Here is a 102,764-nt window from a genome sequence, read left to right as displayed (position 1 = left end):
AGGGTGGTGTCATCTGCATATCTGAGGTTATTGATATTTCTCCCCGCAATCTTGATTCCAGCTTGTGTTTCTTCCAGCTCTGTGTAGAAGTTAAATAAACAGGGTGACAATATACAGCCTTGATGTATTCCTTTCCCAATTTTGAACCAGTCTGTTGTTTCCTGTCTGGTTCTGTTGCTTCTAGTTCTGCATAGAGATTTCTCAGGAAGAAGGTAAGGTGGTCTGGTATTCCCATTTCTTTAAGAATTTTCCACAGTTTCTTGTGATTCACACAGTCAAATTCTTTAGCATAGTCAACGAAGCAGATTTTTTTTTGGAATTCCCTTGCTTTTTCTATGATCCAGCAGATGTTGGCCATTTGATCTGCCTTTTCCAGATCCAGCTTGTACATCTGGAAGTTCACAGTTCATGTACTGCTGAAGCCTAGCTTGAAGGATTTTGAGCATTATCTTGCTATATGTGAAATGAGTGCAATTGTATGAACATTTGAACATTTTTCAGCATTGTCTTTGTTTGGGATTGGAATGAAAACTGACCTTTTCTAGTCCTGTGGCCACTGCTGAGTTCTCGAAATTTGCTGGCATATTGAGTGCAGCAGTTTAACAGCATCCTCTTTTAGGATTTGAAATAGCTCAACTGGAATTCCGTCACCTCCACTAGCTCTGTTTGTAGTAATACTTCTTAAGGCCCCCTTGATGTTACTGTTTCCACTGTTTCCCCATCTATTTCCCATGAAGTGATGCTTTTGAACTGTGGTGTTGGTGAAGACTCTTGAGAGTCCCTTGGACTGCAAGGAGATCCAATCAGTCCATCCTAAAAGAGATCAATCCTGGGTGTTCATTGGAAGGACTGATGTTGAAGCTGAAACTCCAATACTTTGGCCATCTCATGTGAAGAGTTGACTCATTGGAAAAGACCCTAATGCTGGGTAGGGTTGGGGGCAGGAGGAGAAGGGGACGACAGAGGATGAGATGATTGGATGGCATCACCAACTCGATGGACATGGGTTTGGGTAGACTCCGGGAGTTGGTGATGGACAGGGAGGCCTGGCGTGCTGCAATTCATGGGGTTGCAAAGAGTCGGACACGACTGAGCGACTGAACTGAACTGAACTGATGTTACACTTCAGGATATCTGGCTCTAGGTGAGTGACCACACCATCGTGGTTATCTGGGTCATTAGGATCTTTTTTATACAGTTTTTCCATGTATTCTTGCCGTCTCTTCTTAATCTTCTGCTTCTGTTAGGTCCATACCATTTCTGTCCTTTATTGTGCCCATCTTTGCATGAAATATTCCTTTGGCATCTCTAATTTTCTTGAAGAGATCTCTAATCTTTCCCATTCTATTGTTTTCCTCTGTTTGGAAGAGTAAAATACAAACTACAGAAGGAAGGGTTTGCAATTATATTTTATACAGACAAGAATTCAAATCATGAAGCATTAATTATGACTAATATGTTATTTTACATCTATAAGCAAAACCCGTAAAATGTGGCATCAAGGAGAAATATCACAACAGTAATGGAAAATAACAACACCCCTCTCATTTCTTGATAGATAAATAAGTAAAAAATTAACGAGAGTATAGAAGATTTAAATAACTTAAGGAAGAGACTTGACTTAATAGTTATACATAATGATCTGTATTTATATAGAATATGATTTCTTTCCTTATGCTCAGAGGATTTTAGCTGAAATAGTTCATATGTTAGGCTACAAAGGAAAGTTAATACATTCCCCAAAGCAGAAAATATACAGAGAACAGTCTTGGACTACATGCAGTGAAACTAGAAACTAGTCTCAAGAGATATAAATTAGCAACAGTGAAAGTCAAACATTTAAAAATTAAAATGAAACTAAACTCTATTACTGAATGACTTGAGTCAAAGAAGCAAATACTCAGTTATATACTATTTGAAGGAGGATAATAAAAAGCATCACTAATCAGAGATACATTAAAGTAATAGCATTAGTTTCTTTCATTATAAAACAGAAAGAAAACAAATCAAAACTAGGTATTTATCTGAGGAAGCTCAAAACAGAAAAATGGGATAAAAATAAGGGAGTAAAGAATAAGAAAATAATTTTTAAAAATAAATTGATAGGTTATAAAACTAAAAAAAAGCCCTGAAAGCTAGTTATAAAAATGATTATCTAATAATTGAATAATAAGAATAAATACTTGTTTTTCACTTATAGGTATTGTTCTATGCAGTGTGTGTGTGTGTGTGTGTGTGTGTGTGTGTGTGTGTGTGCCGTGCTTAGTCGCTCAGTCACGTCTGACTCTTCACGACCCCGTGGACTGTAGCCTACCAGGCTCCTCTGTCCATGGGGATTCTCCAGGCAAGCATGCTGGAGTGGGTTGCCATGCCCTCCTCCAGGGGATTTTCCCAACCCAGGGATCAAACCCAGGCCTCCCGCATTGCAGGCAGATTCTTTACCATTTGAGCCAGCAGGAAAGCCCATATATATAAATACATATATATAAATATACTTACCCAATCCTTATAATGATCCTGTGAATTATTGCTAGGACACTCAGTTTACAATGAGGACACTGAGGCATAGAGAGGTTAGGTAACTTTTACCTAAAATCAGAAATATAACAAGTGACAGAGCTGAGATTTAATCTCACCTGTCTCTTTTGAGTCAGGTCAGTTTCTCTGTAATCCTTAGACCCATTCAGTAACCGGTTGTCTTGGTGATGTCATCACTAACATTGTTTTTGGAGACAGACCCAGAAGGATGATCTTGGGGGTCAGGGAAGATGTGATACTGACTTCACTGTTGAACCTGTTTCATGACTTTGATCTCATTGGGGTCAGACTTGGCCAGCATGACAGAGGCAGCTGGTGTCAGATAAACCCAGATGTGGGAGGAGAGAAGAAAGTTGCACTGTGACTTCCTCTGAGCTGAAAGCCAAAAGCCTGACCCAGTACCTCTGTGTTCCATTTCCTGCCTTCTTTTGGGCTATTTGAACTTTTTTAAAAATTATATTCCATTTAAACTTATATATCACATTTTGGACTTTACCTTTGTATATTTTGGTTATGCTAGGGATTACGATAAGCATAATTAAATTTTTACAGCTTAATTGGAATCAGTACTTTACCACTTCAAGTGGGATACAGAAATAATACCATCAGATTTGTTCCTTTACCCTTCACTTATTGTCTTATATACTACACCTACGTATACATACTTGGAGAACCTCATGACAAAATGTCATTATTTTTGTTGTCAGTTGTCAAACATCTTTTCCAGGGCTCTACAAGAGAATAATTGTCCATTATATTAAGCACCCCTCATATCATTCTCCAACAAGGGGCTTCTTTGCGTCACTCCAGCCCCCTATTTCTTTCTACACCCTCTCTCCTGGCTTCAAATATCAGGAATCCTGGATTTTACATGAGGCAGGCCCTGATCCTGGACCTTGCTAAATTCTCAGGACCTGTGGTTTCCTGCTTGTGAATCTGTCAAAAGCTGTGTTACAGGGACTTCCTTCTCCGTTGGAGGCAGCAGTAAGAGATCAAGTACAAGTGTCCACAGTTGTTTCCATTTTGTTGTCCTTAGTGCCTGCAGCTGAAAATCACCCAGGTCTTTGGAAAAGCAGGGAGTGGAGGGCTCACATTTATTGGAATACCTCCCTCTCCTATGTATGCATTCTTCTACTAATAGAAGTGTCCTACTCAACTCTGATACAACGTAGCCTCTATTGTCTCAGAAACATCTCTTTTTCTATACACAAACACACATGCACACACACACATACACACACACCCACTTCATTCCTAAACAGTACACGTAATATATGTGTTTTCTCCTGGTGTTTTAACTAGGAGAGTGTATGCTATGATCCATATGTGAACACCAACCAAGGTGACCAAATAATTTATCGTGCAAGCTGGGATACTTTTGACAGTGAAAGAGGATGCTGTTACTTACACCAAGACCTTATGAAGTACATCATAAATAGCATTACAGCTGGGAATGAATGGCCAATGGTGATGTGGATACGTCTGGGAGAAACTAGTGGAAACAGTCTTGACCTCAGAGGATTGAAAGGGCATGTAAGAGCAATCTCCAGGGATGAAACAATTCAACCATTCAGAACTCTGTCCCTGAGCTGAAAGGGGTTTCCTTGAGTGCACTATCTTCTCATATTCACAACCGCTTGGCAAGGGAGATGTTATTATACCCACATCAGAGATAAAAAAAAGGCTTGGAGAGTGAATTCAAAATGTCCCCACAGCTGGAACTTCATAGAACTGACTCCAGCACTTTTCCCTCTCTGATTCCAGACACCAACCTAAAAGCTCTGTAATGTGGACTGCATACAGACTTTGACAGCAGTGGATCAGGGTTCAAATACCTGGTGCTCTGTTAGTTCTGCGACCTTAGCTGACCTGCGTGATCACAGCATTGTGAGAAAAGGTGCTTATGTTTATGCACTGCTAGTCATGCACCTTGCTCTGAGCTGAATGCTTTCTGCAAGTTATCACATTCACACTTCACTCTAACCCCATCATGTAGGCACTGTTAGAAATCACAATTTGCAAATGAGAGAAATAGTCTGAAATAACCTGGAAAGGGGCCCAATTCATGGGAGATACTCAATAAATATTAGTTCTCCTTTCCATACACAGGTCAGAGCACGGTGTTAAGTCCTGAACAATTCTGTGTTTCATAATATTGTCCTGGAAAATCTTCGGAGTAGTCCCTTTTCCTAATGAATATGCCGCCTCTCCAGTTTTTCTAAAGGCTCAAGGATTGCTTGTATAATAATACGGTGCTTATTAATTTCTTCTTCTTCTTTTTTAATGGCCAGAATCCCTCCCACTTTCTTGAAACCATTTTGTCCCATGCTGTGGTTGTGGCCATGCATGAGAAACAGCAGGTGGTGCCAGATGACAGATGGTGTGGGAGCCCGTTTCCCGGTGGGAGGGGGCGCGAACGAGCGAGCGAGCGGGCAGGCAGCTGCCAGGAGCCCGCTCGCTGGCGCCTCGCTCGCAGAAGCTCCCAATCCAGACGCACGCAAGGCGCTGTCCTTTCAGCACCACAAGCTCCGGCTAAGGAGGGAGGACTCCTGGCCGTCCTCCTCCTCTGCAAACTGGTTTGGATCTGCTCTGACCCCCAGGAGTGCTGCACAGTAAGTAGGCATTTGTTTTTGCTATAACCACTCCCCAATATCCTCCAACCCTTGCCCATCCCTTTCACCCCCACAACAACCCTATTTTGTCTAATAACGTTCCAATCAGCAGGATTGACAAGAAAAATTCAGTTGTGCTGGGCTTCTGAGGGTGGGGTGGGTACACCGTCTGACTTCCAAGGGAGCTGGAAAGAAATAAATGTGATTTGTTTATTTAGTTGGCAATCTTGCCATACGGGGGTTGCTAACTTTCCATGGAACCAAAAAAAAAAAAAAAATGGCCCTTTGCTATTGAGGAAATGGAGGCATTCCATGGCTGACTAACAGGATCAGGTTCAAGCCAGTCCTTTTTTGTTTTAAGAAATTGTATCTCCTGTAAAACCTACATATTGTGTAAAAGGGTGTACTACACATAGAGGCATTGAATGTATTTATTGTATTTTAGGGAGATTAATGGGGAAAAAAACACAATATAATAAGATAGCAATGAAGACGGTAAGGTGAAATTTATCATACTGCAGGATGACCCAGAATAGTAGGATTTATTTTTTCACTAAGAATTAGCTTTCCACTGAGATTATGTGATTATGTTAGCTCTAGTGTCTTGGCTATATTTTTAAGGTTGTATATTTTGTGTGTAAGACTGGAATTTTCCTTGAGTTTCTCAAATTTGAAAGCTGGTAAGTGCCATAGGCAGGTGGCATTTCTTGATGATTAAAGAAGTTTTCCTGGATAATAGGGATCATGTCAGGAAATCTAGCGGAAGAGTGATGACTGATGCCCACACTGAAGCCGCCAGAGTGGAGCTGTGGAGGACAGTGCTGTCTTCTCCGTCATCAGCCGTCTCTTTTCTGCTTCTCTTCCCACTGTAACTAGAATTCTACTGCTCGTCTTAGGTCTGGGAAGAAAGGCGTCAGAATGGTGAAGCTGAACAGTAACCCCAGTGAGAAGGGAGCCAAGCCACCTTCAGTTGAGGACGGCTTCCAGACCGTCCCTCTCATCACTCCCCTGGAGGTGAATCACTTACAGCTGCCTGCTCCGGAAAAGGTAAAGCAGGTGCTCCTGTCCCCATCAGCAGCCCCCGTGCTCCCCTCATCTCAGGAAATAAAGCAGCAAAAAAAATCCCACCTCTCTCAAACCCTTTCATTCCCTTACCAGCCAAGTATGTTCCCTTTCTTGTAAAATGTAGTTATGCCTTCTAGAGCATGACACCTCTTATGTTGTTTCAGATTTATGGTAAGTGCTTGTTCATGTTTTTGTTCACATACATAGGCAAAAAAATTGACATTTCTTTTTAAAAGTTTTATCATAGTGGATGAATACTAATAAGCTTCTAGATTTCATGAAAAAGAAAATGGTCTTGATTATTCTGGGAAGGTGTTTTAAAAATTGACTGCTACAAATCTGAGGACAGAGAGTTAGATGCAGTCCAACAGGCATTTAGTTTGCACCTGCTAAAGCCCTGTTCCTACCCTGGAAGTTGGTTATAAAAACATACATTACAAAATCCCTCTTCAATATAAGACTTAAATTAATATAAAGCATCATGGTAAACGCAATGCCTGAGCGTTACGAAGATTGTGAGATCACTGGAGTGGAAACAACTAAATTCTGTTGTGGCAGAGAGGGAACTGGAAGGATAGGTTAGGTCAGCTGCAGAGGGGAACATTTGAATTTGGCTTTTAAAGGTGAGTAAAATCCTCCCAGGTAGGCCATTGGAGGGAAAGGCATTTAAGGCAAAGGGCACAAATGTGCAAAGCATGGAGAGCTTTTGGGAAATAGCATGACTGGAATAGAGTGTTTTTTGGGGAGGCGTGGCTGGAAATGAGTGACTGGCTGATGGCACATCTCCTGACATGGGAGTAGTCCATGAAGAATGAGCATTTATACAAAAGTGGGGGAGTTATTCTATGAACACAGGTGGGAGAAGTGATATAAAGATCCCTCTGAGAGAACTTGGGGTTTTATAATGTGAGCTTTTGCATGCCATAAGAGATAGATTAGGAGGCAAATGATGCAGTTCCCTAGCTGAAGAGTGAACAATGGATCATTCCATTTGTTTGATTTTTCTCATTGACATCTCCAGGAGGGCATTGTGTGTCTTAACCAATTGGCTCTATCCAGTGAACAGAAGAGAAGCCAAAGCTAGATCAAGGGCCTGGCTGATTGGCTGAGGGTTGAGTCATCTGTTTTGAAAGTGCAGAGGTTGTCAATATGAAAATATGTATAGGGGTTCCAGAAATAAAGAATCAGTGAGCCATCCTGAGAAACTGATAAGGCCTTTTGAAAATAAAATTTGCTAAAAGGGAGTTAGCGCTAACAAAATGTGAAGGAGTAATATTAATTGGATATTAGTTACCTGTATAGCAGAGGTTCTCAGTTTGTACTGTATATTAGAGTTAACTGGGGAACCTTTGAAAATCTTGATACCTAGGCCACACCCCGGAACAATTATATCAGAATCTCTGGGGGGTGAGACCGAAGCATCACTGTTAATTAAACCTTCCCAGGTGGACTCCTATGTGCTGCCACAGTTGAGAACCACTGTGCTAGATGCCCATTACCCGGGGATTATACATCCATCCATGTAAGCAGGCAAAAGGTGGAGAAGGATCAGAGAAATTTGGTGATTTATCCAAACTCACAGAGGAGTAAGTGGCAATGCTGGAATTTGATCGCAGATGTAGTGGAAATTGAGGAGAAGCAGAGGGGATATTCACTCAAGGTTTTGCGAAGTTTTAGGAAAAATCTTTCCCCTTTAGTCTCAAGGATCTATACGTCCCTGAGAGGCATGCAAGGAAAAGGGACTGTGGTGAGGTTACCTCTTCTCTTAACTCTACACACACCTGCGGGTCATCCAGAGATACCATGGTCTCTGTCACCCCTTACTCCTCACCCCATTTCCCACCTCCAAGGACTTCTTCCTCTCCTTGAGACAGGAAATGTGCCTGGTAACCACTGAGCTAGTCCAGATGTGCCAAAAAAACTGTCCCAAAGCCTGAAGATAAGTACATTATGGACTTGCATGCGTGGAAAGGGAAACCAGTGCATCCTGAAGGGTGAAAATCCTTGAATGGACACATCCCCCAGGGGCACCTCACAGACTTTGGCAGGTGTTCTTGACAGAGTCTTCATACCAGGTGGGCCTCAGTGTCCTCTGTGAAGTGGGGGATCACACCTACTTCATAATAGTCAGGGCAGTGTTAGATGTGGCCTTATATATACAGTGCCTGGCACAAAACTAACCATAAGAGAATAATAATGATCATTTTCATGTGCTACTTATGCTAGACTGTAAGTCAGAAGTACACACATGCACACAAACCTAGAATTTTCTTTCATCCTTTCAGTAGTTAATAGGATCTGATAAAGGAGTTGCTCCTTTAATCCAGTTTTTAAAGATGATGAAACTCAGGCATGGTGGAAAAGTCACTTCCCAAATCCCAGAGTTGATAAGCCTCCTGGCAAAGCCTGGGGAACCCAGAGCCCAGGCAGTGCTGTTCTAGAAACTTCCACCTCAGCAGGAATAGGGGCCCAGCTGGTTCAGCCTCAGCCTCCTCGTGGGTAGAGGGGGACTCACCCTTACAGGGCTTTAGAGAAGGCGAGGAGAGTTCTGACACATTTGTCAGCTCTCTCATTAGGTCCAGCCAGATGGTGAGGGTTTAAAGCTAAAAAGGTTATCAGAAAGGCGTATATTAGATCCCAATATCATGAGTTTTCTTCCTGAAAATGTAAAATGCAGAGTGTGCTTTGGCATGTAATACAGACAATTATTTCTAGATTTGTCCACTGAATACTCTTAGTGTGGAATGTGAGCTTCTGGGGGAAAGGTTTTGGAGGCTAAGTGGAGAGAATGAGTATGTCTGAAGCCCTTGCTCTGGGCTAGAAATGGGCTGTGTGGGGCATTCACAGCTATTGCTTCAGTTAATATTCCCAGCAACGCTATGAGGTGGGCGTTCGTGCCCACATTCCACTGGTGGGGAAACCGAGGCTCAGATCAATAGACTTGCCCAAGCTTCACAGAGAGAGTGGAAGAGCTGAGTTTGGAAGCCCATGCCCCTGGCACCTCAGTTTCCCCTTCTGCACCTTGCTGCCATCAATAATGAGAAACTTCCCACCCCAGGCAGTGCTTCCTCAAACTCTGATTCCTTCCTTCCTGGCTGAGGCTCCTCGTTGTGCTCTCTTGGACCTGCAGGTGAGGCCTGGGGCTATCCTGGAAAGAGAGCATCACGGCCTCCAGCGCTCCCTCCCTCCCCAGTGCTGGAGGAGCTGTGCCTGCCTTAGGAGCGGAGACCTCGTGCCTGTTGTCCCACCTCTTCTATCACTCTAATCAGTCCTGCACACCACACCTGCGGTAGTGCCCCCAGAGGTGTGATGAGTCCTTCTCCCTTGGAAAGCATTTCCAGTCCTCCCCACAGGGTACAGTCCTCAAATCCTGACCTTGACACTCCAGGTCCTCCATCATCTGCCCCGCTGGCTCCCATTCCTACCACTTCTCACTTTGTACCTTGAACACCAGCATGGCAGAACTACCTCGAGCCATTGCTCTCAACCAGGGGGTGATTCCGCTCCATGCTAGAGGGACATTTGGCTGTGTCTGGAGACAGTTTTTGGTTGTGACAATTGGGGAGGGTGGTGCTTTGGGCCAGAAATGCTGGTAAATGCCCTACAATGCACAAAATGCCGCCTCTGAAGAATTGTCCTGCCCAAAATGTCTACAGTGCTGAGGTTGAAAAACCAGCCCTGGAATTTTCCATCCTCTCCAAGGTGTTTCTTGCTCCCTCCTTCTTTCCTAGGCCATTCCTTCTGCCCAGAATGGCCTGCTTGTCCCTTTTCCGGTCTGATAAGCCAGTGGTCATGGGAGCTCTAAACCCAGTTCAGATGGCAGCTCTCCTGGACACCCTTCCTGGCCACTCATAATTATAGCTAAGGTTATACTTACTATGCTGGAAGGCAGGAACTCATTCTTTCATTCACTCATCCAGCATTTCTATGGGTCACCTTCTACGTGCTGGGCACTATGTTAGGCTACACATACATAGCCAGGAAAAGTCAGGCATGATCATTGGTTTCATGGAGCTTCTAGTCCCAGTGAGAAAGAGGGTCTTCAAACAAGCCAGCACACAAATAGAAGTTCAGAGATGCAACTTGCAAGAAGGGCTATTAAGGAAAGAGTAAGGTGCTAGATTGTAAAGGATAAGCCTTCAGAGGGCTTAATTATGGTGGAACGGTGGTCAATTATGGTGGAACGGTGGTCAGGGAAGGTCCTTCTGAAGAAGGAGCCCTGGCTGAAAGCTGGAGGATGGGTGGGTAAGGGGAGTAGAGGCAGAGGCATCAGCATGTCGACAGGCCCCGAGGGGATGAGAAGGCCAGTCAAGAGGTCGAGTTGCCTGGGTGCCCTGAGTGAGGGGGGCAGATGGGGCACACAAGGCGCAGTGGACACCAGTTCACATGGTACATTTTTGGAAGGGGTTTAAAGAAGTCGAGTAACAGAATCAGATTTCTATTTTAGGAAGATTCCTCTGGCTGCTGTGGGCTACCCTACGGCCTGGTCTCTTCTTCCTCTTTTCTTCCCATCCATCTTTCAAGTGAGGCAGCACCAGAGAAATTTTCCCCAAATAGAGGCTACTGGGTTTCTAGCTGCACCCTCCCCTCCATGAGTCGGGGAAGAAAAGAGCGGAGGGCAGGAGACCAACTAGAAAGTCTCTGCTGTGTTTGTGATCGGCAACAGAAATGGGGAGATGGATGGATGGATTATGACAGTGCTGGGTCAGTCCTGCGGAGCTTTTCCCACTAGGCCTGAGGGTCCTGGCTCTGTCTCATGTTTGTAGCCTTGGTTCTGGCATATGGTGGGAAATGATGGCTGAATGAGATCCCCGGCCCCTTGCCTAGTGTAAAGGTAGGCTTAGTTAATCCACTTAAATCTAAGCAGTTTGGTAGCTCTCTCCATGCCATGGGAGCAAGCTCTTGAGAAATTGGAACATTAGTCTGTAGATACCAAATTCCAGGATGTGCCTTTGGTTTATTTAAGTGACCACGATAACCCAGGTAACTGCACGACTCCTCTATGACATCATGACCACTATGTCCATATGAAAACAGGCTCAGAGAAGTAAAATACTATCCTAGAACACACCAAAAGAAAACAATGCAGCCAAGATCTGCACCCAGGAGTCTGGGAAATGCCAGCTAAAGGATGGTTAGTCCCCTGAAAGCAAGCCAGAGAGGCACAACCCTCCTTGGCAAAGGCCCAGATGAATCATGTATTCAGCAAAGCCAGCTGCGAGGCTCTAGGCAGTTTGTTCCTTTCCTTTCTACTGATTACTGAATCTTTACACGTCCCACAGGAGGTTGGCTCACCTGCTTGTGGGAGGAAAGGAATGCAGACATTAAAAGGTGTATTATTAATGTTTGGCACACTTCACATTTTGTGTGGTAGACCACATGTGCTATGTTGTCCTCGAGACTTGTATTCAAATTTCAGCTAAACTATTCATGTGCTGTGTGGCTTTAGGCAAGTTGCTTGGTATCGCTGGGCTTTTTTTTGTTTTCTTGCTGTGCAATGAGCGTAATAGCTACCTAATAGGGTTACTATGAGGAAACAAGTGAAAATTGTCTAATGACACAGACGTGGGGCTCATTGACAGTTTCCTTTCTCTCCCTGGTTATTCAGACTATGTTCTCCCAAAAGTGACATTTTTGGAGGATGACTATAAAAGCAAAACTTGCTGAGAAGGATGGGGTTTCAACGTGGAGGTTCAGGGGTTCGACGGGGCAGATCTGGATAGATGCTGGGCAAAGGAGATGCTTCTCCTGTCACTGAGTCCTGCGTGCTTTCTTGGTCTTTGTCGTGGCTTCACCAGAGGATTTATTTTTGTCCCTGATACACAGGATCAGAGAACCATCAGCCTTTCCCTGGGAAGCAGAAAATGCACATCCCTGCAGATTCCAGGCTGATAGAGTCCCCTTGTTCTGCTCTTTAGGGGTTCACAAGAGACAGATTGTGCATCACCCCAAATTGGGGCAAAGGCTCTGACTAGCTGATTCCAACAAATAGACAGAAAGTGACCAATAAGCAGGGTAACAATTCTTTATAATTTAAAACATAATAATTTTAAATGGAACATAACATTATACATATGTGATTGGCAAAAAAAAAAAAAAAAGTGATAATGCCTGGTGTTGCTAACGCTAAGGGAAAGCAGATCTTCTTGTTGCACTCCGCTTGGTTATATAATTTGATGCAGTGGTTTTTAGAGGGTATTTGGACATTACTTATAAATTAAAACTGTATATCCCATTTGACTGGTATGTTGCTACTGGTGCAGAAATTTATCCTATGGATATATTTTTTGAATCTCCAAAGGCATATATGTATGTGGAGATTGGAGTGGTTAAACAAATGTTCCATGAGATTGAAGTGGTTACATAAACCCTAGTGCATGGATGTGGAAAAATAAGCAATTGTTATAAGGATGAGACAGATTTGCTTGTGTTTGTGCTAATGTGGAAAAAGCAACAGACACATTGCTCCTTTAAAACCACTTTGAAGAATGTGGCATGGAGTAATCCCATGTGTGGAAATATGGGTGTATGTTTCATTCTTATAACTCATAAAACAGTCTTGAAAAGACACACAAGAAACCATCGAATGGTTAGGACTACAGATGGGGTGGTTGGGGCCCATTCAAAGACTATATGTACATATATATATAATTCTACAAGTTTCATACTTATTTTTTTACCATGAGAATATATCAAATTTTGTATATTTAAAAAAAAAAATCACCTCCATTTCACAGGTGGCAAAACAATCTCAGAGAGCTGAAGTGCTTTACCTGCTTCTGTTCACACATAGGGAGACCACTGTGGAGTGAGCCAGTGCCCCTGCAAGTAAAGGGTGGCCTATATAGAGGCACATGCATTGTAACAATGCAGTTGGGATTCGAATCCTAATTCTACCACCTACTTACTGTGTGACCCTGGGCAAGTTTACTCACCACTCTGTCCCTCTGTTTTCTTGTTAAAATGAGGACAGTTATATCTTACTTTAAGAAGTGTTTAAAGGGTAAAACGAGAAAAAGCATGTCAAATGTTTATCACAGTACCTGGCACAGAGTAAGTGCTTAATGCAAGGTTGTTATTATGGTTGTTGTTACCATCATCATCATCAATTCAGTCCCATAATCAGGATCGTTTTTCCTGGAGTGCACAGGGGTGCAAGAAGGGTTGAACTGTGAGGTGCGCTGGGCTTCTGCCCTGTCGAGGATGGGTCTGGATGGCAGAGCTATGGACCTTGCTGTAGGGACTCCAGCCTGGGCAACTAGCCTCTGCTCAGAGCAGGAGCTGGCAGTCCCTGTAGGACCCAATGAAGAGTCCCTCATCTTCCCCAGCTATTTGCCTTGTCATAGAGTTGAAGAGTCATACACTTACCGGGCTAGTCCATCCATATGCTTCCTTCATGGCCAGTATTCCATTCTGCCCTGAGAAATCAAAGGCCCAGCAAGGAAAAGAGATTTGAACCCACAGAAAGCACCCTGGACTGGGAGTCAGCAGGTCCATACTAGAATCCTGGCTGTGTGACCTGCAGCAAATCCTTTCCCCTTTCTGGGCTTCCATGTTCCCATCTGTGGATTGGTGGGATTGGACAATACTACCACTAATGTTCTTTGAACACCAATATCTTACTTGTGTTCTGGGCCTAGTGCCAAACTTCAAGGGCCCAGGGAGAGACTTAAACGCAAAGAGATGGATTGTGAGTTGGGAAGTGAGGTGGTAAATGGAAGAAGGTTCCCAGCTATGTACCCAGGCCCCACTGGGGTAACTTCACCTTTCTGTTTGGGTGCAGGATTCACTCATTTGTGCATTCATTCAATAGCATTTATAGAGCATCGGGTGCCACAGGATCAGAGTTTGAGCGCTATGATTTTTGAATGATGACATTACTAGTGGCAATTGATCTGAGCCAGAAGCCCAGGCTCAAGCCTTGACTTAGCCCATTAGTGGTTATGTGAGGTTGTGCAGTCATTTCTGCTCCCTGAGACCCCGGCTCTTGTAAAATGGGGATACTCTCTCCTTTCTCGGAGTGATTGAAAGGATTGGCTGAAATATAGGATGTAAAGCTTTTGGTACAGTGCCAGGCACATAGCAGGTACCTTAAAAATTATAGAAAAGAGCATCATGTTCTTCAGCTTGAATACCAGCTTGACCACTTACCTGTCATTTGATCAAAGGCAAATGACTGAAGTCTCTGAGGCTAAATTTCCTTGTCTGAAAGATGGGAATAATAGCGATCTTAAAGGAGAGATGTGAGGGTCAGAGAGAATGCTATAAGTGGGGGAGTGGGTATGAGACTTTATAAGTACACATGAGTAGCACTGTGTCTGGCACACAGGAGGTGCTCAGAGGCTAGCTGTTCATTGTCCTGCTCCTAACTTCTCTCTTTGCTGCAAGAATGAGCTGAAAGGGATGGCTTAGATCTATTTCTGGCCTGTGACAGTCCAGCTCAAAAAAATACAATTATGCTCCTTGTCAGCACTTCTACACTTTTATTTATTGTTCCTGCCAATCCTAGGGCCTCCTCGTGTGGGAACCTCTTCATTATTGATAATCCTGGGAAGTAGTATTTTAAATTTTTATAATCTGTACTTTGCACCATCTGAACCACCATGTATTATCTGGCCTTGCCAGCGAAGGGGGAATATATCCAGACAAGGGGTCCTTTTGGGATGAATAATTTATCCCATTTTCACAATGCCAATTATATTAAATTATGTTCTTCATATCAACTGCCAACAGAACAATAGGGACTGATGTATTGATATGAAAAGAGAACAAATTTATTTCTTTGCTTAAATTCAAAATGATATTTGAAAACCAGGAGTTTCATTCTTCCAAGTCTCTATAAAACCCCACTTTTAATAAAAACGAGTAGAAAGAATTTTTCCTCCTGTCTCCCCACATTTTCATTACATTTCTGTTATTAATCAAGCAGCTCAGAGCTCCATTTTGCTCCATTTTTTTTCAACTGCAGAAAATAGAACCTTTTTAGCAAATTTGTTTTCTCTTTTCTCTCTTTCTTTGCATAAACAAGCTGATTCCTCCAAGGTACAATTAATAATGATTGGATAACATTTCTTATGCTTTCTCCTTCATAGCACTAAAAAAAGTCACTGTTACTATGTCTCCTTTTATAGAAAGGATCTGTTTCTGGCGCCAGTCCACGGGAACAGCACACCACGCTTCATGACATGCCCAATAGCTGGCTGATTCCAGTAACTGGAGGGCTGTTTTTTCTTGCTCTCTGCATCTCTCCAGTGTGTCTCCATTGTGCCAGAGGCTTCTCCTCTACTTGTGATGCATGCCTGGAAAGCCATCCTCTGGTTTGCAAACTTTCCTTAGCTCCTCACTGCTCTCGAGTTCATCTTTAATATGCGAGGCAAGGCATGCAGAGCCTCGGCTTACCCCTCCCATCACCCGCTCTGTTCCCCGTCCACTCAAAACTACGTCTTTGTGGTCCTCCCAGGGCCAGCCTCCTGGGTGTCTTCTGAATGTTTGCTGGCTGATGCTCTCTTAGTCTAGAAAGCTCTTTTTATTTGGATTTTGGGAGTCAAGGATGGAAGCAAGGAAGATGGTCAGAGCAAACGTTCATGGAGAGAGGATGATGCTCTGGACTAGGGCAGTATAATTGGACAAATGAGTCTATTTGAGAGAAAGTTTTGAGGAAGCTGAGACTAGTGGTGGGATGGATTTGGAGACTGAAGGGAAGGGAGGGATCGTGAGAGACTCCTGTATATGACTTGACATAAACTGGCTTATCATGCTGCTATTTTCTTAGCTAGGGATTACACAAGGAAGAGAATGTCAAGGGCAAGATGGTTGGAGAAGGTGAGTCAGGTACCCAAGAGCTTTGCTGTGGACATGATAAATTCAGGTGTGTCTGTGCAAGGGCAGACATCCAGTAGGGTAATCTGAATGCTGAATAGGGTCTGAGTTGGAGATGTAACTTTGAGACTTATGAGAATAAAGATGGAGCTTGAAGTGATAGGAGTAAGAACCTTCAGAAGGAATTTGTAGGAAAGAAGTATCCCATGACCTAACCCTGAGAGATTCTAATGCTGAGAGGTTAAGCAGAGTGGGTGGGACTTGAGGAGGAAACTGAGGAGGGATGGTCAGTGAGCAGGAAGAGGACCATGGACCTGGGAGGAGGACTTTATGGAGGAGTGAGTGAGCAAGCCTGTCAGATATAACTGAGAGGTCAAAAAAGACCAGTCCAGGGGACTGCCCATTTGTTCCAGGCAAATAGGCAAAGACCTGCTTTTGATGTGAAGAAGGGGTTCTAGTAAGCTAATATTTCCTTGGGGCAAAGGTAAAATATTACCTGGATTGCTTTTGGAGAAAGTATGGCTTAGCTCAAGGGAGGAGCAGATGACTGAGGATGGACATAGGGTCAGGGGTCCCCTTGTCTGCTGGCCTAGTTTGAACCTGGTGGTTTGGGAAGTGTTCTGAAGCCAAAAGAAGTGTTTTCATTAGAAACTCATTCAGAGCATAAGCAACATCGCTTAGGTGTTCAAGGCAAAGCAGGATGTGGAGGGCTATGACCGCAACTCTGCCTAAACTCAGCATCCCTCTTACTACTGTAAATGGTAATTGGGATACTATATATTTATTATGGCAATTATAGTAGAATGATATGCCTGTAATGGTTATTCATTGTTTCATTTCAGCAGTAATATTTGTTTAGTTTTGTCCCTGTCTCAACATGTTGACTGCTGCATGAGGTCTTTTAAATTTACATGGGATGATATAAATGGTCTAGAGCTCTTTGAGAAGTTTTGAGAAAGATGTCTATAAAATAGAAGGGCAGAGGGGAAGACTAAGCAGCAAATGCTTCTTGACATTTGATGTGTGATGCTTGAGATAAGTCTGATGGCTAAGGATCTAGAAATGAAGAAGTCTAATTAAGAGATGGTTGAGATGGACTTTTTAATGTGGGAAGGAATTTTGGTTTTTCTGTTTTTATGTAACCAGTTACCAAAGCTTTAGTACTTCAAAACAACACAAATTGATTGCCTCATAGGTCAGAAACCTCACAGGCTTTTATAGGTCAGAAATCCAGTCACAATTTAGGTAGGTTGTCTGCTCAGAAGGGTCTCACAGTTCTGAAGTCAAGGTGTCAGCTGCATTTTACCTGATGCTTGGGGTCTTTTTCCAAGCTCACGCAGGTTATTGGCAGAATTCAGTTACTTGTGGTTGTAGGACTGAAGTACCATTTTCTTGCATGCCCTTACTATCAACCGGCATCATTTTCAGCTCCTAGAGTCCACCCTCAGGCACTGGCTGCATAGCCCTCTCCAACATGTTGACTTAGTTCTTGAAGGCCAGAAGGAGCATCTCTCTCCAGTCCACTGTGATGGAGTTTTAGATAGCATAACATACTCATGGGAGTGACTGTGCCATCAGATTCATGGGTGCTGTCCACACTCTTGAGGAAAGAGATTATATGGGGGTGGGGATAGGGTGGGAAGTTTGGGGACTATCTTAGAATGCTGTCTAGCGTAAAAGGCAAAGGCAATTATTGCCCCGAGTTTTATGGGTTACATAGCACACTGACCAGGAAATTCACTAAGCTTAGAAATAGATACTGAGTTGTATTATAATATATTTACATATACATGCACACATCAGACATATACACACATATAACATGAAAAATTGGGAGAAGAAATTATAATTCCCAGTTTGTAAATATTTTTAAAAATGATCAGACATATAAATTTTCTATGCATTTCATAACATGCCAGTTGATCTAGTGCTATCCCAACAGTTTTTAATCATTACAGTTTGTAGAGTATCTTTTAAGTTCACAAAACACCAGCATATTTCATTTGGCCCTTCCCAGAATATTGTGAGTTTCTAATAGAAACAGCTAGCCTGTGGAGGCCACACAGCCATCTCTAGAGGTCTTCCCTGGTAGCTCAGCTGGTAAAGAATCCACCTGTAATGCAGGAGACCTCAGTTTGATTCCTGGATCAGGAAGATCCCCAGGAGAAGGGATGTGTTGTGGTTCACTTTGCATAAAATGTCTTGGCTTGTTCACTCAGAAAAACTGTATCCATCCTTGAAAACCCCCTTTTTTAGACCATGCTTGAAGAGCATCATTCTTGAGAAATCCTTGTGTTGTTCTGTAAGGGCTGGATAGGGAGGACCTACAGGTTGTCATGTACAAGCCAGGCCCAAACTACATCTGCTTCAGACATCTATTGTAAAAACATTTGGCAGCACTCAGAGGCAGTGTTCAAAAACACATTTATTATTGAATAAACGATGTGAGTGCTTGATTTATATTGACTCATTTAAGCCTCCTAAAAACCCAACCAGGCAGTTATGGTTATTTTCCCATTTAATGGATGAGAAAACCAAGACACAGAAGGCTCAGTGCTGGAGTTGGGATTCAAACACATTGTGCAATCTTTCATCTCCCTACGATATTGACAATGTCAGTATCTGCCCCACAACACAGAATCAAGTGCCCAGTGCCTGCTGTACAGTACATTTGCAAAGCATGAGGGATATTTTTTCACTAGTGGCAAGGAGGCTTCTGTTTTCTTCTTCTTTAGAGCAAGAGATAGAAGAAAATTGAACATTCCTTGACTCCATTCTCCCCCCAAACCCCTCACCCTTGTTTGACTGTATCGTTTCTTTGTTTAAGGAAGCCAGAGATCACTTTTTATTGTTTGGAGGAGCAGAATCGAAAGCAAGTGGGGCACAGCAACAGAATTTACATCTGCAAATGAATTCTATGTGTCAGGGAGGGAGTGGTGTTTTCCATGGGCTGGGACCCAGATCCTCCCTAACCAGCATATTTAAGTGCCACAGAGGAGCTGTTCCATCATGGAAGTTCCTCCCCTACTCCTTCCTTTTTGAGCTGTATTTTGTCCACAGTATGCCTCAGAGATCTTGAAGAGCATTCTTCATAGAATTCTTGCAGGAGGAGTCCATACACTTGACTATCATTTCTAGGAAAACTTGGGGTGAAATTTTCATTGAAAATTCAGTTAATTTAAGCTCTAATGAGAAGACTGGTCGTAGTTAGAAGATTGCTTCCTTTGAGCTGTGTTACCTTGGAGATGTGACTTGGCGACTCTGTGCTCCAGTTTCCTTTTCAGGAGAATGGAAGTAGTAGTGGTTTGTGGATAAGGTTTATGGAGAGCTTGATCTAGCCCTGGCACATAATAAATTATTCCAAAAATATTGCCCATTATCATCTCATTTAACCCTCAAAACAGTCTTGTTAATTAGGAGTTATGATTATGATCATTGTCCTTACTTTACAAGTGAGACCCTGAGGCTCAGACAGCTCCTATGTTCCCCATGACACCGTGGCAATCAGCAATAGTTATTGATTATCTGTCAAGTTTCTTTTTTCTTCAACTTTGCCTACACAGTGGGACGAAGTTCCATAAATGTCTTGGCAGGTTGACAGCTTATCTTGAAAAGATATTAGCCTCCTCTGCAAAATATTCAGACTTCAGAAAAATAAGATGATACAATAGATTCAATAGACCTTTATATTTTATTTTGTGGAAGTCTCTAAATTAAACTGGAATTAAGTATATGTGCAAAAGTTTAGCTACAAGATGTTCATCATAGCTTGCTTAGATAATCCAAACTGTGGAAACAACCTACATGTTCAGCGGTCAATACTGTTGTAGTATACACATAAAGTGAAATATTAAGCGACATCAAAAGGCAAACTGAAATCATATATTTGTCTACATGAAAAAAAGTGTTAGTGTAGTGTTGTGTGATAAAAAGAAGTGCCAGTCCATTTCACAAAAATGTATTTGTATAAATAGCTAATACATAAATACAATATAATGCATATATATGCATGTAAAAACATCTGAAAAAGTGTGACCAGAATTGTCACCTACGGTTGTCTCTGTTGGAATGGGAAAATATTATGGATAATTTGAATTTTTAATTTTCTTGTGTGTGTTTGAGGAAGTGTGTGTTTTCTGATCTTTATGCAATATATAGTAAATTCTAGTTACTAAAAAAGGAACAGAAAACTCTTCCAAGTATTTATGTGTGCTAACACTGGTTGATCATTTTAGGTGATTGTGAAGACAAGAACAGAATATCAGCCTGAACAGAAGAACAAAGGGAAGTTTCGGGTGCCGAAAATCGCCGAATTTACGGTCAGTGTCTTGATGGTGTAACAGAAAGACTGCATATGAGTCACTGAGTCTAATCAAATAACAAAACTCTGCCTCTTGAGGATGAATTAGCCTCTCTCTTGCCCTGAAAAGTTCAGACAATTTGCTAATTGTTAAATGTGTCTCATTTCTTCTTTTACTTCTGGTCCCTGTCCCTCTGTCTTTCCATCACAGTCACCAGGAAATGTGATGGAAATGTGTAAAGAAATGCAAATTGTAGACAGTGAGCGATTGCAACAAATACAAAAAAGACAAAGGGAGATAAAAGTTGACTTAGTGGTAAAAACTAGATGATTGAATTTCTATTTCTTGGTGGAGGGTTCACTAGGAGAACTGAGGAGTATATATCACTGTGATGAATTGCATGAAGGAGCCATGAAACCTGCTCTGCAAGGATGTATGGAGGAACCTCAGGAAAGTACCCTGGGGAAGTCACTTAGGACTTAGGTGGTGGAGGAGAGTACAGCTTGTGCAAAGGCCCTGAGGCTGGAGGGGAGTTGGACCCAACACCGAATGGGCATAAGGGCAGTGAATCTGGGCTCTGGGAGAGGTGTGGGGAGCAGGCAGAGAGGAGGCAGGAGAAATGGACAGAGGGCAGACAATCCTAGGCCTCAAATGCTGTATGGAGGAATTTGGGTTTTTATGAAGAAACTTGAGAAGGACTTCAGGTAAAGGAAGGACATGATTAAAGTTGGTTTTTGGAAAAAGCAGATTGGCTTTTACATGACTAACAGAGTGTAGTGGGCAAGAGGAAGCATGAGGAGACTGTTGGGCTACGGCATTTGTCCACATTCAAACACTAATAGTGGCTTAGAGAAGGATGGTGAGCGGATTAGAGACCTAAAAGATATTTTGGAGGCACAGTCTGCCGTGGAGACAGTAGAATAAGTGTTTCTGTAGAAGGATGCTGGAGCAGTCTGGCTGGGTTTGAGCTCTTGTTTCTGCCTCATACCAGCCATGTGGCCACAAGCAAGTCAGTTATTGTTGTTTAGTTGCTAAGTCATGTCTGACTCTTTCCAGCCCCATAGACTGTAGCCCACCAGGTTCCTCTGTCCATGGAATTTCCCAAGCAAGAATACTGGAGTGGGTAGCCATTTCCTTCTCCAGGAGATCTTCCTGACCCAGGGATCAAATCCACATCAAATCACCTGCCTGCATTGGCAGGTGAATTCTTTACCACTGAGCCACTTGGAAAGTCCAAGCAAGTCAGTAAACCTCACTTATCAAAGGGAGATACCAGAAGGTTACTGTGAGGATGACGTACAGAATACATGCAAAGCAGATGAAGTACATGACTAATAGCAGCTATTTTGTGTCAACTGTGGCTCAAGGGCTTTGGATGTGAAAACAGTCCTTGGTTGCTTGTCTGGGGATTGGAGCATGTATGCGGGTACATATACTGGTCTGCTTCTGTCCCTGTCTTTCTCCCTGCTAAATCTATATTAGAGCAGCTGGGTGTGTGAACCTGGGAGGAAGGATGGCACCTCTGTGTACATCCCCCAGCATGTGGGACGTCCCTGGATGTTGACCCCTCTTAAAGGGCAAGGATTGCTTTTATTTCTGACTGTGACTTTAGTGTCTGGCACACAGCACGGGCCCAGTGAACTTGGACCTGGCCTGAACTGCATGCAGGTACCTACCGGCAAGAGCCAGTGGGTAGCCATGAGGGGAGAATGGGAGTGTCTTGGTGCACAATGTATGGGCACCAGGCCAGGGGGTAAAGCTGACCTGTCCTCCTAGCAGCAGAGATCGTCAGAAATACGCCCAGATTCATGAGCACAAATGTTTACTGCAGTGTTATTTGTAAACTCAAAGCATTGGAAACAATGCTAGGTTTTCAGCAACTTTCTCATGATTCCATATGTAAGACCACATACATAGGATTGACTCTTTCAACAATTTCTTAAGAACCACTTTTGCAGGGTGAGTAGTTTACTCTGAATTATGGGCTCATGAGATATTTCCTTCTTTCTTCTACTTTCCCAGTTCTACAAGAGCATGATGTTACAATAATTAGAAAAAAATTAGAAGCATTTAAAAATGTTATTCGTTTTACCAAATAGAGTGTTACAGTTTTTGATGGAATTAATCCTTATTTAGCAATCATTTAAAATGATGGCTATGAAGACATGTGATAATTTGGGCAGATACTTATTATAGAGGAGGTTGAGTGAAAAAAGCAGAGATTAAAATTGTATGTTTTCTATGATTGGAATTATGAAAAAACCGCAAGTATATAGAGGAAAGAAATGTCTCAAAATGTCATCTGTGGCCGTATCATCAGCCATGGTGTTGGGACCACGCTGTTCTGTGTTTGTCTCCTCTTTGTTGGCAACTTCTGGTGATACAGCTGTTTTATCATATGGTAAAACATCACATCACATCATGGGGCCCATGGGGCCCTGAGAGGCTGATATAGTCCCGTTTTTTTCAAGAGGAACTTTAGCTTAGAGCAGCAGTGCAGCCTGCTCCCCCACTAGCCAGTGACCGGGACTTTCTGTTCATCCAGGCGGCCTGCCGTAGGTAACTATGGGTTAGAACAGAAATGAGTCAGCCGGGAAAAAATGAGTAGTTCATCAGGGATCAGGGCCTGTGGAAGCCACCCCCCCAACTTGACTCGTTTGGTCCTGCGGGTGGGAAAAAAGGGTGCTGGGATTCGGGTTCAGTCCTTTGTCAGCACTTGTATGGGTGGAGGGCCCTGCCTCCATGGAAGGAATGGAGCAAATTTGTTTGCTTTTGTAAAGCTGTGAGCATCCATTTGCCCAACTTTTCACTTCCTTAAGGAGAGCTCCCCCTGGGCCGCATGGAGGACGTTTCCACTGGGGTGATGGTTGATGCCGCAGTCTAAGGAGGCGGCTTGTGGTGACTAAGAGGAGTCTGAGGGTCTGAGCGTCAGCTGCAGGGGGACTTGGGCATCCAGGTGGGCTGTTCTGGAGGTGAACTTGCAGGACTTGTTCCTGGTTGGAGAATCAGGGGCTCCATCAGGAGCTCCTGGGTGCTTGGCTTGGCTGACTGGATAGGAGTGGGGAACACACTGAGTGGAGGGTGCCCGGGTACCATGGGAGAGGTGGGTAGGGGAGGAGGCAGTCTGGCCACCCTTGGAGGTAACTGGTCTGGAGCTCAGGATGGAAATTGAGGCTAGCGAACTGGAGCTTGAAGTCAGAGAATTCCCAGTTCATTTTAGAGAGCATAAGGCTGATAAACAATGGCCAGGCGCCCCCTCCAGGATATCACCCACGGCCAAAGTAACCATGGGGATGACAAAGATGCATCTGACTCATTCCAGTACCTTTGAGGAGGTGGAACAGCTTGTGACTTCACAGCTCAAATCTGACCTGGGGAGATCAGCTCATAGCAATTGTACTGTGAGAGAGAATGAGAGAAGAGAGCAGAGGGGGAGAGATGAATGGAGAAAGATTGAAAGAGTCGCCTGGAATTTTTTTTTTTTTTTAACATGAAGGCTCTTGCAGTCATTGCCGAGGGTCACAGACTTGCAAGAATGTTCATCAGGCTTCTTTGAGAAGATGGGAGCATGCAGAGAGAAGCCCCGCCTTCTTTCTTAGTCTTGGGAGCTGGAGTTTCTTCTGAAGCTGATTTTGCTATGGAAGGAGCTGTTTGTCCCCAGGCTCATCTGAGAGAAGAAACTTGAGTCTTACATTTGGAGGCTGTGCTAAGCTGAGGAGAGGTATTCTAGGGAACACCTGTACTTTGGGACTAGATTCACCTGGCAGCTCAGGTCATGTCCCTGTCACCTCTTAGTTTCATGACCTTGGGAAGTCTCTTCACCTCTCTGAGCTCTTGATTCCTCACCAGTTAACTGAGACACAGTCTTGAGATAGCCCAAAGTGTAAGTTCTTGGAGCACTCTAGATCTCAACGAATGATCATTTTATTCTCTTCCTGTTCAGATGCCTTTCCTTCATCCTAAGTTCTTAGCTTCCTGCCTGATTAGCTGGATTTTGACAGTTGGTTGAGACAGACCTGGTCCTCCCTTTCCTGGCTTTTCCTCCTGGGAAAGTGGCTGGGAAAACCTGGAGGAACCGTTCTAAGAGTAGCCAGTTCAATGTCGGAACCCATGGGCTGCCTCTGGCCCTCTACAGTGACCCCGGGAGCCATCTCTTTGCCTCTTGGGGAATGCAGGCAGTATTTTTTGGTTAAGCTACTTCTCAACACATCAGTTATAACATGAATAATCCTAGTACTTGTTAAAAATGCCTTTATATCCACTTTTCAGGTTGACGACAAGCTTATGTACTACTACTGTTATTATTATCAGTACCACTTTTATTATTATATTATCACTACTCTTATTATTATCTCCATTTTATGGATGAGGAAACTGATGCTGAAAGAAGTGAAGTGTCTGGCAAGGCCACGCAGCGAGGACATTTAAGGACAAATAAGAACCCAGAACTATGGCTCCATAACCCATTTTCTCTGCTATACCTCGATGACACCCTGCCCAGCTGTGGCTTGCCTGACTTCCTCCCTTTCTGCCCTTTCTCCCCTTTCATCTTTGTCTTTATCAAATTTGCTCTGGGCTGCATTGGATGTGTTGCTGGGAGACACACAGAGGTGCAAGACAAAGCCTTGCTCTGGAAGAGCTTGCAAATGCGTGGTTTAGACAAGAAGGTGCCAGCCAGCTTCTTGTCTATGCGTCCTTATAGGGTCACCTCCTCTGAGATGCCTCCCCTGGTTTTCTGAGTCTGCTGCCTCCTCTGAGCTCTGCAGGTCATAAGGGGGTCGTGAGTACTACTGTGCTGTCGCCTCTGTGGGACCCTCAGCGCCCTTCCACCTCTGGTCCCTGGAGGGTAGGGTCGCAGTGGCCCACTCACGTGTTCTCAGTCCTCAGTTCTCAGAAGGGGGTACAGTATAGAGTGAGTGTCAGGGGTGTTGCAACTTGAGCCCCACCCAATCTTTCGGGACTGCTTCAGCATCCATCCCTGATACTACATCCTGAGTCAGGATTCAGAAAACCTGCCCCTGGAGGCTCTGACCTGGGCAAACTCAGACTGCAGGGTGTCCAGGTACAGGAAAGATCCTGAGGGGGCCTGTGGACCAGGCCCTGAGCACAGTCAGCGGAGAGAGTGCAGAATGCAAGGGACGAACCAATGCAGAGGGACCAGACCTCACCATTCCTGCCAGGCAAATGGACACAGTAACATAAAACTGGTGGGGGAGAATTAGAAGGGAGAAACTAGCAGTTTTTAAAGAGTTGGTGTCTGAGGCCTGTTACTAGAAACAAGCAGCAACAGCACACCAACAAAACAAAAAGAAGCAGATGCCCAGCTGAAGCTTCAGGACTAATATTATAGGATATTAACTTACTGTTCCATCCATTTGTCGATCCATGCAACGTCTGAGGCTTGTGCTCTGCTTTTGACCTGACCTGTGATTGGCACTATGTAAGACATCCTACTGAATGGCCCCAGCACAGCAGGCTGGTGAGATTGTCACCCTGTTTGCAGGCGAGGCAAACAGGCTGACAGAGGCTGGGCATTTTCCCAAGTTCCATGCCCAGGAGGCTGTGGAGCCAGGATGAACTTGCAGGCCTTCAGCAGGGGCCTTGGCTGGGTGTAAGGGGTGAGGGAAGCTGCCGCCAGGTGAAGGGGAGCCCAGCTTCCAGAGAATCAAAGCCAGGGGCTGCTTCTGAGCCCATCGAGCTGCCAGTCACTTCTTTCCTTCTTCTCTTCCCCTTCTGGCCAAAGGTTGGGGATGTTGGCACTCTGCCTCAGGCCACAACTCTGCTCACCTTCCCCCCAGTACTACACGGTGAAATGCCAGAACCAGTCTCCCCAGGAGGATGGCCGCATCTAACAGTCGGCAGAGTCCAGGCCCCTCTCTCGCCTGCCAGTCTCTGGGAACCATGCTTTCTGCTCTGGTCCCCATCCCCACTCACCATCTGCGGGCCCAGCCTCCTTCCAGGCCCCTCTACCTCCTTTCTCAGCCCCCTCCTGCCCATTCTTCTCACTCCCCAAAGGAAGACTCTTCCTAATGCATGCATCCTGTGATGACATTGCCATCCTTCTAACATCGCACGGCTTCCACAGGTGCCCTGCTCATTTGCCTCCTCCCACAGGCGCCCTCACCTGTCCAAAGTCCTGGTCCTTTCCTCATAACATACGCCGCTGCCTCCCCGTCTTTGTTCATGCTGCCTCTTCCACCCAAAATGCCTTACCTGCCTCCACCACTGGGCAAACTCCCTTCTCACCCCGCAGCACGCAACTCAAATGGCCCTGCCTGTGAAGGCTTGCCTGCCCACCCATGCGCAGTCTGCCCTTCCTCCTCGGGACTCCTGCACCTGCTGTATAACCCTCCAGTGACACAGTGTTGGCATCAACTTTACCTGCTGTGTCTCCCACTGACTTAAGGGTATGTTCTTCATCTTTGCACCCCAAAAGCCTAGTGAATGCTTGGCCACCCTGGGCATCAAATGATATCTTTAATAAATGAACAGGCTATGGTTTTTCCAGTGGTCATGTATGGATGTGAGAGTTGGACGGTGAAGAAAGCTGAGCGCCGCAGAATAGATGCTTTTGAACTGTGGTGTTGGAGAAGACTCTTGAGAGTCCCTTGGACTGCAAGGAGATCCAATCAATCCATCCTAAAGGAGATCAGTCCTGGATGTTCACTGGAAGGACTGATGTTGAAGCTGAAACTCCAATACTTTGGCCACCTCATGCGAAGAGTTGACTCATTGGAAAAGACTCTAATGCTGGGTGGGATTGGGGGCAGGAGGAGAAGGGGATGACAGAGGATGAGATTGTTGGATGGCATCACCGACTCAATGGACATGGGTTTGGGTAGACTCTGGGAGTTGGTGACGGACAGAGAGGCCTGGCGTGCTGCAATTTATGGGGTCGCAAAGAGTCAGACACGACTGAGCGACTGAACTGAACTGAACTGAAATGAAAAAACAAACAAAAAAGTCCCCATGGTTGATGGAAGAACTCCATGCTGATAAACACCAGAGCTCTGGCTGCCTCATTTTCAATATCTTTATTTAAAATCGGGGCCATGTCTTTGCTTCTAAGCTTCTTCCTGATGACACATTCTCATAGATGTCCTCTTCCTGATATCACAGACCCAGGGAGGTGAGACCTCTTTTATAGCTTTGCCATTTGCTTCTTCTAGTTTTTCATCAAAATCCCAGGGGCTGAAGGCAATGGCACCCCACTCCAGTACTCTTGCCTGGAAAATCCCATGGACGGAGGCGCCTGGTATAGGCTACAGTCCATGGGGTCGCTAAGAGTCAGACAAGACTGAGCGACTTCACTTTCACTTTTCCCTTTCATGCACTGGAGAAGGAAATGGCAACCCACTCCAGTGTTCTTGCCTGGAGAATCCCAGGGATGACGGAGCCTGGTGGGCTGCCGTCTATGGGGTCGCACAGAGTCGGACACGACTAAAGCGACTTAGTAGCAGCAGCAGCAGCCTTCTATTGATGGTATTCTAATATTTGCTGACAGCAGTAAATGGAGATAAGCGATTTTACTTTATTATCTGTTGTCTTGGCTTTTATTGCTCTCTTATTTTTTTTAATTTTGAGAAACACTTTAGGTAAGTTATTAAAAACACTGCCTGCTGGGTTAGGAGCAGAGTCATTATCTGGCACGAAGAGAATTTGCATGTGAGTGCTTGGTGGAAAAAAAAAGCTGCAAGAGTGTTTGATGTTTATTATTGCACTTCTGGCTAGGGTTTTATTGAAAATCAGAACAAAGATGCAAGGCTATGTTTATGGCTGGGTGCTTTCTCTTGGCCTCATGAAATTGTATTATTGTAGTAACCTTGAGAAAAATATACTATTGAGAATTGAAAAGCGAATGCAGCTTAATTTTTTTTTTTTAACAAAACATTTCCCTGGAAGGGAAAACATCTGTGGCACTGTCTCAGGAGGAATGTGCTTAGGGTGTGAGGCACATGCAAGCCCTGGGTGATTCAATGACAGCTCCACTCCAGAGCCTAATGACTGGGCTGCTTTTATTGCCAGGTTCTCATTCTCATTGATTCAAACACTGGCACATAAATGCTGTAATAAAGCAAGTTACTTGTTAGTAAGTTTAGTATAGAAGACTCCTAGAATGTAGTGAATATTCTTATTTCCTGTGGGACTCCTGAGGGAGCTGGCCGATTTAAAGTCTGCACACCAGTTGCTAAACTGTTGGAAGTTTGTAACCAAGCTTTGGGGGAATATTTATACCATGGAAATGAGCAAACACTAAATCATGCATCACCCTCCTTTCCAAGCCCAGGGCAGTTAACCAGCACACTTGTGTGAAGGGCAGTATGGAAAAGGGGAAATCTGTGGGTTGGAGGTTTGACACTGTGGGTTTGTACGACCTACAGCAAGTCACTTCATGTCTCTAAACCTGCGTTTCTCAAGCTGTAAAATGAGACAGTGCTGTCTGCATCATAGGCCTGGCCTGAGGACAAAATGAGATAACAGAAGCCCCACAGAAGCTTCAGAAACGTGAATTTCCTCCTGTCATCATACGATAGTTTCATTTCTGGGAAGTTGGTCATGCGACTGGATGGAATGCTCCCACCTAGAGTGGGCCTCAGTGGGGAGCCACACCTGGCTCCATCTCGCTAGGCCCTCCGTCTCAACAGCCTGGCTCAGTTCTTTCTCCTCGCCCACCCTTTCCACCAGACCAGCTTTTGGCCTTCCAGTGCCATCCCGCCCCCCCCTTTCCACCTTTGTGTAGTTAGGACAATTATCACATCTTACTTGAGAAATCCTTGGTGGCCCCCACTTCCCATAGGCAACAGCGTGAGGTTTTTAGCCTGGTACTGCAGGCTCTCCCAAAGGCGGTCCTTGCTGCTCGTCCCTCTGCCATTTCCTGTGTTCCCAGTGCTTCAGGCCTCTCTCAGTCCTATCAAAACACCTCTCCTTTCATATCTCCTGGTCTTTGCCCATGCAGTTTCCTCTGGCCCTCTTGCCTACATTTTCTGCCTTGTGACCCAGACCAGATCTCACCTCCTTCTGAAACTTACCCTTAATTCTCCAAGTCATTTTCTCATCTGGAGTCCTAGCGTCCCAGCCTTTCCTGCACCCATCACTCCCCTGAGATGGCACATTGACTTCACCTGGAGTTCCCTTGATACCTGGTTGGATTGCTGAAAGTAGTGAAGGGCTTCATAAAGGTTTCTCACATCCCCTGCTGGGATAATAAAAGGAAGATAGATGTTCATGGAAAGTAAAACAAGATTTAAAAAATTATTATTTTTACTTAATTGATTTCATTGAGCTCTTATTATTGCTGTGTAGTTTGCTAGTCATTTTCCATTTTATCTTTACTCTAACTCATGAAGTAGGCATTGTTTTTGATGTACAGGTAAGGAGACGGAGGATCAGAGAGGTTAGTTAAGATTCTCAACGTCACACAGCCAATAAGGTACAGAGTCTGGCTTTCTGGCTCAGAGGGGTATGTTTGTCTATGATGTGCATATATGTTTGTGTGTGTGTTCTTTTGTCTGTATCAGCTTCCAAATCAGGAAACCCTATACATATGGGGAATTGGCTAAATTAAACTCAACTGAAAAGTGGTTTACTAGAATACTAAAATTTTGCTGCCTATCCCTGTTATTTGCCAAGCATTAGGCCAATTTTTCTTTGGCTCTCTTTTTTTCTTCTCTTTAAATACCCTGTTTGGCCAAGTCCTAAAAGCATTGATCCAAAAGAAAAAAGAGAAGCGAACATTTCCCAAGGGAGAAATGCTATTTTGCTCATGGCTTGTCATGTGGCTTGCCTCCTGGTCCCTCACACAGTGGGAGGGTTAATCTCCTGACTTTCTCAGTCTCTGGGCCTCTGCTGCTGCAGTGTATGATTATTTTAAATGGGACTTTAAAAAAAATTATGATATTTAAGCTCCTGGAACTGTCAGAGGAAGACAGGTCCTAACAAAGTGATTGTCTGTGCGGCTTTGTCATGTCACCACCATGTTCTATAATTATAAGGAAACTAGTCGTCATAGCAACTGCCACAGAGGCCTGGCTTCCTCCTGGAGATGCTGGCAAGCTCCTCAGCTCTGTGATCCGAACAATTGCGGGGGAGTTTATTTCTCTGAAGGGATTCAGCTCTCTCTTGGGCAGTAATTGCGAACCCATTCTAAGTCTCCACAACCTGAACTCGGTTTCACTATGCAGTCTGACAGACTTGAGTTCGAATGCTGGTTTGAGAACTCACTGGCTGTGTGAGCATGTCACCTTACTTCCATGAGCCTCAGTTTCCTCTTTAGGAATACGAATAAGCTTGCCAATGCCACCTCTGAGGGCTGTTGTAATAACTGTGTTTAGGATGTGCCGGGCAGAGTGCCTGGCACACAGACACTCAGATATGTATATTAGACATCTTCCCCTTCACCTCTTCACTGTTAACAAATGAAAAAAGAAAAATATTAAATTAGAGCAGTATGGATGTTTTCATAATCTTTTTTATTATTATTAATTTTGTTAGCATTTGTATCTAGAAAAACAAGTCAGTAAATAGAAATTCTAGGCTGAATAATTTATATCAAGGAGAAGGAGGTGAAAAGAGAGGAGAGAGAAAAAACAAATGAATATTCAGCTAGACAAAACTAAATTTGCTTTATTTTTTCTTATCTTTTTTCTTTAATTTTTGTTTTACTTTGGAGCACAGTTGATTAACAGTATTGTTTTAGTTTCAAGTGTACAACAAAGTGATGTATCTATTCTTTTTCAAATTCTTTTATCTAAAAAGAAATGATACAAATGAACTTACTTACAAAAACAGAAAGAAACTCACAGACTTAGAAAATGAACTTATGGTTGCTAGGGGGGAAGGGATAGTTAGGGAGTTTGGGAAGGTCATGTACACAGTGCTGTATTCAAAATGGATAACCAGCAAGGACCTGTTATTGTAGGTGCTTGTGCTACACAGTAGGTCCTTGTCAGTTATCTTATTTTAAATACGGCAGTGTACACGTGTCAATCCCTCACTTCCAGTCTAGCCCTATCCCTACTCCTTGCCCACTGGTAACCATTAAGTTCCTTCTCTAAGTCTGTGAGTCTGCTTTGCAAATAAGTTCATTTCTGTCATTTTTTTTTTTAAGATTCCATATATAAGTGATATCATATGATATTTGTCTTTCTGTGTCTGACTTCACTTAGTATGATAATCTCTAGGTCCATCCATGTGAAACTGGTATTAAAAATTCCTCCAACATTTTTAAAAAATTGCATTTCTCTGAGGCTAAGAAATGGAGACGGCAATGGCACCCCACTCCAGTACTCTTGCCTGGAAAATGCCATGGATGGAGGAGCCTGGTGGGCTGCAGTCCATGGGGTCGCAAAGAGTCGGACACGACTGAGCGACTTCACTTTCACTTTTCACTTTCATGCATTGGAGAAGGAAATGGCAACCCACTCCAGTGTTCTTGCCTGGAGAATCCCAGGGATGGGGGAGCCTGGTAGGCAGCCGACTAAGGGGTCACGCAGAGTTGAACACAACTGAAGCGACTTAGCAGCAGCAGAGGCTAAGAAAAAAGATATCTGATCTCTAAAAAATATTCTAACCTGAGTAAGGAAACCAGGCTTCTAGTCTTAGTCTCTGAGCTTCAGTTTTCTCATCTGTAAAATGAGGAAGTTGAGTGGGATGGTCCCCAAGGGGTCTTCTGTCTGAGATGTTCTGAGACAGTGCTTTCCATCAGGGGTGACTTTGTTCCCCGGGAGACATTTATGGTTGCCACCAGTCTGTGTGTGTGTTTTCATGTATCTGTGCTACTGGTATTTAGTGGGTTAAGTAAGGCCAGAGATGCTGTTAAATATCCTTTGATGAACAGGATATCATGCTCCTCACAATGAAGCATTACCCTACCTAAAATATCAATAGTGCTGAGGTTGAGAAAAACTTGGCCCAGGATTTATCACTGTATTTATTGGTCTGAAAATGGGAATCACACCCCTGTCACCCCACCATGACATGTCAGATTTGTTGAATATTCAATTTCTTATCCTAGCTGTCTCCTGGAGATTGGAAGCCCTAGAAAAATTAGTAAAGGTAAAAACAAGACCTCTCAAGGTCCTAAGGGACTTGATAAAATACGAGATAGTCACAGAAAGTGGGCAAAATGAATTCTTTTGAATTTTCTTTTCCCTTGGTACTGCATAACACTTAATGGATCAAAGGTGATTGTTCATGGGCAAAGTAAAATGTACACAATGCAATTTTAAATCCATAAATAGCTTTATATTTTTATAGGTACGATAAAAATAAGTCATGTATATATTTCAACGGCATCCCTCATTTTCCAGCTTGTCCTTGATTTTGACATTCCAAGCCCTAGCCAGTGTCTGCCTCTTCTGAGAGTCATGTGTGACCACTTTTCCCTCCTGCTTAAAGCCATTCTGGGGCTTCCCCTGGCCTTCAGGGTGAAATCTAAACTCCTTACTCTATTGTCCCTGGTCCTGAGAACCTCTTTCTCATCTCTTCAGCCTCCTTTCCTTTCTCACTTTGCTCCCCTCCCACCAACCTAGATTACTCATGGGATGCTGGACGCAGTCTGCCCTATCCTGCGTCCACACCTCCAAACAGCTGTTTCTTCTGCCCTGAATGCTTTTTTCTCTGCCATGGTCTAGCAGGCACCTTTTCATCTCATAGGCTGGCTCACGCATCCCCTTCTGGGTGAAGCCTGTTCTACCAGCCCCTCTTCTCTTCCCCACGGTCAACTGTGGTCCTGTCCCTTTCTTGCTGCAGGACCTCACTCACTGGGAAGTTTGTCAGCTTGACCTCCTCCCTGTAGCTGTTTTCTTCCATGTGTTTTCTGTGGTCCTATGAAAGCCTGGACTCTTGAGGACAGACACCACCCCTTTCACTTCTGAATCCTCCACTGGGACTATCGACGCTGGGACCTTAGCGGTCAGTAACTTTTAAAATATGAGTAAGAATTGGATGAGGGTACTCAATGGTACAAACTTCCATTTATAAAAAGATAAATACTAGGGGTGTAATGTAGAACATGATAAATATAATTAACATTGCAGTATGTTACATATGAAAGTTGGTAAGAGAGTAAATCCTAAGAACAGTCATCACAAGGAGAAACTTTTTCTTTTATTTTGTATTCATACGGGATGATGGATATTCACTAAATTTATTGTAGCAGTCATTTCATTAGGTATGTAAGTCAAATGATCATGCTGTACACCTGAAACTTATTCAATGCTATGTGTCAATTATATCTCAGTAAAACTGGGAGAAATAAATAAAGCAAAAGTTTTGGAGATTTTGTGTAGTAAATGCCCATTGAAGAGCACTCAGATTGCTGGGTAGAGAAAACTTTACACAGATAAGAAGTTGAAGATAACTAAAATTTGCTTTAAACTATAAAAAATGAATACATATATTATATGCACAAAATTCCAACAGTATAGAAAGACATAAACTGAAAAAAAATCTCCTCTTCTCTCCATAATCCTTTTCATCCAAACTATCCATTGTCCATGTCTGTGCTATCCAAATTGGAAGCTGCTAGCCATGTGTGGCTATATATATTTAAATTAATAAAAGTTAACTAAAATTCAAAATTTAACTCCTGAGTCACACAAGCCACATTTCAAGTGCTCAATAATCATGTAAGCCTAGCAGCTACCATACTGGACAGATTTACATGGCGTTACCATATTGCAAAAAGCTCTATTGAATAGCCCAGGAACACCTCCTTATGTTTCTACCCAGAGGCATTTTTTACACATCAGCATATACATATATATTTATATATACATATGCACATTTGATATTCTTTTTCATTTTCTCAAATGAGACCATTTTATATACATTCTTCTGTACCTTACTTTTTTCTCTTAATAATGTATCTCAGCTATCTTTCCACATCAGCACATTGGGCTTCTTTTTTATCCTTGTTAATGACTGTAGACTGAGATTTTTGCAGTCTTTCTCAATCAGTCCCCTATTGTTTTAGCTTTCAGTCTTTCGCTGCTAAGAACTCTGCTTTGGTAAATTTCCTAGTATGTGTGTTTTCACACACACACACACCTTTCATATATTTTTACAAGTATATTTGTAAGGTATGAGAATCTTTATCGTACAAGCTTCCAGAGTGAATGTGAGTCTTCAATTTTAATAAATTTTGCCAAATTACCTTCCAAAAATTTCCCAAGAGTCTATACATCCTCCTTTTTGCCTACGAATGTGTTTTTCCCCACGTTGCCAGTATCTGTTTTAATTAAGTTTAAAAGTTTCACTGGAAGATTGGATATATTTCCTTGGGATAAACAGTAATGGAAAAGAATATAAAAAGAATGTCTATATGTGTATAATGGAGTCACTTTGCTGTACAACAGAGATTGGCACAAGATTGTAAATCAACTGTACTTCAAAAATTAAAAAATTAAATTAAATTTTAAAGAAAGTTTCATCAATCTGATGGGTAGAAAATGGCCCTTCACCTTTGCTTCAGTTTGTATGTCTTTCCATTATTGGTGAGATCGAGCCTTTTCCCGCATACCAATTGACTGTTTAATGCATCCTTCCTGGAACATATCCTGCTTGGTCACATCACTTGCTGTTCCTTCCTAGTGATTTGCATGGCTTCTTCCAGAAGCTGAGAACTTAGTCATTCTCACTTATTTAGTATTTTCTCAGTTGTCCTTTGCCTTTTTGTTTTGTTTATGGTACAACTTCTTTCTTCAGCCTGAAGTATTTCTTACTTTTGCTTTAACTCGAATTAATCACAGACTCCAAAAGGCTTAAAGGAAATTATGGGTACAGGTGACACTATAAAAATTAAAGCCTTCTCTCACCATAAACTCATGTTTTCTTCTGCTACTTTTGTGATTTTATGTTAATGTTTGGATTCATGTGGAATTTGTAGAGTAGGAGTCCAATTTTACTTCTTTTTGAATGGCAGTTTGACAGTTGATCTATGATTATTCCTTAATCCTTCCTCTCTTTGACTTGACATGCCACATTTTTTAGATATTACATATGCATTTGAGTTTACTTCTCTGCTCTTTTCTTCCATGGATCTGACAATTATTTGCTATCAATAACTGAGACAAGGCCAAATTGTTTCACTTAATAGTTTTATAATACTTCTTATAATACTTCTTAAAAATCTGTGTATTAAAAATCTGTATTCTTCTACTTTTTAAGAACTCTCAATCCATTCTTGCACACTTACTTTTCCAGATACATATTCATGTATCTTTAGATCCAAAAACTCCTGTTAACTTTTAAATTTGGGTTACATGAATTCAAAGATTAACTTGAAGAGGACTACATCTTTATTTAGTCTGTTTATTTTTAAAAAAATTTGTATTGGACTATAGTTGATTTACAATATCATGTTGCTTTCTGTGGTACAACAAAGTAGATCAGTTATACATATACATATACATATAACCACTCTCTTTAAGATTCTGTTCCCATATAGGTCATTACCGAGTATGGAGTAGGGATCCCCATGCTGTATAGTAGGTCCTTATTCAGTTCAGTTCAGTTCAGTCGCTCAGTCATGTCCGACTCTCTGCGACCCCATGAATTGCAGCACGCCAGGCCTCTCTGTCCATCACCAACTCCCGGAGTCTACCCAAACCCATGTTCATCGAGTCGGTGATGCCATCCAACCATCTCATCCTCTGTCGTCCCCTTCTCCTCCCACCCCCAATCCTACCCAGCATTAGGGTCTTTTCCAATGAGTCAACCCTTCGCATGAGGTGGCCAAAGTATTGGAGCTTCAGCTTCAACATCAGACCTTCCAATGAACACCCAGGATTGATCTCTTTTAGGATGGATTGATTGGATCTCCTTGCAGTCCAAGGGACTCTCAAGAGTCTTCTCCAACACCACAGTTCAAAAGCATCAATTCTTCGGCGCTCAGCTTTCTTCACTGTCCAACTCTCACATCCATACATGACCACTGGAAAAACCATAGCCTTGACTAGACGGACTTTTGTTGGCAAAGTAATGTCTCTGCTTTTAAACATGCTATCTAGGTTGGCCATAACCTTCCTTCCAAGGAGTAAGCGTCTTTTAATTTCATGGCTGCAGTCACCATCAGCAGTGATTCTGGAGCCCAAAAAAGTAAAGGTCCTTATTAGTTATCTACATATACTAGTACATATATGTCAATCCCAAATTTCAAATTTATCCCTCCCCTCAACTTTCACCCCTGGTAACCATGATTGTTTTCTACATCTATAATTCAATTTGTTTTTTACAATTTTTTAGACTCTATGCATAAGAGATATCAAATAAGATTTAATTTTGCATTTGTTAAAATCTCCTTTTGAGGTTCTCAGTTAAATTTTAAAATCATCTTTACAGTTCTTATTAAATTTATTGCAAAGTATTTTACCTAATTTTTGTTGGTATCATAAAAGGCCCTTTTCTGCCATTATATTTGCTAACTTAATTTTTATTAAGTTATTACTTATACTTAATAAAGATGCTTTGAATTTTGTACTTTTATTTGCCACCACACAGTTACCAATTTCTCTTATTGTTTCTAATAATTTTTCTAAAAATTTGATTCTTTGTCTTTTCTACATATATATAATTGTATCTTCTGTCCATAATACTAATATTGCTTCCTTTTTGGTATATTTAGTTTTCTTATGTTATTTCCTCTTTGAAATTACTAGGCTCCTAATGTCACTTTTTTTTTTATCTAATTGCACCGGTCAGTACTTTAGATCTACTGTTTCTAGCATTTCACCATGTAAATTTTGATGTTTTTTTTCCCCCTGAAAAGCCCTTTCTGCATTTGTGGAGATGATCATATGGTTCATTTTCTTTAACCTTGTAAATTATACAGATAGACTTTTAAATATTAATTCACCCTTACATTTCCTAGTTGGTCATTGTGTATCACTGAATTCAGTTTGCTAATATATTATCTAAAATTATTACTTTAATAATAATGTAAAGTTTTGTTGAGCTTTTTTGTATGTGTGTGCCATTTTTGTCAGGTAAGGTTATTAGAGTTATGCTGTTTCTGTAAAGAGAATGTACATGCCTTTTCCTTTCTCCGTGCTCTAGAAAATTGGAAAAGGCAGAGAAATGATTCGTTAAACCTTTCATAAAACAAAGTTAACCCATAAAATCACTTGGCTTAGTGTTATTGGGAGGGTGTAGGTCATTTTCAGTGAATAAGTGGAGAGTTATTAATGATAAACAAATTCCATTTGTACCCAGCCATCTCTCTAAAGCTTTAAAAGGTGACGTACGAAGTGCACTCACTGACATTTTCCTAATTGTAGCTCCCTTTAGTAATTTTTCTTGTGGTGGCCCCATTCAGTCAACATGTATTTAGACAGTAGCCACCATGTCCCCAGCCTTGAGGAAGGTGTGTAGGGGATTCATGGAAGTACCAGGCATGGCCCCCAACCTAATGTTCCCAGGATGCTGGCACACAGCTGAAACCTGCATTTGTGTGAATTTGATTTGAAAGCAACATCATTTATCATTGAATATTAATAGAGCTCTGGGCTCTGTGTTTACAGATCACCCTTTAGGCACACATTAGTCATCTTTGGATCGAGACTACAACTTCTCATTCCAAGCTGCACACAGAGATGCAACAAATTGTCTTCCCTTTCTGTGTTTGAGGGGCTTCCCTGGTAGCTCAGAAAAGGACATGGCAACCCATTCCAGTGTTCTTGCCTAGAGAATCCCATGGACAGAGGAGCCTGGTGGGCTGCTGTCCATGGGGTTGCAGAGTCGGACTTGACTGAAGTGACTTAGTATGCATGCATGCACTGGAGAAGGAAATAGCAACCCACTCCAGTATTCTTGCCTGGGAAATCCCATGGACAGAGGAGCCTGGCAGGCTACAGCCCGTGGGGTTGCAGAGAGTCAGACACGACTGAGCGACTAACACACACTTTCTGTTTTTGAGCCCGCCCCATTTCTGATACTGGTCTTCAGGGCAGGGCCACACTGGTCAGCAGTGGGTGAAACTTGTTAGACCTACCTTATCATGGGCTTTCCCCATATGAACCACTTCTCTTTACCTCCCTGAACTTTAGCCTTTTAATCTGTAAGATAGAGGTACTAATCTTGTTTTGTGATACTTATATGTGACAAGATGTGTAAAGCATCGAAATACATTTGGCACCCAGTCAGTTTATCTCTCTCTCTTTATTTTTGGTTTTTCCCAACATAACTCAGTACTGGGCTGTGAAGAAGACACTCATGGAATACTTGTTTAGGTCTGGACTATTTTTAGAGCCTTTGCCTGGTTCTCCTACCTCCCAGTTTCATCTCCTCCAATTAAATCTCCACCCATCCATTCAATTTCATTTTAAAACAATGGAGCCATATCAGTGAATACCAGATATCAAACAGCTGTTAGCTGTCCGATGCTCACAGTAAGCCCTTTTGTCTGACAGCCATGCTCCTTGAGTTTGCCTCTGTTTACCTTCTAAGCTTCATCTTTTATGTACCACCCACACCTCCATATATTTGGACAGACTGTCCTCTCTGCCTGAATTACCCTTTCTCCATCTCCTCCCAGGCTGGCTTAGGAACTCCCTTTTCAGTGCTTTCTCCATCACAGTGCTTCTCGCCCTGCCCTCTGAAGTCTCCCGTAAGGGCAGAGGCCACACACGTGTCATCCCACATCCCATGTGTCTGGTCCTGGCCCTGCTCTCGGCCGGGTGTCCCACCAGGATCTGTTGTCGGGTGCATGATTAGTCTTTAGGTTACATGGTAAAATATGGATGAGATTTTCCCCATTCCAGTTCTCTGAGGAGCCTTGGGGACACAATTCTTTAAAATATGAAAACGAGGCCAGGAAAATCAATTGCACTTCTTGGCTGCAGGAGACTATGGAAAGCGTGACTTTCCTGAGCATCCCAGGGCACAACCTGTAATGGGGAGTGAGAGGCACCTTCCATTTTAACGTGCATTTAAGCAGGGCCCAGGCTGGAACTCACTGAACCATTCAACTGCCTACTGCTCGTGAAATTTAGGGGCAGGGATGCTTGAAAAGCCTTGCACAGCCTCTTTCTTCTTTTAGGCAATAATGAACTGGCTGGGCAGTCTTGCCAATGATTTTACATTTAAACACCCACGCTCCAAGATGCCTCCTTCAATAAGTGGAAGGAGAGAGAAGGCCAGAAATATGACAGGGTGAGTAATTGATGGAACAGCTTTTGGGTTCCAGGCACTGGGCTTGCTACATTTATCATCTCCTTTGACCTTTGTAACTGCTCTGTGATGGGGACATTATTGTAATCACTCTCTTTGAACAGAAAAAAAAAAAAAGCAACAAGAAGCCAGAGGATGAAAAAGAAGTGACTTGTGACTTACCCATGGCCACACATATTAGATAGGAGCAATTTGTGCATCTTCTGAGCAATCAGTTTGTTTCTATCTTCTGGACTCTTGACTGTTACAGTGAATCCAGTTCCTGTCTTTGGTTGGGCTTCTAAAATACCTTGCACCAATGTATTGCCCCCCTGCAGCAAGTACAGGCACTGTTATAGCACCTGATTCTGATGAATACCCATCCTTGTTCCATTTTGTTGTTGTTGTTCAGTCACTAAGTCATGTCTGACTCTTTGTGACCCCATGGATTGCAGCACACCAGGCTTCCCTGTCCTTCATCTCCCAGAGCTGGCTTAAACTCATGTCCATTGAGCCGGTGATGGTATCCAGCCATCTCATCCTCTGCCGCCCTCTTCTCCTCTTGCCCCCAGTCTTTCCCAGCATCAGGGTCTGTTCCTGATGTTCCATTTACTGTGTTCCTATTTTCCTCATCTGTAAAATGGGGACAATAATAATAATACCTATCATAAAACATTGCTGTGAAGACATAATGAGGAAACCATATAAAATGCTTAGGGCAGAACCTAGCATATTGGGAGCCCTTAGCAAATGTTAGTGATTAGTAATCATGTAGCCTGTAAGCTGCCTTAAATTATTTCTGGACAAAGATAGGAGTGTAATGAAAATAAGGTAAATGAAACTAGTTAAGGGCGTTTATTTACTAAGCACTGATTTATCTTGCACCCACTGCAGTCAAACGTAGGCACTACCAGGATGAATCCTCAAGGGCTGAGGCCCCCAAGGAGCAAACAGCTCAGTCAAAATTCAAGTCCCACACAAGCTTTCTCAGCCGGCTTGCGGTTTCCCACCATGGAGCCTGTAGCTCAGAGCACCCTGCCTTCTTGGTATATCCTGTCTTGCTTTATTTTCTGTACCCAGGAAACAGCCCTGACCTGAACCTGACCTCCCAGCCCCATGGTTTCCAGCAACCCTGCAAAGAGCAGCTTCACATATATGAGGCACACTGACCGTTTGCTCTGGGTCACCAAGCCCAGCTCACCCTGTCAGGGATGCTGGGAAGACATGACCTGAGGTCACAGTTGAATAAGCTCACAAACCAGGGACCAAGATTGCAGCCACTGTAGGGAACTCGTTGAGGGAAGGCGATTTCCTTAGGTTCCAAGTCTTTGCCTCCTTAATTCTCTGTGGAAAGCCTTGCAGAGTTGCAGGCTGGGTTGCGTGTGTGGCTCTACAAGTGATTTACTCATCTGTGTAGAGTCGGAATGGTTTATAAGTGACGTGAACTTCCATTATGTGGAGCCAGGGAGAAGGGACAAAAGGCAAGGGCCTGAAACATGGTTCCCCAGTGAAACCATGGGAAAGTTAATTAAAGCTGTGACTCAACAGACCGTTTTGATGAAATTAAGAGGTCCAGCCAGGCATCCTGCTATTTTAGTGACAGGATGTCAAGCAGGTGGCTTTATAGGCAACTGCATAGGGAATGTACTTCAGTAACGATGGCAGTGATGATATCCAGCATTGCTGGGAGCTTTACATCCAGTGTCCTTGGGAGTCCTACCAACGTGCCTGGTAGCGAGTATTATGATCAATCCCATTTTTGCAGAAAAGGAGACTGAGTCTCAGAGAGGTGACATCACCTGCCTGAGGTCACACAGCCAATAAGTGGTGGAGCAGAGATTGGATCCAGGTCAGTGTGGTTCTAGGGCCTGGCTCACTCTCACACCACCTGAAACTGCGTCCCTGTTTGATGTCTGTATCCCAGTCTCTGCAGAGCCACGAGTGGACTGTCACCCACCCTGGACCCTTGGATGCCTTTCATTTTCTTAACAATAAATAAAAATCATAATCATAGCAGCAGTAAACAAACTTCATGACCTATCTGCTCAGAGCCCGTTTGCCTGCACGTTGGGACAGATTTGTAGCTACAATCCCTCCCTGTGGAAATAGCAAGGCTTGGGCGACATCTTAATTTACAGAGTTTCACTACGTGCAAAATAACCCTGGTAAAATTTGTGAGGCCTTCTGTCCCAGACTGTTTTTCACAAAAAGCTGGTGATTGACCATATGTCAGTGGAAGCTCCAGGCCTCTCCTTGCCTAAAGCCCAGGCAGGAGGAAGGTCCGGGTGTTTCGAGTAAATGTGAGAATGACGAGGTTCACCCTGGGCTGGCTGTGTGTCCCTGGGAAGTGCCCTCAGGAAGACAAGAATAATAACATCTTCAAATAGTTGTATTCAGTTCAGTTCAGTCACTTAGTAGTGTCTGACTCTTTGCCACCCCAGGGACTGCAACAAGCCAGGCTTCCCTGTCCATCACCAACTCCCAGAGTTTACTCAAACTCATGTCCATAGACTCAGTGATGCCATCCAACCATCTAACCTCTGCCGTCCCCTTCTTCTCCTGCCTTCAATATTTGCCAGCATCAGGGTCTTTTCAAATGAGTCAGTTTTTCGCATCAGGTGGCCAAAGTATTGGAGTTTCAGCTTCAGCATCAGTCCTTTCAATGAATATTCAGGACTGATTTCCTTTAGGATGGACTGGTTGGATCTCCTTGCAATCCAAGGGACTCTCAAGAGTCTTCTCCAACAACATAGTTCAAAAGCATCAATTCTTCGGTGCTTATCTTTCTTTATAGTCCAACTCTCACATCCATATGTGACTACTGGAAAAACTATAGCTTTGACTAGATGGACCTTTGTTGGTAAAGTAATGTCTCTGCTTTTCAATATGCTGTCTAGTTTGGTCATAACTTTTCTTCCAAGGAGTAAGCATCTTTTAATTTCATGGCTGCAATCACCATCTGCAGTGATTTTGGAGCCCCAAAAAATAAAGTCGCCCACTGTTTCCACTGTTTCCCCATCTATTTACCATGAAGTGATGGGACCCGATGCCATGATCTTTGTTTTTGAATGTTGAGTTTTAAGCCAGCTTTTTTACTCTCCTCTTTCACTTTCATCAAGAGGCTCTTTAGTTCTTCTTCACTTTCTGCCATAAGGGTGGTGTCATCTGCATATCTGAGGTTATTGATATTTCTCCCGGCAATCTTGATGCCAGCTTGTGTTTCATCCAGCCCAGCATTTCTCATGATGTACTCTCCATAGAAGTTAAATAAGCAGGGTGACAATATACAGCCTTGTGTGGAGATTCAATAAAGCAAAGCATATAGAGCCTAGAGTCTGGCTTCTAGTAGTTGCTCAATAAATATTAGGTCCTCCCTCTCCATGACCTTTCAACCCTTCCTCCATGGTAGAGTGCTTTCAGCTGTTTTCTAGAATGCACTCCAGAGCCCTCTAATCCCCGCCTTGCCTGACACGGTGTCACAGATATTCTCCGTGCCCCTTGCACTGGCTCTCCACTCAGCCCCCGACCGGCACACTTCCCAGCTCACCCCCTTAGACCTGGGCACCTCCCTCTCAGAACAAATTGGGAGCATGTGCTGGTTTCAGCCATTGCTGGCTGTTTGACCCTGGACCAACCACTTTTTGAAAGCATATTTCATGTAAAATGGGTTTTAAAAGACTGACTTTACAGAGTCATTGAAAGGTTTAGAATGAACAATGAAAGAAAGCATAGTGTTGTATCAGCTGCCCCCAGTTTGAAGATTGGGATATTTTACTTATGGACAGAATCTCCATATTTTCTGGAAAAAGCAGAACACCAGTCATATGAGAGCCTCATTCCCATCCTTGACAGTTGCCAGGGCCTGGGCAGCTGCCCCATGTGGATGCGGCACGCTCCCTCCTCTTCCCTCCGGTCCCCACACTGGCCCTCTTCCCTGTTACCTGGCTTGCACAGAGCAGGTGGCCAGGAAACATCGACTCCTCGCTTTGTTAGGTTGTTTCAACCTAGGTGCACTGGTTAAGGGGCTTCCCAGGTGGCGCTAGTGGTGAAGAACCTGCCTGCTGATGCAGGAGACAAAAGAGACATGGGTTTGACCTCTGGGTTGGGAAGATCCCCTGGAGGCAGGCATGGCAACCCACTCCACTATTCTTGCCTGGAGGATCCCCTGGACAGAGGAGCCTGGTGGGCTACAGTCCACAGGGTTACAAAGAGTTGGACACGACTGGAGTGACTGAGCACGCACACATGCATACTGGTTAAGATCTATATTCTACATTTGCCTCTGTTAACCGACTGATAAAGACACAACCTTATGAAGTAAGCCCTCAACTTCTCCAACCTGTAAGAAGTTTACTCTCAAAGATCTCAATATCCTCTGGTCCAAGTTGAACAAGCGTTTGCACTTGCAAAATGAAAAAATGCTTCAGGAGGTCAGAGATTTATCTCCTATGTAAACTGGGCACCCAGGCCCCCGTTTCTTCTTTCTAATGATTATGCCAATAGCAAATTAAATTGGAAAATGAGTTATCGCTTTGGGCTGTTCCAATTTAAATTGTGCTTTCTCTCTTTCAGGGGTTCCGCTGATATTAATGAATTTCTGGCTTTGGCCAGGTTCATGCTTCTGTACTGCCCCTGCCTCCATGGGGAGTTGTCCTCTCTGGGCTCTGAAAGAGACTCTTGAATTATTGCTCGTATAAAGTTTGAGGCCACAGATGTTTCATTTTCCCTTCCCTTTCAGAAGGCAATTTACTCAACGGGATTCACTGGGGCCCTAGATAATAGGCTTCTTTAATGGGTATTGGGGGGGCTTTCATGGGGAACTGACTAACCAGTATGATACATACTCTTTTTGGTTTGGAATAGAGAGAAGCTTGTATTCCATCAGCTAATCTGGTAGCATCCATTCCAGAGGAAGTGGAGGCAGTGAGCATGACACACAGCCTTGGGGCTGATCCCTGAGTTCAAAACGGACTTCATTCACTGTTTGAATTCACTTAGGCAAGTGACTTCACTTCCTCGGGTCTTTGGTTCTTCATTTATAAAACAGGAAAAATGAAAAGACCTATCTTCTAGGTTTTAAAAATTATTAATAAGAAATAAATTATCTATTTATCTATCTACTATGTTCATTAATTCTTAATGTTTATCTTGTGCATTTCCAATGAAACCCTCTGGCTCATGGGAGCACAGTTCATAAGCAAAACCAACTCCTTCTCTAGGCACTGACCCCGACTGAGGAGTTAAACAGAATACGGGCAGTAAACAGAACAGATGTTCACCCTCTGGACCTGTCTTGCCATTTTAGGGCTGGCATTTCTACCTGAGAGATAACATTTCAATAGAAAGCATTCTGATACATTCACTTAGAAGCCACTTACTGAACACTGCTTCAGACCAAAGCCATGTAGGTGATCTGTATGACCTCATGTTGTCTTTCAAAGACTCTGGGAACTCGGGATTGTTGTAACTCCCATTTCATAGATGGAGAAACGGAGCCTTAGAGATGTCACAGAACTTGTCTGAAGTCACCTGGGTAGCAGCAGGAGGAGCTGCCAGTGGAGAACGTGTATGTTCTCTGAGTCTGGACTGGCTCTGGTCTGGCTCTGGCTAGCAGTTATGGTTGTTCTCAGTCTTGCCCCAATATTTCATAAAACCCAAAGGAAACAGTTTCTTTTCTTCCAATTAGTTCAAACATCCAACAAAAAACACCATAGATCTTTGTTTTTGTCCTCTGGTTATTTCCCATTCATAGCTATGTGTGTGAGTCTGATGAGTCCAAAATAGGAGAGTGAATTCCTTAGCACTGATTGAGTGGATGTGTCTGTTTGGTATGACAAAAGAAATCACTGAAACCACGGACCAATGGGACAGTCAGAGGGCACATGGTTTTATATCCTGAGAAGTGTCCCTGCTTTCTAGATCCTCGGGACACACATCTCTGGGCACTGACTCTGTGCCAGGTGTCGCCTGCAGTGTTTTCACTCAGTGATCTCGTATCATCTTTACACTGATGCTCCAATGTAGTTATTAGGATCCCAGGTTCCAGATGAGAAAGCTGAAACCCAGGAAGTGTGAAAAGGGAACCAGGAGGTGGTGGGATTAGAATACAGACATGGGCACTTCTGGCTTCCAAGTCAAGGCTCTGGCCACCACCCCATTTTTCTCTCTTTATTGAGACAGAACAGGATGATGGAAAATTTTCCATCTGAGGCCACACTGAAACATACTTAGCTGACCTGGGAACATTTGTACTTGGAGGGTAGATTCAGCTTCTAGGTGCGACTGAAACGTGAGAATGGTGAATCCCTGACCGAGTCAGCTGGCTGAAGTCAGCCTACACACCCACAGCTGTAGATTGACAAAGGCTGGAAAGAGCTTTTAGTGCTGGTATCCTTCTACTCTTTCCTTCTGAGGCTCCTGCCAAGGAGATCTGAACATAAGGATGGACCCCAAATGGCAAAAGAAGAACTACCCTGTTCATCTGCCAGGCATCTGTAATCCAAGAGGCAGCTTCTCCCATGAGCACGTCTGGGCATGGGACTCAGGATGGGAGGCCCAGGTGATTTTCTAGCTTCTCAGCCTGTTTTTCCCACCCTCACCCCAGGGAGGAATCTCATGCTGATGGGTACTCACCATCCCTGGAGGGAAAACTGAGGCGGAAGGCAGGAGGGAGAGTGTTTGTTCCTAATTCTTAGTGTCAGTCTCACCCAGTGATAACCTTGGTCAAGATGCTGCAGGTGAGGGGAAGGATGGATGGAAAAATGATGGCACAGGCTCCTCCCATGTAGGAAGAGTGAGAACTTTACCTCCATCCTGACCCATGAGGCAAGGAGTCAAAGAAGAGAGGTTCATGGGGTCTGGGTGCTGGAGGCAGGAAGGGAAAGGTTTACAGCTGGAACCTGATGCTGCTTTTAAGGCAGAGCGTCTGTAGTAAAGCGTAACCTTTGCTGCCAGGCTCTGAAAAATAAGATCCAGGGGAAACCAAAAGGGGGACAGCAACGGAGCTGTATCAGAGATCACTGAGGAGGGTGATTCATTAGAAGAACTCTCAGGGTGCAGCTGTGGTACAGCTATGATTTATTACAGTGAAAGGATACAAAGCACAGGCGGCAAAGGAAAACGGTGCAGGGATCACACCAGAGGAAAGCAGACAGGAGCTGGTGGAGGCCTCGCCTCCGGGAGTCCCACGGGACACGCTCGCGTTCCCCAGCAAGGGGTTGTGAGCACACTCATGGAGAGTAATGGACCAGGGAGCTAGCTGGATACTCAGTGCCCAGGGTTTCTCCTGGGAGCTGGGTCACATCAGCAGACTTGCATGTACCTAAGTTCTGGACTCCAGAGAGAACGCAGGTGTTCAGCATAAACCGTGTGGTTTGTATCGTGTAGGCACAGCGAGTCCTTCTTACTAGTTCTGGGGCTCATGGGAAATGTTAGTTGCTCAGTCTGTCTGACTCTTTGCAACGCCATGGACTGTACCCTGCCAGGCTCCTCTGTCCATGGGATTCTCCAGGCAAGAATACTGGAGCGGGTTGCCATTCTCTTCTCCAGGGGATCCTCCTGACCCAGGGATCAAAACTGGGTCTCCCACATTACAGGAAGTTTCTTTACCATCTGAGCCACCAGGGAAGCATCATGGGAACCCTCCTGTTACCAAATTCCTGGGTGCCAGCTAGCAAGTGGACCTTTCCAAGGGAAGCAGTCTCAGGCCTGCTATATTAACTGTGTTTTGTGAAAACTCCTCCAAGACTCCTCCTAGGTAGGGAGTGTGTGCCTCTGTGTGTGTGTGTGTGTGTGTGTGTGTGTGTGTGTGCACATGTGTATATGCATATGCATACATATGTATATGTATATATGTAGGGCGGGAGGAGTGAGGAGGTGGAAGATTGGGTAGAGATTCCTTCCTTCTCATGGACAAAAGTAGCGAATTGAATAGAGACAGAAATGCTGCCTCCCCCGAACATGGCCACCTTCTGTACAGAGGCGATCCCTCTGTGTGTGCTGTTGTGTTATTGGCAGGCATCGGCGCTCAGCCTTGCAGGAATTACAGGAAGACGTGGAGCAGCTTATCTGGCTCAGAATCCCCTGCTGGCATCCAAGCGGTGCCACACATGGGAACTTGGAGAAGATGATTTCTAATTTTCCAAACCAATTTTGCTGACCTGATTTTTTTTTTTATCAGTTCTTCTGCCAAGAAAGAGGATTGAGGAATGAAAGTAGCTTAACAGAACAGGCTATTGGGGCTGCAGGGCTGGAATCTCCATGGAGATGAAGATGCAGGCTGCGTCTAGACAAGGCTCGGCTAGATGCAGTGAGGCAGTGATGCACCTCTGATTGTGGCCAAGACGTGTGTGGCTGGTACCCTGGGGGAGGAGACCACCTGCCCTGTGCTAGGCCTAGCTCTGGGCTGGCTGAAGCAAAGGGATGTGAGATCTTCGAAGCTCATTCGTGTGCTCTTGTTGCTGAGCCCTGGCTGAGAGCTGGGCTGGAGGTTGGTGAGGTACAGTCCTTGCCCTCGAGAGGCTCATGGTGTGGTGGAGCAGGCTGATGGGTTTAGAAGTTGTGATAACATGGAGCAACACGTGACAGTGGCCAGGATGGAGTTCGGGGGAACCCAAAGAGACCACCCTTCTGAGGGAGAGGTCTGGGACGCCTTCCTGGTGTGTCGAGGAGACACCCTCCAGGGGAAGACAGTGGAAAGGTATGCCAGCAGCAGAGAGCCTGGAATTTAAGGAACTAAGACACTATTGTGTGTGTCTGTGTATGTCTGTGCGACTGTGTTTCTCTGTCTCTGGGTGTTTGTGTGTGTGTGTGTCTTCATGTGTTTGTGTGTGCCTCTGCCTGTGTGAATCTGTGTGTGTTTGTTTGTAGTGTCTGTGTTACCGTGTATATTTGTATATTTGTATGCATGTGTCTGTGTGTGTGTATGTGTGTGTGTATGTCTGTGTGTCTATGGGTCTCTGTGTCTACGTGTGTCTCTGTGTGTCTGTATTTGCCTGTGTGTGTATCTGTGCATTTCTGTGTGTGTGAGAGAGGGTTCCTAGGATCACAGCAGTTTGTGTTGTAGGATAGGTAAGCAAGACCAGAAGATGAAGGCAGTGCAATGCCAAGGGACGAAAACATGTTTTAGATCCAGACAGACCTAGCTTCTGGTCTTGCTCTACCACCGATGGCCTGGAAAATCCTGACAACTATACAACCTCTGCAGTTCTTAGTTTCCTCATCTGAGAAGCAAGAATATGGGCAGTACCCACTTTATGGGACACTGGGTGGGGCTGAGTAAGACCCGCTTTGTGCTGAATATCTGACTCTCAAGGATGTACGGTCCTTGTTGCCTTCTCTTCAAAAGCCAGACAAAGGATGTCGGCCCTTGTCTTAATCTAACTATAGGCTCCAGGTCCCTTGCATCCAAACCTCCTGGACTTAGGTTGAAATGCTGATTGTGAGTGTTACGCAGACCAAAGAAAGCCAGATCTCTGGGTGCAGGGCCCAGGACTAACACTTTCTACTTTCAGGGCCCCGGAAGCTGAAAGACAGAGCACTGCCCCGCTCTTTAGGGGCTGTGAGTCAGTCTGGGAGGACAGGTCCCAGGTGATGGTAATGCAGTATAACACACGGCGGTTCTTGTGCTGAGGAAATAACTGAATTAAACTTAATTCTAGTAACGCAACTACAGCAACAGCATTGGTGGCAATAAGAAGCATTAGTTTATCATTTTTGCCTTTACATGAGTGATTTATCATTTGCATTACTCATGTTTGTTGCACCTCATGACAGTTTTGTGCAGATTAGTGTAATGATTTGGAGTCATTTTGTAGATGGTGAAGTTGAGACCTGTCTTGTTCTAGGATGGCCTGGACTGGGCTTGTGATGGAGTTCTACGTGATCAGAAAAAGTTGGATAGGCCACACATGGGTAAAATGAGAAGGAGCAGGGGGATCAAGGCTTATGCAGCGAGGCACGTAGATAGAAATGAACAGAAAGCATGTAAAAACGGACTTGAGATGGTGGCAGCATCATAAGGGGTGTTTCTCCTCTTGGATTTCCCATTTTGTTCTTATAAACACAATACATTTTTAGTAAAAAATAAACTCTAACAAGTTATAGATTTATTGGCAGAATACATATGATTAGGTAGCTGACTTCTGAGTTAGACAGACCTGAGTTCAAATCCTCAGTCTCCCCTCATGTAGGTAAAGTCATTCCATCTGCCTCTGATAGATCATCTGTAAAATGGGCGTGTTGTTCATACCTTTCCCACAGATTTGCCAGAACACAAAGTGATGTGTGTGTGTTCCCTCTGGATGCTAACTGCAGTCATTACCTTGGGCTGAAGTGAAGTGCAGTGCAGTCGCTCAGTCGTGTCCGACTCTTTTCAACCCCACGGACTGTAGCCCACCAGGATCCTCTGTCCGTGGGACTTTCCAGGCAAGAATCCTGGAGTGGGTTGCCATTTCCTTCTCCAGGGGATCTTCCCGACCCAGGGATTGAACCAGGGTCTCTTGCATTGTAGGCAGATGCTTTACCGTCTGAGCCACCAGGGAAACTGGCTTGGGCTAGACCTATGCTTTAGGGCTTCAGACACGATCAAATTCTGTTTTACAACAGCTGGTGGAAAGAAGTAAGCCGAAGATTCGAGAAGGCAATCAACTTGCCCAGGGCCACAGCGAATAAGAGTCAGAGCTGGACTTGAAGACTAGACCATCTGGAGACTCTACTCCATTCACTGCTTGGTGCTAGGGAGAGGGATAGGAGAGGCGTGTCATTTGGGCAGAATTTATGGATTCGGCGATCCTCTCACACTTTCTACTCAAGCCCTTTTGTCAGGATCTTTGGGGCTGAGCCAGGAGCACGGCGCCGGGCGGCCTAATTCTGTCTCTAGAGGTTCCAGCTGTCACATACGGAAGATGAATATCTGTTGGGCAGCTCTGTTTTTATCTCCCCACAAAGTTTTATTTCTCCGATGTGAGTGATTCTATTGCTTTGAGGTTTCCAGGGTTTGCATTCTTCATAAAGAAGGACGGTTTACTGGGTATCGTGGTGCTGAGATGGTGCAGTACATGGATGTTAATGAAGCTCATGTTTCCTGGCATAATGAGGGTCCTAGATCAGCACCCTGGCTTGACAGACAATGGGAGAGGTTTTTGTTTTTCTTTTCTCTCTTCCTCACTCCTGGGGTTTTATGTCTGCTGTGACGTTATCTTCTTGGAATAAGTTTACCGTACACATCATCTTGCTTCATTGCACTGTTACAAGCAAATGCAACTGCAGGGCAGAGAAATATTTATCAAAAGGTCTGTTAAGGTAGCGTTTAGGGTCGAGGGCTTCATAAGCTGATATTCCAGAATTCCAATCAGGCTCTGTTACTTCAATAACCATCTGAGCTCAGACAAGTTATTTCATGCCTCTGTGCCTCAGTGTGCAAAGCTGTAAAATGGATGTAATAATGAGGCTTATAGGGCTATCATGAGGATTAAAGGAGATATTATATAAGAGATCTTCCCTGTAGCTCAGATGGTTAAGAATCTGCCTGCAATGCAGGAGACCTGGGTTTGATCCCTGGGTCAGGAAGATCCTCTGGAGAAGGGAATGGCAATCCACTCCAGTATTCTTGCCTGGAGAACCCCATGGATAGAGGAGCCTGATGGGCTACAGTTCGTGGAGTCGCAAAGAGTTGGACACAACTGAACGACTAACCCACATATAAGAAGCACTTGACACAGTACCCAGTACCTTACTGAACAGTCAATAAGCGACTGCTATTATTGGTTAAGCCCAGGACAAGACCAGATAATTTACAGGCATCATCTCATACAATCATCATAACAATCTTGGGTGGAATTTTTGTTTCCATGCAACAGAAGAGGAAGTAGGAGTTCAGAGAGAAGAAGCATCTTGTGGAAGGTCACACAGCTCATCAGAATCTGAAGCAGAATGGGAACCTTTTTGGGATGGGGCCACAGCTACTGCAGAAAACTGCATGGACATTGCCTAGAATGGAAAACCTAGTTCTCCCAGCCATCAGAGAGAAGTTTCTCATCTTTTGAGGGCACAGCAGGCAGACAAGGAGGTTTCTTTGTGGGAAAAGCTAATCATTTCCCAGCATCAGACAGACTGCCTCAGATGGCTCAATGCAATGATTTTATCCAGTTACTGTGTCAGGTGTGGAACAGTTAAAAGGGGCCCTAAAATTCACTCAAGGTGGTGCTTTGTGCCAAAAATGAATAAAGAGGTGTGGAATCAGAATCTGGGATGGGAAATCTGATCTGTGCCATGTCATGAGCTGGACCACTGAGGCCAACAAGGTACAGTCCGGATAGTCATGATACAGTGGGATGAGTGCTATGTGGTGAAGGGAAAACAAAGTGTGGTGAGAAAACAAGTTAGCAAGGGAAGGCTTCCTAGAGGAGGTGAGATGTTGTGAGTTGGATTTTGAAGTATGAATAGGAGTTCTCCAAGGAAAAAAGGGCTGGACATGTATACAAGAGAAATCCGTGTTGAGAAGTGGCAGTCTTCCTGAGTGATTGGAGCCCTTGAAGTGTGTGCTGAAGATCATGGCAGATGACATGGCAAGAAAGGGGAGCACACATCTGTAACCCATCTGAAACCCATAGTTTCCTGGGGCTGCCACAACCAATTGCTGCACACTGTATGAATGCAACAGCAATTTATTCTTTTGCAGTTCTGGATATCAGAAGTTCAAAATCAAGGTGTTGGCAGGCCATGCTCTCTCTGAAGCCTCTAGAGAAGGATCTGTCCTTGCCTTTTCCAGCTTCTGGTGGCTCCAGGTGTCCCTTGGCTTGTGGCTGCATCGCTTCAATCTCAGCCTCTCTAGTTCCATGCCCTTCTCTCCTCCCCGTGTTTGTCTCCCTCTCTGTGTCTCATAAGGGCACTTGTCCTTGGATTTAGGACCCACCTGGACAGCCCTGGATGATTTCATCTCATGATCCTTAGTTTAACTACATCTATACAGACCTCTTTTCCAAGTAAGATGATATTTGCAGATTCTGGTGATTACTATGCGCTGTCTTTTAAGAGGTCATCATTCAACACACTACAGCGTTTCCCATGCACCATCTGGTTTAATCCTCAGAACTCTGAGCAGCAGATACCATGACTATTCTGCTTTACAGGAGTGGACACTTGTTGAAACAGATTAAAGTTAAACTTTAGGAGAGCAGGTACAGCACTCTACTCTCAGTGTGTGGAATTCTCTGGCACATTGTAGGTGCTTAGTTAATATTTGGTGAATAAATGCTTTATGAGGAATATGTCATAGGCTAAAAACCTAGGCCATACTTCGTAGAGATATACTCCTGACTGTATTACTTAATCATCTGTGTTACCTTGTGAAAACAACATAACCTCTCTGTGCTTTAGTCAAAAGAAATGAAAAGATACTATCTTATAGGGCTGTTGTAAGAATAAAATCATATACAGTGATGAGAAGAGTGCCTGGACATCATCAGTGCTTAGTAAATGGAAATGCGAAGTATTACTGTACTTTGTCTCTGGGGAGGAGAGGCATACAGGTCGTGGTTAATTAGAGTGCTCTGGGAGAAGTGTCTCAGGAGCTGTGAGCAGACAGGGCAGTGGCTAAATATCACCTGAAGACTTTGGGGAAGAGGAGAAACTTGACCTAGATCTAGGATGAACAGGGGCTTGATGGACTTGGGAGGGGAGGCTGATGTTCGGGACAGAGGGACCAGCAGGCACAAGAGCTTGGAGGTGGGCAAACGAGGGTGCAGTCAGGCAATAGAGGAGGGCTTAGGGCAGAGGGGCACACTGAGGTTCCACCAGGAAGGGCCTTGTCTGCTGCGTGAGGAGTTCAGACTTGACCCTGTGGTTGTGACAGCTTGTTCACTAGGAAAGCAGCATGCCGAGGTTGGTTCGTTAGAAAGTCTGGGGTGGTCTGGAAGCCAGGAGGCTGGAGGTCAGGGAAGCATTGATGAAGCTGCTCCATGGATGGTGGTCCTAGCCAGGGAAGTTATGATGAAGATGGTGGAGAGACACAAACAAACCATGCCAGAGGCAGAAGCTCCGGAAGCTGGTGGCTGACTGGGGTGGGTTCAAGGAGACAAATGAGTGATGGCAGGATTGGCTGCAGGAAGGCAAGTTCCAGAGGCATTTGGGCAGAGTGACTTCCCACTATGGCTGAGGCAAAGACACCAGGCTGGTTCTGGCATGGTGAGTTCAAGGTGTCCTTGAGGACATTGGCCAGACTTATCTTTTACTAAATGTGGGACCTTAAGCAAATCCCCTTACCTCTTAGAGCCTCAGATTCTCCATCAACAAAATGGGGTTAAGAATTCTATTTGCTTCATATGATGGTGGTGATATTAATATACAGTAAGTTCCCAGTATTCCTCCAAAGCTTTGGCCATCTGATGCGAAGAACTGACTGACTGGAAAAGACCCTGATGTTGGGAAAGATTGAAGGCTGGAGGAGAAGGGGATGACAGAGGATGAGATGGTTGGATGGCATCACTGATTCAATGGACATGAGTTTGAGCAAGCTCCAGGAGTTGGTGATGGACAGGGAAACCTGGTGTGTTGCAGTCCATGGGGTCGCAAAGAGTAAGACATGACTGAGCAACTGAACTGAACTGACTGAATTTCCCAGTAACTCTTAGCACCTATTGTTACTATGACTACCACTACTGCTACTGTTATCATTCTTTGGAGTGCTGACCACTGAGAATGGGCATGATGACTGAGGCGTCAGCACACTTTGCCGGAGCACCTGGCTTCGCACTCTATTGTAAATTCTTCCTCTCTTCTCTCCTTAAGTGAAAATCACTCAGTCATGTCCAACTTTTTGCGACCCTATGGACTGCCCACCAGGGTTCTCTGTCCATGAAATTTTCCAGGCAAGAATACTGGAGTGGGTTGCCATTCCCTTCTCCTCTTCTCTCCTTAGTTCAGTTCAGTTCAGTTCAGTCGCTCAGTCGTGTCTGACTCTTTGTGACCCCATGGAATGCAGCACGCCAGGCCTCCCTGTCCATCACCAACTCCTGGAGTTTACTCAAACTCATGTCCATTGAAATGGTGATGCCATCCAACTTTCTCATCTTCTGTCGTCCCCTTTTCCTTCTGCCTTCAATCTTTCCCATCATTAGAGTCTTTGCAAATGAGTCAGGTCTTCGCATCAGGTGGCCAAGGAATTGGAGTTTCAGCTTCAACATCACTCCTTCCAATGAATATTCAGGACTGATTTCCTTTAGTATTGACTTATTGGATCTCCATGCAGTCCAAGGGACTCTCAAGAGTCTTCTCCAACACCACAGTTCAAAAGCATCAATGGCGCTCAGCTTTCTTTATAGTCCAAATCTCACATCCATACTTGACTACTGGAAAAACCATAGCCTTGACTAGATGGACCTTTGTTGGCAAAGTAATGTCTCTGCTTTTTAATATGCTGTCTAGGTTGGTCATAACCTTCCTTCCAAGGAGGAAGCGTCTTTTAATCTCATGGCTGCAGTCACCATCTGCAGTGATTTTGGAGCCCAGAAAAATAAAGGCTGCCACTGTTTCTACTGTTTCCCCATCTATTTGCCAAGAAATGATGGGACCAGATGCCATGATCTTAGTTTTCTGAATGTTGAGCTTTAAGCCAACTTTTTCACTCTCCTCTTTCACTTTCATCAAGAGGCTCTTTAGTTCTTTGCTTTCTGCCATAAGGGTGGTGTCATCTGCATATATGAGGTTATTGATATTTCTCCCGGCAATCTTGATTCCAGTTTGTGCTTCATCCAGCCCAGTGTTTCTCATAATGTACTCTGCATATAAGTTAAATAAGCAGGGTGACAATACACAGCCTTGGTGTACTTCTTTCCCTGTTTGGAACCAGTCTGTTGTTCTATGTCCAGTTCTAACTGTTGCTTCCTGACCTGCATACAGATTTCTCAAGAGGCAGGTCAGGTGGTCTGGTATTCCCATCTCTTTCAGAATTTTCCACAGTTTGTTGTGATCCACCCAGTAAGGCTTTGGTGTAGTCAATAAAGCAGAAATAGATGTTTTTCTGGAACTCTTCTGCTTTTTCGATGATCCATCAGATGTTGGCAATTTGATCTCTGGTTCCTCTGCCTTTTCTAAAACCAGCTTGAACATCTGGAAGTTCACAGTTCATGTATTGTTGAAGCCTGGCTTGGAGAATTTTGAGCATTACTTTACTAGCATGTGAGATATGCAGATGACACCACCCTTATGGCAGAAAGCAAAGAAGAACTAAAGAGCCTCTTGATGAAAGTCAAAGAGGAGAGTGAAAAAGTTGGCTTAAAGCTCAACATTCAGAAAACTATGATCATGGCATCTGGTCCCAGCACTTCATGGCAAATAGATGGGGAAACAGTAGAAACAGTGACAGACTTTATTTTGGGGGGCTCCAAAATCACCACAGATGGTGATTGCAGCCATGAAATTAAAAGACACTTGCTCCTTGGAAGGAAAGTTATGACCAACCTTGACAGCATATTAAAAAGCAGAGACATTACTTTGCCAACAAAGTCCGTCTAGTCAAGGCTATGGTTTTTCCGGTAGTCATGTATGGATGTGAGAGCTGGACCATAAAGGAATCTGAGCGCCAAAGAATTGATGCTTTTGAACTGTGGTGTTGGAGAAGACTCTTGAGAGTCCCTTGGACTGCAAGGAGATCCAACCAGTCCATCCTAAAGGAGATCAGTCCTGGGTGTTCATTGGAAGGACTGATGTTGAAGCTGAAAGTCCAATACTTTGGCCACCTGATGCGAAGAGCTGACTCATTGGAAATAACCCTGATGCTTGGAAAGATTGAGGGTAGGAGAAGAAGGGGACAACAGAGGATGAGATGGTTGGATGGCATCACCGACTCAATGGACATGAGTTTTGTAGACTCTGGGAGTTGGTGAGGGACAGGGAGGCCTGGCGTGCTGCGGTTCATGGAATCTCAAAGAGTCGGACATGGCTGAGCGACTGAACTGAACTGAACTGAGATGAGTGCAATTGTGCAGTAGTTTGAGCTCTTTGGCATTACCTTTTTTGGGGATTGGAATGAAAACTGACCTTTTTCAGTCCTGTGGCCACTGCTGAGTTTTCCAAATTTGCTGGCATATTAAATGAAGCACTTTCACAGCATCATCTTTTAGAATTTGGAGTCTTAACCCCTGGACTGTCAGGGAAGTCTTTGAAATAGCTCAACTGGAATTCCATCACCTCCACTAGCTTTGTTCTAGTGATGCTTCCTAAGGCCCACTTGACTTCACATGGCAGGATGTCTGGCTCTAGTGAGTGATCATACCATTGTGATTATCTGGGTTGTGAAGATCTTTTTTGTATACTTCTGTGTATTCTTGCCACCTTTTCTTAGTATCTTCTGCTTCAGTTAGGTCCATACCATTTCTGTCCTTTACTTAAGTGCCCATCTTGGCATGAAATGTTCTCTTGATATCTCTAATTTTCTTGAAGAGATCTCTAGTCTTTCTCATTCTCTTTTTTTCCTCTATTTCTTTGCACTGATCACTGAGGAAGGCTTTCTTACCTCTCCTTGCTATTCTTTGGAACTCTGCATTCAGATGGGAATATCTTTCCTTTTCTCCTTTGCTTTTTGCTTCTCTTCTTTCCCCAGCTATTTGTAAGGCCTCCTCAGATAGCTGTTTTGCTTTTTTGCATTTCTTTTTCCCGGGGATAGTCTTGATCCCTGTCTCCTGTACAATGTCACAAACCTCCGTCCATAGTTCTTCAGGCACTCTGTCTATCAGATCTAATCCCTTGAATCTATTTGTCACTTCCACTGTATAATCATAAGGGATTTAATTTAGGTCATACCTGAATGATGTAGTGGTTTTCCCTACTTTCTTCAATTTAAGTCTGAATTTTGCAATAAGAAGTTCATGATCTGAGCCACAGTCAGCTCCTGGTCTTGCTTTTGCTGACTGTATAGAGCTTCTCCATCTTTGGCTGCAAAGAATATAATCAGTCTGGTTTTGGTGTTGACCATCTGGTGATGTCTACGTCTAGAGTCTTCTCTTGTGTTGTTGGAAGAGGGCGTTTGCTATGACCTGTGCGTTCTCTTGGCAAAACTCTGTTAGCCTTTGCCCTGCTTCATTCTGTACTCCAAGGCCAAATTTGCCTGATACTCCAGGTGTTTCTTGACTTCCTACTTTTGCATTCCAGTCCCCTAGGGACTGGAATAGGACATCATTTTTGGGTGTTAGTTCTAGAAGGTCTTGTAGGTCTTCATAGAACCATTCAACTTCAGCTTCTTCAGCATTACTGGTCGGGGCATAGACTTGGATTACCGTGATATTGAATGGTTTGCCTTGGAAACGAACAGAGATCATTCTGTCATTTTTGAGGTACTACATTTCGGACTCTTTTGTTGTCTATGATGGCTATTCCATTTCTCCTAAGGGATTCTTGCCCAGAGTAGTAGATAAAATGGTCATCTGAGTTAGATTCGCCCATTCCAATCCATTTTAGTTCACTGATTCCTAAAATGTCGATGTTCACTTTTGACATCTCCTGTTTGACCACTTCCAATTTGCCTTGATTCGTGGACCTACCATTCCAGGTTCCTATGCAATATTGCTCTTTACAGCATCACACCTTGCTTCCATCACCAGTCACATCCACAACTGGGTGTTGTTTTTGCTTTGGCTACATCTTTTCATTCTTTCTGGAATTATTTCTCCACTGATTTGCAGTAGCATATTGGGCACCTACCGACCTGGGGAATTCATCTTTCAGTGTCCTATCTTTTTGCCTTTTCATACTGTTCATGGGGTTCTCAAAGGAAGAATACTGAAGCGGTTCTCTCCTTAATCTATGCTCAAATGTTGGAGGAGGAATCTTGGGCAGGTCTTAGTTGAAGCTGCCCCACACCTTGATTCTTTCCAAGCTTTAAGGTTCTTTAGTTGGAGCCTGGGTGCGGGTGGTGGAAGGGCTTGAGACTAGTGACTGGAAAAGAACAGATGTTTCAGTGCCCCGTCCCATCCCATGTGAATACAGTGTGCTTTGTGGCAGGTTGCGTATATTTGAGTGTGTGTTTGGGGAGAGGTGTGTGTGTGTGTGTGTGTGTGTGTGTGTGTGTGTGTGTTTGCACTCCGGGCCTTAATTCAATTCAGCATTTCTATTCAGGAAATGCCGGTCCCCTCATGGAGTCAAGGTGGTGGGCACAGAGGAAAATGATGAGATTGCTGGCTGCCCGAGGCACTCCCAGCAGAAGGAGGCTAGAGCCTGGCAGGGGAGGCCAGGCTGAACAGGACCTGTCCCGGAAAGCACCGGATGGAAGCGGGCAGAAGCTCCTCTCCTGGGTCCGAGGAGGTGACCTTGGTTTCCAAAGCCCTGGACTCCCCTCAGTGCTCTCTCCCCCACCTCAGGCAGCTGCTCCTCCCAGGCTCTGAGCTCCTCTTCTGTTTAGGCTTTGAGGCTGAGCCTCAGTTTAGGCGGCTCTGGCCCTAAACTTCTTTAGGGTCTTCTTGTGTGGGGCTCCTCCTCCCGCCCCTGCCCACCTTATCCAGGCTCCTCTCCTGTTCGCTGTCCAGATCTTGCTCAGGTCTGGTTTTGTCGTTTTTGTCAGGAGATCTGCTGGTTCAGCGTATGGCCCTCTCCTTGCTCTGCACTCCCCATATGCTGAGGGAATGAACGGATGCGCAGGGAGCCGGGGAGCAGGGAGGATCACATCTCTAAGGAAACTCTCAAATCCAACGCCAGGAGCTTGTTTGTTTCTATCCCTGTGCTGTTGCATTCGGGAGGTAAAGCCAAAGGCTTTCCACCCTCTGCAAGCAATGAGGTTATATAAACTGAGCCAATGGATGTTGAAGTATGGCCGGCTTTCATGTTCAGAGGCTCTCTGCAGGGGAGGGGGGGCTTCTCTCCCAGGTCCTCTCGGCTCCCCACAGCCCCCCACCCCCACATCGGGAGCTTTGCTGCAGGGACCAGGCACTGGGACGTCCCCCCTCCATGAGGTTAATGCCTCTGAAAGGGAGAGTAGCTGCCTGCAGGGTGCCCTGTGGAGACCCACCTTCAGGAACAATCTTAGCCTGGCACCAGTCAGAAACCTCAGTGGTGTTCCCATCCCCCCACCCAATAGCCAACACTGACTCAGTCATTAAGGATAAGAATCCAGACATAGCTCAAACATCCTTCTTCCTCCGAAGAGTCAACCCCTCCTTCCTTTTCACATCACTCTCCTCACCCCCCAGGCCTCCTCCAGCTGTCAACCCCTTCCACCCTCACAACCCCAGGTCTGGTCTCAGCATTTAGGTCATGCCCTGGTACATCAGCCTCCCTGCCTCCAGCCTTGCCCCTCCCAGATTATATATCCCTCTGTGTTCATTTCTCCCTTTTACCATCTCTCTGATCCTGTCACTTTCCTGCTTAAAACCTTAAGGGGCTCTCTGTCAGCCTGGAGCTAAAGCCTAAGTTTTAGCCTGGTCCTTCCTTGCCTATTCTCTCCTACCCACCCACTGCCCCAGGCCCGTCTCTCCCTCACTCGCATCCTCTGGACCAGCCATGACAAACCATATGATGTTTCTAGAACAGCTCCAGTCTGATCTATGGCAGATGCGGCTTCTTCTGCTCAGACCCTTCTCCCTCCCCTGTCCTGGCATTCTTCCCTGAAGTCATTTCTGGAGTCACCTCCCCCAGGAAGCCTTCCTTGATTCCCCACCCACAGGTTGATTAGGTCTGGCAGCCCCCTGGGCTGGTGCCCTCATTCATGGTACCACCCTTGTGTTACAAGTCCTGTGTCCTCGGGTCCACCTCTCCCTCGCCCTGTGGGCTGTGAGGCCCTGAGGGAAGACTTGTGCCCAACTCACAGCCCTGACCTCTCCGACCTCCACAGGCTCCTAAGGAATGACCGACCTCGAGTTGTTTCAGAAGTTACCAAGATTCAGTGTGGGGAGGCAGACTTATCTTTGCCTAAAACAGCCTCCCATCACAGTCATTCTGGGCTGTGGAACACATGGCAGAAGTTAGCCTTGCTTAAGAACCCCTGGGGTGGGCTGCACTCCTGGCGTCCCAGTCAGCGTCAGACCCTTGACTCCTGTGGTCGCGTAGTGCACACCTCCACCTCTCTCTGTGCTGACTCTTCTTGACATTTGCCTGCACGTGGCAAACACATGGGACTCTGATATAATTGGTCTGGACGGAGCCAGAAGATCAGGATCGTTTAAAGCACTACCCAGGTGATTCTAAGCTCGAGAACCCTCAGACATAGTCATCCTGGAGTAGTGGTTCTCGTGTCTGATTGTACACTAAAGTCAGTGGGAGAGCGTCTTGGGCCCACCGTCCCTGACCTGGTAAATTGGAACGCGCTGGGTAGTGGCCCTCTAGGCGTCAGCACTGAATTCTTTAGGATCCTCCCTCTCTCTCTTCTTCCCGCCCTCTCTTTTCCTTTTCCAGAAACATGTGCTAAGCTCTGCCGGTCAAGTCTGAATGCTGTGGTGAATCAGACACTGCCCCTGCTAGGTGGGAGCTGTTAACTCAGGGCTGTTAGGAGTGAAAGAGACCTGCCAGGAACCAGACCTGCTGGGAGATGCCTGTGCTGGAGTCTTGTCCTGCTCCCGAGTCACCTGAGAGGCCCGGCTCTCTGCTCAGGCAGAGGCTGGAGCTGCATGTAGCCATTAGGATGCGGGGCTGTCCGTGGGTTCTCCCAGACCCTGCATCAGGCTGGTGGTGGTGGCAGGGTGGGCAGAAGCTCTCGACTTTTTCTTTGCAAGTTCAAGGTCTGCACGCCCATGGAGGTGCCTCTGAGCGTGTCTGTCCCAGTCTTGGGGGAGCTCAGGTGACGGGGTGCTTGCAGGAGTTTAAGGTCCCTTTGACAGAATCAGCTGGAGCTCGGGGCATGTATTTTAAAGTTGAGGTAGGAGAAATTCCCTCGTGGCCCAGTGGCTAAGATTCCACACTTCCAGGACAGGGTGCCTGAGTTTGATTCCTGGTCAGGAAACAAGACCCCAGATGCCACAACAAAGACTGAAGATCCCGTGTGCTGCAAGTAAGGCCCGGAGCAGCCAAACAAAGCAAAAAGCTGAGGTAAAATTCACATGACGTAAAGTTAAGAACATTAGAGTAAAAACTCCAGTGGCACTGAGTACATTCACAGTGTTGTGCAACTATCACCTCCATCTAGTTCTGAAATGCTTTAGTACCCCAAAAGGAGACTCTGTCCCCATTAGCAGTCATCTCCCACCCCCCCTGGCAACCAGCGGTCTGCACTCTGTCTCTATGGATTTGCTTATTCTGGATATTTTATTTAAATGGAACCATACAGTATGTGGCCTTTCATTTAGCATGTTTTCAAAGCCCACTGACATTTGTATGAGAACTTCCTTCCTTTTTATGGCTGAATAGTATTCTGTTGTACAGATAGACCACAGTTTGTTTATCCATTTATCAATTGATAGACTATTTTTACTATTTCTACCTTTTGGTTATTGGGAAGACTGAGCATTTAAAATTCTTTATGTCTACGCTCCAGACATCCGCTCACTGGGTATTCCTAGGTCGTCAGTGTTGGGCAGTGGGTCTTGGGTGGCTCCTGTCCCTGTACTAGTCGTATACCATCTTTGGGGGACCTAAAGGGGATATGCGTCTTTGAGGCACCTCTTGCTCCAGTTCTGGCCTCTGACCTGTCTCTCTCTCCACTTGCCGGGGGACTCCAGTCTGACCGCTGTACCATCTCACCCCTCTGTTGTCGCCACTCCAATCCTGGCCAGGAGGCTGATGAGTGAGCAACAGGCTGCAGCAGAGGACTTGGGATGTCAGTGCAGAGGGCGGACAGCACATTGTGTGGACAGTCATTTAAACTGAATTTCACCTGTAACCATATAAAAGGGAAAAATACTTTTTCTCTGTTCCCTTGCTTCTGACACCAAATGGGTGGCTTTTCCCCACACCATGCAATTCTCCAATTCTTGGTGGAGGCTGACTGAATTCCCTATGACGTCACTCAATTCTGACATTAACTGCCCTACTTTAGCACACACCCCACAGGTCAAGGGCTCGGTCCCACAAGCCTGCATCCACTCAGATGCCACTTGCAAATCTCAAGCTATAAACTGGGGCTTTCCACCACTTCCTCCACAAGCTCAATGATTTGCTAGAATGGTTCACAGACCCCAGGAGAGCACTTTCCTTACTGTTACTGATTTATTGTGAGGGATATTAAATGATACACATAAACAGCCCGACAAGGAGATACGTGGGGCAGGGGCTGGAAGGCTCCTGAGCAAGGAGCTTCTGTCCCAGTGGAGTTTGGGGTCCACCACCCTCAGAGGCATGAATGTGTTCTTGTTCACCAACCTGGAAGGTTTTTGAGCCCCTTCAGTTAGGGTTTTCTGGAGCCTTCATGATTTATTAAAGCATTGGCCATTGGTGGTTAATTTGGTCTCCAGCTCCTCTTTCTTCCCACCAAGGTGACGGAGGCAGTTACGTTACAACCCTCCAGTCAGTGGTTTCTTCCCCATCCTTAGGGGCCTTCCAAAAGTCACCTCATAACATAATATAGCATTAACTCAGGTATAGTTGAAAGGGGTTGTTATGAATAATAAAAGTTGTTCCTTTCACTTTTATGAATTAGAATTATTTCAGGAACTGGGCACAAAAACCAAATATTAAAACAAAAGGTGCTGCTACCCTACTCTTATCACATAGGAAATTATAAGGGTTTTAACTCCATGCCAGGAACTGGGAACAAGACCAAATAGATGTGTTTCTTGTATCACAATAGTCCACTAACCTGAAACTTCATACCCATATGCAGAGGAATTTCATGGACAGTGTCTGCCCATAGGATTCAAATGAATGCATCCCACATCCATTTTCCTCTTTTCCTCTTCAGATTCCTTCCTTTCAGGATTTATAGCTGCTAACATATGTCTCCTTTGGGAGCAATGCAGAATCCCATCTCCTCTTATCCTTATAAACCATGGCCTGAGATGGGAAGGAGATGGGATAGGGACCTACCCCTACCCCAAGATGATTTTATTTTTCCTCCAAATCAAAATAAGCCTTCTCTCCATGATGGGAATTCTGCCATATTTCTAGGTCAATTGACTCAAAAGGCTACCAGCTTTGAAAGTAACGTAGAAAGAAATTCTGTGTATAATACCCAAAGCCCAGCATCAGGGAGGTTACCCCGCCACTTTGTACACAGGTGGTGGCATGGGGCCAGTGCAAACCTGAAGGTGCCTCTAAAATTAGCCACTTCATCCTTTCTAGTAAATCCTGATGGTGCCTTTGGTTTGTTTGGTGGTGTATTGTTTTAAAGCTTGTTGATAATGGTCAAGAGCTGGGCTTTCACTGTGAGCAATTTTGGAGACCATTAGATGCTTCTGAGCAGAAAGTGAATGTGCCTTGACTTGGATTTTGAATGGAGTTCTCAGGTTACTGTGTGAATGCATGTAGGGGTTGAGGCCGCTAGTTAGAAGGCGGTTGCAGTCCCGCTGGTGAGAGGCGATGATGGCTCTGGCCCCAGTGGAGCTGCCTGAGAGCATCCGAAGCGATCCCATGAGGCCTGTGTTGGAGGCAGGAAGGAAAGCTTCTGCTGGTGGCCGGGATGTAGAGCGTGAGGAAAAGAGAGTCTGAGAGAACTTCAAATTCTTTGGCCCGAGGGCCTGCAAAGGTGGCGTTGACATTTTCTGAGATGGGGAAAGTATGGGTGGAGCAGGATGGGAGGGGAGCAGGGGTTTAAGATTGCAATTCAGGTGAGTATTGGACATCCAAGTAGAGGTAGCATAAGCTTTGATATTTGAGATTGGAACTCAGTAGTGGCAGAGAGGCAGTGATCAAAGGCAGAATTACTAGAAGTGATGGCTTGATGATCAACCCCTGCCAACACAAAATTAACACGGAAAGAATATGGGGAGGGGAGTGGACCTCACACATGGGGCCAAGACGGAGCTTCCAAGAGTATCGGAAGATGGAGACACCAAGGCTCAAAGATTGCAGGTTGGTGATGGAGCTGAGACTGAGCTGGTTCTTGGGGTCCTTGGTCCCCCCTACCTTTTCTAACATACCAGGCTTCCTACCAGCTCCAGGTTTTGAAGGCTGCATGTGTGGACAGAAAGCAGGCGAGCTGAGGCTGGAGCCTTCCGTTTTGTGTTTCTGCAGGTCACCATCCTTGTCAGCCTGGCCCTAGCTTTCCTCGCCTGCATCGTGTTCCTGGTGGTTTACAAAGCCTTCACTTATGACCACAGCTGCCCAGAGGGATTTGTCTACAAGGTAAGGGGCTTCTGGCAGGGGAGTAGCTCCCAGTGACCGTCAGCTTCAGTTAGAGAGTCAACATCTTTTCATTGAAATCTGGGTATGGTAACCTCCCAGCAAATTGTTTAAAATGTAATATGTGTCTGAAGAAAATGGAAACACTAATTTGAAGATACATGCGTTCCAATGTTGATAGCAGCACTATTTACAATAGCCAAGACACAGAAGCAACCTAAGTGTCCATCAAAGCTGAATGAATAAAGATGTCATATGGGTATGATGTGTATACAAACACATGTTTTATACCTGTTATACACACAATGGAATACTACTCAACCATAAAGAAGAATGAAAATTTGCCACTTACAGCAGCATGGATGGACTTGAAGGGCATTATACTAAGTGAACGAAGTCAGACAGAGAAATACAAATACTGTATGATATCACTTATATGTGGAATCTAAAAAATACAACAGCTTATTAAATATAACATAAAAGAAACAGACTCACAGACATAAGAGAACAAACTTCAGCTACCGGTGTGTAGAGGGCAGTGGAGAAAGGCAAGCTAGAGGCAGAGGATTAAGAGGTCTGAACTACTGTATATAAAATAATAAGCTATAATGATACATTGTACAGCACAGGGAGTAGAGACAATATTTTATAACAACTATGAATGGAGTATAACCTTTAGAAATTGTGACTCCTGTTGTTATACACCTGAAACTTATAAAGTATTGTAAATCAAGTATACCTCAATAAAAAAGAAAATTTTATGCACTCAATAAAGGCATTGAAATATGTTAAAAAAAAAAAGTGTAAAGAAATATACAAATAACACCAAAGCAACATTGATGGTGGCAATCTAAAATTATTTTCACTTTTTAAAATACTGTATATTTATAATACATTTTGATGTGAAATTATAAAATTACAATAAAAAAGTCCTATGTGTGGCAGGGAGTTTTCAGGCTTTCATGAGGCACTTGGTCTCCAGCAGGCCGTAGAGGGCACTCTCCAGAGTGTGGGCAAGGGAGGCAGGCTGGCTTCGGACTACAAGTCATTGTTCCATCTCCAGAACGCTCCGCCGTGGGATGATCCTGGTTTAATGGCTGGTTCCTTGTCCCTGCAGAGATGTGAAGACAGGGAGCAGAACTTCTGAGGTGACCTCCACCGTCTTGCAGCTGGGCCTCCCCCTCCCCCACTCTGAGTGCGCGCCTTCCCTTGAAAGACAGAGCTGGCTGCAGGACCCCAGTCCATCCCCGCCCCTCTGAGCCTCAGGTTTCTCGCCTGCAGTGGGCACCAGTGATGTCTGCCCACGGGATTTTGGAGAGAATTTAAGTAAAATCAAGACAGCAAAGGGCCTGCTAGAGAATGGGCTGGCAGTAACTGTTAGAAGTCATAAAGCTAGAATCTAGTTCAGAGTTGAAACGAATATTGATCAGTTACCTCTTACTGAGTACCAATTAGATGTCACCTTAGACATTTTCATAAATAGTATCTCAGTTGAGCTGTCCACCCATTCTGAAAAGGAGGTTTTATCGCCCCCATTTTGCATCTGAGGAAACGGAGATTAAGAGCCTTTTGTCTTGAGAGTTTTCCAAGGCATCACTGCTGTGACGTTCCAAAGTGAGGGAATCAAATGGGGAATGCTCTGCCTTAAAAACACATGTCCTTTGGTTCTGCTACGTGACTTCCTAAGGTGATGTTCTTAGGCATTAGAAGCTGGGGTTCTGAAAGACTAGCAACCACTATCAGTCTTGGGATGTCTGTAGGAGACAGTGGGATAAACTATGATGTGTCTGCATATGGAATTCCAAACAACTGCGACAGTGAGTTGGGGGGGGGGGTGTCCAGACAAGGACAGAGAATACCCTCTGGGATAAGAGTGAAGAAAAAAAGTGCTATTTTCGAGTGAGAAAAGGAAAACTGAATGATGTTTGCTTATATTTTCAGAAAGAAATTCTGAAAAGATAAATTAAGAAAAAACCCAACAACTAAGAAATATAGTGAGTCAGGTGGGCTGGGAGGGAACAGAAGGAAAAAGAATGAGGAGCAAGGCTTCTCTGGCTTTATCTTGATATGCATTTGTCCTGGATGTGTGTCAATGTTTGACATGTTTGTAAAAACTAAATTCAAAAAAAAAATCCTTGAAATTAAAACCAAGCTAAAGTCCAGCTGTATATCAAGTTGAGGACTAAACTTACCAAGAAAATAATTGCTCCAAATGACTGTGTAATTTGGTGTATTGACTCTATGCCCTCAGTGGAATATACTCTAAGGACACAGAGAGCTGCAGAGAAATGATATAGTCCTTTCAGTAGTCTGTTACTCAGCATATTGCTGTTATTTGGGGACCATTTGATTGATATTGGAAAAGGTCAGTTTTCATTCCAATCCCAAAGAAAGGCAATGCCAAAGAATGCTCAAACTACCACACAATTGCTCATCTCACATGCTAGTAAAGTAATGCTCAAAATTCTCCAAGCCGGGCTTCAGCAATACGTGAACCATGAACTTCCAGATGTTCAAGCTGGTTTTAGAAAAGGCAGAGGAACCAGAGATCAAATTGCCAATATTCGCTGGATCATCGAAAAAGCAAGAGAGTTCCAGAATAACATCTATTTCTGCTTTATTGACTATGCCAAAGCCTTTGACTGTGTGGATCACAATAAACTGTGGAAAATTCTTCAAGAGATGGGAATACCAGACCATCTGACCTGTCTCTTGAGAAACCTGTATGCAGGTCAGGAAGCAACAGTTAGAACTGGACATGGAACAACAGACTGGTTCCAAATAGGAAAAGGAGTACGTCAAGGCTGTATATCGTCACCCTGCTTATTTAACTTATATGCAGAGTACATCATGAGAAACGCTGGGCTGGAAGAAACACAAGCTGGAATCAAGATTGCTGGGAGAAATATCAATAACCTCAGATATGCGGATGACACCACCCTTATGGCAGAGAGTGAAGAAGAACTAAAGAGCCTCTTGATGAAGGTGAAGGAGGAGAATGAAAAAGTTGGCTTAAAGCTCAACGTTCAGAAAACTAAGATCATGGCATCTGGTCCCATCACTCCATGGGAAATAGATGGGGAAACAGTGGAAACAGTGTCAGACTTTATTTTTTGGGGCTCCAGAATCACTGCTGATGGTGACTGCAGCCATGAAATTGAAAGACGCTTACTCCTTGGAAGGAAGGTTATGGCCAACCTAGATAGCATATTTAAAAGCAGAGACATTACTTTGCCAACAAAAGTCCATCTAGTCAAGGCTATGGTTTTTCCAGTGGTCATGTATGGATGTGAGAGTTGGACGGTGAAGAAAGCTGAGCACCGCAGAATTGATGCTTTTGAGCTGTGGTGTTGGAGAAGACTCTTGAGAGTCCCTTGGACTGCAAGGAGATCCAATCAATCCATCCTAAAAGAGATCAGTCCTGGGTGTTCATTGGAAGGTCTGATGTTGAAGCTGAAACTCCAATACTTTGGCCACCTCACGCGAAGTGTTGACTCGTTGGAAAAGACCCTAATGCTGGGTAGGATTGGGGGCGGGAGGAGAAGGGGACGACAGAGGATGAGATGGTTGGATGGCATCACCGACTCGATGAACATGGGTTTGGGTGGACTCCGGGAGTTGGTGATGGACAGAGAGGCCTGGCGTGCTGCAATTCATGGGGTCGCAGAGAGTCAGACACGACTGAGCGACTGAACTGAACTGATTGATATTGTAAGATAATGCAAATCATGTGTTGTTAGGAACCAAGGCTTTGATATAAGAAGAAAGAGTAATAAATATACAATCAAAGAAAAGAAATGGACAGCAATTGGCTACAGACAGTGGTCCAGCGAAGCAGTTAGGGGATGGGTGAATCAGCCAGGTAAAGAGCTATCAACAGTGACCACTGTAACCCTACAGTTAGTAAGCAGAAGGTGTTGACCTTGAATTAGTATTGGCATCGCTTTCTTCCCTCCTTCTCTCCCTCTTCCTTCCTTTCTTTCTCTCTCCCTCCTTCCCTTCCTTCATTTCTTCTCCTTTTATTGAGATTTAATTGACATATAACATTATATTAGTTTCAAGTGTTCAACATAATGATTAAATATTTGTAAATATTACAAAATAATCACCACTGTAAGTCAACATCCATCACTCTGCATAGTTACAAATTTTTTTCTTGCAATGAAGACTTTTAACACCTACTCTCTTAGCAACTTTCAAATATCCACTACAGTATTATTAACTGTAGTCACTATGCTGTACATTATACCCCCAGGACATATTCATTTTATAACTGGAAACTCGTACCTTTTGATCCCCTTGACCCATTTCTCTCACCCCTTCTCTGCCTCTGGGAATGATTCTAGCATAAGGTTAGTTTCTTCTGGCTTCTTGTAGGTGGCATCTTTGATGATGGTGATGGTGATGACATGAAGGAAGTTCTGACGAGTACCAGGCCCAGGCCAGAAGCCATCCCCTGCCGGCTGGCTGAGAGCCGGGGTTGGCCGGGGCCCCCAGATGGGATGGCTTTGTTTCAGGGCAGGTGGGAAGTGTTCGCTGAGCTCCTCCTGACTGTCTCTCTCTTCCCCAGCACAAGCGCTGTATCCCAGCCTCCCTGGATGCTTACTACTCATCCCAGGACCCCAGCTCCAGAAGCCGCTTCTACACGGTCATCAGCCACTACAGCGTAGCCAAGCAGAGCACCGCCCGGGCCATCGGGCCGTGGCTGTCGGCGGCTGCTGTCATCCACGAGCCCAAGCCTCCCAAGACCCAGGGCCATTAGATGCCCCCCCCAGCCAGCATGGCGGGTGGAGAGGGAACCCCGCTGGCTAAGCCAAGCTCCAGTTACAAGACAGCACTGTACTCCTGGGATATGGGGCCGGGGTGGGGCCGGGGTGGGGCCGGGGTGGGTGGGGGGAGCTCACCGAAAATCTCGTGTACTGGAGTTGTCTGAATCAATATTTCTTTTTGTCCTTTGGTATCGTTGATTCGTCCCCGAGTCAGGCCCATGTACAAAGGCATGTTTCGTGTTGACTGTTCCCATGTAAGATATTTTCAAAGCCACTGCTTATTATTTGTTAGGAAAATTTAAAAACAGGAAAGAAGAGAAAGAAAATGAACATGGAAGTCGTAGACTGGCTGCATCTGGAGTGTGTTGAAGGCTGGTGAAGAGCACAGATGTCCTGGGCTGCTTAGACTAGGGGAGATGGTTGCTTCGGGGTGGGCTTCGGGGAGTGCAGAACGTGAGTGAGGCAGGCGGTCTGCTCGCTTGGCCTCTGGTCTGCAGAGGAGGAATACTGAAAGTTAGGAACTGTCAATTTAGAAGGAGGACTGAGTTTGGCGTTTGTAAGGCCAGGACGTACACAAGCCAGAGAGAAAAGCCTCAACCATGTGTGTTTTGCACAGTGAGGATGAACTTGTCTGTGTGGGCATCGGAGCGGGGCTTGGGCTGCGTGGTCTGGGGATGTGGAGGACAGAGGCGAACGCTGAACAGCAGGCTGGCTCTCTTGGCCTTTCTGTTGCTTGTCTAGCCCTACACCTGGGTGCTGCCCACGCTTAGGAGATGGCAGGCGTAGAAAGAGGAGGAAGGAGGGACTGCAGGATGAAGCAGGCGCAGGACGGGCAGGTGACGTTTGGCCAAGCTGTAAGCACAGCACCCAAGTTTAACATTTTTGTCGGTTTGTTTCCCAAAGTGGTAATGACCAGGAAGAACAGGAAGGGTCATGACCAGGTGGCAGCCAGGGAGGCTTTCATTGGGCCTCCGCAATGCTAAGTCATTTTTTCTAAGGGAAACTGAGAACCGGGGCCGTCATGTGTACACTTCACTGCATTGACAGGGGCCCAGCCCAAACTTCCCATCTGCTTCTAGAAGCTTCTGACCAGGAGATGACAGCTGGCATTGCCCAGGGCACCCATTGCCTTGCACCCACATCAGGGACTCCCACACAGCTCTCCCACTAATGTTTTGGGGAGACCCCCTCTGTGTGATGTTGGCTCTGGGCCCAGCAGAGCCAGAACTGGCTGGGAGACTTGGCTATTTGAGATGTGATTCTGTTTTCCCATGAAGCTTGAACAGGCCATTTAAAGGGCATTTTTTAGTGGCTTGCTATGATGCTGAAATCATCCTACACAACAGCTGGGTAATAAGATTAGCATAGCTCGAACTATTCTGCTAAAAGCTATCATTTGACTTTTCCCCTCCCTGCCCCCACCCTCCAGTCACCTCGAGTCACCTGTAAATTCATTTGTCATCTAAAGTGGAATAACAAATTGTCCCTAGCAAAACTGCTGAGCGCTTTATAATTTTGTGGTGTATTTTTGTCAGTAGGTAGCAGAGGCTGAAGTATTTTTTGGTGTAATTCTTGAACTTTTCTGACAGGAAACAAATAAAGATAGATGTGTCTGAGAGTCTTGACCTTCCTTTGCATTTTTCTTCATCTTCTGCTCAGTGAGCCTGGTGGGGAAGATGGAGGGGGCAGGGTGTCCTGTTTGGCTGGGGCTGGAACTGAGGTGGGGGCACCTCCATCCTCAGCCAGTGGGGCCTGAAACGATGCTGAGGTCAGAGGCAAGGACCAAGAGATGCAGCTGGCTCTTGTCTTGCAGCCCAGCATCCTTCATCCTGTGAGCATCTGCTGAGCACCTGCAGAGGGCCAGGCTGTGCTGGGTATGGGGCATCCAGCTCCAAATGACACATATTTACTCCCTGAAGTCTGGAGGTAGAGTCGGATGTGGACACAGACATTGGCGTGAGATGAGTCTGAGTGCCATCTGGCCGTTAGCCAACAGTTTGAGGAGGACGCTGATGGGTGATGAGTGGGCCCTTTTCAGAATGAACCCATTCAAAGCTTATCATAACCTAGGCAGGTAGAGATTATTGGTCCCCATTTGACAGATTAAGAGATTGAGGCTCAGGAGGATGGAGAGATGCCTGGGGCTCTGCATATGAGCCGAGATTCAAACTCAGGTGTGTGTGACTACTTTATCCCCCTTGACTGCTTTTATAAGACCCAGAGCAACACTGTCAAGGTTCATGCCTCAGAAAGTCAAGTCACATTTATAAAAGCGAACTAGCTTATTCTTTACCCGAATCAGCATCAGCAGTGAGTGTTAAGGATAGTAAACATTTAATAGCCCCTTGCTACATGCTGCATACCATTAGAGCTTCCCCACGGCTCAAATGGTAAAGAATCTGCCTGCGATGCAGGAGAACTGGGTTCGATACCTGGGTTCAGTCCCTGGGTCGGGAAGATCCCTTGGAGAAGGGCATGGCAACCCACTCCATTCTTGCCTGGGGAATCCCGTGGACAGAGGAGCCTGGTGGGCTACAGTCCAGGTGGTCACAAAGAGTGGGACACAGCTGAGCAACTGACACTACTACTACTGCTCCATGCCAAGCATTAAGTAAGTGCTTTGGGCGTCCTGTAACTCTTCCTCCAGTTTCATGAGTTGGGTACCCCCATCTTCAACATCACTGTCTTCATATGATCATCACCCCCATTTTGAGATAAAGGAATGGAAGCTCAGAGCACTGCATCATCTACAAAGGAGGCCTGCCATTAGGAAGCAGCCGATTCCAACCCACAGGATGAATACCAGTGTCTCAACAATGGTGCCATTCTACCAGCTCATCTCTGCACTTTGCTTGGAAGTTTCTAGTTTGTGTTCACAACTCTTCTCAGACTCAGATGGCAGGCCACTGAGGGAGAGGCCAGGAGTGACTGGGGACAGAGATGAAGGCTGAGGCTCCAGGCTCATTGCTGCACCGGGGTGGTGCCCATGCACACATGGCTGGTGGGAAGGAGGAGGCGGTGTCACCTGAGTCCTGCCCTTTGGGGCTGCACAGGCTGCTGAGCATGAATGGGCCTTAGACAGCCCCACATGCACCCACAGGCCTTTGATTGTGGTTTCGGGGCCCAGTGAGCTGGGCAGGCAGGACTGTGGGCTGGCCTCCCACTTGCAGAGGCAGCCTCATCCATAAGGCCAGTGTGTAAACACCCACATTTTTCTCAATTACACAAAGTCAGCTAAAGACTTAATGAACACATGTTCAAACATTCTGTCACAAATGGATTTGCCACTCCATTGCCTCAAAAAAATAAACCAAAGCTATCTTTTCTCTGGAATGAACAGGCTCTGTGAGTGTGTGACTGAAGGAAGGGCAAACGTCAGGGACAGGAGACAAGGCAGAAATTTCTGGTTTGAAGAGAGGCCCTGGGGCCATGTGCTATTCCTGGCAGAGTCAGAATTTTCTCAACAGAAAAAAAAAAGCAGAATGCTTAACTCCTGCCACAAATACCCAAAGAGTGGGAGATTAGTTCTAGGAGAGTTTAATCAAATGGGGTTTGGTTGGGGGAAGCTGCTCTGGGTTTTGGAGGATGGGGTCTGGCAGGGCTCTGCTGGCTGACAAAGGGTTAAGCCAGGAAATGATCAAGATAGCTCTTTGGTTCATAGAACAAGCTCTGTTTGTGGCTTCTGCACTTTCGAATCTGCTCACCAGCAGTGGGGACCTCTCTCAAGATGCTCACGGTCTGTGGGAAGGGCAGACACACATTCCACGTGTGCACAGGAAGGGGAGCTGGGGCAGAAGTCTCAGGAGGGGCAGTGGGGTGCCAGCCAGGGGCTCTTGGAGGAGCTCAACTTAGACCTCAGCCTTGATCCATTGCGTTTTGACAGGGAGAAATCAGAAGGTGCAGAGAAGACACCCCAGAGTCATCCCCCCAGGCCCTGGGAACTGCGTCATAAAGGTGCTAAGGGGAGACAGCCCAGGGCTGGGAGGTCTCCCTGCCGCCAGTGCCAGACCCCAAGGTTAAACAGGCATAGGAAGCTGCTGCCACTGCCCTGGGGCTCGTGGTTCAGGCTGGGGGACAGGCTGGGGGACGGGGAGGGAGGGAGGCTGGGGAGAGGCAGGGATGGCGCCTGGGGTGATCCCAGCCACCAGTCAGGTCCGAAGATATGAGGGAAAGGTACATTTTTCTGGCAAATTGAAAAACCACTTGTCGAAACTGCTGTCAATCACTTTATTCCCCGCCCCCTCCACCCCTACGATGTGCTCTAATCCCAGGGGGTCTCTTGTGGAGGAAGAGAAAGAAATCCTCAATCACTTTCTCAACAAGCACACAACACAGTCTCTTAAGAAAAACAACATGCCTGAACCGTTGAGGGAAAAGGATTGGTTTCCATGGCAACATCAATGCCATGAGAGGCAGTCTGGCACGGCGGGGCGTTCATCTGACTCTGCTCTTTTGTCAGAAACGATGTGTTTCAGAGAACCCAGCCCCGGAGATCACGAGTCCAAGGTGCCTGGAGAGATGGCCACGCCCCTCTCGGACACCCTCCTCCTTCTCGTCTCCTCTCTGTCTCGATCTGTCCTTGTCTTTGTTTCTGCCTCTCTGTCTCCTTCAAGGGAGCAGTGTCTGGAGGTGTGGACTGATGCTGTAATTTATGCTTCAATTTGAGGTCCCTCGTGAGTGCCGTGCTGGGTTTGGGTCCGGTATGGGATGGGGTGTGCGGCAGAGGACAAGACAGCTCAGAAGGAGCTCAGAAGGAGCATGGCATTCAAATTATGCTCCTCTTGGCTCTGTGGCCTTGGTCGGTTCCCTTCTTCTCTCTCTAAGCTGCAGCTTCCCCATCTCTAAAACGGGGAAAATAATTTTTATCTGCCTCATTTTGCAAAAAATGCAATGAAATAATATGTAAAGTTCTACCTATAGCAGGCACTCAACAAATTGTAGCTGCTGTATCTTGAGTAAGTCTCTCTCAGACTCCGTTTCCTCACTTGTAAATTGGAATTACGTATAAACAACACCGCCCCCCCCAAAGGGTTGCTGTGGCTTAAAATAAGGCAGTGGCTGTGAAGTGCCCATAGCAAAAGTCAGTTACCTACCCCCCACCCTCATTTGCTAGAAAAGTCTCATTGTTTCTCATTGTCCTCTTTGTGGACAGTTAGGAAATGATGGATGTATAGCAGTCCATGTATGCAGACACCTCTCTCTCTCTCTCTGTCTACATATCTTTATCTATCTATCTACCTTCTATTATCTATCATCTATCTATCTCTCTATCTCTATCAAAATCAAATGTACATTTATTTTGATACCTCTGATTTCAATGCAAAACCAAAGGGTGTATTCTACCATCCTCTCCTTGCTTGATTGTAGCTTCTTTCTCTGATAGTGAGAAAGATGACTCTATTATTTACAACATATTTACTTACTGTTTCATCTCTTGTATACATATAAAGTTGTTTCAGATATGTGACTTTTTTGACATTTAGAATTTCTGACATCACTAGAGAGATGTTTTGAGTAATTAACTTGGTATTTTAGGATGTACCATCTTGCTTTGTGTTTCATTGTAAAGACGTATATGTGTTAGTTGCTCAGTCATGTCCGACTCTTTGCGACCCTGTAGATAGTATCCTGCCAGGCTCCTCTGTCCATGAATTCTCCGGGCAAGAATACTGGAGTGGGTTGCCATTTCCTTCTCCAAAAGACGTATATAAAGCCACTTACTTTCTAAAGGCTAACATTTTGGACAGAATTAGTGTATTGTGTTGGAGAAGGAAATGGCAACCCACTCCAGTATTTTTGCCCGGAGAATTCCATGGACAGAGGAGCCTGGTGGGCTACAGTCCATGGGGTTGCAAACAATCGGACACGAGTGAAGCGACTTAGCACAATGTATTGTGTTATATTTAAGCTGAGTTTCTCACGTCTCACCGCTTACATTCAGAGTAGGGACAGGGTTTTAATAACAATACCACCTTGAACGTCATAGACGCTTGCTCCCAACTGCCTATGGGATCTTCTGCCCCCTTGTGAAGACTGCTCTCCCTGCCCAGGTGGACTCTCACATGTGCTAGAGAACAGGCATGAACCTACTGGACTCTGTCCTCCACTGAGCTCCATGGATGTCCAGAACTTTTTAAACTGATGGACAGGGCCACTAAGGTCCTGGGGCGTGTAGTTTCCAGTCTCCTCAGGCTCTGGGGGGTGAGGAAAGAAGGTGTCCTCTCCCCTTTGTATCCCACTCTGTGATCAGGGGCCCACCCGGGACTGCTTGTGCTCCCTGCACCCTACAGAGCTTAACCAAAGGATTTATTCCTTTACTGACAGCACCTTTACCTCCTTCACACTCAACTAGGGACCCCAACGTGAATCCAGGCAACTGCACTAGAAGGCAAATTTGAGGAAGAGCTATTACGCTGGGGTTGGAAGTAATTGTCCACACACCGTAACTGTTCTTATCTGCACCCACAGCAGACAATGGCTCTATCACATCAACTTTCTTCCTGAGCCCTGTTGCAGCCGTATTATCTTTTCTTACAACAGTTCTCCATGTCCCCCTCTCTCACTCACTTTGATGCTGAGAGTGACAGAGATCACTGGTTCTGCTGAAAACCCCATGACTTCCTTCCATAGCCTGGAGTTGTCACCAGGATGGCCTCGATTGGTAAGGGACTATCTTTCCCAGCCCCTCATTTCCAAGCCTGATTAGATACTAGTTTTCAGCATTCGAACGTGAGTGGAAGGTGGAAAGTGATGTGTGTCCCTTCTAGGATGGCACTTGTAGGCAGGTGATGCAGCTTCTCTAATCTCTCTTCCCTCCCTCTCCTCCCTGCTCCGTGATGTGGTGAAGCTGAGGACTCCTGGGGGGATGATGGAGATGCAAGGCGGGAAGAGCCTGGATCCCTGAATCCCCAGGTGGACAGCTATCTACCTGCACTGGGCTATTATATGAATGAAAGAGAACTTCCAAGATTTGGGGGTTTATTTGTTACAGTAAAAAGAGTTACCATGACCAGTACACACAGGAAATCTATTTTCCACTTGGGCGCCACACCGTATTTAGGATTGGTTGTGACAAAGGCCAGGCACGCCTTTGGGGTCAGGCTTGTGACTCTAGCTCCATCCTCGGGTGAGCTCTCTCAGGGAAGCTCCCCAGCCTCCAAGCCCTCTTGTCTGTCAAGCTCTTTCCAGTCCACACCTCAGGACTCAGTTCAGGTGCCCGTTTTTCTGTGATCTCCCCAAACTGGATAGGATTCTCCACAGCAGTCCCTACCTTCCCACACATACCCGTTCTGCGTATCCCTGTGTCGCAGAATGACTACAATCTATTTTTGTCATCAAATTACTTGTCAGTGGTATCCTGGATGGATGGCTGAATAAATCAGCTCTATGCCAGTAACTTTTAAATGTCTGTTTCTAGTCCAGATCTCTCTATTGAGACTCACTCCATGCATATTCTTTATTTCTGGTCCCTGCTAACTGAATATCCTTGCAGGCACTTCAAGGTCAAAATGTCCTTTAGCGCCTTCATCATAGTTCCCCCAAATATGCTTTATGTCCATGTCCTTTAAGTGGGGTGATGACTTCACCAGCTTCTCTGCTTTCTAGACCCAGCCAGTTTTGATGCCCCCTTTACATCAGTGAACATTTGATGGCTGCTAAGTTCTGACCATTCCATTTTCAAAGTGGCTCAAGGGCCCCTTCCTTTGCCAGAATCTGAGTGTAGGTCCCTAACCTTGACATGAAAGCCCCAGCTGCTCTCACGCCCTCAGGTCTTCCACGGACCATGCCCCTCCTCCATGCACATTGTCTCACTGAGCTGGGGCTTCACAGCACCCAGTCTCATATGCCCTGTGAGCCGGGACTCTGTGATGGAGACTGTTTCACTTTTTCTCCTTCCTCCATTCTCCTCACCACGCCTGAATGAGACTGATAATTGTCTTTGTGCTCCTTTCGTGTGAGAAGGATGAGGTAGCGAGGAAAACAGAAAGCGCTTTCCTGATCTTCTTGCATTTGTTTCCAAAATCCATACCACAGAGGGGAGATCATTCCTAGGTACACATGAAGTGTCTTGAAGAAATATACAGAAAATATGTCTCATTCCGCAAAAGATTCTCTTGCCTGAAGGCGGCAGGGGATGGAGCAGACAGGCTGGGGATCTCAGAGAGAGGAGGGGCCCTGCACACTGCTCACCAGGTGCCCCTTCCACAAGGGCACCAAGGCCCTGGAGAGGAAGGGGAACTGCGTGTCTGGGAGAGCGGTCAGTCACCCAGAAGACTGTCGGGGCCCATCTGCAGCCCCGGAGTAGATGGAACCGGTGGTAGAAACAGGCATACTGTGTCTCCAAGAGATGTCTCAAATCACAGGACCAGACTCCCTAAAGGGCTGAGGCAGCAGCTCCTGCTGGCCCAGCAGAATACAGGCTCAAGATAGGAGTTCATTGAGTTTTGAGAGAAAAGAGAAATCTTGCCCCCTGCACTTATGGAGTGTGGTCCGTACCCTCTCTGCCCTTCTCATCATCTTCATCTCTTCGTGTTTTCAGATCATTCTCATCAGCCTTGTGGTACAGACTTGCTCTGGGCGGATGAGCCCCTCCTCTGGGCCTTCAGAGCTCCTTGACTATTCCTCTATTGCATTCTTTACTTTATAATCTTCTTATACATTCAGTAGAATAAGTGGTAGGTATTCTTCTTCTTTCATTCATAGATGAAGAAACAGAGGCTCAGAAGGGTCAGGTGCTGGGTTTGCACTCTCCCTGCTGCTTGGGTGCCCAGCCTCGGCACCCTGGCCTGGACTCTGTTTGTGCCTGCCCTTGCCACCCTGCATCCTCCTTGCAGCTGTCCGCCATCTGGTTTGGAGGCCCCTGGTCCTGCTCTCCTGCCTGATTTCAGCATCCTCTGCATCTCCACAGGCCAGCTCTTTTCCCCACAGCTTTAAACAAACACATTTGATTAGGAGGATGTGTCTCTCTATGCCAGCAATTTATTCCCCTCCATGCAAATTTTCCCACTAATTAACAAAGAAAAAACAACACAATTCAGACCAGTGAGCTCTTGAAAGGGAAAATGAAGGAGCTTTCAATAAATTGTGGCATCCAGAGTCCTGGGCTGGCAGTCAAACAGACCTGGATTTGAATCCCAGTTTCATTGCTCTCTGCCCACCAGCTCTGGACAGGTCACTTCACCTCTCTGAGCCCCACTTCCCTCAATTTTGAAGTGATGCTGCTGATCCCTACTTCACAGCATGGCTAGAAAGTTCATTTGAGAAAGAATCCAGGTGTTTTGGGAATTCTAAGATACTCTGGCAGTAGGAAAAGAATAGTCCTTTACATTAGATTGCAGAAAAACACTCAAGTGTATCCTCTAAGACACTAGAGCATAGGGTCCCACTGCAGAAAACTTACCCATGTCTGGTCGACTCTGCAGTGGATTGAAATGTGCTCCCCACCAAAAAAGTGATTTATTATATGCGAGAGCCCCTAGCATCTCAGATTGTGATCTTATTTGGGAAAAGGGTCTTTAGCGAGATAACGAAGTTCACGTAAGGTGGCCCCTAATCCAATGCGACTGGTGTCCAAAAAGGAGGAGTTCGGACACGGAAACCCACACACGAGTGAGCACCTTGTGAAGGCAGAGGACTGGAGCAAGGCCTCTGCGCACCGAGACACACACAGACTGCCTGCACACCTCCAGAGTCCACACTCAGACACACACAGACTGCCTGCAAACCTCCAGAGTCCACACCAAGACACACACAGACTGCCTGCAAACCTCCAGAGTCCACACTCAGACACACACAGGCTGCCTGCACACCTCCAGAGTCCACACCGAGACACACACAGACCGCCTGCAAACCTACAGAGTCCACACTCAGACACACACAGACTGCCTGCAAACCTCCAGAGTCCACACCAAGACACACACAGACTGCCTGCACACCTCCAGAGTCCACACTCAGACACACACAGACTGCCTGCAAACCTCCACAGTCCACACTGAGACATACACAGACTGCCTGCAAACCTCCAGAGTCTAGAGAGGGGAGGGACAGATTCTCCCTCACGGCCCAGACCCCGTCAACCCATCCTTGATCTCGGACTTCTAACCTTCAGAACTCCGAGGACTGTATATTTCTGTTATGTTAAGCCCCTCAGTCTGTTGTCTTAGCAAACTAATACAGACCTCAAAGCTGTGCTCTTTCTCTGAACTGCATGTAACAAACTACTCACTGTGTAGTTGTTACTGAAAAGAAGCCGAACTCTGGGGGCTCCGGGGAACAAAAGTCTTTCTGGGTGACCTCCATTTCTTTTTTTTTTTCATTTGAGTCATATTTTATTTTTCTCCTTTCTTTTTTATTTTTTAAACTATGAAAATATGATAACACATTTACAGGAGACTTGGAAAATACAGAACAAAATTACATACAGTTCCATTATATATTACAATTTTTTAAAGTACGTAAAGATTTTTCGTTGTAATTTGAATATCAAACTCTCGAAAATTAGTAGAATAAATAGACAGAAAAGTAGAAGGGTATAATAGACCTGAAAAGCACCAGGAACCAATTCAACATAATTAAGATTTATACAATTTTCAGTATATATATATATAGCAGGATACAAATTCTACTCAGGTTCCCATAGACTATAGACCAGGAGACACTTGAACATATCCAGGAACATAAAACAAGATGCAAAAATTTAGGTCTAAAAGTATTGAAATGGTACAGAGTCTGTTCTCTTATCACTGTGGAATTATGTTAGAAATCCATATCAAAAGATATTTGAAAATAGCCCACATATTTTCAAGTGCAGTGTGACATTTACCAAGAAAGATCTTTGACTTAACCATCGAAAGCCTCAATAAAGTCAAAAGACTGAAAAAACACAGAGGGCAGTTGCAGAGAATAAATCATTTAAATGAGAAATTAATATCCAAGATACTTAAAAAAAACCCATATATTTGGAAATTAAATGTCTACTTTTAAATGATGGACCTATCTAAGAAGCCATAATAAGGAAATAGAAAATGTTTGTAATAGAATAAAAATGAGAAGAGAATTCACCAGAATTTGCTGTAGGCAGCTGAAGCTGCTCAATGCGGCTTAATACAATATGGAATCTTGAATAAGTTATGAAAACACACTAGTATAAAATTTTGTGAAATTTCAGCAAAATTTTTACTTTAGTTAATAATACTGTATTACATGTTAATTTCCTGCTTTTTTTTTTTTTTTACGACATAGTATTTCTTTATAGTCTCAGAAATGGATTAGAAATTTCAGCTCAGTTCAGTTCAGTTGCTCAGTCGTGTCCGACTCTCTGCGACCCCATGAATTGCAGCACGCCAGGCCTCTCTGTCCATCACCAACTCCCGGAGTCTACCCAAACCCATGTTCATCGAGTCGGTGATGCCATCCAACCATCTCATCCTCTGTCGTCCCCTTCTCCTCCCGCCCCCAATCCTACCCAGCATTAGGGTCTTTTCCAATGAGTCAACCCTTCGCATGAGGTGGCCAAAGTATTGGAGCTTCAGCTTCAACATCAGTCCTTCCAATGAACACCCAGGATTGATCTCTTTTGGGATGGATTGATTGGATCTCCTTGCAGTCCAAGGGACTCTCAAGAGTCTTCTCCAACACCACAGCTCAAAAGCATCAATTCTGCAGCGCTCAGCTTTCTTCACCGTCCAACTCTCACATCCATACATGACCACTGGAAAAACCATAGCCTTGACTAGACAGACTTTTGTTGGCAAAGTAATGTCTCTGCTTTTAAACATGCTATCTAGGTTGGCCATAACCTTCCTTCCAAGGAGTAAGCGTCTTTCAATTTCATGGCTGCAGTCACCATCAGCAGTGATTCTGGAGCCCAAAAAAGTAAAGTCTGACAGTGTTTCCACTGTTTCCCCATCTATTTCCCATGGAGTGATGGGACCAGATGCCATGATCTTAGTTTTCTGAACGTTGAGCTTTAAGCCAACTTTTTCACTCTCCTCTTTCACCTTCATCAAGAGGCTCTTTAGTTCTTCTTCACTTTCTGCCATAAGGGTGGTGTCATCCGCATATCTGAGGTTATTGATATTTCTCCCAGCAATCTTGATTCCAGCTTGTGTTTCTTCCAGCCCAGCGTTTCTCATGATGTACTCTGCATATAAGTTAAATAAGCAGGGTGACGATATACAGCCTTGACGTACTCCTTTTCCTATTTGGAACCAGTCTGTTGTTCCATGTCCAGTTCTAACAGTTGCTTCCTGACCTGCATACAGGTTTCTCAAGAGACAGGTCAGATGGTCTGGTATTCCCATCTCTTGAAGAATTTTCCACAGTTTATTGTGATCCACACAGTCAAAGGCTTTGGCATAGTCAATAAAGCAGAAATAGATGTTATTCTGGAACTCTCTTGCTTTTTCGATGATCCAGCGGATATTGGCAATTTGATCTCTGGTTCCTCTGCCTTTTCTAAAACCAGCTTGAACATCTGGAAGTTCACAGTTCACGTATTGCTGAAGCCTGGCTTGGACAATTTTGAGCATTACTTTACTAGTATGTGAGATGAGTGCAATTGTGCGATAGTTTGAGCATTCTTTGGCATTGCCTTTCTTTGAGATTGGAACGAAAACTGACCTTTTCCAGTCCTGTGGCCACTGCTGAGTTTTCCAAATTTGCTGGCATATCGAGTGCAGCACTTTCACAGCATCACCTTTGAGGATTTGAAATAGCTCAACTGGAATTCCATCACCTCCACTAGCTTTGTTCGTAGTGATGCTTTCTAAGGCCCACTTGACTTCACATTCCAGGATGTCTGGCTCTAGGTGAGTGATCACACCATCGTGATTATCTGGGTGGTGAAGATCTTTTTTGTACAGTTCTTCTGTGTATTCTTGCCACCTCTTCTTAATATCTTCTGCTTCTGTTAGGTCCATACCATTTCTGTCCTTTATTGAGCCTATTTTTGCATGAAATGTTCCTTTGGTATCTCTAATTTTCTTGAAGAGGTCTCTAGTCTTTCCCAATCTGTTGTTTTCCTCTATTTGTTTGCACTGATCGCTGAGGAAGGCTTTCTTATCTCTCCTTGCTATTCTTTGGAACTCTGCATTCAGATGAGAATATCTTTCCTTTTCTCCTTTGCTTTTCACCTCTCTTCTCTTCCCAGCTATCTGTAAGGCCTCCTCAGACAGCCATTTTGCTTTTTTGCATTTCTTTTCCATGGGGATTTTCTTGATCCCTGTCTCCTATACAATGTCACGAACCTCTGTCCATAGTTCATCAGGCACTCTGTCCATCAGGTCTAGTCCCTTAAATCTATTTGTCACTTCCACTGTATACTCATAAGGGATTTGATCTAGGTCATACCTGAATGGTCTAGTGGTTTTCCCTACTTTCTTCAATTTAGGTCTGAATTTGGCAATAAGCAGTTCATGATCTGAGCCACAGTCTGCTCCTGGTCTTGCTTTTGCTGACTGTATAGAGCTTCTCCATCTTTGGCTGCAAAGAATATAATCAATCTGATTTCGGTGTTGACCATCTGGTGATGTCCACGTGTAGAGTCTTCTCTTGTGTTGTTGGAATAGGGTGTTTGCTATTACCAGTGTGTTCTCGTGGCAAAACTCTATTAGCCTTTGCCCTGCTTCATTCTGTACTCCAAGGCCAAACTTGCCTGTTACGCCAGGTGTTTCTTGACTTCCTACTTTTGCATTCCAGTCCCCTATAATGAAAAGGACATCTTTTTTGGGTGTTAGTTCTAGACGGTCTTGTAGGTCTTCATAGAACCGTTCAACTTCAGCTTCTTCGGCGTTACTGGTTGGGACATAGACTTGGATTACCGTGATATTGAATGGTTTCCCTTGGAAATGAACAGAGATCATTCTGCCATTTTTGAGATTGCATCCAAGTACTGCATTTTGGACTCTTTTGTTGACCATGATGGCTACTCCATTTCTTCTAAGGGATTCTTGCCCACAGTAGTAGATATAATGGTCATCTGAGTTAAATTCACCCATTCCAGTCCATCTTAGTTCACTGATTCCTAGAATGTCAACGTTCACTCTTGCCATCTCCTGTTTGACCACTTCCAGTTTGCCTTGATTCATGGACCTAACATTCCAGGTTCCTATGCATTTCAAGCCTCATTCAAATTTTTTTAAAGCACTAAAATTATAAGCTCTTTAGACTTTTAGCAGTAATACTAGATGCCAGAATAAATAAAACTATATTAAGTTTTTGAGTGAATATAAATTAGAAATCTAGCATTCTTTTCATACTAAGTAAAACAAGTGGAACCAAAATGTCATAAATTTTTTAGCTAAGCAAAAATTCATGTTTTCTAAAATATATATTATACACACTATATATATATACACAAAATATTTTCTACTATACTTGATAAATAACAATAACAACAACAAAAAACAGATGGAGACATTGGAAAACATAAACTAAATGAAATGGGAGCACTGAATATGAAATAGAAAAAATGAAACAAGCTAGATAAAAATAAAAGATAATCAGGTAGTCCATTTATTTTGAAACTTGCCTCTTCATTAGAATCATATATGGAGCTTTGGAGAAAAAAAAAACAACACCTGGGCATTTTTATTTTTCAAAAAGTGCCAAGCTAATTCTAATTGCATCTAGATTTTAAAACATGATTACGATTTTTCTATTAAATGATAGTTTTAGTGATATAGAATTCTATTATTTTCTGTTGACCAGTCATGATACGATATTAAAATGAATAGAAGTTACATAATCACAATAGTAAAAGATGTTTATTAGTTTTCGCAATCAATAGTCAGACCAAAAAAATAAAAGATAATTACAATTGCAAGCCATAATGGAAACATGGTTAACCTAACAATACAAAATAATTACATAAATGTGAGAGGCCAGGTAGAGAGATGTGGTAAGTGGAAATGCATGCATAAACATGTTTTCATTCATCCAGCCAGTCTGTGTCTTTTTGTTGGTGCATTTAATCCATTAACATTTAAGGTAATTATTGATATATATGAGCCTATTACCATTTTCTCAATTGTTTGGGGCTAATTTTTTATAGGTCTTTTCCTTCTCTTGTGTTTCTTGCCTAGAGAAGTTCCTTTAGCATTTGTTGTAAAGTTGGCTTGGTGATGCTAAATTATCTTACCTTTTGCTTGTCTGTAAAACTTTTGATTTCTACATCAAATCTGAATGAGAGTGTTGCTAGATAGTCTGTTTTTGGTTGTAGGATCTTCACTTTCATAACTTTAAATATATCCTTCCATTCCTCACTGGCTTATAGAGTTTCTGCTGAGAAGTCATCTGATAACTATGTGAATCCCCTTGTGTGTTGTCATTTTTCCCTTGTTGCTCTTAATATTTTATCTTTGTCTTTAATTTGTATCAGTTTGATTACTATGTATCTTGGTGTGTTCTTCCTTGGGTTTATGCTGCCTGGGACTCTCTGTGATTCCTGGACTTGATTGACTATTTCCTTTCACATGTTCTGGAAGTTTTCAGCTATTATCTCTTCAAATATTTCTCTCTCTCTTCCCCTTCTGGGACCCCTATAATGTGAATGTTGGTGCATTTAATGTTGCCCCAGAGGTCTCTTAGACTGTCTTCTCTTTATTTTATTTTTTTCTGCATTCTCTTGTGCTGCAGTGATTTCCATCCTTCTATCCTCCAGGTCTCTTATCCATTCTTTGGCCACAGTTATTCTGCTATCGATTTCTTCTGATGTATTGTTCATCTCTGTTTGTTCTTTAGTTCTTCAGGGTCTTTGGAAAACTTTTCTTGCATCTTCTCCATTCTTTTTCCAAGATTCTGAATCATCTTTACTATCGTTATTATGAATTATTTTTCTGGAAGGTTGCCTATCTCCATTTCATTTAGTTGTTTTTCTGGGGTTTTATCTTGCCCCTTCATCTAGGACATAGTCCTCTGCCTTTTCATTTGGATGGACTTTCTGTGATGTGGTTTTCCTTCTGTCAGCTGCAGGACTGTGTTTCTTTTGCTTCTTCTGTCCGCCCTCTGGTAGATGAGTCTAAGAGGCTTGTGTAAGCTTTCTGGTAGGAGAGACTGGCAGTGGGAAAAACTGCGTCTTGCCCTGGTGGGCAGGGCCATGCTCGGTAAGACTTTAATCTGACTGTTTGCTGATGGGTAGAGCTGTACTCCCTCCATGTTAGTTGTTTGGCCTGAGGCAACCCAGCCCTGGAGTCTACAGGTGCTATGGTAGGTTAGTGGTGACTTCCAAGAAGGCTTATGCCCAAGGGCACCTCCTGGGACTGCTGCTGCTGGTGCCCCATCCCCATGGTGAGCCACTGCTGACCCACACCTTCGCAGGAGACCTTCCAACACTAGCAAGTAGGTCTGGTTCAGTCTCCTGTGGGGTCACTGCTCCTATCCTCTGGGTCCTGGTGCATGCAAGATTTTGTTTGTGTCCTCCAAGAGTGGAGTCTCTGTTTCCCCCAGTCCTGTGGAAGTCCTACAGTCAAATCCTGCTGGCCTTTAAACCCAGATTCCCTGGGGTTCCTAGTCCATTTGCTGATCCTCAGTCTGGGCAGCCTGCTGTGGGGCTCAGAACCTTCACAATAGTGAGAGAATTTCTTCAGTATTATTGTTCTCCAGTTTGTAGATCACCCACCTGGCAGGTATGGGATTTAATTTTATCATGATTATGTTCCTCCTGACTCATTTGAAAAGACCCTGATACTGGGAAAGATTGAAGGTGGGAGGAGAAGGGGACAACAGAGGATGAGATGGTTGGATGGCATCACCGACTCAACGGACATGAGTTTGAGTAAACTCCGTGAGTTGTTGGATGGACAGGGAGGCCTGGTGTGCTGCAGTCCATGGGGTCGCAAACAGTTGGACACGACTGAGCAACTGAACTGATCTTCCTCCGATCATCTCATTGTGGCTTCTCCTTTGCTTTGGACATGGGGTATCTTTTTTTGGTGAGTTCCAGTGTCCTCCTGTCAATGGCTGTTCAATAGCAGTTGCAATTTTGGTGCTTTTGCAGAAGGAGATGAGTACACATCCTTTTGCTCTGCCATCTTGAACCAATCTCTATCCCCATTTTTTGATTACAGGAAATAGGCTTCATTCAGCCACCATGACCTTCCCTGAGTTCCAAAGGGCAGGTTCCAATAGTTGCTAGTCAGAGAAGGGAGGGGATGAAGAGACAAGAAAGGAACAATCAAGAAACAACAGTGCAGGCTTGGGGTAGAGTCCTAGTTCCCCCATCGAGGGATAATCATAACAACATCTTTGAGCTGTTTTGCAGATAATGAAGTCCCCACTAGGTGAAAGAAGTTAACCGTATACTGTCCACAAGCATGCAGACCTCAGACTTGTTGGAGCCAGAAGATTGATGAAGCTAATTCTAAGTTACCCCACCACCAACCAACCAGAAGAATGTCCACGAGCTGATCAGACCCTCTTTGAACCATTACTCTAAAACTCTTTACTACCTTCTCCAGGTTGGGACACATAGTTTTGAGAATTTTAGCCCACTGTGGCCCCCTTTGCCTAACAAAGCAATAAAGCTATTCTTTCTACTTCACCCAAAACTCTGTCTCTGAGATTTAATTTGGTGTCAAGATACAGAGGCCAGACTCAGCATCATTACAAGAAATGAATAAAAAGTTGAGTGATCCATCCCATTCAGTGTTCACTGGTCACCTCCTGTGTGCGGAGTCTCTGTTAGGAACTGAGTAACCAGTGACATCTAAAATGCAGACTTCACCTTCAAGGAGACAGTGTGTGTGTGTGTGCTAAGTTGTTTCAGCCGTGTCCATCTGTTTGTGACCCTGTGGACCTTAGCCCACTAGGCTCCACTGTCCATAGGATTCTCCAGGCAAGAATACTGGAGTGCGTAGTCATGCCCTCCTCCAGGGGATCTTCCCAATCAAGGGATGAAACCTAAGTCTCTTACATCTCCTGCATTGGCAGACTGGTTCTTTACCACTAGCACCACCTGGGGAGCCCCTTTACAGAGACAGTGACAGATACCAAACACATACAGCTCCAAAGGTATGCTCTTTCATTCCTTTAAGTATCCTGGAGTCATACAGGCAGTGCCCACAGCTGGATCAGCTGCTTGAGACTTTCAGATGGGAGGACCTGGCTCTGCCCTTATAGAGCTCCCAGATTGACCCTTGTAATACAGGAGGCAGGGTTACAAACAGCTTGGAGGGGGCTGTGGGAAGGGAGTTCCACAGTGTGTTGAAGGGAGCACACTCCACAGATAACAACAATTGTCATGGGACTTCTCTGGTGGTCCAGGGGCTTAGACTCTGCACTCCCAGTGCAAGGGGCCTGGGTTCGATTCCTGGTCAAGGAATTTTGACCAGGTCAACTGGGATTTTGCATGCAACAACTAAAGATCTCAAGTGCCATAATGAAGACCCGGTGCAGCCAAATAAATACACAAGTAATAAATATATATTAAAAAAAAAAAACAGGTCATGTTTTTTAAAAAGAGTGTTAAAAAAAAAAAAATGTTACATCCCCCCACTGCAGCCCAGCCATGAGCTTGCCTACAGGGGGAAAAAAACATAAGAGAAACTTCATTTAGACTAGGTGAGCTGGAAAACAAACTCTCTCCCTTGCATATTTGCTGTTAGCTCTCCAACACTTTTATAATCATGAGTTAGGTAAAATAGCATCAGCCATTTGGACTTGAGATCAGCCAAGGTGCTTGGCATATAATTGTGTTTAGAAAGAAAACAGGAAAATCTTTTAAAGGCATTACTATATTTTCTCCAGCATGAGAAGTGGTGCTTTTAATTAGTTGTTCTTTGACCTTTTTCTCAACAGCACACATGAAACGGTGGAGCTGGGCTCGAGCCAGCCCTGCAGCCAGATCCATCTTCTCTCCACGTTTGCTAAACAAGCAAGCGGCCACCGTTTGGGAAAAGCTCTTCATTGGAGGGAGCACTGTTCTCCAAGTGGAGGTGGCAAGTGGGATTTAGACTCAGCATTGGTGGAAAGCAACAAGCAGTACTTTTTTGGTTGGACTTTAGCCTGCAGCCCCTTCCTGCAATTCTGGGAAGAAAGCCTCTTTCACTGGAGGCCTGTGGAATATGAATAGGCTGAAAAGAGCACCATGTGATTCTGTTAGTCTCTGACATGTGCAGTCTTTCATCAAGGCCCATCAGGCAACTTTATTGTGGCCAATCAAATCCTTTGCAAATGGATTTCCTTTCCCCTCAGTAAAGGGACAGCTTTATCATTTCCTTCCCCTAATGCCATGAGATAGGGAGAATTCAATTCTTCAGACTTCCTCCTGAAAAGAACACAATAGCATTTATTTGGAAGAAGCACCTTAAGAAGCCAGTTTGGATGAAGGGTGATATCCCAAGGCAGGAGTCTTGAAAAAATTTTACTCCAAATCCCCCTGAAACGATAATAATTTTAAAACTTTATTTCTCTTTGCACATTTTTTTCAGGTTGCTAATGTAAATTCTTTTAAGTGAGAAGTTTAAATGGTTGTAAAATATATAGCTTACTATTCATTGTATAAGTATTTTATTAAAATCCATTTTCTTTGAAATCTTGAAGCTGCACATTTAGTGCTTTCAACTTTGAAAAATGGCAACCTAAATTGCAAAGTCATTTACTGAAACCATCAACCAATTCAAAGTGTTTGAAAGAAAACATCTAGCTTCATTACTTAGTTCAAATAAACTTGACCATGAGGTAACTACTGCACTTCTGAATTCTGAGTTAGTATATAAAATAGATAACCAACAAGGACCTACGGTATAGCACAGAGGACTATACTCAGTATCTTGTAATAACCTATAATGGAAAAGAATCTTAAAAAGAATATACATACATATATATACACACATTTTATATATATATTCTTTTAAAGATATAAACCTGAATCACTTTCTGTATACCTGAAGCTAACACAACATTGTAAATCAACTATATTTCAAAAAAGTTAAAGAACAAAAATTATAAGTTAGACAGAGACAGATATTTGAATCAAGTTAGAGGGCTCCTGCAAGATGTCTGCTTTGGAGCTCCTCACTGCAGGGCTTTGCTCAGGGACTCCCTCACTTGGGAACTGGCTTTCTGGACTCTCTCCCCTTTCTTTGGTCCTGGAGGTGTTTGACCTTTGTAGCAATAATACCCTGGAGGAGAAGCAAGCTTTCTTTTGTGAACTGCTAGAGGCACGATTGTGAAAGAGAAGGTGGGAAAGCACAGGCAGATCCTGGAAGTGACCCGAGGGCGCATTTTACAAATAGGGCTCTTGGAAGCTGAAGATCTGGAAATTGAGTCCCCAAAACCTACCTGAGTCTTTGCGTTCTCTCTGGGATCTGCTCCCCACCCCGGTCTGAAGATTGCCACATACTATAGGAGGAAAAGGGACGATTAAAATTTGCTAAGGGAGACTTCCCAGCTGGTGCAGGGGTTAGGACTCCACACTACCAATGCAGGGCCTGGTTTTGATCCCTGCCAGGGAATTAGATCCTACGTGTGGCAACTAGAGATCCCACGTGCTGCAACAATCTATCCCTAGTGGCTCAGAGGTAAAGAATCTGCCTGCAATGCAGGAGACTGTCAATCTCTGGGTCGGGAAGGTCCCCTGGAGGAGGGCGTGGCAACCCACTCCAGTATTCTTGCCTGGGAAATTCCACAGACGAAGGAGCCTGGCGGGCTACAGTCCATGGTGTAGCAAGAGTCGGACATAACTTAGCCACAAAGCCACCAAAACCATGCCACAACTAAGACCCAGCACAGCCTAATAAATAAATAAACAAAGTAATAAATATTAAAAAAGTTTGCTAAGGGGGGCTTCCCAGCTGGTCCAGTGGTTAAAACTGAAGGAGACATAAGTTTGATCCCTGGTCAGAGAATTAAGATCCCGCATGCCACACAGGTGTGGCCAAAAGAAAAAAAAATTCTAAGAGGTTCATAGCTTGGTTAAGAGAGCTGGAGACTCCAACACAAGCTGAGCCTAGCTCCCTGGGCAGCACCCACAACCCTGTGCGGGGGCGCTGCCAGGGAGACCATTCACTGCACCAGCTTCCGGTTGGGGAACAAACTGAGAAACATTTCAGGCCCAGAGTGTCCCCTTTTGGTATTAAATAGGTCAAACCTCTTTAGAGTTAATAAAAAAAATATGCTCGAACAAATGTTAAAGTAGTCCACATGTATAAGTCTCTTTTCTCCCAAGAAATTACTGTCTAAATTCAGAATGGAGACCTCTTTCTCTCAGCCCCATCTGGTGTCCTGGTAGTAGTGTGGGATTATTCTGAGCACGCACAGAGGCTCAAAATCCTGCTGCATTATGAACCTTTCAAACAGGAGAGAGAGGTCTTGGTGATTCAAGAGGCCCTTATGCAGCTCCTGTCACCTGCTCCAGAAGGTTGCAAAGGCCTCTCTGTCCATCATCTGCCTGGTCTGGGCCCTCCTTCCTCCAGTTCACCTTCCTGAGAGGCCACCAGGGTGATCTTCCATTTTCAAAATCTTAGGAAGTTTTTGGGAGCACAGAATGATTTAGCTACATTGTAAAACATTCTGGAGGTTTTTTTTAAAAAATCAAACTAGGCATATCCCTACTCTCTGACCCACAGGTAAATTCCCAAGAAATACGAAAGCACATGTGGATACAAAGACTCATGTAATAATATCCATAGCACTGTTTTTTAGAACAACCAAAACACAGAAAACAGCTCAAGTGTGCATCTGTAGGAGGATAGCTAAACAAGCTGTGATCTATCCGTATAATGGAAGATGACTCCAGGGACAAACGAACGGCCCACTGAGACATATAACACAGGTGTATCTCAAAAACATTCTGTGAGTGAAAGAAGCTTGCCTCAGAGTACCTACTATCTGATTCTGGATATAAAGTTTTTCAACAATCAAAACTAGTCTCTAATGATAGAAATCAAGACAACAGTTGCCTCTGCGGAGTAGGTGAGTGTGGAGATTGACTCAGAAGGGGCAAGAAGGAAAGTTCTGGAATCGATGGAAATGTTCTGTGTCTTGATAATTGCTTGCATTTCATAGGGGCATCACTTGTCAAAACACAAGGGCACTATTAAGATTTGTACATTTCACTATACTAAATTTTATCCCCAAAAATATATTGAATGCTGAGTGAGTGCTGAAATGTTAAGGAGGCAGAGTATTGATGTTGGCAACTTACTTTGAAATGTATCAAATATGAGATGAAGTAATGGAGGGTTAGAGGAGGTGGAGAGATGGAGAGGTGTGTAATGGAGATGTAGTAAAGCACTGATCTCATCTAGTGGTGATCACATGGCTGTTCACCAAAAACTCTTTTAGGGTAAGCTTGTCCCAAGCTTCGCTCTGTATACCCTAGCTCGATGCTGCTTATCACCTGTTTTGCTCACTGAGTCATAATGATGATCTTATGAGGTCTGTATCAGCCTAGGTTATAGAGGAGAAGACAAAGGCTCATGAAAAATTCATTTAGTTGGTTAAGTGTAAACCTGGATCAGGGCCCAGGCCGTCTGCCTCTAGCACCCACCTTCTAATTCTCTTGACAAGCCCACCGTCCATTATTTAGAGGTCAGTTCCTTTTTTCAGTCCTGGGAAAGAAGGTTGGAGAAATCAGAAGTGTTTTCTGCCCTCTCGCTGTGGATCAGGAGGCATCGCAGAGGCTGACTGGCTTCCGGGCAGTGCATCTTGTTCTCTGACACGGTCCCTGCTATTTCTCCTTTGAACATTTTGATTTCGAGACAATGACTGTTATGGGTTGAATTGTATCTTCAACAAATTCATGTGGTGAAGTCCTACTCCCAGAACCTCAGAATACAACCTTCTTTGGAAAACAAGGTCTTTCCTAGGTGTTGCAACTGTGTGATTTTAACCATATGATTCTGAAAAAGGTGAAACTAAGGAGACAGTAAAAATATCAGCCAGGGCTTAGGGAGGAGAGGCAATGAATAGGTAGAAGATAGAGGAGCTTTAGGAAAGTGAAGCTACTTTGCATGACACTATAATGATTGAGATATGTAATTTTACATTTGCCCAGTCCCATAGAAAGTATAGCGACCAAAGTGAACCCTCAATAAGCTGTAGACTTTGGGTAAAATGACATACGTCAGCAGGTTCATCAGTGGTAAGGAATGGACTACTCTGGTGGGGGATGTTGATAGTGAGAGAGGTGATGTGTGTGGGCACCAGGGCTCTGTGCCTGACATTCAATTTTCCTGTGAACCGAAAACTTTTCTAAAAAGGAATCCGTACCACATAGACGGTATCCTAAGGCAGCAATATTAATTGTTTTATCAATAACAAAATATAGTTAAAATAAAAATAATTTGTAGGGTAAAAAAAAAGAAAATAGGTTCTTTCCAGATGATCAAGCTAAGGTTATATAACCCAATATGGTTGGTGTCCTGATAAGCAGGGGAAATCTGGGCACAGAGACAGACATGCCCTAGTGAGAATGCCCTGCGGACACGGAAGCAGAGGGCAAGGTGACACGTCCACAAGTCACAGAATGACGAAGAAGACCAGCAAATCACTGGACACCAGGAGAGAAGCACAGGATAGGTTCTTCCTCACAGTCAACATGCGGGACCAACACCACCATCCTCATCTCAGACTTCCTGCCTCCAGAGCTACGAAACAGTCAGTTTCTGTTGTTTAAGACACCCAGCTTGTGGTACTTAGTTACTGCATCCGTAGGAAACTAATCCCATATCTAAGCAATTCTTAGTCCCAGGTCATTTTACTGCGTGACTTGCTTCAAGAACCATCTCACACACACACACTTAAGATTGCGATATTACGTTTCACTGGATTGTTAAAGAGGATATGGCTTAGAAATACGTTCCCAGAGAACCTCAACTCTGATAGCACTGTGAAGGTCAGGGGAAGACAAGATTTAATTTATAGAAAAGTATTTTTCAAGTGACCTTTCAGGAATAAATCTATACATGATATACTCCCCAAAAGATCCTGGGAGTGAAAATAAATCTGCTTAAGAAAACAATAAGGTTTTCACTGTTTTATCCTAACTATTCATATATCTGTAGAAAAAGTAGTTCATGCTCATTTAAAATAATGAGACTTATGGATGAATAGAATTTTTTCACACCTAAGGAAAAGAATTAGGACAAATTGTCTTCCTCTGTCCCTCTTTTCTACCATTTTTCCCTCCCTCAACTGAGTTCCTATAACTTGTTCACCCCCGTGCTAGCTCCTGGTGACAGTGTGTGGTGGACACTGTCCATAAAAGACCCATGCATTCCTTCCATGGTATAGAGTTGTTGCAAGGAATTAGCTGTTGAGCTTTGGACTACATTTCCCAGACTCTCTTGCTTCTAGGAGCGGTTCTTATAACTGAGTACTGGACAAATTGTTCAAGGAGGTGATGCACACCATCTTCTCATAAGCCTGTTTCTTAATGGTAAATTAGAACCACCTGACCCCTTAATTGCAAATATGCCATTTTGTTGTAACATGTTTGGTTGCCACGATCAGAAAACTATTAATAGCTGTAGATAAAGGAGAACAAATCTGTCAGAGGGAGAGAGAAGGGATTTATTGGAACACTAGCGGTTTTTTTAGATTTAAAAAAAATTTTATTTAAGTATAATTTCTTTATGATGTGGTGTACAGCAATGTGAATCAGCTATACTTATACATCTTCCCCTCTTTTTGGGTTCCCTTCCCATTTAGGTCACCACAGAACTCTGAGTAGAGTTCCCTGGGCTCTACAGTCGGTTCTCATTGGTCATCCATTTCCCACATAGTGCAGTGTATCTATATGTCAGTCTCAACCTCCCAGTGTACCCCACTCCCCTTCCCCTTTGGTGTCCATATGTTTCAGAATCACTAAGGCAGGAAGATGCTTTTAGGAAGTTGAAGAGAAGGTATGAAATAACCCTGAATGACTCCAAGAAAGGGTTACTTTTTCTCTAAACCTCTATGAATCCTGATTACATTGAGAAGAAAGTCTCAGATTAGGTCCACTCTGTCTGAATGCATTTCTTCAGCATGTGATGGTGCCAAGTTAGCATTTACACCCTTTAATTTCTATTACAATCATTTCTATCATTACTTATAGGTAGACAAATTCTGTAAACTTTTTATTTACAGCCTTTGCATGAAATTTCCTCTTCAAATCAAAAGTGTTAAGAAAAAAGTAGTCAATTGAGAGAAAAGTATTAGCAAATAGTAGCGGTTGTGGCAAAAGAATGTGATCAATATAAAAAAAAATGGTGTTTGAAAGCCCAGACACTGATTTTTGTAAAGTGATTGGGAAACATAAGAAAATGAAGATCCTAGGTCATCTTAGGAGAAGGCAATGGCACCCCACTCCAGTCCTCTTGCCTGGAAAATCCCATGGACGGAGGAGCCTGGTAGGCTGCAATCCATGGGGTCGCTAAGGGTTGGACACAACTGAGCGACTTCACTTTCACTTTTCCCGTTCATGCACTTGAGAAGGAAATGGCAACCCACTCCAGTATTCTTGCCTGGAGAATCCCGGGGACGGCGGAGCCTAGTGGGCTGCCGTCTATGGGGTCACACAGAGTCGGACACGACTGAAGTGACTTAGCAGCAGCAGCAGCAGCAGCAGGTCATCTTAGGGGCTGGACCTCAGGAACAAGAGAATGGGGAGGACGTTTGTGTTGTGACACCCTCCCATTGAGCCCTACTTCCGCTTCTCTCCACACACCTATTATATTTTGGGGTCATCCTGAAGCTTTATCACAGCAGAAAATAGTCATCAACAGTTCCCAAATTTGGTAGCCACCTTGGAAGAGATTGACTGATTTGCTCTGAGCCCCCATTTCACTTTCCTTAATAATGAGATCACGGGCTCAGCGAAGCCAGGCGCCCTCCTGAGACTCAATCACTTATATCCATGAAGGGAAGGTAACCCTGAAGGCAGTTCTTGTCTCAGCAGTCATCACCTGGTTGGGACCAGGAGTAAACCGGGAGGAAAGGGGGTATTCCTGACAAGCCATAGAGCAAATCTGGATGAATCTGACATTAAAATGGAGGATTCTCTCTCAGTGAAGAATTGCACCAGAAAAGTTAATAGACAAATGACAGATTCAGTGATGATTTTTGTAGTCATATCAACAAATTAATGATATATAAAAGTGAGTGAAAGTTGCTCAGTCGCAACTTTGAGACCTCATGAATAGTCCATGGAATTCTCCAGGCTAGAATACTGGAGTGGGTAGCCTTTCCCTTCTCCAGGGGATCTTCCCAACCCAGGGATCGAACCCAGATCTCCATCATTGCAGGCAGATTCTTTACCAGCTGAGCCACCAGGGAAGCCAATGGTATGTAAGAACTCTTACAAATCAGTTTTTTAAGACAGGATTCAATAGGACATTAGGCAAAAGAGAGGAACAGAAGAGGAAATTTATATGGCTAATTAGTACATGAAGGGAGAAGGCAATGGCAACCCACTCCAGTGTTCTTACCTGGAGAATCCCAGGGATGGGGGAGCCTGGTGGGCAGCCGTCTCTGGGGTCGCACAGTCGGACACGACTGAAGCGAATTAGCAGCAGCAGCAGTACATGAAGAAGGGCTCAAAGTCACTAGCAATGGGGGAAAGTGAAAGTGAGAACAACTGTGATCACCAGTTTACATGTATTACTCTGCAAACAATTCTACATGCTGATGGGCATGTGGGGAGACCAGAACTCCCCTGCTTAGAAACAGGAACACTAATCGGCAGAGTCCTTCTGGAAAGTGCTCTGAAGCACTTAGCAAAATGAGCCTGCAGATTCCGTACATCCCCTTTAGCACATTCTTAGGTTTACAGAGCAGAGAAACCACTTCCGAGGTATGCAAAGGAGCATGTGCTAGGACAGTCATCGCTAGGCTCTGAATGGAAGAGGAAGAGAGGATGGAAGGCAACTTCAGTGAACACCACTGGGGCAAGAACAAGTGGAATATAACAGATGCCCCCTGGGATATTCTGCAGAAGCCTGAAACCTCAAACCGGGTATATTTATAGCTACTTGGAAAGGTCTCCATGCAACACAACAGAGAAGGGAAACCAAATGAACTTAATAACACGATACTATTTATTTAAATTAAAATGCATTTTATACAAAGCAACCTTACTTAACTGATAAGAATCAATGCATATTTAATGTCACATATGAGATATCTTGGGCTTCTCTGGTGGTTCAGATGGTAAAGAATCTGCCTGCAATGCAGGAGACCCAGGTTCGAGCCTGAGGATGGGAAGATCCCCTGGAGAAAGGGATGGTAACTCACTCAAGTATTCTTGCGTGGAGAATTCCATGGACAGAGGATCCTGGTGGGCTATAGTCCATGGGGTCGCAAAGAGTCGTACACAACTGAGTGATTAACACAGACACACACACACACACACACACAAGATACATTAAGCTGAGTGCTGAGGTGGGTAATGCTCATAAAGAATCAGGCAGGCAGGAGAGAAAAGTAAAACAAAGAAAAATGCAGACCATCAGAAGGAGGTCTGACTGCTAGCTTAGGTGGCGTAGAAATCAGAGGAGGGAGGGGGTTCAGAGAACCCAGTCCGGGCGCTATTTTAATAGTCTGGGGGAAAGAGGATAAGACTTGAACTAAGCACATAAAAGGGCTTGAGGAATGTCAACTGATTTAGGAGACATACACGACGAGGCAGAATTGATGAGGTGTGTGCCAGGTTAAGTATGGCAGAGAGGAACAGGGAAGAGTCTAGAATATTCTTGTGTTTCTGGGCATCTAAGTGACAGTGCTGGCATTACTATGACAGGGAACCTGGGAAGAGAACCAGGTTTGGGGTGGAAAAAAAAGAATTCTATTTTGGTTGTCAATACATGATGGTGCATTCATGATGAAGCGTGTGCATGTTCATTGCAGATAAAGATGGGGCAGTCCATCTGAGCAGATTCCCTGCCTAATCCTACACAAGCTGCCATGTTAAATTAGCTTCTTGTAAACAAAAACAGTTAGGAGACTTAGCCAAACACATTTCTGGACTTAAGAGGAAAGCAAATCATATTTATACTCCAATGAAGGTTAGAAAATTGGGCAGACCCAGACTGAATCCAATGTTTTTATTTGAAATTTGAACAGAAATGCTGAAGTTCGTTTTTAAATCTCAGAGTTATAAGCCAGGATTTGTGCAAAGTACTTTATTCCCTATTGACTCCAAATCATGGGGAATATCAATATTTTAGGGCTCTCATAATATAACGCCAGAGTTTACTGAAGGAAATAAATACTCATGGCAGTGAAAAAAATTTCCTTTTGTGATCACTCCATTCATGTAGAAGTAGGCAACCAGAAGGGCGGAGGACCTGGGGAAGAGGGATTTGAGCATCTGTGATGGCTCTCCCCATCTACAGCAAGCATGGCTTTCAGGAACACTCATCTATGTGGGATGTAGTAGACTCCACAAGGGTCCCGCTAGATATAGAGATTAGAAGGCAGAGGTTCCATGAGAGGCAGGGGGAAGGCATGACTTCACTGCCTGGGCTCCAATTCTGCCAGAAACTCCCTAGGGGGCCTTGGATGCATCTCCTCAGGTCTATTGTCCTTGAGTCTCATGATTCCTCTTTTGTAGGTTAAACCAGCTCAATGATGAGGTCTCCAAGCTTTCCCCTGCTTACATCCAATTCCCTTTGCTCCGCTCCAACCTTCTCGTTTCTAAAAACATATTCCAAAATTGGCTCACATGCATGAGATCATTTATAGAAGACTTCCCCACCCATCATCTCCCCGGGCCCCGCAGCACAGTGTCTGTAAGATAGCTGACAAGGTTATGTCTCACTTCCTAAGTGAAGAGCGTGGGGTCAGAAAGGCAAAATCACTTCTGGAGGTTACACAGCCAAGATGTTGGCTGCTTCAGTTGGCTTCAAATACCTGAAGTCCCACATCCCAGGAACTTCTCACACTGGGGTGGTAAGTCATCCCAGGGAAGTATAGTCTCAAATAGTCTCTTAAATATACTAAGTATAGTTTCTAAAATTGTGCCTCTCATTTTTCAAATCTTGTGCTTTTGTTTTTTTTTAAAGATCTTTTTGATGTGGACCATTTTAAAAGTCTTTATTGAATTTGCTACATATCTGTTTTACATTTTGGATGTTTGATTGCGAGGCATGTGGGATCTTACTTAGCTCCTCGATCAGGGATTGAAACTGAACCCCCTGCATAGGAAGGTGGAAGACTTTACCACTGGACTACCAGGGAAGTCTCTGTACTCTTGTTAAACAGATATCCTACTGTATGTTCAGAGAAGTGGTCCTCCCTTTCTTTCTGTTTCTTGATCCCACTCCCCATTATCTTTACCTCTGCTTCCTAGGAGATTCCAGGAAATTTTGAAACATCTTTGTAAAGTTTAGCTTAGAATTAAAGCACAATGGCAGACAAGACATGAAAGCAACCTAAATGTCTACTGACAGAGGGATAGATAAGAAAGATGTAGTACATATATATAATGGAATACTACTCAGCCATAAGAAAGAATAAATTAGTGCCATTTGCAGCAACATGGATGCACTGAGAGTTTGGGATTAACGTATATACACTACTTTATATAAAGTAGATAAACAATAAGGTTCTACTCTATAGCGCAGGGAACTATACTTAATATTTTTTAATAACCTATAAGAGAAAAGAATCTAAAAAAGTATATCTATCTATATATCTATCTAGATAGATAGGTGAATCACTTTGCTGTATATCTGAAACTAACACAACATTGTGAATCAAGTATACTTCACGAAAAAAAAAAGAATGGCAGCGTCTGGCTAGTGGTTCATGAAAGCATTCCTTTTTTCTCTTCCTTCTGCACACGAGCTAGACGGCACTTCCCAGACTTCTGTGGACAGGCATGGCTCAGTGGCTGAGTTCTGGCCAGTGTAATATGGGCACACCTCTTCAGGTCTGCACCGTTAAGTTCTCCCTCCCTCCTGAGCCTTTATTCTACTTCACTATCCTCCAGGTATACAGATAAAGCTCTAAAGATCTGGAGGAGGGTTTGGAAGGAGCCTGGATCCTTGAGCCCTTGTTTAGTGGGGAGCCACTCTGGGAGACAAGGTTGCGTGGGGCTCTCGCCTTTCTGTACATCTCGTGAGCAGAGGCACTAACAATATTCGTTCCGGACTACTTTTTTCAAGGATGTTTCTACACTCAACAGCTTTGGAAGATAAAGATGGTCTCTGCTGCTGGAGCAGAGGGCAGGTTGGTTAGCTGCCTTTAGAATAAAGATAATACTTTCTTCTGGGGCAAAGATTAGGTAGACTTACCACTCAGGCCAAAAGATTTTGTTTCCGGAAGCATGGGTCTCCCCATCCAATGTAAGTTGGCTGTGCAGCACCAAACCGGCTGCCATGGGGCTTTGGGACAAGGGGAGCCAATGTGAACGTGACACTCAGGTTGTTTGCCTCTGATCCAGAGTCCTGTGCCTTCTGCCAGCATCCATGGAGCGGTGGCAAGCCAGCTTAGAGTCTCATGATTCTTCCTCATTACCTAGGGAATCTACTGCCCAGGAACACTCACTTTGAACTTCTGTGTGAATGAGCAAGAGACTTTCTTATGATGATCCACCAAAATGTGAGGGTTGTTTGTTACAGCAACTGGTCTATTCTGACGCACATGAAGGATCCGAAAGGACTTTGCAAGACTGCCACTTGCTTAGCACTCTTCTAGCCTAGACAGCAAGGCAGGGAGGCATGACTGTGGCAAAGGCTGAGAAGTTCCGTATCTTTGGGTTCAAATTCTGGTTCTTTCCAGAGTCCATAACCCACTGGGCATGTGGCAGAGCTTGGTAAGTTTCATTCTTCCACCCCACCCTCTCTGGCAAAGGCTGAGAAGTTCCGTATCTTTGGGTTCAAATTCTGGTTCTTTCCAGAGTCCATAACCCACTGGGCATGTGGCAGAGCTTGGTAAGTTTCATTCTTCCACCCCACCCTCTCCTCCTACCTCCCACTGCAGAGATCAGAGAGACAAAGAGATGTCCCTCTCAGGAGGCAGACAGAATTCAGCCCTTGGAGCCCACTGCTGTTCAGGTGGAGGTAACAGGAGGAACGTTTGTGTCTCTGAAACGCATTTGAAGTCAGGGGAGGCAAACTCTTCTCTAGTGGGGAGATAACGTCTTGAATTTTACAGCCTTTGAGAAAAGATTATTGATTCATATCATCAGCAGGAAGGTAACAGCTGTTTGGATCCAGGCAACAAATCCCACCAGCCACTTTTGAGAAGATTTTAAAGGCAAATGTTTATGGCTGAAATTTCCAAAAAACAGCTCTCAAGGGTCTTCACCTTTTCTCCCAGGCCAGCCTCTATTTTCTAGCATACAGATAATTGCTAATTTGGGCCAGAGACAACTCCGAGGTTATCCATACTTGCAAGTTTATTTGCATCCTCTAAAGATATGCTGAAATCCTAATCTCTGGTAATTGTGAATATGACTATATTTGGAAATAAGTAATCAAGTGAAGGTAATTAGTGAAAAAAACCAGTTAAGTTGTTATTAGCTCAGTTGTGTCCGACTCTTTGCAGCCCCATGGACTGTGGCCCGCCAGGCTCCACTATCCGTGGAATTCTCCAGACAAGAACTCTAGAGTGGGTTGCCATTCCCTCCTCCAGGGGATTTTCCTGACCCAGGGATAGAACCCTCATCTCTTATGTCTCCTGCAGGCAGATTCTTTACCACTAGCACCACCTGGGAAGCCCAAGGAACTATGAAGATTGCCATCAAATAACCAGAAGCTCAGAAGAGGCGAGGCCGGATTCTTCTGCTTTCAGAGAGAGCACAGCTCTGCTGACACCTCGACTTTAGACTTTTAGCCTCTACATTGTGAGCCAATCAATTTCTGTTTTAAAACACCCAGTTAGTAGCACTTCATTACCGCAGCCCGAGGAAGCTGACACAGTATGGTGATCTTCGTAAAACATCAAGTTTGACTTATGGTGGCTCCTATGGCATGGAGGCAAAAATGCCTTCTTATCCCTGTAACATCTTCTCCAATCACTACCCACACCAGCCACCCTGAATTCCAGACACAGCCATGAGCAAGCCAGACTCACACATCTGAGCCTTTTGCCCACAAGTACTCTTGCCTGCAAATGGTTATCATACCCCAACTTCATCAAATCCCGTCATTCTGGGCCATGTTTATTCATCTCATCTCCTCCCACTTTTCCTTTGGTGAACCTGGCTCCAGCCTCACTGATCTCCTTTCTCCTCTTTGAACTTGCCACGCTGATTCCCGACCTCTTGGAAGATATTCTGGCATGAAGTCTTGGGCTGAGTTTCGTGCATCCAGCCAGTGTTATCCAGCCTGCCACAGCCACTGTCCAGCCCTGTCTCCAGCTCTTTCCCAGCTGTCTTTTTCTCATCCTCAGAGAAATATCTCACTTTAAAGCCTTTCTTGAGCAGACTATCTAAGTCACTCACTCCCCTGATGTATTTCCATCACAGCACTTATTGCTAACACACACTATCTCGTTCATTTATTGTCTTTACATTCTTACTGTTTGTCTCCCCTTACTAGCATATTAAATGCATGAAGGCAAGGACCTTGTTTATTTGGCCCCCTATCATGTCAGACATTACTTTGTCAACAAAGGGCCGTCTAGTCAAAGCTATGGTTTTTCCAGTGGTCATGTATGGATGTGAGAGTTGGACTATAAAGAAAGCTGAGTGCTGAAGAATTGATGCTTTTGAATGGTGGTGTTGGAGAAGACTCTTGAGAGTCTTTTGGACAGCAAGGAGATCAAACCAGTCAATCCTAAAGGAGATCAGTCCTGAATATTCATTGGAAGGACTGATGCTGAAGCTGAAACTCCAATACTTTGGCTACCTGATGCAAAGAACTGACTCATTGGAAAAGATCCTGATGCTGGGAAAGATTGAAGGCAGGAGAAGAAGGGGACAACACAGGAAGAGATGGTTGGATAGCATCACCTACTTGATGGATGTGAGTTTGAGCAAGCTCTGGGAGTTGGTGATGGACAGGGAGGCCTGGCGGGCTGCAGTCCATGGGTTCGCAAAGAGTTGGACATGACTGAGCGATTGGACTGAATTGAACTGAACTGTTCATGTCTCCAGTGATTAGAACTATGCCTGGTATGCAGTGCACCTTAATACACAGACACTGAATAAGTGGGTCTATTCCATCAAACATATAGAGCATTTACTTTTGTGGGGGGCATGGTTTTAAGTGCTTGAGTTGTATTAACTTGTTTAATTCTATAACGATCCCAATGAAGAAACAAAAGTTAAGAGACTCAGCCAAGGTCACACAGCTGGTAAATGGGCAGAGTTGAGATTTAAATGGAGAGCTGGCACTCTCAACCACATTTCATGCCACCTCTTGGGAGAAGGAAGGAAAGAAGAAACACAG

At 44.5% G+C, this 102,764-nt stretch overlaps 1 protein-coding gene across 1 annotated transcript; it reads left to right on the top strand.

Moving 5' to 3' along the window:
- Window positions 1–4,835: 4,835 nt before the first annotated feature.
- Window positions 4,836–69,749, top strand: NSG2 (neuronal vesicle trafficking associated 2). Its single transcript, XM_081523555.1, has 5 exons — window positions 4,836–5,150; window positions 6,047–6,197; window positions 20,270–20,353; window positions 64,568–64,678; window positions 69,246–69,749. The coding sequence occupies exons 1-5, from the start codon at window positions 4,864–4,866 to the stop codon at window positions 69,435–69,437; spliced, it is 825 nt and encodes a 274-aa protein (XP_081379681.1). The 5' UTR covers window positions 4,836–4,863; the 3' UTR covers window positions 69,438–69,749.
- The last annotated feature ends 33,015 nt before the right edge of the window (window positions 69,750–102,764 follow it).

This window comes from Giraffa tippelskirchi, chromosome 8, assembly GCF_054371585.1.
Source record: "Giraffa tippelskirchi isolate mGirTip1 chromosome 8, T2T-mGirTip1v1.2.pri, whole genome shotgun sequence".
Taxonomy (NCBI): Eukaryota; Metazoa; Chordata; class Mammalia; order Artiodactyla; family Giraffidae; genus Giraffa; species Giraffa tippelskirchi.
The sequence above is the reverse complement of the archived record's forward strand: the minus strand, read 5'-3'. Positions and strand labels throughout refer to the sequence as shown.

Bases quoted from the DNA above. Each gene is read 5' to 3' on its own strand.
- NSG2 (XM_081523555.1), top strand. From the start codon at position 4,864: ATGCTGTGGTTGTGGCCATGCATGAGAAACAGCAGGTGGTGCCAGATG. The intron at 5,151-6,046 runs GTAAGTAGGCAT...TGCTCGTCTTAG, and splicing joins ACCCCCAGGAGTGCTGCACA to GTCTGGGAAGAAAGGCGTCA. The intron at 6,198-20,269 runs GTAAAGCAGGTG...TGATCATTTTAG, and splicing joins AGCTGCCTGCTCCGGAAAAG to GTGATTGTGAAGACAAGAAC.